At 36.3% G+C, this 119,782-nt stretch overlaps 5 protein-coding genes across 10 annotated transcripts; 3 read left to right on the top strand and 2 right to left on the bottom strand.

The window, feature by feature from the left end:
* The first annotated feature begins 4,289 nt into the window (after positions 1–4,289).
* Positions 4,290–9,911, top strand: POLR2D (RNA polymerase II subunit D). Of its 2 annotated transcripts, none has more exons than XM_070945444.1 (4): positions 4,290–4,415; positions 6,349–6,529; positions 8,650–8,767; positions 9,369–9,453. In XM_070945444.1, the coding sequence occupies exons 1-3, from the start codon at positions 4,343–4,345 to the stop codon at positions 8,747–8,749; spliced, it is 354 nt and encodes a 117-aa protein (XP_070801545.1). In that variant the 5' UTR covers positions 4,290–4,342; the 3' UTR covers positions 8,750–8,767; positions 9,369–9,453. The 2 variants fall into 2 exon arrangements, with proteins under 2 accessions (XP_070801545.1, XP_070801544.1); XM_070945443.1 differs by having other exon boundaries at positions 4,294–4,415; positions 8,650–8,745; positions 9,369–9,911.
* A 1,319-nt stretch (positions 9,912–11,230) lies between these two features.
* Positions 11,231–83,968, top strand: WDR33 (WD repeat domain 33). Of its 5 annotated transcripts, none has more exons than XM_070944947.1 (22): positions 11,231–11,313; positions 27,878–28,103; positions 28,553–28,621; positions 32,316–32,420; positions 32,722–32,817; positions 34,664–34,815; positions 36,551–36,648; positions 64,384–64,510; positions 65,423–65,577; positions 65,976–66,054; positions 66,483–66,593; positions 67,491–67,585; positions 68,115–68,201; positions 68,435–68,574; positions 69,713–69,865; positions 70,350–71,351; positions 73,582–73,684; positions 74,274–74,742; positions 79,004–79,170; positions 79,280–79,357; positions 80,831–81,016; positions 82,686–83,968. In XM_070944947.1, exons 2-22 carry the CDS (start codon positions 27,900–27,902, stop codon positions 82,907–82,909), a joined length of 3,900 nt encoding a protein of 1,299 aa, XP_070801048.1. In that variant the 5' UTR covers positions 11,231–11,313; positions 27,878–27,899; the 3' UTR covers positions 82,910–83,968. The 5 variants fall into 5 exon arrangements, with proteins under 5 accessions (XP_070801048.1, XP_070801047.1, XP_070801051.1 ...); XM_070944946.1 differs by having other exon boundaries at positions 11,237–11,342; XM_070944948.1 differs by lacking the exon at positions 11,231–11,313 and adding an exon at positions 11,399–11,586.
* A 3,652-nt stretch (positions 83,969–87,620) lies between these two features.
* SFT2D3 (SFT2 domain containing 3) lies at positions 87,621–90,011 on the bottom strand. The gene is made up of 2 exons (XM_070945325.1): positions 88,746–90,011; positions 87,621–88,081 (listed from the first exon to the last, which is right to left on the bottom strand). The coding sequence occupies exon 1, from the start codon at positions 89,648–89,650 to the stop codon at positions 89,009–89,011; it is 642 nt and encodes a 213-aa protein (XP_070801426.1). The 5' UTR covers positions 89,651–90,011; the 3' UTR covers positions 87,621–88,081; positions 88,746–89,008.
* A 2,931-nt stretch (positions 90,012–92,942) lies between these two features.
* On the top strand, positions 92,943–119,525 carry LIMS2 (LIM zinc finger domain containing 2). The gene is made up of 10 exons (XM_070944881.1): positions 92,943–93,014; positions 104,144–104,303; positions 105,348–105,414; positions 105,887–106,007; positions 112,150–112,299; positions 112,737–112,887; positions 114,356–114,448; positions 115,925–115,973; positions 116,109–116,184; positions 118,193–119,525. The coding sequence occupies exons 1-10, from the start codon at positions 93,004–93,006 to the stop codon at positions 118,338–118,340; spliced, it is 1,026 nt and encodes a 341-aa protein (XP_070800982.1). The 5' UTR covers positions 92,943–93,003; the 3' UTR covers positions 118,341–119,525.
* On the bottom strand, positions 106,596–110,728 carry GPR17 (G protein-coupled receptor 17). Its single transcript, XM_070945459.1, has 2 exons — positions 110,668–110,728; positions 106,596–109,400 (listed from the first exon to the last, which is right to left on the bottom strand). Exon 2 carries the CDS (start codon positions 109,372–109,374, stop codon positions 108,358–108,360), a length of 1,017 nt encoding a protein of 338 aa, XP_070801560.1. The 5' UTR covers positions 109,375–109,400; positions 110,668–110,728; the 3' UTR covers positions 106,596–108,357.
* Positions 119,526–119,782: the final 257 nt, after the last annotated feature.

The raw sequence follows: 119,782 nt of genomic DNA, 5'->3' as shown, positions 1-119,782 counted from the left end.
AGTGCCGTATCAATATTGCTTTTTTTTTATAAAAAAAAGAAAAAGAAAAGAAAATGTTTGCCCTGTTACATGTAATCAGCAGTGTATAGCATTAATTTGATTTTGTTTTAATGAGTGTAGGGGAGTTTAGGAGTCAGATGGGGGCCTTAATATTTTAAAAAACAGAATTTTAAGAGTGACAACTTATTTGATCTAATTTTATCATTATAATGAAATAAGTCAAAATAGTTTTGGAGTGAGAGCTGGTCCCATTCCATGCCCCCGTTTCCAACTAATCCCCTAATCCATAGTAATGGAAATGCCTCTGTTAAAGTTGGATTGTGATTTTCTTTTAGTAGGTAAAACAGCAACAGGCAATGGAGCACACAGAACAGTAAGAGAAATGATATAATTACATTGATCAAAAACAGAGTTCAGTCACAGTATGGTATGTCAATGCTACAGAATGAATTGATCATGGATCTATATATATTATATACATAGTAGTGATGTACTGTGATGAGTCCAACACAGAAAAGATATGGAAACCAACAAAAAAGCCAGAAGAGCGCTGTCTTTTCAAGAGTCCTAAATGTTGTATTTTCCATCTGATTAAAGAGTGATGTAACTCTGTACAGCGAATTTAGCAATAGTATTCTGGTATGATTGGGAAATGGCTCATCCTTAGCTACAAGCAAGTGCCTTTTGGTCTAGAAGATTTTATTTTAAGTGGTTGAGAATCTCCTTTGTTGCAGCCTAGGAACTCTTAAGGGATTTTATTTTTAGTTCCCATTCCTTCCAAGTAACAGCAGAGGATATCATTAATCATCAGAGGTTCACAGTTTTTAATATTTTTCAAGAGGTTTTCTTTTCATAATAAATAGCAATCTCAATAGAGGCATTTCAATTCAAAAGATGTTACAGTCAACATGTTACATCTACCTGTTCTGAATATTATTTTTAATTGCATATTTTAACCTTCCACATTTCAAGTTTTGCACATAACCCTTTTCCCTACTCATTTTAACATTGCAGTCTTCTCTGACTGAATGCTGTTTTGTACCTTTTCCCCAATTCTAAAATGAATAATGCTTTGGTTAATTTAAGTTGTTCCTTTTAAAGAACCTCTTTAAACCTTCAGTGAAGAGATGTCAGACCAATTCTTTGTTATTACACTTGGTTGCCTCCTAGCTATATAACTTCTGAGTGTAAATCATTGAACTTTACCCTCTAATGAAGTATTGTAGAAAATAAATTGTAGTGGATACATTTTTATCTTGTCCCTTTTTTATTGGAGTCTGTCCGTTTTGACTTTTCACACAGAAATCTAATAATTCAAATTCTCTTTCTAAAAAAAATAAATTGAACTCTAAGATGGTGGCAAAACCAGCATGAAATGGGTGGGAATCATTAACAGTACTGTGTTTTACAAGATAGTCTAAGAAAGAATGAGATTCGACATTTTGTTAAAAAAATAAAATAAAGCCTTCACGTTTGTTTGGCTGTGGTATTTTGTCTTGTGATCCATACAGAAAGGCCTTGTATGGTTTTTTCCCTTTTATAAACAAGAACTGAGATTATTATTCCAGAAATACCAGTATCAATGCAAATTATTTTTAAAATCAGTCACTTAAGGCAGTAAAGTTTGTCTTCCCCTTTTTAGTTTAGCTAATAAAGCATTTTATATCAAATTAGAACATGGAATGTTAGCAGCATCTCCCTTGGGAAAACTCAAAATTGTAAAAAGAGATGATTAGAGTGAACATAGACATCCTTGGCATCAGTGAATTACACTGGACAGGCAGTGGTCAATTTAAATCAGATGAGTTTATGGTTTATTTTTCTGGAAACAGTATCAGATGAAAAGAAGCTGCATTCTGCATAAGCAAACAAGTTACTAAATGTGTTGAAAATCACAGAACATACAGTGATTGCATAATATCTATCCAAATTCAAAGCAAGCCACTCGACATTACCATACTACAAATCTATGCTCCAACTATAGACTTAAATGTTGATAAAATCGAACTTTTTTACAGTGAGCTTCAATGTGCTCTCATGCAAATATCAGAAAAGGATATTTTGCGTATTATGGCAATTTCAATGCAAAAGTAGGCCAAGGAGAAATTGCAAGAATAGTAGGCAAGTTTGGGGTAGGTGAACTGATTGAAGCTGTCAATCGCCTAGTCCAATTTTGCCAGGAAAATCATCTCGGAGTAATGAATGTGTGGTTTATTCAGCAGAAGCGATGTTTATACACATGGACAGCACCAAATGGACAACATTGAAATCGGATAGACTTCATTTTATGCCAACGATGCTGAAAAGGTTTAATTGCATCTATTAAGATGCTTCCTGCCACTGATTGTAGCTCAGACCATCAGCTATTATTGGCTAAACTGTAGCTCAAACTATGCAAAGTGAAAAAGGTACTATCCCCATCCCCCCAGAATTCAATGTGGACAAAATGTCACCTATGTATATCACAGAATTTAAGAATAGATTTGAATCACTGAATCTAGAAGGGAAAGATCCAAATGAACAGTGGCAAGAGATCCAAAGTAGCATCATGAAAACTGCTGGAAAATGTGTCATGCCAAAAACCAAAGAGAACAACAAGATATGATATCTGATGATACTATCAAAATAGCTAATTAGTGTAGGGTGGCCAAAGCCAAAGATAATAAAGATGAGATTAAAAGGCTAAATGCAATTTTCCAAGTGAAGCCCGGAAAGACACAAACAAGCAGTGGGAGAAGCAGTGTCAACATCTGGAAGAAGAGAACAGGAAGGGGCATACTAAGGTCATATTTGCTGTAGTGAAAATGATGCGATTCAGCTTTTTAGCATGGCAAGGAATTGTTGAAGACTGCAATGGGAATGTACTAAATGACCAGCAGAAGATCAAGAACAGGTGGAAAGAATATATAGAAAAACTCTACAGCAGTTTTGACTTACCATCAAGATGACAATAATGACAGCCCAATTAATAAAGAACCAAACTTCTTGAAAGAAGTAGAATGGACTATGGAGAAATTGCTGAATTGGATAGTTCCAGGTATTGATGGAATGAATACCTGTGGAATTCATGGCCCTGTGTCAAGAAATATGGTCTACATATCAATGGCCTTACAACTAGAAAAGATCTGTTTTTATCCCATTAGTAAAGAAAGGTGGTGCCTGAGACTGCTCCAACTATTGCACAATTGCATTGATTTCTCATGTAAGCAAAATTAAATTGGTTTGGGATCAGTCAGGAAGTTAGACAGGGATTTTATCACTATTTTTTTTCAATCTGTATGCTGAAGTGATCATGCCGAAATTAGACCTGGAAGAACTTGATTTGGGCCTGAAGATTGGAGGAATAACCATAATTAATTTGAGTATGCAAATGATACAATACTATTGCCTGAAAATGATGACCTGAAAAAATGATGTGGAAAATAAGAATCACAGAATTTGAAGGGACCTTGGAAGTCTTTTAGTCCAACCCCCTACTCAGGCAGAAAACCCTATGCCTTCTACCCTCTCCTTTCAATTGGAGATTATCAGGAATTATATTGTATGAGGCTTTTGCAAAGAAAGCAAATCCTGTGCATTGAATTGAGCACTCTAGTAGATCCCAGAAAATTAAACTTGCATGCAATAAATATTATTTACAACCTGGAGTGGGGGGGGGGGGGGAGGATGCAAGAAAAGTAATTTTCCAAAACAAGTTTCAGTCACCTTAACCTACAGGAAAAGAAAAGGTATTTTGAAAGGTTTATTGTGAATAATTTTCATGGCAAACTACATAATGTTGGGGACTATCAAACCTGCAAGATACTCAGAAACATTATATCCATTCACTTCGGAATAAATCATACTGATAACAACGAGATCAATTTGAATAAACATTTACAAGGATTTGGTAATTAGGCAACGAATAACCCTAAGGTAGCCTAGTAATATTTTCTGACTTTTTTTCTTGTCATCCTCCCCATGTTTTAGACTAGTCTCCCTTTCTAATAGAATAACAAAAATAAATTAAAAAAAAAAAAGATGTAGGGCAGAGCTCACGTCTCTTATTAATTTAAAACTAAACCTCACTGAACTAAAGCTTTCAAACCCTGAATTCCCTTATGAGGAGGATGTATGGATTCTATGGAACACATCAGCTAATTTATTTCGGACAAGCGCGCGCTTTACAATACGAGCGAATTGCTCTCAGCATTACGCCCAGTTTTTCCCTCCGTCCCTCTGAGGCCAACGTCATGGAAGAAGCGGTTTGTTCCGTCTCCTCCTGGGGGCGTCGGTGCTAGTCGCCCGTGTTTTTGCTCGTTGTTCGTATTTCCGGCCTGCGTTCGGGGGGCCAGATGAAACGATGGCGGTAGGAGGTACTGACATTCGGGCCGTAGATGTGGAAGAGGATGCATCGCAGCTTGTTTTTCCCAAGGGTGAGCGGCAAAGTCTTGGGGAGACTAAAGCAGCCGGAGAAACTAAGGAAGGTTGCCTAAGGGAGATTCCCGTGTACGGAGTTAGAAGAACTAGAACGAGATTGTATTACTAGACAATCTTGAGGATCATTTAAGTGTCTTTTCCCGTCTGGCGCTCTTCAGAATTGTAAGGGTTGTGCGGCTGCGAATTTAAAAGCTGACCTGGCGGGGACGGGGGTGGGTGGCATTAGATGGGGATACCTTGCAATTTAGTGTTATCCATATCAGATGTATAAAAAGACCCTGCCGTGCCTTTCAAAGCCCGCTCTTGTTCTCATTCCATGCTAGTTATGTGGGCTAGAGCACAAGGGATAGCAAATTTAAAGCTAAGATCTCTGGCTTTTCCTGGGTGGGAGACTCCTTGAGATCCTTTTCTATATTTATCGTCATAATTCCATAGATGATTATAATCATCTATTAGTCCTACTACTACATACATGCAGAGGATAATTGACTGGCAACATTTTTTGTGAAGAACTACATAATTTATACAGGCAGTCCTTGACTATTTTTTTTTTTTATTTGATTTATATGCCGCCCTTCTCCAGAGACTCAGGGCGACTTACAATGCGTTAAGCAATAGCCTTCATGCTTTTGTATATTTATACAAAGTCAGCTTATTGCCCCCACAAACTGGGTCCTCAATTTACCTACCTTAGAAAGGATGGAAGGCTGAGTCAACCTTGAGCCTGGTGAGATTCGAACTTACAGTAATTGCAGACAGCTGGTGTTAATCACAATGCTATCAGTCTGCTGAGCCACCAGGCCCTAACTGACTTACAACAGTTCATTTAGTGACCATTCAAAGTTACTTACAACATCACTAAAAATGACTTATGACCATTTTTCACACTTACCTTTGTAGCATCTCCATTATCATATGATCAAAATTCAGATGCTTGGCAACTGGTTCATACTTATAACCGTTGCTGTTTACCAAGATCATGTGATCACCCTTTGCAACCTTTTGACAAGCAAAATCAGTGGGGAATCCAGATTCTCTTAACAACCGTGTTACCAACTTATCAGCTGCAGTGATTCACTTAACAACAGTAAATCACTGTTAACAACAAGAAAGATTGTAAAATGGGGCAAAATTCACTTAACAAATGTCTCATTTAACAACAGAAATGTTGGGCTCAGTTGTGATCGTAAGTCGAGGACTACCTATATTTTGGGAGTAATTGGAGTTTTTAATTATTTTTTGTCTGTAAAACTAAGGTATTACTCTTTTGGCAGCTATTTCACTTGTTATCAGTTCTACCAATAGTGGAGATATATGCTTATCTAATTGAATTGAAACTTGTGAATATCAAGGTAACGTTTACAAGTTCTATTGTTTAAAGTGACTGGGGATCACAAACTTTCTGAATCTGCAGTAATATAAACATTTATATGTGAATGCCATTGCTAATATAAGATGAAGCTTTGAAATTGATAGCTGGATATATGAAAGTTTTAGGGAAGATGATGTATCATAAATTTTACAGTGTGCTTTGTACATTTATATCTAGAAGATTATTGTAAGATTTATTGTAAGAAGTGATATATGCTTTGCTGCAGAATGGAGATGATAAAAGCTAACTTGCTTATCATTTCAAGAAGAAATCACATTTTCAGTTCTTTCACATATGTAAAAGTTTCTGTCAGGTGATACAAAGATGTACATGAAACAATAACTAGAATCTTTCAAACTTACATTTTCTACATACGGATTGATAGTTTGCTTTATTTCTGTTTGATGTGGAGATGCATTTAGGTAAAGTAGTTTTCACTCACAGCTTGAAACACTATCATGCTGTTGCTTTGCATACAGTCAAGAATTAATACCAATATTAATGTATCTTTCTTTCTTTTTTTAATCTATGCCCCTGGCACCTATATTACCATGCAGAATTTGAAACTGCTGAAACTCTTCTAAATTCAGAAGTGCACATGCTTCTGGAACATCGGAAACAGCAGAATGAGAGTGTAGAAGATGAGCAAGAACTTTCTGAACTGTTTATGAAAACTTTGAATTATACAGGTCGCTTCAGCCGCTTCAAAAACCGGGAGACAATTGCTAGTGTCCGCAGGTGAGTTAGGTTTTTTTTAAAAAAAAAAAATAATTAAGGTAATAAGAGAGCTAATATGGTCCTTTTAAACTGAAAAAGGATAGAATTTAGCACAAAATTATTTTTTACTATTTGATAAATAGTGCTTGCCTAATGATGGTCGCTTAGCAATTTTTTGAAATTACAATGCCTCAGAACGAGTGCTTTGTAGCCTGTAATGCACTTCCAACTGTCATACATACAATCAAGGGAAGATGATCGCAATCTGGGTGCCTGGCAACTTATGACCAGTTACCAAATGCCTTGCAGTTACATGATCACCACTTGCAGTCGTCCCTACTGATCTCAGTATCAGTGGAGGAACTGTCTTCCGTGGGACCACAATGCACAGAGCATAAAGAGCCCTCCTAGCTGGTGGCAGACTGAGGTTGTTAAAGTGAGGTAAGCCCACCAAGAGCCAGGGTGCTGGTGGCAAGAGGCAAAGATGCCCTGCACAGCATGGCCAACAGCCCCTGTGATGTGGAACTTGAGGCCATTTGGTGGAGGAGAAGGGAGGCCACAATGAAGGTCAGCTAGGGTGGCATCAACGGGTAGAGAGTGGTGGGAGAATACAGCAGCAGCAGCATACAGCAGTCTTCTTTTTCAGTGAATAAGAACTCTATTCGTAATCATCCCAAAGTTAAATAAAAAGTGATAAATGACAATCTAGATTTGGAGAGCAATATAACTTTGTCTTAGGTATTGAGGAAACAAGTTGAAGCAATGTATTTACCACCTTGAGTTGTACAAAATAAAGATGGGTTAGAAATATAATAAATACAAATAATATAAATAAAATATATAGATACTATCATAAATAGAAATGGACAGAATAATTGAACAAGTTTGGAACTTTACTGTCTTCCACTTACTTGAGGGCAATATAGTCTTCAAGTAAGTGCAAGACAGTAAAGTTCCAAACTTGTTCAATATAGTCCTCAAGTTATGGATAGTTATGGATCAGAACAGACACAAAGTAAAAAAAAATCAGTTAAAATGATGTAACTGTAATTGATGTGTTATATATCAAGCCAATGTTAATATAGAAGTGTTATTTTTTGATGCAAAGATTTTTATATAAAGTATACCCACACACATAAATATATTCTGGGTGCTTGTGGATGTGTTCTTGAATTGCACTGTAGGAGGGAACGAGTCAGCATACAGGGAAGAAGTCCAGAAAGTATCCACATGGTGTTCAAAAACAACTTATATCTAAATACTAGCAAGACAAAGGAGATGGTGCTGGATTTCCGGAAGCACAGAGAGGAACTTGCCCCACTGTATATCAAAGGGGGCCATGTGGAGAGGGTTTCCTCTTTTAAATTCTTGGGAGTGCTCATTAGTCAAGATCTCACCTGGAAAAACAACACATCCCTGGTGGTTAGTAAGGCTCAACAGAGACTTCATTTCCTTAGAGTCCTACAGAAAAATCAAGTGTTACAACGGCTGATGACTTCTTTCTATCAGTCCATGATAAAGTGTCCTCACATACTGTATAACAGTATGATACACTGGTTTAACAGTTGCGGGCAGGAAGGCACTATAGAGAGTGATCAATTCGGCACAAGAAACCATTAGTTGCTCTCTAACACCATTGGATGACATCACCAGGTCTCGCTATTTCAGCAGACTAAGGAAGATACTTAGGGATGATTCACACCCTGGCCAGTGTCTCTTTTCACTTTTACCATCGGGGAGGACATCGAAGCATAGCCAGCCAGACAAACATTTAAAAACAGCTTCTACCATGCGCTGTCAGACTCCTAAACACAATCACAATCACTCCATATACATATAGAAACGTATGGCTAGTTTTTTCCCCCAAATTACTTGTATAAGGATTATTCTCTATACTATTCATGTTGTCTTGTATTTTCTGTTATGGATTGCACCAGTAGAAGCTAAACCAATTTCGCTGTATACATGATGTACAATGACAATAAAGGCTATTCTAATTCTATTTTAGATTATATCATACTCTCACATGCATGAATGATAGTAACATTGCACTGAAAATATGAGGTACTGTAAAAAAAACTTTTTTTATCGCAGTACAAATCTACATCTTTTCAGTTTTAAATTGTTTTTTTTTCTTTCAGCTTATTGCTCCAGAAGAAACTCCATAAATTTGAACTAGCATGTTTAGCTAATCTAGGTCCTGAAACAGCTGAAGAGGCCAAAGCTTTAATTCCCAGGTGAGTTGCCCTAATTAAAAAGGTAAGCTTGTGATGATACAAGTGAATTTGAATCCTCAAACACCAGAAAAAGAGTTATAATCTCCTCATCTAGTTAAAAAACAGAATTTAGACTTAACTATCTATTCTTCAGTCAAATACTATAATATTATGAAATTAAAAATATGGATCTAATTGGAAAAATAGCCTTTAAAATTTCTAAATTGAATTTCTTAGCTATATTTATATTCTGTTTTAATTAAAATTACTTATAAGTTTGATTCTATCAAACAAAAAACAGGTAGAGGAAACCTGAATACACCCTTGTTCAAATATATTCCTTATTACTGTTTGAAGTTTTCAATTAATCTGTTTTTATAATTTTATCATATTTTAATAATTAAAATATGTGTTATAAGACAATACCAAGGTGGAGGGGAGAAATTTGATATTTTTGACTAGTGACATGTCTGGTCTAAATTGAATTAGTCTAGCTTTAAATAATATTGAGAGGAAAAAATCCTTATATTTTATTGCTAGTTTCTTTCCATTCTCGAGATTGGTGTCTTGCAGTTCTTTTTGAGAGTTGATATATCAGAACTTTTTTTATAAACAGAAATACACTGCTTATTCTTATCTTTCAGCTTAGAGGGTCGGTTTGAAGATGAAGAGTTGCAGCAAATTCTTGATGACATACAGACCAAACGAAGCTTTCAATATTAAAATGGATTGCCAGATTCTTCTGAACTGGGTGGGGTGGGGTGGGGAATTGATCTCATTCTTGTTTCTTTGTACTCTTTTTGAGGTCAACACATATTAATATAGTATTTTGTATTTTGACCAAGTTATGTTTTCCAATTTTATGAACTTTTTAAATATGAAGAATTTAAACAGTTGAGTGGCATGAATCGCAGAATTGTGGAAGGTTTTACCTGATTGGAAGTGAATATTAAACATAATTTGATTTTAGGAGTGCAAATAAGTTTTTTGATCCAGTAATACCAATTTGAATATGATGTGTGTAAAGTAGGATAAATATTACTATATTTAATTCATATTGCTGTTTGATAATTGTAGCAGTACAGTAGAATCAGGATAAACCTATGGGGTTTTATTGTGCTTGTTCCTCAGACTCAGTTTTCTCCTTCAAAAATAATTGAAAATTAAAGTAAAATATTTTTAACTAAGATCTTGTGACTGTTCTTTTTCATTTTTTTTAAAGATGGGAAGCAGAAAGGGGATTACTTATTATTAAACTACATCTAATGTTTTTGCTATTGAAATACAGGTAGTCCTCAATTCATGACCACAATTAACCCCAAAATTTATGTTGCTAAGTGAGATATTTGTTAAGTGAATTTTGCCCTACTTTAGAATGTTTCTTGCCACAGTTGTTAAGTGAATCATTGCAGTTAGTAACACGGTTGTTAAGTGAATCTGGCTTCCCCACTGACTTTGCTTCTGAGAAAGTCGCAAAAAATGATCATATGACCTGGGAACTGCAACCATCATAAATATGAACCATTGCCAAGCATCTGAATTTTGATCACATGACTATGGGGATGCCACAACTGTCGTAAGTGTTATGGTTAACAGTTATAAGTCACTTTTTTCCAGTGCCGTTGTAACTCTAAGTGTGCACTAAATGAACTGTTGTAAGTGGAGGGCTACCTGTATTATATTAAATATTTACAATATATGCATTTTGAATTCACATGCATTTGAAATAAAATGATTCTAGCTTTTTTTAAACTGAAGATTGGAAAGCAATAGTGCATATTATTAAAGGACCAAGTTTAGTGCATTATCTATTCATATTGCTTCTTAGTTCATAGAAATTACTTGCTTGAAACAGAAATGCAGTTATTATAGATGTTATCTTACACATTACCAAAAATACTACTTCCCAAGGCAGGCTATAAACGAACTGTTTCAATGACTTTCTTCAAGTGTCACAAATAACACTTAGAGTAAGAGCAGATACTATTTTAACACGCAACCTCCTTGCAGCAATGAATATAATTTTAATAATGATGTCCCTACTCAATGTTAAATAATTTTTTGTATATTTTTTAATAACATTAAACACAATGGGTGATTCTTACTTACGAGGCAGTAATATAACGTGATTAATTTTTCCGCGAATACTTTTATCCTCTTCCATGTAAGCATCTCGTTTTATGTTTGACAACTTACTACTTTTGTTTGCCAGTGATTAATTGACATTCAACCATAAGTATATTCTTATCCAGCTGAAATTGTGACTTTTTGAAACTATAAGCCTATATTGTTTCCCTTTCCGTTCTTTGGTTTACATTAACACTTCCCTTTCCGGAAAGCTAGCCGGAAGCCCCTATCGCACTACTCCATGGTAGTCGCAAAAAGATGCCGTAACGAGCTTCTATCAAAGGGCGCATGCGTATCCTGAAGTCTTACCTCTGCCCGCCTACTTTTGGTTGGTGTACCTGATGACGTTCATCATGTGCACCGTCTCCAGTCGCTGCTGGGGAAGATGGCGGATTGTGGCAGAGACGGCTCGTGAGGCGGCAGCTTCCGGGATAAGATTGTTCGGGACGTCGAGGCCCCACGGTATAAAACTCCGTGAGCGGCTGTTTTTTGTGAGTGTTTCACATCAAGAAAATTGGGGAGTAGCCTGGAAGCACCCAGTACGTCGGAAGATCCCAGCCGTTTCCGCCATTTTTAGGCCGCGAGGGCTGCTGCTGCTGCTGCTAACTGGCGGCGAAGGGGCTTGAGAGTGAAAGCCGGAATAGGCGGACGTCGTGAATGGAAGAGGAGAGGCTAGATTAAAGCTACGAAGTGTAGCGCAATAAAAGCCGCAAGGCCTTCCACTGTAAACGAGAGGTGAAATCCAGTGTCTGGAAGGAAACGGGGGGAAGCAAGCAAGTAGCCAACTTCCTGTCCTTTTCCTTAGGACGTGATTAAATAGTCACATCCTAAGTTTAAGAGGCGGAGAATACTTGTAGCGGAGGTTCTTCGGTCACGATCAGTTGCTATAAGTGTGTAATATGAGCCGAGTTTTCCTGTTCACATCTCGTCTCCATTGTGCGTTCTCTAGTCATTGTTTTAAAACGTGCAAACTTAATGTAGTTTGGGAGGCATTACACTGATAAACTTGCAGAGCTGCTACAAAGATTAGAGATTGGTAACATTGGAAGTTACTTTTAGATTTCCAAAATCCTTACACCAAGTGCAGATATATTACCATCTTCCTTTCAAAATATGATACCATGATACAAACATGTAAGTTAAGGTTAAGTAGAGAGGGCAAGAGGCTATAACTTTAAGAAAGAGTGCAGTCCTAAATTCACTTAATGCAGGGGTTCCCAACCTGGGGTGCTTGCACCCCCTGGGGGTGTGAGACAATATTCCAGGGGGTGTGAAAAATTGGGTTTAGAAGTTTGAAAATTATAGTGTATATGCATAATTATATGCATATAATTATTTATTTTTGTAAGGGATGTGAAAATATATTAGTGTTCTAGGGGTGTGGGGAATAGAAAAGGTTGGGAACCCCTGACTTAATGGATCAGAATAAGGTCCTGTTGAGCACATTGAGACTTAAATTTCTGAATAAATATGGATAGGATTTTTATTACAAATCTTAGTTTAAAAAGTGAAATGTAAGTTCATTTTGAATTTTGAATATTAGTTTAGAGTTTGTGCTAAAGGTTAATATATTCATTGTAAAATGTGTAACTTCCCAATACTCATGTTTACACATTTTTAGAAGCTAGGTGCTTATAGTTAATATAATTATAATGCCTTTTTCCAATTGTGTGATAATGTATTGAAGTTCTCAATGTATTTTTAAAAGTTATCATTTGTGCCTAGTCTAGGTAGAAAACAAATGGGGTCATTGCACTGGTTTTATGTTATTTCAAATAAAATGGTTCAAAATATTTTTTATTTGAAGAAGCAGCTTTAATTTCACATATTTGTAAATTTGGCTAATAGTCACATGTGGAAAGTAAGTTAACCAGGGAGAATTTATATGAAGTTTCCTCAGAAGAACTATTTTTCCTTTATTAAATTTGAATATCAAACTAATTTGTGTGGATTTCATAAGTAGTTCCCTGTGTGGAAATGTCTATAGAGATTTTCAGTCATCCAAGTTATGGTTGTCCCAAAGGTGTTTTTTCAAAACAACTGGATTGTCTTTGTTTTCCTTTGGAGACGTTTCACTTCTTATCCAAGATAGCTTTCTTCAGTTCTGATTGAATGGTGGAGAATGGAAGGATTTATATTTATAATGGATGAGAAGCAAAACATTTCCAAAGAAAAACAAAGTCCATTGAAAAAGTACATTTGGGACTTCCCTATGGAAATGCTATTGGGAGGAGAGGGCAATACATACAAAATCAATGGGTGTTTAGTTAAATACTGAAATAATGTCAGTTATAGTAATACTGCATCTTTTCGGCATTTAGAGAAAGTAGTAAACTAAATAGATTAGGCTCAGACTCTATTTTTCATTATAAAAGTAACTGTTCATATTAATAAAGAGCTTTGTAGGTTTTTCTGTTCATAGAAAAACAATATGAAATGCAGGGCTGTTTGTCCAGCAGGTGATCTTTATAACAGAAGGTTATTTTTGCAGTTTTCTTTTTCTTTCTGTTGAAATGCTCCATATTGTTTCTTATCTGGTTCTCATCCATCTACAGTTGATTGGAGTGGGAAAAAAAATGGCTAAAAGTATTTCTTTTTTCTGTTATGGTTAGTGGGTACATATTCATAGGCCTGTATTTTTTAAAAAAACCCATGTCTAGATAATCCCTTTATTCTACATATAATTAATTTAATAGTTGACTTTTCAGTATACCAGCTATTTAAAAGCTCGGGTTTTTTTCCTAATGTGATCCTGTAACAATACTTATAGAAACAATTAAAATATAAGTCAGAGGAAATACTGTTTGATCTAGAAATTGTCTTCTGGCATTTTAGAAATATGAACTATAAATAAAGTTGCACTCCATAAATATGTAGAATTAACTTTGTTTTTAATGGTAAATTCTCCATCACCAGGGAAACTGAAGTTTCTAAAGTTAAATTAGTTGATTAACTTTTTCTGCAGGTAATTTGGAGAGATCTGGGATTCTTAATTGCTATATTTTTGCACTAGGTCGATAGTTTAGGAAACGACATGCATATTTAAGTAAATGGAGGATTAACATACAGTAAAGTGTTTCCAAGATTTTTAACTGCAATGCTGTAAAATTTGAAAAGCACAATTGTTAAAATTGCATGTAAAACACTTCTAAATAGAAATGGCTTCATACTTTATCTGAGTGAAATTGAACCACAGTTCTTCTACCTCTGCCAGCAAAATGATAAGAGTATATGAAGAATAATTCACTGTTTTTGAACTTGAAATCTAATAGTATGATATTTATACTTGTATTTTAAGAATTGCCACAAAAAAAGTGAATAGTGTATTTTTACTGGTATTCTTTTGTACCTTGAATAATAAGGGGGGGGGGATTGGACATTTTTACGTTATAGAAAATTTGCTTTAGATAATCATACATTAGGTGATAATAAAGAAAGCAATCCACACACATTATGTGAGTGAAAAGAGCAGGGTAACTACCCTGCTTAATTATTTAAAAGGTCAATGCATTATTGAAAATTCAGGAAAATACTTTTGAATTGCATTACAAATTGGTTGAAGACTATAACCAATACTAGTACAATATACTTTCACTGAGATGTTAGTTATTGTACTAATTGCCAGTTATACTTCTCAAATAATCAGAATCTTACCCCAAAAGACTGAGCCTGAAAAAAAGGGACCACATGGCTTGATGCTAGTTCAGCAGGTCAGTGGATCAAATCTCACCGGCTCAAGGTTGACTCAGCCTTCCATCCTTCCGAGGTGGGTAAAATGAGGACCCAGATTGTTGGGGGCAATATGCTATTTAGTATACTGTCTTTGGTGTAAGCTGCCCAGAGTCCTCGGAGAGTGGGCGGCATAGAAATATGAATAATAAAATAAATTAAATAAATAAGCAATTTGTGTATACTGCTGAACTAGTTTTAGGTGAGTAATAAGTTACCATAAAAACTAAAACCCAAGCTAGATTTTATGTATTTGTAGTTTTGAAATTTCTGCATACTGCTAAGACAAAACATTTTACTCTGTTGTATTTTTCCTCAAATATATACCTTACTTTACAAAGCTATTAGTATTCAAGAATGATTTCAAAATTTAAATTAACAATTAGTCTTTGGACATACATATGTATGTAGTAGTTACATTCAGACAAACAACAAATATGCCTTCCAATTCTGGCTTTTGAGAAGAAGCCAACTTTTCCAGCTTAAACATAGCAAATCATGAAAAGATTTATTCAGGGTTTATTTAGATAGTATTGTGGCTAAGGTGCGCAAAAGGAACATTTTGGGGTATACTTATAAATTCTGCTTAAATGTAATATAAAAACAATTTCATAAGGTTAGGTGTCTGACTTAATATGCCAACTGTCATAATGTGAATAAGGCGTATTCATCAAATGTAAACTGAACTTTCAAAATTAGATAATGTTCATTTTTTAAAAAAACAAATTGCTCTATTTTGTTAAAATCCAGAAAGTGCATACCATATCATTAATTCTCCATATCACTAATTCCCAGATTAATATCTACCTTGTGGAAACATCTGACAAAAAGCCATATATCTGTGTATTAGCAATATAGTACCATTCATTCCATGTGACTAATTTCTCTGGTCCGGATGAAAATCTTTGCACAGTTCTAAGCTGTTACATTAAAGGGCCATTGAAAGGCAGGCATAGTATTGCACTATATTGACAAATATTTGAGATGGTCATTCATGCTCTAGTTACCTCACAGCTTAACTACTGCAATGTACATGTGACCACCCAAAAGCTTCAATTCATACAGAACACGGTGGCATGGTTAATGATGGGCATTGTTTGGTATGCTTATATAACACCTCTGCTTTATGAGCTACACTGGTTGCCAGTTTGCTTCCAGTTTTGATTCAAGGTGCTGCTCACTACCTATAAAGCCCTACATCTCATAGGGCATGGTTACTTCAAGAGCAACCTATCTTCCATAATATCTGCCCAGTTGATCTGGTATGGCAGGTCTGGCTGTTCTGGGTTATTTCAGTTAAAAATAATAAAAGGCGGGACCCAAATAAATAATAATGTCATCTCTCAGGTTCCCAGAAGCATACACCTACTTAGCCCCTTCCCTCTAGGATGAGTTTGACTCCACTCTGCTGGTGTTTCAAAAGGCCTCAAAAGACCTGGCTCTTCACCTAGGCCTTTGGTAAGTGTGCTTGAAGCCCCATTTGCTGCATCTGGGTTTACTATCTCTGCCATCTTTGTTCTTTTCTGTTTTGTATTATTGTTTTAATATGTTTAATAATTCGTTAACTAACCGGAGTTGCTAGGAGTTGCAATTATTTCAGTCAGATTACTCTATCAGATTGTGTATATTTCAAGTACACCTAGAAAGAGACTATTGTGGATTTAGATTTATTATTTATTTATTGTTTTTATAGAACATTTATGAGCCATCTAGGATTATCATGTATAAGATAGGTGTCCATATGTGTTTTCCAAATAAATATATTTAGATCAGGCAATGGTAGGTTGTCTAGTACAGGTAGTCCTTGACTTACAACCACAATTGAGCTCCAAATTTCTGTTGCTAAGTGAGAACAGTTAAGTGAGTTTTACCCCATTTTATGACCTTTCTTGCTACAGCTTTTAAGTTAATTACTGCAGTTGTTAGATTAGTAACATGGTTATTAAGTGACTCTGGCTTCACACTGACTTCGCTGGTCAGAAGGTTGCAAAAGGTGATCATATGACCGCCAGGACATGGCAACTGTCATAAATACAAGTCAATTGCCAAGCATCTGAATTTCAATTATGTGATCATAGGGGTGCTACAGCACTTATAAGTATGAAAAATAGTCGTAAATCACTTTTTTCAGTGCTTTTGTAACTTTGAACAATCACTAAACGAACTGTTGTAAATTGAGGATTACCTGTAGTGCACATCTTGTTTGCCTTGTTTTTGAGTTCATTCTCACAGATCAGTCAAGCTTTCAGATTCATTATAGATGAAGTAATTATATTAGAAACTAAGAATTATGTCTTTGCTTGTGGTTTTCTCCCATAGGGGAGTTATTCTGTTAGGCAGATAACATCAATTTAAACATTTATTAAAATTGATCAGCTATACCTAGATTAGGTTATAAAATAGTTTAGCCCAATTTAAATACAACAGTAATCCAAATGTTGGTGTTTAGGGTCAGATGTGTAGATTCTCCTGCTTCTTTACCTGCTCACCTACGTGGAAAAGCAAATATCAATCACTTTCCTTTCCTGAGTTTTAAGAACATGTTCTCAGCAACAACATTCCATAGATAGATTTTCTCCAGGAGGATCTGTTTCCAACCTGGTCTTTCCACCAGGTTTTCCACCAGTTCATCCATCACTGTAAATCCATCCATTTTGCTGCTGGTCATCTTTCCTTTCATCTTTCCAAGCATCATAGATGTATCCAGAGACCTGGGTCTTTGCATAATGTGTCCAAAGCAAGATATTTTGAGTCTGGTTATTTGCACCTTAAGGGGAAACCCTGTGTTGATTTGTTCAGTAGTCCATTTGTTTGTTTTCTGGCTATCCATGGTGTTTTCAGGGGTCTTCTCCAACACCCAAGCTCAAATTGTCAGTACTCTTTCTATCCTGATCTTCATTTCCAGCTTTTCCTTCCATAAGGCATTACAGGAAGAACCATTGTCTATACAATTCTGATGTCTGTAGGCTTCAGAATGCCTTTTTCTAAGGCCTTTGTTGCTTCTTTACCAAATGCTAATCTGCGTATTTCTTGGTTTCTTTATTGCTTGTAGATGAACTTTAAAGCTATCCACCATTTCAGTATCTTCACTGTCAATTCTAAGACTTGTTATCTCTGTTGTCATTAATTTGGTCTTTATATTTAAATTTATTTCTATCTTTCCCACTATGCTCCTTAACTTTCATTACCAGGCATTGCAATCATTTAGATTTTTGGCTAACAGCAGTGTCATCAGCATTGTGCAGGTTATTGATGCCTCCTCCCTTAGTTTTAAAACTATGCTCAAAAATAGCTAAAACTGTATTTCCATTCCCATTTTCCTTCATTATATGTTCAGTTCATAGGTTGAATAAATAAAAAGATAATACATAGTCTTGTCTCACTTTTTTACCATGTATAGACTGTCACTTTCTTATCTGTGTATAGACTTTGAATAAGCACATTGAGATGTTTTGAGATTCCCATTTTTCTAAGTACATGCCACAGTTTGGTATAGTTGAAACAATCAAAAGCCTTTCTGTAATCAGTGAAGCACATACTAGCTTTTTGGTATTGTTTGACTTTTCTCATGTTCTTTGGCTTTTGAAAAGCCAATTTGAACATTTGGCATCTCTTTTCTATGTAAGGTTCTATATGTGAAATTACAGATATTATTTGAGTTTCCACACTCAAAGTCTCTTGTTTAGTGTTGGTGTGTAGGCTGACTTTTTCTATTCTCTTGGCCACTGTGTCATTCTCCAGAATGGGCGGCTTAGTTTGGTTAGAACAGTTACAGATACTTACTCTATTGTTTGCCATATTTCTGTAGTTATTCCATCAATTGATACAGCCTTCTGACTTGGTAATGATTTGGCTGTTGTTCTGATTTCATCTTCTGTACTGATTCTGGAAGCAGAACTTCTAGGTTATTTTGGATGCGGACATTTCTACTTTACAGAAATAAAGTTTCTACTTTACAGTTATACTTCTATGTTTGACCTATTGGGATCAGTTACTGTCTGTCCATTGTTGTCTTTTAGCATACAAGTTCAAGATTGGGACCTCTTTCTGAGTTTAGAGATCTTTTAAAATACTTTCCTTGTCTGTTTCCATCTTCAGTGTCTTTACAGATGTTGTAATACTACTTCTTGTCACTTCTGACAGCTTTTTGAAATTTTTGAAATTGTTAGTTCCCTATCACCAAGGTTCTTGATTTCCAAAGCACACTCTGATGTTCTTGAAAATGGTGGGTACATGATCATGGAAACTGATAGGCTCTCTTTTTTAGCTTAACTTGGAACTTGCAAATAAGCAGTTTGTGATCTTTTCTAATGTCATACCCTGACCATGTATATGCTGTTATAATTATGTTTTTTCCTCTCTTTGTATCAATAATAAAGTCAGTTTTATTTCTTTGCATGCCATCTGGTGATGTCTATGCATATAGACATCATTTTGCTTGTTGAAAAACTGTGTTAGCAATGAAAAAATCATTGAATGGCCAAAATTGATAACTTGTTCTGCTTCATTTTAATTCCCGAAGCCATAAAGTCCAACTGCATTTTTCTTAGTATTTCCAACTTTGTCAGTCTACTTTCCAATCACAAGCAACATTTTTTGTTCATGTTCTATCAATTTCAAGTTGAACTTGACCATAAAACATCAACTTGTTCTCCTGCACTAATGTTGAGCATAAACACGGATAATTGTGATATCTAAAGATTTTCTGTGAAGTCTAATTAATATTCGGTCATTTCAATTTCCTGATGCCTAAGATGTCAATGTGCAATTAATTCATTTCATTTTTCACTGTGTTAAACTTACCTAAGTTCAGTTTCTTCACTAAACTTTTGTGTTCCCACTGTAATTTTGTTTACACCTTCAGATTTTCTTTTCCTGTATAGCAACATCAATAGTTAGACATTCCAAATGTTTTTAATATAGTCACATCATAAACACATTAATACAAGTTCCTCAGCTTGTTTTTAGTAATATGTTCAGTGCTACCTGACTTGATCATCTAAGACTATATTGTCAATTACTTTATATTTTTATAAAAATATAAATTTTACTAGAGTTTTAGAAATACAAAGATAAGACTAATAAAACTCAGAAAAATATAAAAAGTAAAGAAAACAAGAAGTGCAAAAAGATAGAAAATAAGAAATAAGAAAAAACATGCCTCCTCCAGAGAAACATAAACAACTTCAGTAACTTAACTTTTCTCTAACATTTTATTAAAAAAATATTTTTCTTCCCATATCTCATTCCTTCTCAATAAGCAAATTATAAAAACTCATCATTGAGTTTTTACCAGAGCTAACAGTTAAGAGCTAACAGAAATACTAACATATTTTAACCTGAATCTAATAAATCCATTTTGTATACCAATTTAACACTTTCTCCAAGAAATCTTTTGTCATTTATATACAGATCTTTAAAGGCTCATTGTTCAATCATGGTCAAAAAGAAATTCCATTAATAGCTGTTAGAAACCTGATGAAATAATCCACTTTTTATTTCTTGTCTTTATTTTATTGATCCTTAATCCCATCAAATAATGTCCCACAAGTTTTTTTCTTATTATTTTCCCTTTGTCTCCTCTTAAGAACAGCTTCATTTGTTTAACACTTCCTTTTTGCAAGTCCAAAGTAAGAGTGCTACTCAACTTGTTTCTATATTTCCTTTAATTAATAAGGCATCAGATGGTTTCATTTGTAAATTCATTATGGTATCTTTTTTCATATCACTCGTATAGTCTGGCATTTTAAATCCATTTTCAGATCCATAGCATCTTTTCCCTTATCACTTTTGTAAATCTGACATTTTTTAAAAATCGTAATTCACATTCGGATCAGCCTCAGTTTTCATTTTATCCTATAAAATCTGTTTTTCATCTGTATCCTCTGAGTATCTTAAACCTGCTTGCTTTAGTTTAGCAGCTGGAATGACCTTCACAGTTTGGATGACCCTGTTTGATTATACCTCTTAGCTTCCTGGCATTCTCCACTCATCCTTTCTAGGAATGCTTCCATCCCCTTATAATGGTAGGGGAAGGAAATGATATCCATTTTTTTTTTAAAAAAAATTGATTTATATGCCGCCCTTCTCCGGAGACTCAGGGAGGCTTACAATGCGTTAAGCAATAGCCTTCATTCTTTTGTATATTTTATACAAAGTCAGCTTATTGCCCCCACAAACTGGGTCCTTTACTTAGTCTTTTAAAAAGAGGCAATTTGGTAAAAAAAAAAAAAAAAACCCAACCTTTTATCAATGAAAGGAAATGAGGAGGGAAGATTTAGAAGTGGATATCTGATTAGAAGGTGATAAGCAACCTGGCAAACCACAACAAAATGCCTGTGGGAGGCAGTGACTAACAACACCTGTGGGAGGGGGAGGAACTTGCCACAATGCATAATAGCAATTGATGGCAGGTATTTTTTTGTAGTGAAATGGAGCCAGCAAACTCAATAACACTGTCTGAGCTACTACGTTAGAAAACACTACAGGAGTCCTTGATTGAGGATCATGAGCCATGGTGGTGCAGTGGTTAGAATGCAGTATTGCAGGCTACTTCTACTGGCTGCCTGCAGTTGGGTAGTTCAGTTCTCACCAGCTCAAGATTGCCTCAGCCTTCCATCTTTCTGAGATTGGTAAAATGAGGACCCAGATTGTTGATGGCAATATGCTGACTCTGTAAACTGCTCAGAGAGGGCTGTGAAATAGTATATAGGTCTAAGTGCTAGTGCTATCCCATAGTGGTTTAAGCATTTCATAGTCATATGATTACCATTTGCAGCCTTTCCTGCCAGCATTTCACAAGCAAAGCCAATCGGTAAGACTGCAAGTCACTACCTATAATGGAATGTGGGAATGACCTGGGAGAAACAGGGGAAGAGGTATTGCCTAAGGAAACAATAAAGCAAGAGGAGCAGGATTCCCCCATTGGTTAACAGTCAGAAAAGGAAACTTAGAAAGGACCCCGCCCTAATGGATCAAGCAGTTAAAAATAGCAGTGGGAAGTTTTGTACTTTCAGACTTGCAAGGTTCTATTAATGTAACCTTATAATAAAGTAGATATAGCTCATCTAATTGTGTTTCCTATCTGGTTTACTCTGGAGTGATGATATTCCTACCTTTTTGGCCAAGGAGCCCCACTATGGAATACGGGTTCCCGGGATCTCCTATTCCATAGGGCGCTTGTACCACAGCACCCCTTCTCCAGCCTGCACTCACTTGCATAGCGCCACAGCTCCCTCTCTCCAGGCCATGCATATTCACCGCAGTAGCCCTCCCAATCTCCCTTTATAACACCTGCTCACTGGCCAGCTTGACAGCCACCTGGGATTTGCAACTACCAGTCAACTTCCACATTCATTTTGTTTTTGGGAAGCCGGTAGAAGGTCACAATGTGGAATCACATGAAATTCTTAAATGTCCCCAAATTTTTGCTTAATGACAGAACAGGGACCGCAGGGATTGCTTTGACTAAGCAATGCACTCACGTGATGTACTTTAAGTCTGCATTACTTAATGACTGAAATATAGTTGAAATGACCATTTCATAAGCAAGAATACCTGTAGTTTTGATGCCAGCAGAATTGCTGTCCTAATGGGCTGAAAATTTATTCCTAATCTTGAAAGCCGCCTGCAACTGAAGCCACAATTGATGGTTTATACTCAAACTAGGATGGATGCTGTAGTTTAGTTTACAATAAGCTTCCAGCAAAAATAACTAAACAAATCAGGGAAATTCTGTTTGAAACAGGATCAGTGGTTCACTCTTTTAATCATAGACTTGTTTTATAATTTAGCTTCTTAGAAGACCAGGAGTCTTTAATTTATTAGGCATGCTGTTAATAAGATTGGTAAGTAGTGTTTGGGTAGCATGTAGCAGCAATCCTGATAAAATCTGGAATGTCAGATGCTATATCTAAATTGTCCCATACAGTCCTTTAAATACTGTTTGTACTATTAATATGCTTCAGCTAAATGCGTTGTGCCACTCCTCATTCAAGAGAATGAATTCAGTAAACAAACAATATGAAGTTTCTTTAGTTCCCGAGGGAAATGGGCAGTTCAAAAATGTGAAAAATAAAACAATTGAGAAAAATCAGTTTGAAATAGTACTATTTACAAAGGAATACAGGCCTATTCGGGAAAACTGTCCCGTTAATTTCAGGGTGAAATCCTACGTAACATCATTAAACAGGCAGTGAAGTTTTATTAAGAAAAGTAGCATTTTTACATCAGAAGGTTTTCTTGGGAAAGTACATCTCCACACTTTATATATTTAGTAATTCATTTTCTTCAGGCTTAAATTCAGCCTTTGTAATTTAATCTGATCAGTTTTATAACCAAAAACTCTTTTCCAGTACGAGCAAGGATCCAAAACATATTATGTAATTATATTACTTCCTCATGAAGTTTCCCCAAAGCCTTTACAACTCCTTCCCAGAGTAGTAGTCCTTATGTCTCTTCAAAAAATTTTTAGGATTAAGGCTTGCAAGAAATCCTCTCACTTCAAAGACACATTGCCTGCTAACTGCCATTCATTCTGTCCCTATATTGAGATAAGGTCTACTGCTATCTGTGGAATGGATGAGGCTGTTTTTAGACAAATGAATCTTAGTAACTTAAATGAACATATGAAGTAGAATTATAATTAATGGTTTTCAAATTAAATCAACTTGAAATAGTTGTTTCAGATGTTCAGTTTGAACATAATAGGAACTTATGATAAAGTATAGCTTTCTATTCATATCTCATTTTTGCTCATTAAAATTTATCCTACACAGACATTGCCCAAGATACCCAGAAAAATCATTCTTAATTGTTTCAGCTGCAAAATGCTCCCATAAATTCTCCCATATTTAAAGGTTAAATATGAGGATATTTTTTTGAAATTATTTTGGAACGTTCATGGATTCTGCATGTAATAAACTTAAGTGGGATAATTTATCTTGGGACCCGTCCTATTATCTCTTAGTAATTATTAGTATATCAGTAAAATTGTTTTAATTTGGTTCATTAGGATATGTCTAGTTGCAATTGGGTTCAGGTTAAGAGCTCTAACAATAATGTATAACCATGGCTTTTTACTTGTCTCAATTATAACTTCTGATCATGGTTGCTATTAATCAGGTAATAATTTGCCAAATCAAGATCAGGATACTTATACCACCATCACCCCCGCAACTTTGCTATTCTAATTTAGTTATTACTCTACCATCATCATCCATTTTACTTAAAAACAGAGGTTACTTTTTACAACAAAATAACTAGGGAGAAATTCACCTCCACTCTGCTGGATCTTATCTAGTTAGGTCTCCATAGTCTTAATTTAAAAAAAAAATGAACAAAAGGATCTGAGGGGGAATGTAATTCTCTATGGTTATGGTGCATCTAATCACAGTTGGGCCATCATGGATCTGCAAATTGTTCCTGTTGTTTTAAAGGGATGCCAGATGTGACTAATGCTTAACCAGTCTTTACAAAAGTGGATGGATATCTGTTGAGAAGAAGGTAGTGTTGCAAATGACTATAGATAGACTATAGTTTATAGATAAGGGTGGTCTGATGTCTTGAGTATGGACATGAATAATACTAACCATATAGTATTATATGCACATGCAAATAAAGGGTTTATTGAGCTAATATAAAATTGTATTATTGATTATTAAAGACATTTTTACTTATTAATTTTTGGCTTTGTTAACATTAAAAACTATATACTGGTTTTGTTTATATTAAGTCATGATATCTTTACATGAGTTTTCAAGTAAACTGCAGTTTGCTGGGTTCACAAACCAAAATCATAATTTACAAATCATAGAACCAAATTATATTTTGCTTGGCATGATACATAAACCTCATCCTGTAACTTCACTAGATGGCTTCAGGCAAATTTAGGATTTAACCCACTCTTACAGTTCTTAATAGAGAACTGAAAAAATTTGATTGATATTGTCAGGTCTAATTTTATATAAACAATGCATCAAAAACGTATTTATTTGGAAGAATACCATTGAATTCAGGAAGTTACAACTCCAAGTATTCATGCTTAGGATGTAATCCCAAGATCAGGGGTGAAATGCTCCCGGTTCAGACCGGCTTGGGCGAGTAGGTAGCAATGGTGGCGGGCAGTTCGGAGAACCGATAGCAAAAATCCCTGCGCCCCCCCCCCATGCCCAGCTGAGCCGCGCGATCATCAGAGCCTTTTTTTCTTTTAAATGGCTCTGACCAGCCAAGCTCTGACGATCCCAGCTGAGATGCTTGCTAATCAGGCAACTCAGCTTGGATCGCCAAAGCCATGTAAAATAAAAAAACTTATTTCCTTTTAAATGGCTCTGCCTGCTAATCAGTAGCAAAAATCCCTCTCCTTCCTTGCTTACTTTAGCTGCTGGTCGCAACGCCTTGCTGTAATCCCTGCAATCGATTGCATCAGCAAGCAACTGAATCTCCCTGCCTGCAATCAAGCAGGCAGGGAGTTGTGGACTTCAACTCCCAGAATTCCTCAGCCAGCAAAGCAAAGCTGGCTGAGGAATTCTGGGAGTTGAAGTTTACAAGTCTTAAAGTTGCCAAGATTGGAGACCCCTGTTCACTTGGGTAAGTTTTTTTCCCCTTTGGGAGCTTTAAAAAAATAGTTAATTGGGTTTTTTTTTAGTTGTTCTTTTTTTAGACCTAGCCATTTAAAGTTTAGGAAGTTTTAAATTTAGCTGCTTTTATATAAAAATAAAAATAAAATAAAATAATATTTGTGCAGCTTTCTGAGATTTAGTGTGTTTCTGTAGTGTTTCACTCTAACTACACAATCACACAAAATCTCACAAAGCTGTATGTGGAATTTTGTGTGTGTAAAGTGTGAAAGTTGGTCTTTTGAGCTTTTTGTGGCTGTGTGAGGTTCCTGCTTGTTGCAGGGGCCATTTTGGATCTAGCACAGCTGCTTTTACATTGTGAGTGAGCCAGTTGTGTTGTGTGTGTGTGTAAAGTGTGGAAGTTGGTTTTTTGGGCTTTTTGTGGCTGTGTGAAGTTCCTGCTTATTGCAGGGGCCATTTTGGGTCTAGCACAGCTGCTTTTACATTGTGGGTGAGCCAGTTGTGTTGTGTTGTGTTTTGTAGGTTAAAAAAGGGCAAAGAAGTGACATTGACTTGGCCACGCCCACCTGACCAACAAGCCACACCCTCCCAGTCACCTTACCTCCAAGCCCCGCCCACTAATTAAGCCACGCCCACAGAACCAGTAGCAAAAAAAATAAGATTTCACCCTTGCCCAAGATGCTTGTCACACTTTTATATTCAAAAGACGTCTCCCTCTGTTTAGCCTTTTGCTGGGCAGCCTAACCCACTCAGGATAAAAAGAGGAAGTGCAATAAAAAGACTTAAATGTTTATATATACATTAATTTGCTAGAAAATATGTCCATCAAAAATTATGATATACGTAGAAATTTAAATTTCAGTTCAATAAAAACAAAAAACCATATATATGACTTCCCTTTGGGTCACAACAAATATAAACAACTTAGTAACTTATTGTCTACTCTTAAAATATAGCAAATGAGCTCTTTTCTCATATCTAATCTTTTATCTATAAACATAACCTTAAAGCGTCCTCATTCAGTCCTTGCCAGCAAAAGTTCATTAAAATAGATCTGTTATTAGAGGCAGCAACATACCTATTTTAACAAATAAACCAACTTTATATTTCTGCCCTTACTCTTTATGTAAGGAATTTCCACTCCTTACATGCATGTGATACATTGAAAACAGGCAGACCTCAATCACTGAGCATGTTTTGTTAATATTTTGCATTTTAACAGATACCATATTTTTTGGAGTACAAGATGCTCCAGACTATAAAGACGCACCTAACTTTTGGGGAGGAAAACAAGAAAACAAAATCTGCCTCTGACTCCCAGCAGTTTGCCTCCTTGCAGCAAACAGCAAACAGCTTGGTTAGCTTCAGCACAGCCTGATTTAGCACGAGCAATTGATTGGTGGTTGGATTGGCCAGAATACTGACAATCAGTTGTTCCAGGCTGCGGGGATTGCTGCTGCCATCACCACCCATTGCCGCCTCTGCACTCCCCGTTTTCGGCTTCCCCGCATTCCATTTTTGGCCTCCGTGTGTCCCATTTTCGGCTTGTTCCAGGTGGGGGGGATTGCCGTCTATTGCTGCCGAATTGGACATACAGAAAACGGGACGTGTGGAGGCCAAAAATGGGGTGCGCAGAGGCCGAAAATGGGACGTGTGGAGGCGGCAATAGGCAGCAATCCCCGCCACTTGGAACAGCTGTCGGTATTCCGGGAGGCCAATCAGCTGCTCATGCTAAATCAGGCTGTGCTGAAGCTGACCAGGCTGTTTGCTGTTTGCTGCAAGGAGGCAAATTGTGGGAGCCAGTGGGCTTCAGTAATATTCGCTCTATAAGACGCACAGACATTTCCACCCACTTTTTGGGTGAAGGTGTGCGTCTTATATTCCAAAAAATGCAGTATATGAAAGCATAACTAAAAAAAAGAGAAATGGAAGAAGGAACAAAAAATAGTGAAGAGATTTGGAAGCTATATAAAATGGAATAAGTATTTATGAACTTCACATTAGATAAATATTTTATATAATAAAATATTTAGCACTTTGAAATTGTTATCAAAATCAAATTAATATTCAATAATTAGCAAAGGCAGCCAATAACAATTGTCAATCTGTAAACAATGGATGTTTCTAATATGAAACTCCTTATCAGATGATGCAAGCTATTATATTTTAAAGCCTTACATTAAGAGAAATCCAACTTGAGAAATGGTACAGGTCCATGTGTAAAATTAGAGGCCATAGATGAATTTCTATTTTTTTTTTAATTTTTTTTATTTTTTTGCTTTAATTTATATGCCGCCCTTCTCCGGAGACTCAGGACGGCTTACAATGCGTTAAGCAATAGCCTTCATACTTTCGTATATTTATACAAAGTCAGTTTATTGCCCCCACAATCTGGGTCCTCATTTCACCTACGTTTGAAAGGATGGAAGGCTGAGTCAACCTTGAGCCTGGTGAGATTTGAACTTGCAGTAATTGCAAGCAGCAGATGTTAATAACAGTGCTTTAGTACACTGTACTACAGGCTCTTCAGTTAAATTCAGTATGTGATTATTTCGCACACACACATGCACACACACACAGCTTAGGCTGCCATTCTTCTCAGAAATGAAATAAAGTGTTGTCTTGATTACTTAAGAAAGACTTCACTGTCTCATATTCGTTATGTTTAACTGCTTGATTTTGTTGCTTTGTTTTAATTGCTTGGTTTTGTTCTGTTTCAGATTTTTCTAAGCAAAAGTCATCATGGCCACAGAGATTGGATCCCCGCCACGGTTTTTCCATATGCCAAAGTTTCAGCACCAGGCCCCTCGGCAATTATTCTATAAGAGACCAGATTTTGCTCAGCAGCAAGCAATGCAGCAACTTACTTTTGATGGAAAGCGTATGAGAAAAGCAGTGAACCGAAAAACAATAGACTATAATCCTTCTGTTATCAAATATTTAGAGGTATGTTCAGGACTGCTTCCTCTTCATCTGAAGTTCAAATACATAGTGCTTCAAATTCAGAGTTAATGTAGAAAAGGAAAATAACTGTTACCCGATTTTAATTAATTCTTGTACGCTGTACATTAAAATGTCAAATCAAAAATGTCCTGCAAAAAAGGAAAAAAAGTATTCCCTTCATCCCTTCAAAATTAACAAGCTTCTTTGAGCTATTAGTTATCTGGCCACATTTCCTAAAGTAGCAGCAACAGCAGTGGAAGTCCTAAATCTTACAATAATTATTTAAAAGAGAGAAAAAAGAAACACCAGTGCTTCCTTTCATTTCCCCATAAAGCTGACTCTAGATGGAAGAGTATGAAGTTTTAATTCTTTTGAGAAACTTTCTGTTTCTCAATAATTCCATATTGACCAGTGCTCTGATTTAATTAAATGATGTTTCTCTTCATTTTCAGAATAGAGTATGGCAAAGAGACCAACAGGATATGCGGGCAATTCAGCCTGATGGAGGATATTATAATGATGTGAGTATATGTTTTGTATCATTTATACACTTATATGTATAAATGCAATATTGTAGGCTAATTGTGCCTACAGTCCAGAGTTTGATCTTGGCCAGCTCAAAGTGGACTCAGTCTTCCATTCTTCTGAGATTACTAAAAAGGGGACCCAGATTGTTGGGGGCAATGTGTTGACATTGTAAATTGTTCAGAGAGTGCTATAAAGCACTAATAGCCATGATGGCGAACCTATGGCACGCGCATGTGCGCTCCAGCCAGCTGATTTTTTGGGCCTTCCAGGCCCACCGGAAGTTGGGAAACAGGCAGTTTCTGGCCTCCAAGGGGTGGGGAAGGCCGAAAGCCTCTGAAGCCTCAGGAGAGCGAAAAACAGCCCTTCTGTTCCCACTGGAAGTCAGGAAACGGGCTTTTTCCGGCCACTGGAGGGCCTCCGAGGGGGGATAGGGAAGGCCATTTTCACCCTCCTAGAAAGCCTCAGGAGAGCAAAAAACGGCCCTTCCAGTCCTACCGGAAGTCAGGAAACAAGCCGTTTCTGGCCTCCAGAGGACTTCCGGGAGGTGGGGAAGGCCATTTTCGCCCTCCCCAGACTCTTAGAAAGCATCTGGAGCCTGGGGAGAGTGAAAAACGGGCCTTCTAGTCCCACCAGAAGTCGGGAAACGGGCTGTTTCCAGCCTCCGGAGGGCCTCCAGGGGCGGGGGGTAGGGAAGACCATTTTTGCCCTCCGCAGACTCCTAGAAAGCCTCTGTGCTGTTGCTATTGATATTGATTTAATGTCATCCTGAAAGACTTCCTATAATGGTGGGAGAAAGAACTAAGGATGGATATTTATGTTAAACAAACCTTATTTGAAAAACCTGTCTGAAATAAGTCCATTATGTTCAAAAAGTGCTTTGTTTGTATGTAGCCACATATTTTACTTAAAATTTTAAGTCTCTATTGAAATCTATTTTGGAGAGTTCACCATATAATTTAAGGGTAATTTTTGTGCAGAATGGGCCAACTCGCTGCTGCCACTTCACTGCAGCCAACCACCACGGCCATCTTGCTGTGGCCAACTCGCCACTGGACAACTTGCCACAGAACAATTCTATCTGGGATAACTCAATGTGATAAATGTTGTCTGCCACTTTTTCTTTAATATTATTTCCACTGACAAAAATTGAAATAATGTTGACGAAAGAGTGGAGAATAACATTTATTGCATTGAGTTATCCCATGTGGAATTGTCTTTTTCTTTCTTTTTCTTTTCTTTCTTTTTTTTTTTATTAAACAAAATTAAAACAATTTTTTTTTACAATTTTCTTCTTTACAACATTTACATATCAGCCATGTGGAATTGTCAATGATGAGTTATCCTGTGGCAAGGTGGCTGTGGCAAGGTGGCCATGGTGAGATGGCTGCAGCAAATTGGTCACAGCAAGTTGTCCTAGACTCTTTTTCTACAATAGGAAAATATAAAAATGCTCAGAAAGTGATGTAGGAATTGGCAAACACACCCGGACATCAACTAAGTAAGTTCTAGTGACTTGTGCAGCAGTTCAAACTATGTGAAAAAGGATTTTAGAATCGGTAGAATGTGTGACTGCACTCAAGATATAGTCATAAAAGTTGACCCTGCTTTGCTTCCATCAACAATATATGTTCTTTTTCAGACTGAGAGCCACATATTTATTTTTATTTTTTTATTTTACTTCAAATTTATATACCGCCCTTCTCCCTGGGGACTCAGGGTGGTGTACAGCTAGATAAAAACACATAATACAAACATTAAGAACAGATTAAAAGGAAATATCTCAATTCGGCCCAAAATTTAAAAGACATACGAATTTAAAATCATTTAAAAGGATTTGTTAGGCCAGCCCGGCTTGTTGGAAAAGGAAAGTTTTAAGGGCACGGCGGAAGGCACGGAGGTCTTGGATTCTCCTTATCTCTGGGGGCAGCTGATTCCAGAGGGTGGGTGCCCCCACAGAGAAGGCCCTCCCCCTGGGGGTCACCAGCCTGCATTGCTTGGCTGATGGCACCCCGAGGAGGCCCTCTCTGTGGGAGCGCACGGGTCGATGGGAGGTCGTCGGTGGCAGAAGGCGGTCTCGAAGATAACTAGGTCCTATGCCATGGAGCACTTTAAAGGTGGTAACCAACACCTTGAAGCGCACCTGGAAGACCACTGGGAGCCAGTGCAGCTCGTGCAGGAGCGGTGTTATGTGGGAGCGCCATGCAGCTCCCGTAATTACCCGCGCGGCTGCATTCTGGACCAGTTGGAGCCTCCGGGTGCTCCTCAAGGGGAGCCCCATGTAGAGAGCATTGCAGTAGTCCAGGCAAGAGGTGACGAGGGCATGAGTGACTGTGCACAGGGAATCCCGATCAAGAAAGGGGTGCAACTGGCGAATCAGGCGAACCTGACAAAAGGTCCCCCTGGCAACAGCCGTCAGATGTTCCTCCAAGGACAGCTGCGTATCAAGGAGGACACCCAGATTGCGCGCCCTCTCCACGGAGGCCAAAGACTCACCCCCAATAGTCAGCGATGGAGTCAGCTGACTATATCGGGATGCCGGGAACCACAGCTACTCAGTCTTGGAAGGGTTGAGCTTGAGCTTGTTCCTCCCCATCCAGATCCGTACAGCCTCCAGGCACTGGGCCATCACTTCAAGGGCATCGCCGGGGTGGCCTGGGGTGGAGATGTACAGCTGGGTGTAATCAGCGTACTGGTGGTATCTCACCCCAAAGCCATGGATGATCTCGCCCAGCGGCTTCACATAAATGTTGAACAGAAGGGGCGAGAGGACCGACCCTTGCGGCACTCCACAGATGAGAGGCCTCGAGGTCGACCTCTGCCCTGCTGTCAACACAAACTGCGACCGGTCGGAGAGAAAGGAGGAGAACCACCATAACACGATGCCACCCATCCCCAACTCTTCCAACCGGTGCAGCATGATACCATGGTCGATGGTATCAAAAGCCGCTGAGAGATCTAATAGGACCAGAACAGAGGAGCAACCCCTGTCCCGAGCCCTCCAGAGATCATCAACCAACACGACCAATGCCGTTTCTGTGCTGTGCCCAGGCCTGAAACCCGACTGGAACGGGTCTAGATAGGACGTTTCCTCCAGGAATTGTGGGAACTGTCGTGCGACCACACTCTCAATAACCTTCGCCACAAAGCAAAGGTTGGAGACAGGACGGTAGTTAGCCAATACTGCCGGATCCAGGGAGGGCTTCTTGAGGAGAGGCCTCACCACCGCCTCTTTCAAGGTAGCGGGGAAGTGACCCTCACTCAACGAAGCGTTGATAATTCCCTGGAGCCAGCCTCGTGAGACCTCCCGGGAAGCCAGTACTAACCAGGAGGGACACTATTAAGTGACAGTGCAGTCCCAAATCTCGATTGTCCAGAATAAAAACTACATTTAATTTGATCTTAAATTTAAATTAATTTAATTTTAAATTAAATTTAAATGTAAAGTAATTTAAGATTAAATTAGTGTTTTAAATTTGAGATTAAATCATTACTTACTATGTTTTTAATATATTATCCTTTCTGCCCTTTATTAATTGTAGTTTCAAAACAGCTTTTGGAAGTGCTCTGGATTTGCTCTCAGAGCTTTTGATTGGAGATGGATTTTTATATTTTTTGAGTAATAAAAGCTTATAAATATAACATTGCTATGTTGCTTTGATTAAGCTGATATAACCTTTTTTCTTCTAGCTGGTGCCCCCTATAGGAATGTTGAACAACCCTATGAATGCTGTAACAACAAAATTTGTTAGGACTTCTACCAATAAAGTAAAATGTCCAGTTTTTGTTGTTAGAGTAAGTATAATGTTAATACTATATGATATTATGTCAAATTGTTTAGTATGTCAATCACTTTTAGTCTGTTTTACATGACCCCTTGTTTTGCTGAAACTTTATTTTATTTAATTGAAGATATTGGTAATAGAGCATGGGATAAAAATAATGTTTGATTCTGTGTGTATAAATAGAAACAAAACAACATAGACAGTTCTGAAAAATATAATTTTAAATATATATTATCTACCTCACAATAAATTCTGCAGTGGTATTGCAACAATTTTGTCCTAATACACCCTTAATTCATGTTCATTATTAGTGGACACCTGAAGGAAGACGCTTGGTCACTGGGGCTTCTAGTGGAGAATTCACTTTATGGAATGGTCTTACCTTCAATTTTGAAACAATATTACAGGTAAATTAGTACATAAATTATGTGAACTGTAATCTTTCTATATTAAAATAGAAAACATTTTATGTGTATGGGGAATAGTAAGTAAGAGTGAAATATTTCAAGTTTTATATTTTTTACCATTAAATTTTTATAAGATCCCTTGATTCATGTACTGTCCTTCTAATATGAGAGACTGTTCTTTTTGTTTCAGAATAACTGACCCTATATAAATATATATCTGCACACAAAATGTTAAGTAGCATATCTTATAATGCTGTTGACCCTGTAATAATAGATTCAGTGTGAGATAACAGCTAGAGAATTAACCTAGAACTAGAGAAACCCATGCTCAAATTTTGCAGAGCTTGATGTAGGCAATCAACAAAATATTTTTTTTAAATCAACCATTGCATATATCTAAACACTCCAAAACATGCTGATGTCTTAGCCCAATGCCTCTAAGAAAATGCAGATTTTTAGTGCCTAACTGAAGGCCATTAAGGTCAGAGTTATCCAAATTTCAAGAATATGCTGTTCCATATGACAGGCACAGCAATAAACAAAGCATGCTTCCTAGGAACCATCAGATCTTTAATTAAGGGATCCAAAATATGCTGTTTCTATTGGATCTTTTGGGATGGGAGGAAATCTTCCAAGATAGGGAGTACTACAAATAACCCATTTCTGTGCCCTTAAGGGCTTTACATAATGACCTGCACCTTGAATTGCAGCCAAAAACCTACTCACAGCCAGTGCATCTTGCACAATAATTATAATTATAAAATAAAATAAATAAATAAATAAATAATTTTATTTCTATACCGCCCTTCTCCCGAAGGACTCAGGGCGGTGTACAGCCAATTTAAAAACACAACACACAACAATAATTAAAAATTAAAATAATTACATAGATTTGGCCAATTTAAAACCCCAAACATTTAAAATACCCCAATTAAAATTATTAAGTTGATAGCCCTGCCTGGCGGAATAACAGGGTCTTCAGTGCGCAACGAAACACTCGGAGGTCGGAGATCTTGCGTATTTCCGGGGGCAGTTCATTCCACAGGGCTGGGGCTCCCACAGAAAAGGCCCTCCCCCTGGGCGTCGCCAGCCGACATAACTTGGCTGATGGCACCCTGAGGAGACCCTCTCTGTGGGAGCGGACTGGTCGGTGGGAGGCTATTGGTGGCAGAAGACGGTCTCGAAGGTACCCGGGTCCTATGCCATGGAGCGCTTTAAAGGTGGTAACCAACACCTTGAATCGCACCCGGAAGACCACTGGGAGCCAGTGCAGCTCGCGCAGGAGGGGTGTCACGCGGGCACAACGGGTTGCGCCCATAACCACCCGCGCGGCCGCATTCTGGACCAGTTGGAGCCTCCGAGTGCTCTTCAAGGGGAGCCCCATGTAGAGAGCATTACAATAGTCCAGCCGGGAGGTGACAAGGGCATGAGTGACCGTGCGCAAGGCGTCCCGGTTCAGAAAGGGCCGCAACTGGCGGATCAGGCGAACCTGATAAAAGGCCCCCCTGGCCACGGCCGTCATATGCTCTTCTAAAGACAGCCGTGCATCCAGGAGGACACCCAGATTGCGAGCCCTCTCTGTGGGGGGCAAAGATTCACCCCCAATAGTCAGCGATGGCACCTGCTGACTATATCGGGACGCCGGCAGCCACAGCCACTCGGTCTTGGACGGGTATACATATATACATATGTAAAGTTTTAAATATAATAATACAATTACCATTAAAATAATGTGTGGATGTATATATGCTTTATTTTCTTTTCCAAGTGTGCTTACAATACTTGTAGTAAAAGTGTTTATGGTGTCACCAAAGTAATTGTTGAATTGTTCTTTCTGATTTCGCAGGCTCATGACAGTCCAGTAAGGGCTATGACATGGTCACACAATGATATGTGGATGTTGACAGCAGACCATGGGGGATATGTGAAGTATTGGCAGTCCAACATGAACAACGTCAAGATGTTCCAGGCACATAAGGAGGCGATTAGAGAGGCCAGGTTTATACACAATATACAATTTTCTGTAGTTACTATTTCCATGGTTAAACTGTTCTCTAAGTGTATTCTGGGTGCCAACATGCATGGGTATTGTCAGATTTTGGGAGATATCTCACACCATATGAACTTATTTTCTTTTGTTTCTATGATTTTACAGATATGCTGGTATTTCTCTGAAATAGTGTTGTCCCAGTATCTGCCTCTGCAATATGTTAGAGATGTATTTTTCTACTGCATTTTGCATTGGTATTGGTTTTATTTATATATGGTCACAATGTGTATTAGATATTCTTTTTTTATGCTATTGTGTAAGATGACTATTTCATTCCAAATAAAGAATTCAGTCTTTAAAAATATAATTGAATAAAATATAATCCAGAAATAAAAACAGCTCCATAGTTCTCACAATATTAGAAAGCAAAATAAAGTGAAGAACTGCTTGGCTTGGTGAGGCCAACATGTCCAGTAGCATGAAGGATCAACAGAGATTTCTACCTTCAGAAGTCATGTTTAATACTGAATGTGTTCTTCAAGTTTGGAATCTAAAGCTAATGAGACATCTTTAGGACATCTTCCTGGTTCAGTGTCAATACTCCGGTTGTCCAAACATATAAGTAGATGCATGTGAAGAATGTTAATATTCTAAGTGAGGAATACAGAAAAAGGATTAAAAAAATATTAAACTCTGCCTGAAGAGGAACTGGAGAAACAAATTAAACCTACAACAGTATTCCCTTGGGTTTTGGTACTGTGCTATCCATTGGAGAAGATAATTATCCCTGAAGTACTTTCCACTGAATTTGTCACTCTTTTTTTTAGATTAGAATTCTTTATTGGCCAAGTGTGATAGGACACACAAGGAATTTGTCTTTGGTGCATATGCTCTCAGTGTACATAAAAAGAAAAGATACATTCTTTCCATCTTGGTTCAATATTTTCTGGAAAAGTTTAACAAGAAGTGATTTCATTTAAGAGCAAACTAATGTAGTTACGAAATGGATTTCTTCACATACACTTAAGTTCCACATATTTCAAGGGGACCAATGTTTAGGCAATCCAAGCAGATTCTTCCCAAGTCACTAGAAAGGCAATGATACCCATCCATAATTAAAATAGCTCCATAAGCATTTGCAGATCATATTTTCATACTTATATCAAGCTTCACCATTTTTGAAGCTTCTTCCATCATGGTGATATTTCATTATAGAATTCAGTCTTATCTAAATGCCTTTTTTAAAAAAACATGTTGGTCTGACATGATTTTTAAAAAATCAAACCGTATTAGCCCTTCCATTTGTCTTATTACAGGAAACCATTGATGAAGAAGAATTATATTTATTATTAATTTTTCCAGGATTTCTTTTTATAAACTGTAGTTTTTTCAAAAGTAGAAAAATTTACTTTCATTAGTTTTGCATTTTTAAATCAATATAGCAGAAAACAATGATGCCTCGGTCAAGGGTAAACATGGCAAGGTTCTGCAGACATTATCTCCATTTAATTGGGGAACCAAATTCAGGAATAACTGCTTTGCTCCACAGATGTCTATATGGGAACTCTTTTACAAATGAACTCAATTATACCAACAGGATGACGTTTTTATTTTGCCATGCACCGTATGTTCAGATGCCTCCATCAATATATTTTTACACGTGAACTAAATTTTGCCCTAAGAAGTTTAGATGATCTGTTAAATGCTGACTTCTTTCCCCTGCTGTGTGTCTTCATGTAACAGTTTCTCACCTACGGATAATAAATTTGCTACATGCTCTGATGACGGCACTGTTAGAATCTGGGACTTTCTCCGTTGCCATGAGGAGAGAATTCTTCGAGGTATGTTTCCAAAAAGTACTGATTGGGATATTTCAGAAAGGGAAAACTCTTTAGTTGCCCAATAAGAACTGTACAAACTAATTTCCACTCCAAAGTGTGACACCATTTTCTTAATCCTTCAAAAGGTTATGTCATAAGAATTTCAAAATTCAGTACTATTTATAACCTAACTTTGTTGTCTCATTGGAGCTATTTGTATTGTGGTTATTTCTATCCCCAGCATTGTTGAAACATCTGTTTAGAAATTCAGACTGAATTATTGATCTAATGTTTCAGTATCCAGCGTTTATAAGTTATTCCAAAAGCAATCACTCAAATAGATAATTATTTGCCCCTATTTTTTCCAATTTTTATAGTTTTAATTTTAAATATGTCAGCTTTATACCACCTTTGAGAAATAGAGATTTTCAGCAAGTAAAAACCACACAAACACAGCCTATGTGGAATTCTTTGACTTTGCAACTTATGTGGTCACTACACAGTTTATGGGTATATAGTATTTTACCAGTTAATAAAAGAAAGTTAGATAATACATTTTTAAAAGAAAAAAAATGTTCAAACAATATTCCTGGAATTATTAAGGATGTGAAAGCAATTTTAAACCAAGAAAATAAAAATTTGTCATTCCACTGCTTTTATTTTCATCGTATTTGGTACATTTCGCACTGATTTCATATTACTTAGAAATAAACTTTAGATAAATTTCTAGCATAGCTTTAGACTTGGATTGGCATTGTAAGGTTAGCAGTAAATAGCAGCAACTATCCAAAGACAATTATTTTTCAGAAAATAGCACCCTTGCTTTGCATTGGGTTTGTTTTTGATATATCATCAGCAAGACAATTTGAAATCCAATCTAAGAAAGTACCTCTCTGGTGCTTTCAAAAATAAATATATAAATTTTTTTTTTGAAAAATACAAGAAATACATCTCCAGTCTTCAGGTTTCTGAATTGTAAGAACTTTATTTTTGCACATTTCAGATTCTGCTCTTGTCTTATTTCCACTTTAATAGGTTATAAATATATTACATTTATTTAGTGTCTAAAACCAAAACAAAAAGAATATTTATTGCAATTCAGTCAAACACCTCATGACTAAAAAAAAATGGGAGCATTGAAAAGCAATCCAACTTTTTGCTCACTGTAATTCATTCCTTCATCATCTCCCATAGAGCACAATGTGCTCTACATGGGGCTACCTTGAAGACCACCTGGTAACTTCGATTGGTCCAGAATGCAGCAGCATGCAGAATAATGAGCCCCCCTGTGTTTCTCCATATAAATCTTTTATGTGAGTGGCAGTGGCTTCCAGTTTGTTTCTGGGTGCATTTCAAGGTGCTGGTTATCACCTTTAAAGTCCTATATGGCACAAGCCAGGTTTTCTGCAGGATCACCTTTCCTTAAGAACATCTACTTGTCCTACCAAATCAGATAGGATGGGCACGCTCCTAGACCCTTCCCCTAAATATTGCATCTTATGGGAACTAGGAAGCATGCCTTTTCTGTGGTAGTCCCTAAATTCAGGAGGCCGCTACACTCCTAGCTTTCCATAAAGCTTTGAAGACCTGGATTTTCCGCCAAGTGCTGGGATAAGATGACGTGAATACATATCAGAAATTCCACTTGGTGCCAGTTTTATTTTTAATACGTTTAGATTTTATAATTTTAATATGGCTTGATTGGATGCTGTCCAGAAAGATTGGTTATAGGATGGGTAGCTATGTAAAGGTTTTAAATAAATAAACTTCTATTGAGGCTTTATTCATATTGTGAATTAAATAGAAGCAGTTACATTTAGCAGCCTTGCCATAGTATATTTATATGTAAGTAACTCCACTGAACGGTTGAACTTGGTTAAAATTGATAAAAACTAGATTGAAAATGTATTGGTTTGGATATTCAGTTGCTCTTATATGAAGAGGGATGGAGTGTAGTTCTAAGAGTTGCGGTGTCACAGTGGTTAGAGTGCAGTACTGCAGGCTACTTCTGCTGATCACCGGCTGCCAGTAGTTTGGCAGATAGAATCTCACCAGGCTCAAGGTTGACTCAGCCTTCCATCCTTTCGAGGTGGGTAAAATGAAGACCCAGATTATTGGGGGCTATATAATGACTCTTAGAGAGGGCTGCAAAGCACTGTGAAGCAGTATATAAGTGCTATTGCTATTGCTACATTTACAGTATTCTCTACTACATTGCACATCATTCCCAAAGAATTTCCAACTTTTCAATCAGATTGAGAGATGTGGACTAATGATGGCAGCAGAAGAAAATCATTAGCAAATGACACATAGCTTCATTTTCCTCTTATTCTTTGTCTATAAACTCTTTATAAAAAGTATGTTTGATATTGAAGAAAATAACTTGAATATATTGCAAGATATCTTCTTTGATATAAATATGTGCAGGCTTTGCAGCCTTGGACTCTTATTGTTCAGGTGCTCAGCAGTCAATTGTTGCTGATTTTGGAGAAAATAGGAAGAGGAAGGTGTGTTGGATATATTTGCATCTTGAGTTATTGGTGGGAAATAAATAAATAAAATAAAAAATTAGGGAAATATGAGTGCTTACAATAGTGCTCATTGGAAAAAGAAACATACTTTTCTCCCTGTTCTTTGCAGTAGATAGAAAATAGCTATTTTCCTTAAAATTGTAAGCGACAAAGCCTTTAATCACTTTTTCTTAAGCAACTTTTTAAAAGACTGTGTTTTCTACCATTCCAATCTGTCGTAAGATGTCATAATTCTATTCATATAATTTTGAAAATCTGTTTGCCCAACCTGAAGGGCTACTATAACTGATCTGCAAAAATCTAGTTGTCCAGTAGATGGCAGTAGAGCAATACAGAAAATGCTAAAAAAACTATTAGTGTTCCTTACAGGAAAATATAGAAGGAAATACTTGAAATCAGAAAGTCTGAAAATAATAGATCACTACTATTCATATTTTATGCTACTGGAAATGTTTCCAATAAAATCTATATTGGAGAGTGAGTAATCATAAATTATATAAGTCTATTTTCCAGTATGAAATTACATTCTTGTCCAGTATGAAATTACATTCTCTATTACTTCACTCACAATGTTTGTAAACTTGATTAAGATAAATTATGAAGCTTTCCATGTAGCTAATTCTTGGAGGGGCGTTGTTTCTGATATGTTATTTAGGTTTTTCTTATAGGAATAAACCTGTCTCATCTTGGATGTATATTATATAGAATGCACTGTTCTGTAGACAAAATTATGTGAATTTGACTTAAGTAGAGGCCACTATTTCATAAACTATTTCATAAGAGTCCCTTGGGAGTTGAGCGGCATAGAAATGCGATAAATTAAATTATATTAAATTAAATTAAACTCGGGGGAGGGGAGGGGGGAGTAAACTCAGTATTTTTCTTTATGTATTGATTAGATTAAGTGTTACCTTCCAGAGCTCTACTTCATTTGATTCAGATGTCATTCACGACATCATAAATACAATACGACTAAATGTTCTCTCACCATTTCCCTTCTTTATTTTGTCAGGTACAAATGTATAGCAATGAAGCAATGACTTCATCATTACATCTAAAACAGAGAAAACTGGCTCCATAATTAACACACTTGGAAACATAAGCATAAGCATTGAAGTCCAAAACTATCATTCAAATGAATCCAATATGTTTACTAACATAGATAATTGTTACAAGCAAGTGGGTTGTTCTTGGTTGGAAAACCTTAATAGAGATTCTAGCTTTAAACAAGCATCCATCTTTCCCTGAGTTTTTGATTGCTTCAAATTCAGTCTAACTTTCTACTACTTCCCAGTCCAACCTCCTGAAATCATGAAGTTTGCTATTTTATACTTTCACACACACACCTATAAGCTATTCTTGTATATATTTTAATTTCATTCCTAAATCAGTCATGATAAAGAGCTTGAAGCCATCAATACTCTACTGTTATGGAAGGAAAAAAATCCATAAAATATATTGCTTTCTTTTCTTTTTTCATTTTCAATACCATTAATGAAGTGCTGAAATGTTTTGGAAACTAGATATTTTAGAACATGTTAAGGATACTTTTTGTGTTCAGGGCCACCCTTTTTTCATAATCCACTTTCTGGCTCAGGGATAGAATAACATAACTGAAAGAAGCAGCATGTAATTTTCTAGGCTTTAATTTTTTCTCCGAGTTCATGGATCTTTTTAAAAAACTAATGTATTGGTTTTGTGCCTAAACACACAGGAAATCATATTTGTTACATTGTTCAAGGCTCTTCTAGCTGCTCATGACTCAAGAAACATGACCAGGATTGTCTTTTAGTCAGTACTGAATTAAGTTCTTTTAAGCTCATGTTTGAATTATCAGTGATGGTATCTAACTATCTTATCTTTTGTTGTCATTTTTGTCTTCATTTTTCCCAAATTCCAGCAGCTTTTACAATGACTGCCTTTTTTGTTATAACACTAAAATATTTTAATTTTAGTTTCATTATTTGTACTTCTGTGAGTAGCCTGCATTTACTTCCATCTATTATAAATATTGTATTATTTATCATTCTTGCAGTCCAAATATTTTTATCAATTTTCTCCTGTATCACAATTCATAGCCATCAATTTTTCTTCATTCTGCTTTTCTGATAGTCCAGCCTTGCAACTGAAAAAAAAGCTATAGAGATAGCAATACATACCTTTAATATTGTAAGCCACCTAGAATTACCCTATGGTAAAATGGGTGGCCAGTAAATTTAATACATACATACATACATACATACATACATACATACATACATACATACATGCTGTTTGTTTTGAGGTTGCAAAGGGAATGTGCAAAAAGCATACTTTGATAGCACACATGGACTATCTTCTAGAAAGATGTTTTTGAAAGAGTTCTCAAAGAACATTGCTGTTGTAGTTTCTTCAGGAATTTGTAAGGACATGTCATTCCCCTATTGTGATAATGTAGCTTTATAGTTTTGGCCCCTTCAGATAAGAATGAAGCAGCTGAAAACATAACGTAGCAATAGCTAGTAGTACTTTTGAATTAAAAAGTACAGTTCTCCAGGTTTTCCTAGTATGACCCTACAGTACATTTAGGTATTATGCACATTGAATTGTAGTTATGCAGAATTTGGTGACTTCTGATAGACAGATCTAGATTTCATCAGCACATATAAGTGAATACACTAATATCTGGGTAATTTTCTCTGAATCATCAGTTTTTATATCATAGACTTTACAGTATATATATCACATGTAATTATGGCTATGTTCACAAATCACACATAAACCCACATGCTAGTCTACACTCTGAATAACTATATACTTGGTGATCTGGTAACAGAGAATGGGGAAAAGGTGTCCTAGTCTTATGAGACATCAAACTGCTCCATTTGGGTGGGATGTATGGAATATAGTTAAAAAACCAAAATGTCCCAGCTGGATTCTGAAACACTACAAGTTAAGGTGCATAGGTCTCTGTTTACCCTTGTGCCCACAGAAATATAAAAGGGCAGAGGTTTACTTCATGGTAACTGCCTTCCAGGGGTACATAACAGAACCAAGCAAGGAGATAATTTGACTAACAGTTGCTTTGATTACTGTTTAGATTTTGGGTTTGCCCCTCTCATGCCCCAACCATGATCAGGTTAGTCGATTTATATTGCATACTTTTGACTAAAATAGCTTATACAAAGCCATTCCTATCTGTTCAGTTTGTATAGGTAATCTCTTGTTACTGTGCGCCGAGTATGATTTCATGTGTTATGGCAATAGCTAAAATTATTCAAGCGTGAGATATACATACTTCAGATTAAAATATGTTCATGTATTTTTCATCAAGAGAGAAGAAATGCTTCTCATGTGTTGCCTTGAAAACAGTAAAATCAGGTATTCAACCACTAGCAGTTAACTACAGTTTAAAAACATCCCACTTTCATGTGTTCTCCAAAAGTAGAGCCACATATATTTTTTCAGCTTTAGTTTTTCTAACATCCTGAACTATCTGATGACATTATTCTACTAACAAAATGGCATCCCTCTATGAAACATCCCCTAGGATCATGGGAGCCCTAGCAGATTGGGGATTTACTCAAGGGGTTGAACAAGTGCAGTCTTATGACACAATCTGTTCTCATAACATTATATGTAATCCAAAGAAAAAACAATTTTGTTTAAGCAAATGACAAGCATTCTGGATTAACAGAATACCATTGCCTGCTTCATCTTCTGAAACCTGACAATTTTGTTCATTATTAATTGCCTGAAATATAGGAGACAGGTTGAAACTGCAATTAAGTTGAGTTGTTACACTTCCACTGGCATAAAAGGCTGTGTCTGTATATAGTCTGATTCAGACGATTCTTAATAGTCAGGAATTGTGGCAATTGATTCCAATTTCCTCCCAGAGAATATGATCCAGAATTTTCTACAATGACCTGGAATTCTGCAACAGGGATTAAGACTTCCCCACTTTTCACTTCGCTTATGTGGAAATTATTATTATTTGGTAAGGGGAGGTTTGGAGATCACTAATACTAGATCTTTACATTAGGAATGTATGTTTGTGCAGCTCCTTTTTAAATGGATTTATTTTACTATCTGACTTAAGGACACTGAAGTTAATAGGACACATTGCCAATTATCCAATTACATAGGTTGTGCCACCACCTGTGTTATATCAAATATTTTTATGCTTCCCTTAGAAACAAACTGTGTGAGGGGTATGCTTGTAATGTTTTTTCTTCTTTTTTCAGTCAGTACTGTACTATTTCAGTTTTCCATTTTATTTCTTCCCAGAACAAAAATTGATTTTTTAATGTTTCTTAATAATCAGCTTTGCTAATTTTGTTCTGTCTCCTGAATGTGAGAAGATAATTACTTATAGCAGCAAAAGTGAAAAAAGTGAAAATTTAGTTGATCAGGGTGAGCCATTGATTGGAGGTCAATGAATTAAAACTATGGGCAAAATACAACAATGTTAGAGAGTGTCAAGGTATGGATTTGGGTGGGTTTTCCACTACTTGAAATAGATTGGCTGTTTAGGTCAGGTTCTCTTTTGATTAAGTCATTTGGCAGAGTTGATGATGTAGCAGGAAATTATTGAAGGATCACCAAAAGAAATGTTGCCAGAAAAGGGAGAAATGATGTACAGAATCAGAACAGGAAAGTTAAATGTCTGCAAATCATCCTTGTTTTTAGAACTACCCTTTAACGTTGGGAGCATTGATAGTCAGTTACTGTATTCCCCAACTTAGTGGTGGTGTTATTTATTGTCAAATTGGTCTGTAACAAAATTAAGATTTTTAATGATTTAATTTAGTGTGCATTTGGAGAACTCTGAGAGTGAGTTCAGTAAGATTCTTCCACATGCTAAAGATAAAAATTAAGCAGTTATATAGAACTGGCAGATATTATAATTTTGCTAGAGAATTCTATTATCAGTTGTCCTTGGCATTAAATTCAATATGAAGTCACTGTAAGTGAGTCAACACACCACTGTGGCTTCCGTGTGAATCATGTAGTCATTGGCCTAAACCATCGTATAGAATTTAGCCTTAATTTAGTCTTTTTTCATATCACATGACAGGTTTTACCAATCCAGTTGTCATTGTCAGGCAATTACTTGGTCGAATGTGGTTTTATATCACTTACGCTCCTGGGTAAGTGATGGACCCTACCAATACTCTGGAAACTTTTCCTTAATTAAGTATGACACTATGAAATAGCAGAATATGGAGCAAGCAACAGGCATGAATGCTACAGATTATCTCTCTGATATCATGAACCTGAGTTATCATGCTTTTCTAAATAACTTCAAACTATAAAACTAAGTTAAGATGGCATCTAACTGAAGTTGACTGAGCTATTATTATTTGTTTCGTGTTAATACAGACAAGAAAGTTTCTTTTGCTGCCTCCATTATATTTTACATTTTCAGCAGAACTTTTTCAGTCCGTATATTGCCTGGAAAATGTTACTACAGTATTTAACCCTTGAAAATGTGGGTATCTCTTAGTGACCTGCTGTAAAAATGTTTCAAAGTATTTCTAAGAATAAATTGTTTATTGCTTTCAAATGTCCAATCAGCCATTCTATTTATAAGAAACAAGATATCATTTTCAGCTTCTATAGCCTTAGGATATTAACAGTATACTTACAACTGTTTTTTTACTCTTACCTACTTTGATTGGATGTTCCAATGTTTGATTGAAACTAGGAAGTATTGATTGTACAAGTGTGTGAGGAGAATGCCCCTTTTTTCTTGAGAAGAAAAAAACGTCCTGCATCCTGAAGCTTATAAATATTATTGTCTTAAGGGTGAATGTCTTAGGGAAAAAATGGTCAAGAAAACGGTATAAATCCAGTTACAGATGTCCTAGAAAAAATACCGATTATTCAGATTTATTTTACTCTGAATTCTAATTCAGTTGGGATATGGAATTTGTTACCTTAAACAGCACTATTGGGAGAGGGAGAAATACATTGTGTCTCTTACTTGATCTTGGTATGTTACCATACTATTCTCCTGTATTGGGTCTTTGGATTGGAAGTAGAAGACATTTTTCCCACTTTAACTTAATACCCTGTCCTCCAAGAAAGAGGAAGTCACTGAGGAATTTTTTGTGACAAAAACTTTCCTTAAGGTGCTATTTGATCTCCAGTGCTATCTAATATTTATGAAAACACCGCATTCAAGGATCTGGGATACAGTATCACTAATATTCCAGTGACATCCATTTTTATTTCTTGAAATCAGAAGAGATTGCATATGATGAAACAGCTGCTTAAGCATAGCATGGTCAATGAGGCCTGTGATTGGTTCCTGCTTTCAGAAATTAGAGGAATACTATTATGGACAGACACTTATCCAGAAGGAACAGGTTTGCATTTTGTGATGCTCTTGAATCTGTTATTGCACTGAAAAGCCAGTTAATCTCTATATCTCCAAGCATTACTACTAGCTTAGTCCACACATTCCTGGGCAAAAATTGCTTGACCTCTACAAGTTATTCATTGGATGCCCCCAAACAGGATTATTTTAACTTCATTGGATTACTCTTGAGAGTGACCTGGAACCTAATTTTAAGGACAAATATAAATTAATTACTTAATTGCATTCTGATTTAGGGCTCATCCCCAAAGCACCCCCAAATTTTGAACCTGAATCATTCTAAGATTCCATTCAGCACAGTTTAAACTTCTGCCTTCTTTCTGAGCAAGAACATTTCTGGACATTCTTGGATTACATTTCAATATGGTTATCATCACCCACAGCAATATGATCAGCATAAATGTGTGTGATTCCTCAAAGTTGTCATCTGATGTGTTCATGTATTTGTCAGTTGTGGTGAATAAGATGAAGCTTTGAAGAAAACTACAGACAATAACCTGTTTTCAAAGAGTTCTCCGCTGCTTTTAAAATCATATCTGCAGGATTCATTAAAAAACAACAAATCCAAGTTATATCCTATGTAAATATTTGGAGTATACCAGATTGGTCTAAAGAAAAAAGAAAAGGAAAAAAGAAAGACTGAGAAAGAAAAAGGAAAGAAAGAGAACGGAAGAAAGAAAAAGAAAGAAAGAAAAGAAAGAAAACTCCAGCCAGCTTCCTATACCTGAAAAATGAAGTGAGATTGAAAATGGATCTAAATTATTAGCACCAAAACTCTTAAGAATTAAGATGTCATGAAATATTCCAGCACCCAGACCAGGAATGGAATGGAATATTGAAGAATGGCCGGATATTATCCAAAATGAGGGAGCTATTTTTTTTTAAAAGGTCTCACCAGAGCCTCTTTTGAGCATGAAGGCCTTACAAAAGAAATTCTTTTAGTTACTGACTCAAGTAACTGACTACTTCAGTTGCTTCTGTTAGCTAGGAAGAGCAAAACACAAGCATACACATGTAGATATCACTTCCCAAGATTTCTGTTCATATTTTAATAGTAGATATTGAAATGTTTCATTGAAAGTTATATTTATTGAACTGGCATCAATCATCGTGTCCACATTAGTAAAATATTTGACAATTTTATCTACAGACTCCTGTATAAACTGGTCTCAAAGCAATGTGAACCAGTGCTTTAGCCTCTTGATCCCTTCAGAAGACGACCTATTGGATAACTATATGCAAATGCAAGGGTGTCCCAGAAGAACAATTGCTACTATCACTACTACAGATACAGATACAGATACAGATTAAGACAGTTGGAAGGGACTTTGTAGTCATCTAGTCCAACCCCCCGCCCAAGCAGACCATACACCATTTCTGACAGATGGCAGTCCAGTCTCTTCTTGAAAGCTTCTAATAATGAAGCTCCCACAACTTCTGAAGGCAAGCTGTTCCATTGGTTGATTGCTCTCACTGTCAGAAAATTTCTCCTTATTTCCAGGTTGAATCTCTCCTTGTTCAGTTTCCATCCATTATTCCTTATCTGGCCAAATTGTTCTAGATAATGGTCAGTTAAATTATTTCTGACTTTTCTGACCCAAAAAGGACACTTAGAAACAATTATCATGCCAATGCCCCCAGGCATTCCTTATTTACAGAGAAAAAAGGCTTTAATTAAATTGCAAAGGTAGTTACAAAATAATTTGGATTTATCATCTGTTGTAGTTGCATTTTCTTATAAAGTCTCCCAGCCAATAAATTTTAACATATAGTGACTTGTAAATGCTATTAGATCTATAAGAAATTGATTTTTTTATCGTAAAAAGCATTTAAAATACAAAATCCCATTTGATGTGTTTCCTACTGAATGAATGCAACCATATGTCAGTTAGGATAGTTACATTGTACTGACAGAGTTGACTGACAATATGATCACCATATTGAGTTTTCATATTTTTATGAAAAATATTTTGATAACTATTGTAAATACTTCACTACATATGAGTTTCAGTTTGATTTTATCCCTTTATGGTTGCTCAGAAATAGAAACCTATCATTGATGTAAATGTACATACTGATTTTATCTTTATTTGGCATAATATTCTGGCCATAAATAAATGTCTTGCTTTTTTCCTTATATTATAATGTTATGGTTAATTTGTTATATCTTAACTTGGCCTATTTCTGGCTTATTTTGTATGTTGTCAGAAACCTAGCAATATGGAAGCTAAAAAATAAACTATTTTTAAAAAATTGTTGTTTCTTGCCTTTATTCAGACATAATTTTCTATATTATCTTCTTTCCCTCTTTAAATTCCTTAAATACTACATTTTACTGAATTCCACTGGTAATTTTAATATGGAACTATGTTTTATCTTTTTAATTAGTTTCTTACACATCATACCAACATTGTGCATATGTTTTATGAAACAATTGCAATTGAGGACAGGAAAAGAAGTTGTTTTAATCCTGTATTTTAGGACAAAATATATATGCACATTTCACTTTAGGAATATTTATTTTGGAAGCCCATGAAAATACAAAAGTACTGTAGGTTGACATAATTAACTACAAGGTGAGTAATTTTGCTTTTTATTTAGAAAAAGGAAGAAATAATGTCTTGATTTTAATGATTATATCTATATTTAATAAGCTAAAATAAACTAATGTTTTTGTTTGGCATGGGGTCCCATCCCTTTTTTTCATTGTAAAAATTTCAGTCAAGAATTCTTTTGTTAAGCATAGTTTATTCTTACAAGATTTTTTCCACCTTTTTTCTTTTCCTAAAAAAGAAAGTTGTCTTTTATGTATATGGCTACATAAAGATTTCTCTTCAGTCAGAGTTCATTATAAGAGTACTGATACAGCATATATAGGCTACAACTCATATGTTTTCCATCATGAGTATAAACTTCAAGACATTTATACTAATGCTATATAGAAGTATATTCTTAATGGTTTCATCAGAAAATATGTATAAATCTCTGCATTTGACACTACATGTGTTTTAATAGAAATATAATGATGCTAATTTATGGGAATAAATTTATTTCCCATAATTTATGGGAAATGATTATGTTCACCTAGTTGTCCGTAAAAAAAAAAAGTGCAATGTTACAGAACGAGAAATTATTTTCACAAAATTAAGGAAGTGGCTTGAAGGAATGGAAAAAGTGGGTTTACAAGCATTTTCCCATTTATATCAGAATATGAACTTCACCCTTTTAAAGTCCAAAATTAAGTCATATTTCACACAACAAGAACTATTTGAAAATACTTATAGTACTAGAAGAGAGACAGTTTGGTGTAGTGGTTAATGCACTAGACTAGAAACCAAGAGACCGGGAGTTTTAGTCCTGCCTTAGACACAAACTCAACCTGGGTGACCTTGAGCCAGTCACACATCCATTAGAGGAAGGAGGTAGTGGCAAACCATTTCTGAAATCTTGTCAAGAAAACTGCCGGGACTTGTCAAGGCAGTCACCAGGAGCAAACATTGACTTGAAGGTGTATACGCACATGCATGCACACACGCATACACACACACACACAGAGAGAGAGAGAGAGAGAGAGAGAGAAATATGGCCTTTCTGTCCATATTGCTTGATAATTCAAGCAATAATATAAATTAATGGACCAGTTTTATTTTTTCATTTTATTTACCTGATTTTAGACTAGTAGAGATTCATTTTTATCTGAGACATATTCTATACCATACCAGTATAAAATCCTCAAAAATAATAACAAAAAGCAGAGGGAAAATATGCATTATGAGCTGTTTTCCTTCTTGAGAAAATGTAATGCACAATGTTATACTTCTGTTGCAAATATATTACTGTCCAAGAGAAATAAAGCTACATTCAATTGGGTGTGACAACTGAGTTATAATATGCAAGCTCATAGTAATTATTATGAAATAACCTCACAAAATTCTTTGTATTTATTCATTCTCTTATGTTTCCAAAAATATCTTAGATTTAGGAAAACTGTATGGGAAGGGGGTTCTTGAATTCAAGTGCATTACAGAGAAAGCTTCACTAAATACGTTTGACTGTTTCATTGATATACAATTGGAAGACGATTGATAAATAGGTCTGAATATGATCCATTATATTCTATATTGGCCACAGTTAGAAGAATAAATTCACATATCTGCAATGAATTTGCAATTAAGACAATCTAATGAAAGTGCTTCACTATTTTTTTTGAGGGAAGTTTTTTAAAAAGATAATTGTCTTCAATTTCGTGTAGTGGTAAAGGTGCTGGACCAGTAACTGGGAGATGATGTATTCTAGTCCTTTCTGACTGAGTGACTTTGGACCATTGATTGTCACCTCACAATCAATGGTTGTGGTATTATTGGAAAAAATGGAGTTATGTATTCTGCCTTGAGTTATACAAATAAAGTGGGATGTAAACTTAATAATTTATGTGATCACGTAATTTAGTTTTGATATTCTATAGTTACATAGAGAAATAGCTGCATTAATTCTCTGTGAAATGAAGTACTGTTGTCTGCTAGCTCTCTTACTAATAAGAATTGTCAAAAATACCTGAAATTTTCTAATAGAAAGAAAAAACTTCGTTTGAAAACAAAGGCTTGAATACAAAGATCTATTTGTGTAGATGTGTGCTCAGTAGAGATCAACAATTCTGTCACTTCATCTTCAAACATTGCTACCTGTGAAAGCCAATCTAATGTATTGTCCACTTTCATAAACACATTTAAGAGCAAGTGAACAGGTTTTACGCTAGGAATAGGATAAACTATAACATGTATAAACACACATTTTTACAGGACATTGCTTTAGTTAGCAGACTAGAATCTTAAAATGCAATACCCTGTTTCCCCCAAAATAAGACATCCCCTGATAATAAGCCCAATCAGGCTTTTGAGCACATGGCAATAAGGCCAAGTGCTTATTCCAGGGTTCAAAAAAATATAAGACAGGGTCTTATTTTCGGGGAAACACGGTAACAATTGGGTTCTTCCACTTACCTTATATTTTACACATTGAAGATCTTAAAGATATATTTTCAAAAGTAGAAGTTTTTAAGTTGCTTTCACAGGAGTACCTGAGAACAAAATGTTTTACTTAATTCTATTTCAATTAACTGTGAAAAAGATTAACTGTTCTCTAAAATATGATTTAATTTAAACTATGATTTGCTAAAATCTTGTCTTAAATTGATCTGAGCTATTGAGTGATCCTTTTTCTTGTTGTAAATAGGTGACAAATTGGAAATAAATCAGCAATTGCTCTTTTTATTATAGATTCATAGATTTGTTTGTCCAATAGTTTCAATATTCATAAATTTTATCTGAATTCTTTCAACTATCTGTAGTTTTCTGCTCTTTCACCCCACTTGTCAACTTCAGTGATGCTTCCTGCTAGTTTGGAAATTCAAAGATTTTGCTTCCTATCTACACATTTCCTTTTATGTTTCCTTTCCTCGCCACTTCCTGTCTGAAGGAAGTTTTGTTAAATTTTAAAACCAGATTGGGGCAAATATTATAAATTATTTTCCAAAAATATTGTCAGGATCTATACTTTTAAAAAAAGGTTTGAATAGTATGCTACTCTTTTGGCATAAATACTTATAGACAAAACAACCTTACTGGCAATAGAAGCTTTGAAAGTGCTTCTCAGGAGTTTTTTTTATATTTTTTTTATAATTTGAGAGGAAGAATCCATGTATTATATGAATGTAATGAATGTATTATATTCTAGAATTTTTTTTTTTTTAATTTGATTTATATGCCGCCCTTCTCCGGAGACTCAGGGCGGCTTACAGTGCGTTAAGCAATAGAATGACACATAACTGTCCCAAAGGTGCTTTTTCAAAAGACAGTTGGACTTTCTTTGTTTTTTCTTGAATATGTTTTACTTCTCATCCAGGAAGCTGCTTTAGTTCTTACTGAATGGTGGACAATGGAAGGATTTATATTGTTAGCACTCTCTCTGAGAATCATTGAGGCCACTTGGAGGTTTATCTGTGCCCTCAGTGTCATCTGAATAGTGCAAATGGGTGTGGAACCTTCTTGGAACTGCCTCAAAGACTCTCAGACAACAACCAGATAAATGCAAGGAATATAAATCCTTCCATTCACCACCATTCAGAAGCATCTTGGATGAGAAGCGAAACATCTTAAAGGAAAAACAAAGTCCAGTTGCTTTTTAAAAAGCATATTTGGTACAACCATGACTTGGATGACTGAGAGTCTCCATAGACAAACACAGTTGTGTAGAATTTTCACTCTCAAACAATCATTATGATTTTTATTAAAATTTCCAAGATATAAGGATTAAAAAACAAATACTGTACAAACTAAGAAAAATATAAAAAGAAAAAATAAGTGTAAAAACAAAATGTAAAAGAAAGAGAAAATATAGTAAAGAAAGGGAAAAAGATATATTTATCTATTTTTATTTATTTTATTAAATTTCTATATCGCCCTTCTCCCGAAGGACTCAGGGCGGTGTACAGCCAGAAATAAAACCATGACAGTAGAAAAATTAAAAACAAGTTAAAACAATTAAATCAATTGGCCGAAAATTCTAATAAAACAACCCATTAAAATAGTAAAAATATTATTATTATTTAGGCCAGCCCTGCTTGTTGGAATAGTAATGTTTTTAGGGCACGGCGAAAGGTACGCAGGTCGGTAATCCTACAAATCTCTGGGGGCAGCTCATTCCAGAGGGTGGGGGCCCCCCACAGAGAATGCTCTCCCCCTGGGGGTCGTCGGCATTGTCTAGCTCAGTGGTCCCCAACCCCCGGTCCGCGGACCGGTGCCGGGCCGTGGAGTACCTGGCACCGGGCCGCGCAGCGGCCGGGGGACATGAACGCTGCAGCGCAAAGGCTCCTGGGCCGTGCGCAATGGGCCGTGCGCAAAAGCTCCTGGGCCGTGCCCCCACCCCTGCGCGCGCTCAGCGGGCCGCGGCGATAAAAAGGTTGGGGACCACTGGTCTAGCTGACGGCACCCAGAGGAGCCCCTCTCTGTGAGAGCGTACCGGTCAATGGGAGGCTATCAGTGGCAGAAGGCGGTCTCGTAGATACCCAGGGCCCATGCCATGGAAAGAAATTACTTTCCCTTTCATAGAAAATACAAATAATTCCAGTAGTTATCACTTTCTCTGAAAATATATCAAAACATTGCTTCTTCTGATATCTTTTGTTTATCATCGTTCAGTCCTGGTTAAAAACAACACTAAAGATTACCAGAAATAATAACATATATTTTAATTTTGATCAAATAAACCAAATTTATATTACTTCCAGTGGTGAAATCTTCCGCCGGTTGTCACTGGCTCACTGCCCACACATGCGCGTCGAGTGCCAGATGCGTGCCATGCGCAGTGCATGCTGGATGCATGCTGCGCATGTGCGCATATGCACAGTCCGCACCAAACGCATGCTTTTGGATTTCCTGTGGTTTTTTTTTTAAAAAAAAGTTTTTAAAACATTTTTAACTACCAGTTCCGGAGAACCGGTAGTTAAAAATGCTGTAAAAAGTAAAAAAAAAAAAAAGTTCGGAAGATCAGCTGAGCAACGCACCATCGTTGGGATTTTTTAAAAAATTTTTTACTTTTTAAGCATTTTTTTACTACCGGTTCGGGTGGCATTTCACTCCTGATTACTTCCCTTTGCTTTTAACAGTCTCTATGTTTAATTCCTTTGAATAGTGTTCCAGAATTTAATTTGTCTCTTCTCAGAAACGCCTTCAAAACTATTTAACATATCCCTGTTGTTGATCCAGAATAAGAAAATTATTCAAACATTTCTGGTTTGTTATATGTATATGCCTTTTAATTATTAAGACATCAGCTGGTTTCATTTGTTAGTCCAGTGTAACATCATTCTCTATAACATTCTTGTAAGTTGTAACTTACAATCCATATTCAAATTAGACTTAGAATCATTCTTGTTTATTACAATCTGTTTCTCTTATGTAGCCTTTTTCAAATCCATTTTCATGATAGCAGGCAATCTTAAGTATAACCTCTAAGTATATTGTCCCCAAATGTCTTTGAATTCTTAAAGAGTATTTTGCTCCATTCAGGATTGATGACTCTCTTCTCTTTTAATTATAATCTTTAATTCTTTGTGGTTCCCTTTCATATTCAACCCTCACATTCAAACATCCATTTTGCTTTATCTAAACCTTTTCCCACAGAAAGGTTTGTTATACTTAATTTCAAAAATTATCTTCTCATCACTATGGGTGGTATGTATCTTTCTTAATTCTTGGGTCCTCTATCAGAGGCCTAGGAGTTTGAGGGTTCTGTGCAGTATCTTAACTGTTCCTGATGCTGCAATCGTCCGGACAGAGAACTCTGATGCTAGGAATTGTTGCAGCCATTCTCCCAACTTAGGAAACACAGACCTGGGTGCTCCTATCACCACTGCTACCACTTTGGTTGAGGAGGTTCAACCTACGCAGAACAGTAGCAAGGACAGGGATTGCCATGAGGGCTCTGTTGGCATCTTCTAACATTTTATCTGATGATACTTCTCCACTGAGCCTTGGTAAACAGTCTCAAGACTATAGCTATGTATTTGCTATGAAAGGGAAAGTAATTTTTAAATGTATCTTTTTCCCTTTCTTTACTATCTTTTCTCTCTTTTCATTCTTCATTAATTCAATTTATATGCCATCCATCTCACTATCAAGCAACTCTTATGCCGTGCTCTGTAATAAAGCGGGGGGCAGTGACATTTCAACTTTAGGTGTTGACTGTACATCCACCAGTTCTTTCAGTTTGGCATGTCATATGTAGTTTGTTTGTCTAATGGAGTGAGAACAGCTTTATTTTCACATGTTGAAGCATTGGATAACTATCTTTTTTCTCGCATAGATGCAGATCTTCTATCCATCCATAATTCTCTCATATGTTTCATATATCCTCTCATTAGGCCTACTGTTGTAGCAATCCATCAATTCCAGGTTCTCTTGTCTCATCATTGTATGTTTTTTCCAGTAATCAACTTATTGTCAGATTGTTCTGGTCTCCCACAAATATAATGTGGATAATTATTAATCTATACAATGTCTAAGCTGACATCTCTCCTAGTTCATATCACTTTCCTAGTTCATATCTGAGATAGGCAAGTGAAGTGTTAGGAGGTCTTTGTCCAAGGACCGTTACTGGTAAGGTAGGTACCAGCTGGGATTTATTTTTATAAATAACACACACACACACACACACACACACACACACACCTCTACAGGAAGGATTCATGTAATTAATTTCAAATTTTCAAAAACTTCCTTTCTCCAAGGATTGATGGTATAATAGAACTTGCCATTCTGAAGATTCTTAATCTCCAAAAAATGTTAACAGATTTCCAAATATGATAAAGAAAGGAAGTATGCAAATCCTTTCTATAAAGTCACGAACCGCAACTTGGGCAAAAATTGCAACCCCTTGGCACCCAGAATTCTAAACCCTCTGGAAATTGTTGTGCTACAGTCTCCTCACAAGGATCTACTGTCTGAAGTGTTTGTGAGCAATCTCTTATCTGAAGAGGAATTCCAGGGAGCTGATCCATTTACCAGCTCTGTGTTACACTATAGTTGTTGACTCTATTATCAGTGGAGCTGTCTTCAGTTCAACTTCACTTCCCCAGATGTTTAGCACCAAGCAGTCATGAAAGAAAATTATACTAAAATTATTCCCAACCTCTGCCTGCTATTTTGGTCCTATTTGGGAAGAATGGCACTTATTTGTACGCCAAGGAAGGGAAAGGTTGTGGAAACTTGAGATCTGTGGTTCCTGCAATACTATGATTTATAATGTGGTCTTGATTTCATCTAACTCATGCTAGTCACCCAAATTCTGGTTAAATAAGCAGGATACTATGTTATTTTTTTTAATGTTTACTATCCTTTTTAAAAAAACTTGAATCTTTATTTTTAATAATCGTGGTACCTTTTTTAGAAGGAAGTTACCTCATCAAAACATTTTTTGTAACTCATGTTCAATCCTGCACATTGACTGGAAGGTATTTTTGGCCATTGTTCTTTACAGAAGTTCAGCTCATAACTACAGGTAGTTCTTGACTTACAACAGTTCCTTTAATGACCGTTTAAAGTTACAATGGCACTAAAAAGAGTGACATGACCATTTTTCACAGTTATGTAGCATCCCCATGATCCATATGATCAAAATTCAGATGCTTGGCAATTGGTTCATACTTATGACCATTGCTGTGTCCGAAGGTCATGTGATCACCTTTTGCAACCTTTTGACAAGCAAAGGCAATGGGCAAGCCAGATTCACTTAACAATGAAGTTACTAACTTATCAACTGCAATGATTCACTTAACTGTAGCAAGAAAGATCATAAAATGGGGCAAAATTTACTTAACAAATGTCTCACTTAACAAAAAATTTGGGCTCAGTTGTGGTCATAAGTCGAGGACTACTTGTATTTCTGCTTTGCCTTGTATGGGATAGTTCACAGTTCATGTCATGTAACAATATTTCAGTTGGATTACGGTCAGGACTTAGAATTGGCCATTCCAAAATGCAAATTTATGTCTTAAGATCATTTTAATGCTTTGTGACATATATTTCTTTAGGTTTCAGGTCATGTTTAGGTACATACTCCTATACAGTTTGCTAGTACAATCCAGTCTCCCTTGCCTCTCAATGATGGAGAGTCATCTAGGTTTTGAAGTTGCAAAATAGCTCCAAACCTTGATAATTCTACTATTTTGTTTCATGGATAGAATGAAATACTTTTGTTAGAACTTAATTTTCTGCAAAAATACAGATTCACAATTCAATTTTTATTGCTTTCAGGGACCAGCACAACAAATTCTCACTAATGCTAAAAATTTCTGTCTGCACAATATTGCTCCAATAGGCTATTGGATCATCTAGATGGTCTAGTAAACGAGACAGGAAATAACATGTTTTGTAGAAAATAAAGAATTCCTTCTTAGTTTCCTCCCTTGTATATCATGTTTGTTCAGTTTATTTATTTTTATCCTGAAAGTGTACTCAAGAACACTTGCCATTGAGTGGCCTATGGGTATTTTACCATTTCTTGTTATTCTTTGCATTCTCCCCGTGAGTTATACCATTTGCTCTCAGAGTGAATTCTGTGGGACACAAGGAAAAGCAACATTTTGCATTTTGTCCATTTAGTTATTATTTGCCTGACTGAATTGATGGAGGCAATGGTTTTGTAGTCTTTTTCAGCTTTATCATCTGCAATCTTTTTTATGAGATCTGAGAGCCATGATTCACTTCTGCACCTGTACTGTGAAAACCATTTCCAGTCTGGCAAAAACAGTTTCCAGTTTGTTTTGTACAGAAAAGCCTCTCAAAACCAAGTTTGATTATCATTTCATGGATTGGAACATCAAACTCAACTTAATGTCCTTAACAGTATTGATTGCCTGCAGGCACATTCTTGTTTCAGCAAAGACAATGAATGTTGGTTTAATGTGTTAAATAAAGCCATGACATACAATGTTTTGTGTGTTGTTTGTTTAGCCAGAATTTTTATTAATAGATTAAGATTAAGTTGATGTGATTGTAGTACTGTAGGATTTCACGTAGTTCTATGGGGTTCACAAACGTTCTCTCACCATTAAAGTATGTAACTAGCATTTTTTTAAAAAAAAATGGCCTTGCACTGATATAGATAAAATTGGTAGAGATTACCAAAATCTCTGAAATCAATGAATCTATTTAGAAATTTCAGTGGGTGAAAGTTAATTTCATTTTTTTTTTCATTTATTCATTTCACAAAATGTATTTTTGTGAATTTTTAAAGAGGGCAAACAAATCTTAATTGCTGATTCTTGAACAGAGATTTCCACAACACTAATTACCAGGTTCAATAAAACTGCTTTAAAAGCATCCACATTTTCTGTTGCTGTAACAGTCACCAGACATAAATTGCTACGAATTAACATGAGATGCAAGCATCTATTAACTACTTTGTTTTTGTGCTGAAAAGATTATTATGTGTTGCACATTGCATTACCTTAAGGAGCATGACTGCTTCCATTGTCACTTTTTAAAATTTTTGTAATATTTGGAATTCTTTTATCTGATTTCTCAAATGATCAGTATAATGACTTGGATGTTATTATATTGGCATATAGACATGTTCATGAATTAATAAGATATTGTATTTTTCTGCATTAAGGATGCATTCCTAATTAAATGTAGGATAATATGTGGACATGCATCCATGTACTTTTTTTGCCTGATTCACTATATTTTTAAAAAATAGTGCATTCTGACAGAGAATTTCTTGTTGAAAAGATAAAATAATTATATGGTCCAGATTTTAATACACTGCTACTACTGCAACTACTAATACTACCAGTTTATACATTACATTAACTTAAGCACCATGATTGCTTCTGTCGACACTTAATATGTATACCTTTTTAAAAGAATTTTTATTAAATAATTTTCAAACAATAAAAGAAGGAAAAGAAAAAAATAGAATAAGAAGTAAAGATAAAAATGTGGAAAAAACAAAAAAGAAAGAAAGAAGAAAGAATAAGAACAATGCTCAGAAAATTAAATGATTTCTAACATTCTTTGCCAGTAGAAATTAACAAACTTATTATTCAACCGCTCTCCTTAACAACAAAAATCTCTTCAGCTCCTTGTTTAGCATTTTTCTGCCATGAGATCCATAAATTATCACTTCACTTTTTTTTATTTTCAGCAAAAAATTCATAAAAGAAAAAAGTAGTTTTGTTTTATCCTTAGCAAACAGGTCAGTTTTGCCATTTCTGACAATTCTGACATCTTCACAACCCATTCCTCCATTGGGGAAATTTCAGTATTTCTCAACTGCTTTGCATATAAAAGTCTTTCTGCAGTGATCATGAATAAAATCAATCTTCCGTGAGTTCTTTTTTAGTTAGCTATCTGTAAGTTCCAATAAGAAATGTTCTGGTTTTTTCTCAATATTAATCTTTCAGACTTTTTTTGTATTGTATCTATTGTATCCAGAATTTTCTAGCTTTTTCACAAGTGCACCATGCATGGTAAAATATCCCTTTATGTTTTTCATATTTACAATACTGATTTGAGGTACCTTTAATTTGATACTTTCTCTTGGTCATATACCAATAGTACATTGTTTTATAAATATACTCTCTTAAATTATAACACAATGTGAATTTCATTCCATTTGTAGGCATCCCATTTACACATTTGGGTATTATAATTCATAGCCCATTTTATCATTACAGTCCTTAACTTGTTTTTGTCATTTTCAAATCTTAATAAAACCATATACATTTTTTCAACCATATAATCATCATTTGTACATTATTCATTTTCAAACTCTGTCTTATGTTGCTTAGTTCCAATTACATTTTTATTTATTTTAAATTTTTCTCTTAATTGTGCATGTAAAAGCCATTGGAAAGTATACCCTTCTGCAGTCAATTGTTATATTGACTTCATATACAATTTTTATTCATGTAACTAATATTGGATCCATATCTTAGATGCCGTTACCAAAAATTAAGAAGTTTGGCCTTGGCTCCTGTGCAAGATATCAGCTATATTTGCACGCTATAAAGAAAGCAACATAGAATACATTCAGGAAATTTGTATTTAGGAAACATCACTGGTCTCATCAAGCTAAATTGTGAACATTTTAACAGAATAACAGAATTGGGAGGGACCGTGAAGGTCTTCTAGTCCAATTCCCTGCTCATGCAGTAAACCTCGTATCATTCCAGTCACTTCTTAAAAGCCTCCAGTGATGGAGTACCCACAACTTCTAAAGGCAAGCCATTCTACTGGTTAATTGTCATCATTATTAGGAAATTTCTCCTTAGTTCTAGCTTGCTCCTCTCCTTGATTAGTTTGGTTCCCAATAACATACCAGGACGATATTGTTAATATTATGCAAGAATGAAAGGAAATACATTTTGATGACTGTTTTTAGAAATATATTATTTGTTACTATAAATAATTAATACATTTGGCATCTTGGAGAAATGAATCACCATTTTGTTCTAGCAGTATACCTACCAGTCAGTATATATATTTAAGAATTATATAATAATAATTATTATTTATAATTATATTTATGGTATCTGCTTCCCATCTTGTGGTTCGAGGAGACTCTGAGGGCTTATCTTGAAATCCCATTAGTTGTCACTGGTTTATAAATTTTTCTTCAATGAACTAATTAATCCTTGGTACATAGAATAAATATTGTTTGTAGATAAAGCTTGGCTTGATTTTTTTTCCTTTCCATAGCAGTTTTGTGTCAATTTTGCTTGTAATATTTTATTGTAAAAATACATTTTTTACATTATAATCAGCATAAAATCATTTCATTCATTATATAACTATAAAACTAGTTCATTTTTATATCTGTGGTAATGTCCAAATGTATGTTCTGATTTTGATTTTTTACATTTACAATAGTTATTCAGGACATTATTTGTGAAAAGTGTTAAATTCTGGGGAAAAAATTCATCTGAAATTAACTTGTCTTTGAAAACAATTAAATTTTGCTTCAGTAGAGTATATCTCTATAGGTATCATAGTGGTCACCAGTCCTGCTTCCAAAGACTGACCTAATTTTAGAACCCTGAAGCTGATGTGGACTAGGTAATAGCTAAAGAGACAGACTATTATGCATATTAGCATTCTGCTCTATATTTTTTTCACCACCTGATTGTGCCTTATTCCAGACCAGCATGGCCTCTTGCCAAAAATCACTATCTTCCCTCTGTCAGTAAGGCCTACATTCAATGAAGCCAGTTAGTGTCAGTTATGAACGTTGCTGTCAAGCCATGAGATCTGTCCTATTCATCCTCTTCCTCCCCTAGAAAAGCTTGTGCTTCTCTTGATTTCTTCAGCAAACAGATTTTTAGGATGGCACACATTTTTGGCCTTCAAATTTAACAGCTACCTCAGGTGATAGAAGACTTGGTGTATCAGTTAGTCCAAGATGGTATCACCTCTCCAGGTCTTACTTCTGATTATTCAACTTTTGCTGAAGCCATCTTCTGTGCCATTGACTTATCACTACATTTGGAATCTTTACAAAGCAAAGAGAAAGGATGCCATTTCTTATTCCAACATCTATCATCTAACTTTTATACTGTAAAGTGAAAGTAAACATCACTTTCAGCTCCATTCTGTATCCCTGGACCAAGGATGCCGAAAATTAGATATGTCGGATATAAAAAAATCTTCAAACTTTACTTCACCTATACCAGTGGTCCCCAACACCTGGGCCACAGTCCACTACCGGGCTGTGGCCTGTTCAGAACTGGGCCGCATGAGCAGCTGGCTGGCACATGCACATGTAGCTCAATTTGCATGAGCATGCATGGCTGGCATGCACGGGCACAACTCAACTTGTGTGAGTGGTGGCTGGTGTGCACATGTAGGCTGGCTCCCCTATCCCTGCACCGGGCCACCAAGCTGTAAAGGTTGGGGACTGCTGATCTGTACTGTACTATGTATAGCAAAATGGCATCATTATTTCGTAAGGGAAGTCATCCCATTCATATCTTATTTGCTAGAAGACAAGAAGATATTTCAGGTTTTTAAAATAGAAACAGCTTGCTTTGTTTGTGATTAATTGTCATTGAATTTGGCATCTTCCATTGTATTATATCACCCTGGTTCGCACCACTAATAGTGGAGTCATAAGTCTTTGATGAAGGACCTTCCCTCTTATGAGAATTAATTGTAGCAAACTTGTTTTTCAGTGAGGATAGATTATTCAATATAATAGTGATGATACCCTGGGCAAGGTTTCAAAGCTTAGTACAACAATGTACAAATGGGGACTGCAGCAAACCTGCTTCATCCCATCTTGCTACCATCTATGGTCCCACTTCCAACTCAGTTAAAAGGCCACCAGTCAAGTCAGATGGAACATTTGCTCTTGCCTCTGGTCTGAACCCAGTACAAGGTAGTCTTTGACTTACAATTTTTTGTTTCATTTGAAATTAGAATGACACTGAAAAAAGTGACTTACAACCGATCTCCACGTTTACAAGTGTTGTAGTTGATCACAGTCATGTGATAAAGGCACTTGGCAATCAGCATGTATTTACAAAGTTTGCAGTATCCAGGGGTCACATAATCGCCATTTGCAACCTTTCTAGATTAATGGGGGAACTCATATTCACTTAAAATTTGCATGATTCACTGAACGGCAGTGATTCACTTAACAACCATGGCAAAAATGGTCATAATAAGGTGCAATTTGCTTAACAATTGCCCTAGCTTAGCCACAGAAATTCTGGCCTCAATTGTAGACATAACTTGAGGACTACCTGTGCAATATTTTTAGTTAGTTAGTTGCAACCCGCGTTTATTATTTTTTAAATACATAATTCAAGACAGCAAACATACCTAATACTCCTTTCTCTTCCTATTTTCCTCAAAACCATAACCCTGTGAGGTGAGTTGGCTGACAGAAAATGACTGATCTAAAGTGGGACTAGAACTCACAATTTCCTGGTTTTAGCTTGATGCCTTGACCACTAATCAGACTGGCTCTCAACATAGGGATAGACATCAGTTCAAGGGTCTGAGCAGTATTTTGTCCTTCATGTTTCTTCATAGTACCTTTTAGGTGACCACCTCACTTAGTAACAAGAGCTCAGTAACAATGACTAAGTTTGCCTTGTTTCTAACATTCCATATACACCAATTGTATATATATTTTCGCAGCATTGACCTTTCATTTCCACTCTGGACTCAGTAACAGTTGGATGTTCTTGTCTTGCGGTGACTAATATATCATAGTCATCATCACATACATATAAATGAGTGTGTTTTGTTTTTACACAATTGTATTTTTTTGGAGAAAAAAAAATCTATGCTACAAGTTTGGTGAGCACCTCTTTATAGATAGTGTTACCACATAAAAGTTTATATTCTGCACAAAACACATACATGTGTTCCAAATGCAAACATGTTTCAGCTGATAAGTTACACTTAATTGTACTAATCTGTTTTTATATTTCACTCCTTTTTGAAATATAATGAATAAAAATTCTCAAAAGCTTAAATTACAATTCAGTACTACTTTGTTTGGGAATAATCTCTAATGGAATCAAAGGGATTCTCTTCTAAGTATCTAAAGGATCTTGACCTACTTAAATGTTTTAAAGTCTATGCTTAGTGAATGGATAGATTTGAAATAGTTATTGGAATCTGTTTAAAATAAATTATCTAAGAAAATATTATTAAAACTGACCTGTTTGACAGTTGCCTATCCTGAAAACATCATATATTTTGCTAGGCTACTGTTTTATTGCATTCAATTGCCGATATGAAGATTAACAAATTGATGAATAACATTGCTTATTTTTTGTTTTCCATATGAAAAGATTCTTAATTTAATTAGGTTTTTCACCTTCCACATAACAACTTGCAGGAGTTCTTATTTACTTATATTCCTGCAGTCACTAACATTCCCAAGGTATTTCATTCTATGCATGCCTATGCTCCCATCATTCTGTCCCCTGCAATGTCATGCAGAGCTCAGAAAGAAAGAAGGAAGGAGTAAACCACAGAAATAAGAATGTAGATCAGAATGAATGAATTCATCCCATTCACCATATCTCTTCATTATTTGTTTATTTATTTATCAAATTTAGACACTGCCCATCTCACTATTTTTTATCTATCTATCTAAAATAAAATAATAACTTTATTGTCATTGTACGTGTATACACAGTATACCCATACAACGAAATTCACTTAACACCCAAAGACCAAGACCAAGTCTATTACACTTCCACCCATCACAAATTCCCCACCCCTAAACCACCCAAACATCCACACAACAGACCAAGTAATGCTGTCCAACAGCTATCTATCTATCTATCTATCTATCTATCTATCTATCTATCTATCATCTATCTATCTAATTTATTGTCCACCCATCTCACCAGAGGTAACTATTCAAGTAATTCTGGAAGATTTATGGATACAAGTGATAAAACCATACAAATGATTAAAAACTGAAAAATTATCCTTGTCAACTGTCCTTGCTTCCACAGTACCTGAAGTACATTTTTTTTCCTTTAATCTTTTTCTCTCAGTGAAAAAATATGAAGCTGAAAAAAAAGTTGGATTTAAGCACCAACAATCCAAAACATACTTCCAAATGAATCATGAAGTACTGATAAAAAATATTAGGCTCTGTTCAGTTTTGTGTGCAACTATATGTCAATCAGAAGTAATGGGAAGCAGTTCATCAGATGTAGAGGGGTTTTATTGAGCTCTTCCAGTGATTTTGGATGTGCTTTACACTTAGGATTTTTAGTATTTAGTAGTACAGTATATAAAATAACAGCTACATTCATTTAACCCTACATTGATTGTATATTCATTAATCCCTACATTATTGGAGACCAATATAATATAAAATATTAAATACTAAAAGAAGTTTAAAAATAATTTTATAAACTCAAATCATATCATATTACATCATTTGGTTAGAATGATTAGAAAAATAATAATATGTTATAATAGTTCCCTAAATTTTTAACATATTTACATTTGCAATTACTTGTTTATTATATTTTAATAAGGACAAATTTTACTTTTTTTAAAAAAAATTGATTTATATGCCGCCCTTCTCCGGAGACTCAGGGCGGCTTACAGTGCGTTAAGCAATAACTATTTACTATTTCCCAAATACTTGGGAAATAAACAAGCTTTATGTAATTTGAAAATGTGCAAACTTATTTAAAGTTTATTAAAAGACCAGTAGAGCTTTTTCAGAGAAATTTGCTAATCCTTAATTTGGTTAGATTTTAATTACTATGGTTGCTGTGTGAAACATTTAACTAATTAATTGTTTTTGCACTGTTAAAAGGTCATGGTGCTGATGTCAAATGCGTTGACTGGCATCCAACAAAGGGGTTGGTGGTTTCTGGAAGTAAAGATAGCCAGCAGCCAATCAAATTCTGGGATCCAAAGACTGGCCAAAGTCTGGCTACACTGTAAGTGTAGTTGTTTTCTAATTATTTTTGTGCTTTTAACCATGTATACTTCTTCAAATTCTTTGGAAAAAATGTGGGAAACAATGCAATCATAAATGTTTAATGTCCCTCTTGATCGTGCCTTCAGTAAATACCTAGTCTAATATTGCTCAACCATTAATGCAGTCTTTGCCTCTTATAGCCTGGTTTTTAATGTAGAGTGACTTTATAACAGATAGTGGAAAATAAGACATTGGAAGTCTTTGATCTAATCTTCCATCTCCATAAAAGAGGAGGGGATTTCATTGGGACAAAGGTACTGCAAGGAAGTTAATCTTTTTCTCCATGCCATTTTCTCAATATTCTATTTCCCACTTACTAGCTAATATTCATGGAAAATACACTTGAAAATTTTGCTAAGGTGGGCTTGCATTGGAAAATATGAGAGCGGGATTAATCCTTATTCCCCAAGCAGTATGGTCCCAACACAATCCTGTCCCTTCCAGGCGTACTTTTGTAAAAAAAAAAAAAAAAAAAGTAGTGCAAAAGCCTCTCAGGAGCTTATTAGTACTTCTTAACCTCTGTGTTCCTTTTATGGCTATATAGAAAGAGTATGCTAAGGATGCTTGAATCAAATAATGACAGCCCTTATTTCAATAGCAATGTTTTATAAGCTTTTTCATCAGCTTATTACTTATACTTTTTAGGAATTTTATCTTGAAAAAGAAGTTAATATAGTTTCTACAGTACTCATCCCTTTTCTATTATGAGATTAGCAATTCTGACTTCTAGTAAAATAAAAACTTGAGCTATTTGAATTAAATGCTAAATTCTAAGTGAAACTGTAATTACATTTTGAGAGTCTTGTCAGTTTTGTGTAATTGTTACCATATTACAATCTGTACTGTTATTCATTAATGCCATTTCTTCCAGACACGCTCATAAAAACACTGTGATGGAGGTCAAGCTGAATCTCAATGGCAATTGGCTGCTTACAGCATCTCGTGATCATCTTTGCAAACTTTTTGATATCAGAAATCTGAAAGAAGAACTACAGGTCTTCAGAGGTCATAAAAAGGAGGCCACAGGTTAAAATTACATTTCTGTTGGTTGTTTTTGCTTAAGCCCATCCTAAATCATCAAACTGATGCAATTATAATTCTACTTTGTTTGCGTGTTTGTGCAGGTATATGTGCTATGAAATGTAATTGATGCTACAGTTTTGAATCATTTCACTTACCTCTGAGTAAAAAGGACATAGAACAGTTAAACTCCAAGGCATACTATGATAATGCTCTACACTTCCATTATGCTCATTACTAATCACTAACCTTCTCTGTCCTTCCAACATGCTGATCCCTGTTCTCCATGTTGGGCATCAAATCTCAAGACAGATTCTGTCATTTCTGATCTAGCACTGTATTAGAAAACAGAGAACAGAAAGTATATGTATTAATAATGTTTTCTTTTTTAATTGGTAATATAGCTGTGGCTTGGCATCCTGTTCATGAAGGTCTTTTTGCCAGTGGAGGATCTGATGGTTCTTTGCTGTTCTGGCATGTTGGGTGAGTATCTCATTCACATCATCAGATGTGAAATTGCAGCAGACATTCAGCATATTTTAATATAACTTTTTCAAGCTTCAAGATTTATGTTCCTAATTATTCTAAAAATCTAAGATAGCTTACTTGGTTTTTGGTATCATCAGATGTTAGATTAATTTTTCTTGTAAATATTTCTATTTAACCTTGGCACACATGGAAAGAATATCAATTATATGTAAAGGTTCTGTAAAAACTGGAAAATTAAAAAAAATCAGAACTCATAATTGAATAAACTTATTTTAAATCTGCAACAAGTATTTGTATTCAACAGAAAAAACATGCATTGACCAAGATTATCGACCTTAAGAAGTTTTATACAAGTTGGAGGCTTGTTTCAAAATGTTTAATTTATTTTTTTATTCATTTAACTACTGCTTTTTATGTTTCAGGGTTGAAAAGGAAGTGGGTGGTATGGAAATAGCCCATGAAGGAATGATTTGGAGCTTGGCTTGGCATCCTCTAGGACACATTCTGTGTTCAGGATCAAATGATCACACCAGGTATTTTGAGTGCAGTATGATGCTTGGTACTCTCCAAGAACATTTATCTCTTAATTAACAGATATCATCATCATTGTTCTCACTTCAGTAAGAGATAAAATAAGGCACATTTAATTTTATAAGGTTACTGAAAAATAAAAATGGGATTAGAAAAAAATATAATTCAGTTTGAATTATGAATTATAGAGAAAGGGTAACATACTTGCAAATATACATTTGGAACAATTATTTTTCATTAATTTTAGTAAAAATCATTTCAGTTATAAACCTACTGTAATTATCTGCAAACATCTAATTACGACAGTTTATATTTCAACTATAATTGGAAATAAATGATTTTTAGATTCATTCATTTAGATTTTTAGAAGAATATATTGTTGTCTACATTATTGCAATTTCTGGGCCTCTTCTTACTAGATTAATAAAACAAGAAAATAGCAGTTTTTCACAACACTCTCAAAAACAGTAATGCAAATCTACATTTTTAGCTTCATGTTTATTGAAGAACTTTTATTTGCTTATGTTTAAATTTAGTCAGATTACCAACATCTGTTTTTTATTTCCCTGGTATTATTCATACCTAAATATGGTATATACATACATTAATAAATGTATATTTTGATATCTAAAGAAATGCATTTTCCATCTGCTCTGTGTACAACTAACTGACAGTTCAATTCCATAAGTCATTATCGTTTGACATTGCAGAGTAAAAAAATGTAGAAACTAGTTCCATTCCCATTTGTGTGCTTCTTGTCTTGTCTGAAAGATAGCAATGACTCATCTGATGGCTAACCCTCAGTAGGAAAACACCTGACAGAGGAGGAGGAGGAGGGTAGATTTAATCCTCATAACAGACAAAAGAGAATATATTACCATGTAGTTTTATTTTGACAGCAAATTCTGGACCCGGAATCGACCTGGAGATAAAATGCGAGACCGATATAACTTGAACTTACTTCCAGGAATGTCAGAAGATGGAGTAGAATATGGTAGTTATTTTTGGTCTATACAGCATATTATAATTGTTTAAGATAGAATTTAGATTTGGATTATGAAAATTTATTCAGATCAAGTCCCTATTTGATATGGAAGAATCACTGGGTGATTTGGCACCACTTACTTTCAGTCCAGTCAACATTACTGGGTTGTTGTTGTGGAGGGAAGATGAAGAAAGACCATTGTGATACCTTGAGTTCCCAGAGAAAAGATGGCATACATGTACGACAATTCAAATTCAGAAGGGAGTATGCATGATCACAGACCCAATATTTATTCCATTCTTATTATCTTAGTACATCCAGTATAGATCTTGAGAAGGAAACGTGCATTTTCTTCAGTCTCTCTCTTTATATCTATCTATCTATCTATCTATCTATCTATCTATCTATCTATCTATCTATATCTATCTATCTATCTATCTATCTATCTCGATTGATACTAATGTTATAGAAAATAAATAATTTCAGCATGTTCCAAGGCAAACACTTCACTTGATAATTGTATTTTTTTTCTTCCTAGATGACCTAGAACCCAATAGCCTTGCAGTGATTCCAGGGATGGGAATTCCTGAACAATTGAAATTAGCCATGGAACAAGAACAGATGGGTAAGAAAGAAATTATGTGGAAATAATACATTTTTGGAAATCTATTACTTAAACACAGTGAAATATTACTGCTGAATAAACATGGATGACATTGCATTGCTACATCTGAAAATGATTTTTTTCTGAATAATAGGAACTGGGGAAATTACTTCTTTTTGTTTTGCCATCTTATTTGGGTGGAAAAATGTGAAATATAAAACTACAGAATTGATTGTTTCAACCTGTTTTTGAAGGGAAAGATGAGACAAGTGAAATTGAAATGACTATCCCAGGATTGGACTGGGGTATGGAAGAGGTAATGCAAAAGGACCAAAAGAAAGTACCACAAAAAAAAGTTCCCTATGCAAAACCAATCCCTGCCCAGTTTCAACAGGTTAGTATGCTTTAAATATTTTGATTGAAATGAGGTTACTGCTTTGACATATTGGTGTTTAATAATTATTTCACATGCCACTACCTGTTAGAATGTAAAAGACAGATGCATACTAATGAATGAACTCTTGATAATATAAAAGACACAGCTAAATTGAACATCTGTACTCAATATGCAATATTACTGATTTAGATCAATTGTCATTAGGCCTTTAGGTTCACTGTTCTTATATGGACAAAATAATGCAGTGGATTTCAATTCTGAAACTTCTTTCAACATTTTTCTGCCTACCTTGAAATTATGTATTTCAAAAAAATATTGCTTGCATTCCAAAGTCTTTTATATATAAAAGTTTTCAGAACACACAAAATATATGACATATAGATATTTGATAAATCTCAAACTATTTTTGATTAATCATTGCATTTGCATCCTGCCCTTTCTCTTGACAGATGAGACAGAACACATGGAGAGGGCTTCATTTTAATTTCACAAAGGCAGGAAACTCTCAGGGCTTGAAGCTTCCTTAAGTCTAATGCCCCATTATCTCAAGTCTTAGGGCTCTCTGTATCTTATAATTGTAATTACAAGTTTAAAAAAGATTGACCAGAGTTTAAGAGAAATGATGATTTTAAACTGTAAGAATCCACATTCTTCCTGTAACTTGGGGCTGACATAATTTGGATTTTGCCAAAGTTTTGTTCCCTCATTCATCATCATCCTTAGCATGATGCCAATTTTAGATACAATTTCTGTAGCAAGTACAGCCTTTACTGTACTAGAAAGTAAAATGGGGAAAGTATTGCAAGATAAGATTTGTAAAGATTTACTGATCTTTCTCTCTCTAACCTCTCTCTAACCCTAACCCTAACCCAGTGGTGGGATTCAGCCAGTTTGCACCACTTCAGGAGAACCAGTTGTTAACTTTCTGAGCAGTTTGGCAAACTGGTTGTTGGAAGAAATCATTATGGCAGAAAACTGGTTGTTAACCCTAACCCCAAATCACCAGAAGGCCGTAATATTTTATTGTCTTTCACTATTTTCTTCAGCATTCAGTAATACATAACTAATTTACTAATCTCAGTAGAATAAATAATATCAGTATTAGTATACCCAAAGCTTTAATTATTCTATTTAGGCTTGGATGCAGAATAAAGTTCCAATCCCTTCACCAGCTGAGCCTCTGAATGATCGAAAGGAAGATCTTAAATTAGAGGAGAAAAAGAAGACACAAGCAGAGATAGAGCAAGAAATGGCAGCACTTCAGTACACTAATCCACAGCTTCTAGAGGTATGTAAAATAAAATAAAATTAGTCATTGGCATTCTTCAAAACACCTATATCACATTAAAGAAATGGAAAACAGCAGTAAGGATGCTGCTAGGACATACTGTGTTATCTTTGGAGTTATAATACTTGTAATATTTGGGCTAAAGAAAACAATTGCTATTATTTTGAGTTGATTGGATGAGAAAGTATCCAGAAATATAGACTAAAGGCTTTGGAAGAAAAATAGAGTACTAAACCATTAATACTTAATATATGGATAGTGCTCATTTATTGTGTGTATGAGTACTGCTCCTGGCAACTCCTTTTTGTGATGCTATAACATTGTGATGTTCAGTCACATATTGCAGTCTCTTGCCAGTCAGATTTTCTTAATTTGTTCCAGTTGAACCAACAATTAAAAATAAAAACTACAAATAGAAATATTGGTTTCCATTTGTTCCTAACAATTTTAAGCATATGTGTAACTATATTGCTTTTTTCCATAGCAACTGAAGATTGAGAGACTTGCACAGAAGCAAGCAGAACAGAGTCAACAGCAACCTCCTCCGGGAGGACCTGTTCATGGACCCCAGCATTTCCCAGGACAAGGTCCAATGTCTCAGGTACCGCAAGGATTTCAGCAAGCCCATCCACCTCAGCAGATGCCAATGAATATGCCTCAGATTGGACCACCAGGGCCACAGGGACAGTTCAGGCCTCCAGGACCTCAAGGACAAATGGGACCTCAAGGTCTTTCTTTACACCAAGGAGGTGGTGGACCACAAGGGTTTGTTGGGCCTCAAGGACCACCACAAGGACTTCCAAGACCTCAAGAACTTCATGGACATCAAGGAATGCAGAGACATCCTGGTCCTCATGGGCCCATGGGCCCTCCAGGCCCACCAGGTACTACTGGACCTCAGGGTCACTTAGGCCCACAAGGACCACCTGGGCCTCAAGGTCACTTAGGTCAACAAGTTCCACCTGCACCACAAGGCCATTTAGGTCCTCAGGGGCCACCTGGTGGTCAGGGACCACCTGGCCCAAGGGGGATACAAGGGCCCCATGGAGTACAGGGAGCTCAAGGGATGCAGGGTCCTGTGTCCCAAGGACCTTTGATGGGACTTAATCCAAGAGGCATGCAAGGTCCTCCAGGACGAGAGGCCCAAGGTCCTGGTCCCCAGGGGATGATGATGGGACATCCACCACAAGAAATTAGAGGACCTCATGGTTTGTTGGGGCATGGCCCCCAGGAGCTCAGAGGTCCTCCACCTCAGGGTTCAATGATGGGACCTCCACAGGAATTGCGTGGGCCACCAGGTACACAAGGACAACAAGGACCTCCACAAGCTAATATGGTACCACCTCAAGGAAATATGCAAGGGCCACCTGGGCCTCAAGGACAACAGAATCCTTCAAGGGGGCCCCATCCTTCCCAGGGTCCTCCACCTTTCCAGCAACAGAAAACTCCTTTACTTGGTGATGGTCCTCGAGCCCCATTTGGTCAGGTATGTCTGGGAGAGGTAGTTTTTCTTGCATAATAATTTGTCAGGAAGAAAATTATATCAATTCAAAGTATATAATAAATTCATGTTATAAAGTAACAGTTATCTGAGAAAGCAATAATTGGGTCATCAGGTCCAGTTGGAAACAGTGTATTAATACTGTTGTAACTTCAGTACTAGCAAAGTTAACTGGAAATTAAGGGACACAGCTTAGGTTTCAAGTCATAAAAAGTTGATTTTATCATGGACTTGTAAAAATTCTATTCTAATCAGGGCTATGTAAAAGCACATTGCTAAGGGAACTCCAAATAATATTTTGTCTAACTGACCATGACAATACAATTTGTTGTTCTAAGCATTATGATAGTTGAACATCCAAAGGTTAGGAAAATCCAGAATTTTCTAATATTTCAGTAGTAATTGTTTAATTTATCTATGTCCAGGTGAATCATTAATACACTTTTAAATTTCTTCAATACAGGTAGTCCTCACTTAATGATGTTCATTGAGACTAGCAACTTTGTTGCTAAACGATGCGATTGTAAAGTGCAATGTCACATGATAGCAGTTGCAGCAGTTCCATTTGCCATCATTAGTTGAATCCAGCCTGGTTGCAGCACGGTCAAATGAGACATCATTTGTTACTTTCTGATGACTTCCCCTTTAACTTGGCTTATTAGAGGCTGGCAGTGAAATAAATGTCAATCAGGTGACCATGAGACGCTGCAAAAATTGTAATTGCAAACCAGTTGCCAAGTGCCCAAAGTGCAACCACAGGACACTGTGTTGGCTGCAGTTACAAGGAACAGCTGTAAGTGCCCTTGTTCAGCACTGTTGTAACTTCAGAGGGTCACTGAACAAGTGGTAGCTGAACAAGGACTACCTTATATTTGCATGTTGTTTGTAAAGCAGTACATTAAAAGCTTCTGTAGTTTGAAAATGATATAGGAGCTGGCATTTTGGTACTTTGTGTTTGTTGTATACAGTATAAAAACAAAGAAATATAGAAAACCGATGGCAGAAAAAGACCTAGTGGTCCATCGAGTCTGCCCTTTGAATTTATTTGTTTTTTGTTATTTATTGGTTGGTTGGTTGGTTGGTTGGTTGGTTGGTTGGTTGGTTGGTTGATTTTTATTGATTTTTATTTATTGATTTTTTATTATTTTATTATTTTTAATTTTTATCAAATGATGGACATTTGTTGATCCCAAGCATGTTTAGACTCAGTTATTGATGATTGATCCAGTACCTGCACTGGAAGTTGGTTCCAAGCTTTCATTATTCTTTCTGTGAAGTAAATACTTTTTAACATTACAGGTAGTCCTCAACTTACAACAGTTAATTTAGTGACTGTTCAAAGTTACAACAGCACTGAAAAAAGTGACTTGACCATTTTTTATACTTATGATCATTTAGCATCTCCATGGTCACATGATAAAAATTCAGACACTTGGCAACTGACTCATATTTATGATGGTTGCTTTGTCCCAGAGTCACATGATCACCTTTTGTGACATTCTGACGAGCAAAATCAATGGGGAAGCCAGATTCACTTAATTCAACTGTGGTGATTAACTTAACAACTGTGGCAAGAAAGATCATAATAAGGGGCAAAATTCACTCAACAACTGTCTTGCTTAGCGATAGAAATTTTGGGCTCAATTGTGGTCGTAAGTCAAGGACTACCTGTACTTTTGAACTTAAGTCATGGATGTCTCTGATATTAAATTAAATTTATTAAATAAATTTTAAGATTTGTTCATCTTATTTTTTTTCCAAGTCTCCCACTTGATTAGTAGGACAGGCCTGTACAACTTGTGGAGGGGAAAGGGACACATTGATAAATTTAAAACCATCACAGGCTGCAAAGAAATACCTAGCACACCGATCAGTGGAGCTGGCAATAACTGTGATACCTATTGGTGGTGCTTCCAGTGATCTTTGTATGTGTGTGTGTTAATTTATTGACTTTTTCAAAATGTGCTGGTGTGCTACACAGGGCTTGTTGTACAGGCCAGCTCTAAGAGGATGTACTGCTTGAGAACCATATTACCTTGTTTCATTATTCAAGAACAAGAAAAATAACTTCACTTTATTGTGACTATTTTCTGACCTTATTTACACAAACCCATAAGAGTAAGGCGGTAGTTTTTATGGTACCCATAAAGAATAGAAACTTATATATAAGTTTAATTTTTTGTTTCATTTCATCTCACTTAAATTAAACTTACAGGAAGGACAGAATCCCGGTCCTCCACCATTGATACCAGGATTGGGACAGCATGGAGGACCAGGTCGTCATGGCCCTCATAACCAAGGACCTGTTTCTAGTAAAGGTAATGAAATACATTGTTTGATCAGAATGGATGACCAAATCAATTGTGAATTGTGATTCCCTGAAGGATTGGGAGCAAATTGAGCATGGTTCTAGGTAGTGTTCACTGAGCTGCTTGCATTAGACCAGTCTAATAGGTACCTTGGATGCAGTCCAAAAACAACTGGAGCACCACTTGAACACTGTATGCATTGACAAATTCATCAGTCAATTGCTAAAGGCATCTTTATTTTTATCCTATATATATCTTCCTTATGAGAGTTTGAGGAAAAGACAGAATCATAAGTAGCTTGCTGTCAACCCTTCAAAACAGAAAACCAAAATCATGGATATTAATGTCCTGAAAACTAGGGAGAGTCAATTCTGAGATACTTTCTCAAATTACATTTCTGATGTGAACTCAGATTTTATTTATCAGACCATTGTCTAAACTGCAGCTCTTCCTCCTGTCTCAAAGTTATTCTGATAGCCTATTATACTTGCCTTTTAACAGCTGAGAGGGTTTTTTTTTTCATAAAACTGCAAAAGTACATATTTAGTGGACTAAAAAATGTTTTAAATATTTCAGTTATTTTTCATTCATTTTTAAGGTGATTCGCGTGGTCCACCAAACCATCAAGTTGGCCCACTCTCAGAAAGGAGACATGACCAGAATAGTGGTGGCCCAGATCATGGTCCTGAAAGAGGTCCCTTCCGAGGTGGTCAAGAATGGAATGATGGTAGAGACAATAGGGGTATGCAAGACAGAAGGGCACCTCATTCAGATTTCCATGATGACTTTGATCGAACAGATGAATTTCGTGAAGACTTTCATCCAGACAAGCGATTTGGGCACCGTTTACGTGAATTTGAGGGAAGAGGAGTTCCACCTCAAGAAGAGAAATGGAGAAGAAGTGGTCCAGGCCCTCCTTTCCTTCCTGATCACAGGGAATTCAATGAAGGAGATAGTAGGGGTCCAAACCGTGGACCTCCTGGGTCATGGGATGGACGGAGAACTTCAGATGAGCGATTCTCTCATGATCCAGAGGAAACACGATATCGAGGAAGAAGAGATGAAAAGTAAGAATTCTAATACTTTTATTAATTGAAAATTAAGCAAAATATTTTTTCTTGTTTCATATTTAAAGAAAAGTATTTAATTCTAATAATAAATGAGCTAGTTTAAATATTTGCACATATTAAAATTCCTATGGATGTCTCTATCAGATCAAAGTTATAAAAATGATTTTCTACAGCACTTATATCTTAGTACTTATCTCTGTAGTACCAAATAAAGGAATTGGGAAACAGATTTATTAGGAATACAGATCAGTCCCTTTGGTGAGAATGCCAACTGTTTTAACTTAAAGTTAGAGGTCTAACAATCAGACCTTTAATTATTTAATCTGTAACACTCCTCCCTTTCTCTGCTGATGAAGTTATACCAGCTGAATTTTGTAGATTTCATAGTGAAAAAAAGGTCTAGTTAAACTGGTATCAGGCTGAAGATGTTCGCCTTCAAACTACATTGTTAATGGCATATATAAATTTAAACTAAATCACTTTGAAAGAATGTTTCCCTGAAATATCTTCTTGATTTTGAGGTACAAATTTATAGATACATAAATAAAAATAATGCTATTACCAATAATTCAGCATTTTTATAAAAAATCCTATCTTCAGAATGTTGGAAAAATGAGCTCACCAACATTGAGTTAAGTATAAACTCCATTCTTGTAGCTATTGAGCTACATTTTATTAAAATCTGAATACCAAAATAGAAACATTTGTTTACAGCCTGATGATGAAAAAGATACAATGACTGAAGTTTTAAGATTTCTTTGTACTTTTTTTCCATAGTCCCTCTCTGAAACAGCTTTAATTGTTTGATATAAGAAGTGGAATACCAATTAAGTTAGATAATATTGTTAATTGAGTTAAAATAAAAAATTCTTGCATATAAAATAGCAACTTTTATACTATTGCACTGCTTCATGTTTACACTGTTGCAGAAATAATAGAATACTTTAAAAAACAGAAATAATTGGATTATCTTGTTCCCAGTTCTTATACAAGTCAAGATATTTGATGCTTTCCCCTAATTTTTTTTCTCAATATTCATTCATTTAATTTCTTTTAGGCATACAGGAACAAATTAAGGAAGGCAGATTCAGAAGCAAATAGAAACTTGTGTTTGTATTAATAGCTACTGCATAGTACTTCTTACATATTCTGTTTGATGTTGTGGCCTCCCTAAGAACTTACACAGTGTTCTGAGTAGATTTATGTTTGAACTGTAAGTTCATTTTGCCAAGCGCTTTGAAAACCACACAAATTCTTTAGTTCGCATATGTGTAGAAATCATGTTCTGACGTTCCAAGCTATGCAACAAGGAACTTGAGGCCTACAGCTACTTTTTCACTTTAGTTTTCTATTCACTCAACTCTCACCAAGCTAAGTATTCAAAAATTTACCTCTCTATACAACAATTTTAATAGACTTAGATATAACAAGATATGGTTTACATCAATGATACTTTGCTAATTTTGAATCTGGTTTGCAGTTCAGCTGCCAGTTCAGTTGCCATTATTTGTCAACAGATAACCCACTATAATTCTTATCTGTAATTTGCTTTTTTATTAACCGGTCATGATACTGAACCCTTTTTTTCCTAATAGGCAGTGTGGTACCACGGTGCCTTGCTTGTGATAATTAATATCAGAGGCTAATAAAACTGCAAATAAGACAGAGAAAAAGGGAGCATAATACAAATATGGTTTGAATGTTCACAAATTTGAACACATTTTCATTAGGTTCTTTGCTGCAAATAGAAATAAGAAAATCCCCTAATGAGATTTAAAAGAATGTTAAAGATAAGTTTGTCCCTTTCCACCATGGATAAATTAATTATTTACACTTTGTCCAGAGTTTTCAAACTCATGAGTTTCATATCACATATGAATGTTCAATTTGATTAGTTAATTAATTGGAACTCATATGATCAAACACATTTGTTGTTGCAACAACAACAAAGTTGTTAACAGAAAGTTAACAGAAAGTTCTGTTTTTTGTAAATAGTTGTTAATATCTACACAGTGCTGTGGAGTCGGAGTCGGAGTCGGAGTCGAGGAGTCGGAGTCGGAGGAAATTTTGGGTACCTGGAGTCGGAGTCGGCAAACAATGCACCGACTCCGACTCCGACTCCGGAGGCATCCTAAACAATGGCAAAAAGACTGCTAACATAAAGTTATGAAAGGACGTTTTGTCTTCCTTAAAATGGATGCATGCACACGTCACAGAGTCAATTATTTCGCTATTAATGTTAGATTTGTGGATGAAAATAACAAAACAATAACACGGACCCTCGGAGTAAAGGACACTCAGGCACATCACACCAGTGATTACCTTCAGAAGTTAGTGGAGGGTGTTCTAGAAGATTTTGAAATTAAAAAGGAACAGATTTTATGTGTTGTGACAGATAACGCTTCTAACATGTTGAGCACAATTGAGAAGATGAAGGCAGATGAAGAAGGTATCAAACAGATATTAGACTTAGAGGAAGACAGCTCTGCAAGTATTAGAGAAAGTTTAGAAACTGAAGAGAATGCTGACATTTTTTTAGACAACTTTGTTGAAGAAGCATTGAAGCTTGCTACTATTCATCATATGCGATGTGCTGTTCATACACTGCAACTTGCCATAAGAGATGGATTAAAAGATCGCCATGCAGCTACATTAATTGGCAAATTACGGCAAGTAACTGTTGCAGCCAGGGCCCCAAAAACAGATGCAATTTTGAAAAGACGTGCAGGAAAAGGAGCCATTTTGGATCAAACAACTCGCTGGGGAAGCACTTATTTAATGGTGAAGCGTTTGCTTGAACTTAAAGACTTCATAGAAGAAATGGACAATGAAAATCTTGCATTAACTGCAAGCCAGTGGACACAAACAAAAGAGCTGGAGAACCTTCTTTCTCACCCCTTCACTGTCACCAAGAGGTTGCAATGTGATGATCTAACCCCGGGTAAATTCCTCTTGGAATGGAAGAGCCTGTTATATCGCCTGAACAAAAATGGAGGGTTAATAGCTGAGGGCATTGCATCTTCAATGATGAAAAGAGAGAGTCTTTTGCTGGAAAATGAAATCTTGTTAGCGGCTATTTATGTCGACCCAATGAGCCGACTTTTATTGAACAGTAAACAGATTGCTACTGGGAAAAAGGCCCTCTATGATGTAGCAGTTCGCATGAAGGGATTATGACCTGAAATACCTCCACAGGAGGATGGAGTTCTTTTAAGCAATAGTGGTAACTCAGAATCATCTTCTTCAAACGAAGAATTAGACTTTGATTCCTTCTTAGACAAAATGGAAGTTGCTAAAGGAAAGCGACGTCGCATAAGCGTTACAGAACCAGTAAATGTCCAAATAAAAAAATTCCAACAGGAGTTTTATAAAGCACTAAAAGAAGTTGAAAAGTATGATCGCTCATCAAAACTTACTGTTGAAGAAGCCATCCTTGTTTATCCAGAGATCGTTAGTGATGTGGCCAGAATAGTTACTGCAATGCCACCCACCCAAGTCAGTGTCGAAAGATTATTTTCAGCCCTAAAAATAATAAAGTCTGACTTAAGAGCCTCTATGAAAGAGGATCTGGCAGAGGCAATTCTCTTCCTTAGAACTCTACATTGAATTGATTTGCATTTGCTAAGCCTATAACTACATTTCAAGATTAATATAAACCATTTCTAGGTTTTACAGATTTTGTTTTTGGTTCATATAGATAAGCTTTGTTTTTGTTCTAAAACAACCAAATAATGTGGTTTGTATTTTTGAACTGGTAAAGTTCCTGTTCCTGATGTTTATGCCTGCTGCTACTATCCAGCAACTTGATTAATTAAATTAATAAAAAAAAATTAATAAAACTTTGTTGTTTTCATTGTGTTTGTCTTTTGCTTAAACTGTTCAATACAGTAGACTGTTGGCTTCCCAGCCAGTAGTCCTGTGGTAATGACATGTATGTTGCCTTTCTTTCCTTCAAGGAATGTATAAAATACATTCGCATATTAATACAGAGGAGTCGGAGTCGGGGAGTCGGAGTCGGAGTCGGAGTCGGAAGTACAAAAAACTGAGGAGTCGGAGTCGGAACATTTATCTCCCGACTCCACAGCTCTGTATCTACATTTGATTTCAGCCAAAAGGCTGAAAGCCTTTCCAGTTTAATAATGTCATTCTGTGTAATAATTGCAGTGTTTCAAAGTTTTTTAAAGAAATTAAAATTTCAACATAATCTTGATACCATGGACTTCTACATAATGCAATATTCTTTCTTTGTTTGCTGAAGCTTTAGGAGAGGTACACCCTCAAGGCATGAAGGCCGAGGACCAAGAGGAAGAGATAGTTTTCCTGGACCTGATGATTTTGTGCCAGAAGAAAATTTTGATTCATCAGAAGAAAATGCAAGGGGAAGAGATCACAGCAGTCGGGGAAGGGGTCGAGGTACCCCAAGAGGTATAGTTCACATTCAATTTAAAATAACATATAATACAGTCCACATAATTCTTAAGCCTTTTTTTTGTATTTTGTAATATCCCATATCTGTTTTTTTATTTTAATATAGGAGGACGAAAAGGTCTTCTTCCCACTCCAGATGAATTTCCTCATTTTGAAGGCCGAATGGATGGAAATCGAGAACCAGGTGAAAATTTTAAATTTGTCCTAGACTTGAGCATCACAGAATACTAGTGTTCATGCTTTATTTTCTACTTGCTTGAAAGTAATGCTGCTTTCACATCACTTAAAAAGTAGCATTCTTAGAATACTTGATTTGAAAGACAAATGCTATGCTATATTTCTTTCCTCTTTTCACTTATCAGAAGCTAGGCAGACTGGTTTGATCATTCTAGAAAGCTTCTGCCTTATCCGTCACTTCAGCTTACCTTTAAAAAGTTAAATAATATATTTTACTCTATCCCTTTTGACCTCCCTGTATGTGGAATCATAAAGACAAGAAATTTAATATTTCACTTTATTGTTTCCCTTATAATTTTCAGAAAGACCAGTCACAATTATAAAAAGTATTGAGTTGCAGTAATTATAGTTAAACAAGGATCAAGCCTTGGTGCTATTGTTCACTTAGACTCCCCTTACATTTTTGAATGACCCACAGAACTTGTGATGACCTGGGGCAACTCAACGAAGGCTTAACTCCCCTTTATTGTTCCAACTTTCCCCCAAAAGTACCATAATTCCCTGCAAGTCCAGGAGCCAACCTCTAAACACTCACTTCCAATAGGTCCTTGCTATTATTAATTCAGAGGAGCAGCACAGTTCTGAGAGCAGCCATAGTTCAAGGAGTTTGGTTTCAGAGAGTCCTTGTCACAGGAAGGGTTTACTGGGACTGCACCACCACCTGGAGTATAACTGTCACTGCGACCTCACATGTAGCCAGGCCAGCATGGCAAACAAGGCAAAACACAGCAAAGTATCCAGACATCGGTAATAGCATGTGAGGCTGGAAAAAGCAATGCTTGTTCCTGACAAACGCTCTCCTAACAGTATCTCTTTAAATCGTATTCCCTGAGCCTTGTGAAGAGGGGCAGGGCGCCTTCCTACCGAGTCGTTGGGTTGCCCTGCGCTGATCCCGCCTTCTCTCCATTCTTTGTGCTCAGGGATCGGGGGGGGAGATAATTGCTCATTGCCGTAGCTCCTCTGCTCCACTGCCTGCCCTGTCCTCCCACCTTGTCTGGTCCTCCTATGCCACCTCTCCCTTGCTAGCGATCCTTCCCAGGCCCAAAGGACCGGGGACTGCATTGTCCCGATCCCCCAATTGTTCTTCCATTGGCCCTAGCTTTGTCTCATCCTCCTCAGACTCAGGCACTGACGGGGTCATGCAGAACTTGTGATGACATTGGCAGAAGTATACCAACATTCATAAAAAGTTAAAGGGAGCAAATTCTTTTTCAAGTAACTGTGTGTGCATGTGTAATTAAGAGTTGATAGTAAATGATATCTAATTGAAAGAAATTTAAGGCATCCATCTCTGTCACACTCACTGTCTGGGTTTGGTTTGGTTTGGTTTTTAACAAAACGGAGTTTACAGAAAAATTTCCACTATGAAATTATTTGCTTGGACTAAATTTCTCATCTCATTGTCTTTTGTCATGATCAGGTCCCCGCCAAGATCATCCTTCTCACGATGGACATTCTCCTGCAAATCGAGAACGTTCCTCCTCACTGCAAGGAATGGATATGGCCTCACTACCACCCCGCAAACGACCTTGGCATGATGGACCAGGAACCTCTGACCACAGAGAAATGGAAATGCAAGCTGGGCATCCAGAGGAGAGAGGAAAGGGTAAATTACAATTTTTTGAGAGATTGAGTAGTATCATATATACATATATATACTAACATACTGTATAAACCAATACACGGAAAAGCCAACCTTCAAATTCTTAACTGAAATGCCATGAAAATTCACTATCTGCAAATAAACCAATTCTCAAAATTTTCATTATATTTTCATTTTCACAATTGGCTTATGTCAGGTGATGCATTTTTCATACTATTTTGGTTAAAATTTTAGGGTTGACATCAGCAAGTGTATATGGAATATATGGGTACTTTTAAAAAGTATGGTATTATATACTCAAGGATAGGCTCATCTACATAGAAGCCCAACCAATTTTGGGGCTATATGTTGGTACCTAAAATCTCAGTTTATCCATGAGTATATATAGTAAATGACATATTGAGAAATGCTGGGAATGAGCTAGTTTGATCTAGTGATTAAGGCACCAGGCTAGAAAGCAATTTACCCATGTCCCTCTTGGCCATGAAAGCCAGCTGGGTAACCTTGGACCAGTCATGCTCCCAATCCAACCTCCTTTACAAGGTTGTTTTGTGGAAAATAGAAGGAGGAAGGTTTATTGAATATGTTCACCACTTTGAATTATAATAAAAATAATAATAAAGGGACGTAAATAAATAAAATAAAATATAAAATAAAACAATCTTAATAAAATATTTAAAAACTATTACTTATTTTATTTTTATTCTTTTTAAAAATTAAATCCATATGTAAAAGTTTGGAATGGCAAAACAATTTATTCCTACAGTTCTCCCCAATTTAAATTTATCTAAATAAATGAAAGTAAATTATATTTAATTATTTCAGAAACTAACTTTCATGGGTTCCCTAGGATTGATGCAGAGACCAAATAAAAATCTTATATGGTAGTCTACTTCTGGGTCACTTTTGGTCACTACTCCTTCATTGCTTAACCTCTGTTTTTCCCCTTAGTATAGTAAGTATTTACTTTGAGACTGAGAGCATAAGAATAAGTCATTCCCCACAAAATAATAGATTTCATACTGATCCATAATCAAGATATTAAAGCCAAAAATATTTCTATTTATCTGATACAGGTAACATTACCAGGAAAAGTTAATTAAAACTCTGAAACGACCCAGGCTAACTGCCATATATACTGTTTATTATAAAGTAAATGTAGCATTAAAATGGGGAGGGGGAATCTGCGTAGCATCACTGTTGCAGCATACTGAAGAAACAGGTATTTATAGCAGTTTCCTTGGTTCTTCATACTATGCTAGAAATAAGAATAACTGGAAAGGGTTGATGTTGAGGAACATTCAAATGAAAGGCTAAGACAGTGAGGTGATGCTACCCCACATGCTGATCATTAGTTTGAAAGATATCATTGAAGAGTGTACATCATCTTTAGTTTCCAAAGACTGTGATCTGACAAAGCATGTAGTACAGCTTTCTTCTTTAGCTATAAATTCTAAATAACTATTAGGCAGTACAGTAGCAGGACTGTATCAATAACTTTTTTAAAAAATATTTGTGGTCACCCTATCTGTTTCTCTCTCTCTCATACAAAAGCACACACAAAGATTCTGAGCTTGTAGAGTGTAAAAAATTGAGATGACATTCTTTATATTTTCCATCAGAAAGATAGCAATAACATGATCTAATTTCAATTTGCCCTTTTTTATTTTAGGACGTGTAAAATCAGGACTTTCACAGAGAATGTCGAAGTCTGGAAGATCCAGTTCTTTGGATGGAGAGCATCATGATGGATATCATAGAGAAGAATTTGGAGGTCCTCCAGGAAACAATCCTTCTAGAGGAGGAAGAAGTGGGAGTAATTGGGGAAGAGGAAGTAACATGAACTCAAGCCAGTCAAGGCGAGGAGGTTCTAGAGGTGGAGGAAGGGGTCGATAGAAGAGGTCATGACTGGGAAAAACCCAGTCTTTCCACTTGTTGCAGAATCATTGCAAAAATAATTCTGCAATCCTACAAACATGGACTCTAGATGGAGATAAGTGATTGTTCATTAGTTCCTAAGGTCTTTTCCAACATTAAATACCAGCTAATAATACCATCACAACCACCTTTGTTTCATTTCCACACCATCCCAATCCTTTGTCATACTTGTATTTCTTAAATTGATATCTGAAGATAAAGCTGGGTTTTTTGTTTTTGTTTTTCCTTTTAGTGATGTGAGATATGGAGCACATCCAGATTTCAGTTCATGTCAAGAACTTGTTTCTATATGTACAGTTGTCAGGAAAAGTTAAGTTGTTTTTGTATGAATACAGAATGCAATTTGTCCAAAAATTAACAAGAGTGTGTGATTTTTCTATACACGTTTTCACATATCATAGAGGAACCATCTCCTAAAATTTCTATGGACATTTTCTGTGTTGGATACATGCACTGCCACAGAACTAGCTATCACAGCTACTTACACAAAGTTTTAAAGCCTCACAAGTTCAGTTAGCATGTTATAAAAATATGTAAATGAAAATCACTTTTGTTGATTCCTAGAAATGTCTTTCCTTTCAGTAACCAAAATGAGCAGAAGAGTTTCATATATAGATTCCCTAAGTACTCCTTGGTCCATAGAGTGAGATATTTGTATATGGTACAGTAAGGACATATAGCTAAAACATATGAACGTTGTTCTGTGATCTGATTATTAGTGATCAATTCTGATTTATTCAGAAAAACATCCCAATATTCTGCCATCTGACTACTTTGAAATGCAATGGAATAAGAAAAGAAAACTTAGCTAACTCCTAATTGAAGTCTGAATGGGCTTCTGAATTAAAGTCTTGAATTTGTTGTTTCTGAAGCCATAATTTAACCAAACCATTTAATATTATTTTTTAAAATGTTTAGATGAACATAGCTTCAGAAATATCAAGAAAGAATACCTAACTTTAGTCTGAATATCTAGACATAACCTAAAAAACCTTTACATATTTTCCCTATTTTCTTTAAAGGTGTAAGTACAGTTTCTTTCCATTATAGTACTGTATCTGTTTTACACTTATTTTACAATAAAATGTCCTCAGTTAAGATGTTTATTATCCAGTATTCTGATTGAGACTATTGAAGTTTATTGATAAAAAGTTGGTTTTACACATCACCATATGATTTGCCTTAGAATGATGTGACAATCCATCACGATTTGGCATAAAAACAAGGCAAATCACTAACTTAATATATATGATAGGATCAGGGATGAAATCCAGCAGGTTCTGACAGGTTCTAGAGAACCGGTAGCAGAAATTTGAGCAGTTCGGAGAACTGGTAGCAGAAATTTTTAGTAGTTCGGAGAACCGGCAAATACCACTTCTGGCTGGCCCCCGAGTGGGGTGGGAATGGAGATTTTGCAATATCCTTCCCCCAGGAGTGGGGAGGGAATGGGGATTTTGCAGTATCCTCGTGGGGTGGGAATGGAGATTTTGCAGTATCCTTCCCCTGCCATACCCACCAAGCCACGCACCCAGAACCAGTAGTAAAAAAATTTGGATTTCACCACTGGATAGGACTTATTGTAAACAATTGTAGCCTAGGAATTTCTATATATCGTGTACATAGATGTTGAGCCATTAAAAGATAAATGTGATTCAGGTCAGATACTACGTTAGAAACCTAGCCTTGAAACAAATTTAAAATATTTTAGAGTCAGCTGTATAGTAAGCCAGCTAACTTATTCAAAACACAATGAATAAGGCAATCACGCTCATTAGGAGTATGCAAAACAGGCATATTTCTTCATTTTTTGGAAGTAGTAAGAGTGACAAAATCAAAACAATATTTTGTACCTACACTCCACTTATTAGTTACATAGTTGAAGAAAAGTGAATTAAGCTATCTTGTAAAGGACTCTTAAATGTTTTTCTATGAGAAAAAAATGACAAATTATACAAGTTTGTATAGAACCAGAACATAGGATTTCTCTGTTTTTGGTAGTTACTTAAATTATAAAGCCTATTCTATTTTGAATATCTTTGACTTTTCCTTACCAAGTAGAGGACATCAATTAGCTTTGGAAATACCTATTTCTGTTCAAAAGTAAATTTGTATCACCACTGTAATTACAAATAAGCAGGATAGTCTGCATTAATTGTAAACAGAGTAGTTCTGTTTAAAATTAGGATCTACATCAGTAAAATTTTCAGTTGATACTTATAGGAAAACTATAACTAGTGTTAGCCGTGTTTGATTGTGATGATGCTTCTGTTCACTTAAAGTAAGGAGAAAACAAGCAGAGTCTAATTAAAAAAGCAGGATGGTACTTTTTAAACTTATTTTCTAGTCTTCACTGTAGTTAACGAGAAGTCTAAATTCTGGAGTCTAGGGCAACTCTCTGTGGCCAAATTGCTGCTGTAAGCTCACCACCACCAACTTACTGCAGGCCAACTCCACATAGCCAACTAGTCATGGGGATGTGCCATGAGCGACTGGAGAGCACGCTGGGTGGGCAGGTGGACAGAGCATGGTGGGGTGAGTGGTGGGGAGCCGGCAGCCAGGGGATTCCTATTTTCATATGCGCTGCTGCTGCTGCTGCTGCCATGACAGTGGCTCCAACTCTGGTGTGGCAGAGGCAGCTTTGAACTCAATGCGGCGGCAGCTAAGGCTATCATGGTAGTGGATGTGTGAAAATAGGAAGGTGCCAGCCGCCACCTCCCCACTGTCTGCCCTGACAGCTCTGTGCTCTGCCCAGCTGCTCACCTGGCTCTCCCTCTGGCTGCCGGGTAGACAATTGTGATGAGTTGTCCCCACAGAGAGTTGACTGTGTGGAGTTTTCCTGTGGCAAGTTGTGTGTTGCCTTTCAGATTTATTTCATTAGTACAACGATCTCTCATTTTTCTTGCCCTAAACCAGTAGACAAAACTAATTTTCATTCTAATTAAAAAGTAAGATCAAATTTAATAAGAAAATATAGAAAATAGTAAAACATTTTAAACAAATTATTGAAAAATCCCAAGGGTTGAACATCACAGAAAAGTAGTTATCCTCATATGCACAAGAATTTAAATAGTGAATGAAAAAAATATAGCTAGTAAATTGGTACATTTGGCACAACATACTTCCATGTCCTTTGATTACTACATAAAATGTAAAAACACATCACATTACAGACATTCTGTTAAGTTTTTAAAATAACATTTTTCCCCATATGTCACATTATACCAGGGAATAGCACAGCCTTTCCGCAGAACTGTAAGGTTCCATTTGAAGTTGTAGCAGTTCTGTGAGACTATGACTGCAAAAAAAAACTTTGTATATCACACAATGCTAGCATTTTCAATAATGGGAAATTTTATATGTGTTAACTCAGCTGCTGATCTGCCAGGTTGCTCTTGTAAAGGTTTATAAAATCGGATTGTACAGATTAGAAGTGAATTGTATTATGACGGGTTTGCATTTTTATCACTTTTATGCAGGGGTTCCTTGAGACCATTTCAAGCATTCTTCTAGAATAAAAAAAATTGAGAAAAGCTGAAATAGAATAACATACTCCAAGTCTGTAGACTAAATTATATAGTAAAAATACACTTGGGTTGCAATCCTATAGCTATTTTCTTGGGTTTAAGCATCACTTAAGTTGTAAGTAGAAAGGATTGTAAAGTTTATTTTATTGTACTTCCCCAATCGAAACTTCTTCAAATAATCTTTTAAATGATTTCATGAAAATTTGTTCGAGTTAAATATTTAGCAACTTTTTGATTACATTACATGACATATGCACAGAAATCACTCAGAAATGCCAATTTAAATTAAAAATTACCATTTTATTAATTTATAACTCACTACTTGATCCCTTCTTAATGCACGAGTGTGGAAGTGCCACTAGATTCAGCAAGACTTGTTTTTGAATAAATTGTCTAGAGTAGAGCTCTGTAGATTTTCTGCACTTAAATATAAGCATTTGCTTATAAGTTGTTCCTTTCATTAATAAAACACCTATGACATAAGACCTTTCTTATTAAATAATATACATTTAGACATAGTTATTGCATGTACAGGTAATCCTCGATTTACGACCACAATTGAGCCCAAAGTGAAAAATTTGAAAAAAGTGAGTTTTGTCCCATTTTACGACCTTTCTTGCCATAGTTGTTAAGTGAATCACTGCAGTTAATAAGTTAGTAACCCGGTTGTTAAGTGAATTTGGCTTTCCCATTGACTTTGCTTACCAGGTCATAAAAGGTGAAAACATGATCTTGGGGAATAGCAACGGTCATAAATATGAACCAGCAGCCAAGCATCTGAATTTTGATAAGGTGATCATGGGGATGCTGCAAAGGTTGTAACTGTGAAAAATAGTCATACATTACATTTTTCAGTGCCGTTATAACTTTGAATGATCACTAAATGAACTGTTGTAAGTTGAGGACTACCTGTATTTAACCTATTAGAAATTATTTTCTAGAATGTGCTAGTTTATTAAGCATTTAAGTTTAAATTTTAAACATATTTCCCTAGATTTAACGCTTTTGACTTCAGAGAATACGATATGTAAGAGGTATGCTTTGCAGGCTACAATTTTAAGAGAAAATGTACATTTGCACTGCAAAATTGTGACACCAGCCCTGAATTTATGTAGTTTGTAGATGTAATAACAAGGCAAACTGGGTTGTTCTTACACTTTTAATACATGATTAAAGCAAAATAATTTATAGATTCCTCTCAGTCCATTTCTCCTACTGATTATTCACTTCCCTCAGGAAAAAACAATCACTTGCCCTAATTTGTATTTGGGGCAAATATTTCTGATAGCCAGATCCAGACCCAGTTAAAATGTAGGAGGGGACTGGTAGGAAAGCAATAGAAGGGAGTTTTGTACAGGGCAACCCTCTCCTGCTGATGTTGCGCTGGCAATAGCTGCTCAGTGGGAAAGCTCTCCTGTTTTAAATGGGCAACTCTTTCCCACCATGCAGACAAAATGGGTGCCTGGAGCAAAGGTTTGGCGTATCTTTCAAATTCCCCAAGGGATAGGTCACAGGGACCAAGATGCTTTGTATTTCTGACTAGTCCATCAACTCACCTCTGACCATCAGTCTAGCACTCTTGAAAGATGTGAAGAGGGAAGGAGAACTATGTGAGAGAAAAAAGAAACACAGCAAGGTAAAATGAGAGAGAGCAAGAGGGTTAGACAGTTGACACTAATGGGTTTCTTCTTCTTCAGGCTATTCAGAAATACATTATAGATGCAAAAGCATTGTTGGAATGCAGAAGAGGAGCACAGAGTAAAGGAGGTGGGAATGATCAACTCTTTGAGAAATGGAATTCCAGAACATGTACAGAATATATGTTCATGTGTATGGCTTTACATGCTAATTTCACCATTCAGATAATATTCTAAAGGAACACATCTCTAACAAACAATATACCTAACCTCATATAACCCAGGTCTAGTCTGCAGTCCAGGACAAAGTGGCCAATAGGGCAGTACCACTGACTGGAATGGAGAAGTTGTAGTCACAGCAGTTGAAAGGCTAATAGCAACTGGACCAATCCAATAACACCATCAATTAAATTGTTGACAAAGCATCCTAATCACACCCACCCCAAAATTGTGTCAGAAGAGGGAAAACACTTCAATAACTGGAATAGGTAAAGGATATGTTAAGCTGCCTCCTTTTTAGCCCAAGAGTGAGAGAAATCACAAGGCTGTAAATTTTAAAAATGGTTAAATGGGGTAGTTTGTGCAATGGTCAGAAGAACACACAGACTCTACAAAACCTTTGGCTCTTTCTACCTGCCAGTGTAGGTAGTTCAGTTTCAAGTCACATCTTTTGTTTTAATACTTTAATATTCTCAGCAGTCAAACAACCACAGTGAGGCAAATGAATTATCTCCCGGAATTCACAATAGTCGCAGAAAGAAACTTTCTATTCAAGGATTCCTGGAATTCAAGCTGCATATCCTGCTCTGCGCGTTGCTTTGAAAAGCGGCCCGGGGTGCCTCCTCACGGAGCAGTCTTCCCAAGCCCGGGAGTTGGACTTCCGACGACAGAGTAACTCACACTGGAAGAGCTTTAGAAACACTTCGTCGCACGAAGCTCCCCAGGAAGCTGCTGGCATAGCGCAAACCGGCAGCACCGCCAGGCAACGAGGAAAACAAGTAGGCGCCTCCGGCTCCCAGCTGGACCACAGCACCCAGCACCGTGAGCAGCGTACTTCGGAGCCCGAGAGCAGCGTACAGAGTTCCGCCCACGGAGCCCAAATACAGGATGGCCAGGCCGCGCCGGTCAGGCTCGCCCAGGATGCGACTCGGGCCCCGCAAGAAACCAGCGGCTCCCAACGCAAAGGCCGAGCCCAAGGACCAGAGCAGCGCGAACTTCCGAAGCAGCAGAAGCGAGCCATAAAGCGCGGCGAGGCCGAAACAGAGAGCAGCCAGCAGCAGACACAGGGCGCTCCCCACCAGTCTCTGCCAACGGGACACCCCTGTCGGTAGCCACGGCTCCGGCTCCGCCTCGGCCGCCCCCGACCACGTTCCTGTCGCGGGGAAAGGGTTCATGCGCCGCAGCCAGACGCCCAAGCCCGAGCCGGTTTCTTCTGCCTCATCCTGAGGAGGGGCCTGAGGAACCGACAAAACCGTCGAGCCGCCGCCGCCCTTGGACTGAGCTAAATATTCTTGCAGTTGACGGTTCAGATCTGCCATCTTGGCGAGGAATCTCTAAGGAACAGGCGGGAGGCGAAGACAATAGATGGGCAAGGAGGCTGCTCTTCGGCCCGGTGCTTCTGGAACGGTGGGACGCAGCCGCCTTAGCAAAGCGGCACTGCTAAGCAAGCAGTCGGCCGCCTTGGTTTGGTCTCTTTAAAAAAAAAAAAAAACAGGCACCAACTTCAAACACGTGATCCTCGCTCAGGCAACTGCCTGCGTGCGTGCATACAAAGGTTCAGATGGGCGGAGGAGGAGCCTGCGCAGGTAGCCCTGGCCTCGCGACTCTCCCACCTCCTCGCGGCCGCCTGAACGAGAAGAACATTTTCTGGGCGCCCTTTGGACGGGCAACTTCATCTCACTCTTTTGGCTTCAAAAGCATCAACTGCGCATTCGCAAAAGGCTGGAGAAACGGGGGCGGTACTTCCGCACTCTAGAGCCGCGGGGAAAGACGTGATTCGGCTATTGGTTGGCAATTGCTAGGGAGAGGGCAGAACTTGATAATACTCAAAGTTTGTTGTGCTCTTTGTTAAGTATGTTAGATTAACTATTACTCCATAGCGGGAACATTATGGCCCTAGAGTAGGGGCTCTTTATTTTCATTTTGATCAATACTTCATAATTTCTAAGCAAGAGGACAAAAAGACCCGAAAGTTAGGGACAAACGATCATGGGAAAAAATCTGTGTAGTCACTAGGAATTGAAAATGACGTCATATCAGTAATCAAATGGACAAAAATTGATATTTCCCATTATTAGTACATTTATGGTGAGCATATTTTCTCTGGTACATCAACATTCAAAATAAAATAAACCATTAGCAATTAAGCAGATCCTCCCCCATAACTTCAAGCATTATCCCAAAACCTTTCACCTTGTTTGCTGCTGATTGCACCTACGTTTTTGTGAAAGAAATCCAAGTGAATGCAAAAAAAACATTTTCGGTGACGTTGCACTTCATGGTCTTAAGAAGTTTATCATCCAGCTGAATCTAGTTTGGTGCTTTAATTGCCAAAAAAATTCTCAACATCCTTGAATCCTTTCCAGGTGATTTTCTCTGGCCCCACTAACAAATCTTTGAACTGCTTGTGATTGATGGCATATCTGATCTGTGGATCAATAAAAATGCCTTCCTTAATCTTGGCATCAGTTATTCTTGGAAACATCTGTCCAAAATAATGAAAACCTTTATCTTGTTCATCAGTTTCACAATTTTTTTCAGAGTTTTATGTAAGGTCACGTGAACCGAAGGCAAAAATATTTTTGGGGTCAACAAGTGGTTCATGTGCCAAATTTTTCTGTGCTGGAACCAAATTCTTTGAAAATTGTCATTTCTTTTTAATATAATGTCATTCTCTTCCATAACTGTCCCATTTATATCAGTAACTACTTGATATATCTGAGCTGCATTCCAAGCAGCAGAACCATTACTTTTGAGTTCTCCACAATATTCCAGTTGTACTTGGTGTACTGAATGTTTTTGTATGTTTTTTCATGTATGCAGCATAGCCAACAAGTACTGGAGGGTCTACATTGCCATTTTGTAAAAACAGATTTTTATAAAACAGTATGAGATAGGTTGAATTACAGGTTATTTTCATGATTCACAGCCAAAAATCTATAAGACACACCTAAAAGTGTTCAAGAAGCAAAATCCAGTAGAATAAGGTTGGGTTATTATTGCAGTTACTCTTAGATATTGTAAATGCAGTAATAAACACATCTGAACTGCGTTGATCTAACCCATGTGCATTTACAACATACTCCAGTTCCAGACATAATATATTGATTATAGATATATACCAATCCATGTACTCTTGGCAATGTACTCTTGGATCCAGGCTCTTGGCAATGTTCTACCTCATGTTTTCAAATTCCCCAAGCTCATTTCTGAAAAAGAGATCAAAATGTGTACGATCCCTCAATCCCATATGCTAGATATATTCATTACAACTTTACTGGTAATGAAAATTATTTTTGTTTAAATTTCATAATTTAATTGTATTAATACTTAATAAGTGTTGTTAACATTATTGCACTAACTTTATCTCCTTAAATTTTTGTCATATTCTGACAAAATAGAATGCATGCATAAATCATTTTCTTTGTTATGACCAAGATTGACCATTTTGGGGGAGTACCATTGAAGATAGTTGATGGACCAATAACAAATCCACCCTCCCACCCTCCCCTGTACATTCTGTGCCCTCTCCGCACCTTTTAATTGTAACCTGTATTTTTATTGGGTTTATAGATGTATATTTTATGGTTTTATTGCTTTTAATGTTGTAAGTCGCATAGAGCTGCCTCTAAGCAACATGGACTGCAAACAAATTTAATAAATTCTGTAATAGTGGTTGTTGGGACATAATGGACTAAAGTGGGAACCACTAAACTAAAAACATAATAGCTCTATTGTTGTACAGGTAGTCCTCAACTTACAACCACAATTGAGCCCAAAATTTATGTTGCCAAATGAGACATTTGTTAAGTGAGTTTTGCCCCATTTTACGACTTTTCTTGGCACAGTCATTAAGTGAATTATTGCAGTTGTTGAGTTAGTCGCATGATTGTTAAGTGAATCTGGCTTCCCCATTGACTTTGCTTGTCAAAAGGTCGCAAAAGGGGGGTCACGTGGCCCCAGGGCACCGCAACCATCATAAATATGAATTAGCTGCCAAGCATCTGAATTTTGATCATGTGACCATGGGGATGCTGCAACCATCTTGTGAAAAATGGTCATGTCATTTTTTTCAGTGCTGTTGTAACTTTGAACAGTCACTAAACAAACTTCTTGTAACTGGAGGACTAGCTGTACTTGCCCAGAGTCACATTTTGTGAGATGGGCACTTTAAAAATTTGTACTGGGATATTAAGAATACTCCTAAGAAAATAGCGACATATAATGGCCATAGGCACAGAATGAGGCCCGCACCCTGGTTTTAATAGGACCTGTTCAAAATAATGGTCGCTCTAATCCTAGAAACTATTTAGAGTATCTCCGGAGTAAGAGCAAACAAGCCATAGCCCTATAGTAGCTGCGGTTTGCTTTCCACTGCCCTGCACTATGAAGTCCCACCGCACAGGACCGCCGCCCTCGCTATTTCATTATTTATTATTTCATTCCCTTTCTAGGAAAAATATGTGCTGGGCCGAGGGGCGGGAGGAAGATCAGGCCGCCTGTCCTGACCTAGAGGGGCGGCCCGCTACGGCAGCCAGCACCGGGCGGAGGACAAGAGCAGGCGGGCTGCGGGGCTGCTGCAGTCGGGTGCTCTAGCGCGCTGCTCGTCGCTCTCCCCACGACCCCCGCACCGAAGCTCTCTGGCCAAGAGTGCTTTGGACCCACGGCCGCCATGACGGGCAGGTAAGAGGAGAAACACAGCGAGGTCCCCCGCAGTCGCCTGGAAGCTCGGTTGGGTTTCACTTGCCAGGGCGGGTGATGACAAAACGGCGAAACAGCTTCGCCTCCTTCCTCCACGGGACCACTCGCTCTCCGCGACCGCTGTCCCGAGTGGCTCAGGAACTGCCAAGACTTCCCTTTCTCGGGATTTAAAAAGGAATTGTCGGGTTTTTCAATCTTTCGGAGGAAACGGGGAGTTGTGAAACACGACTACTAGCTGGAGAAAAAGCTTCTTTGCCCGTTAACCTTTGTACTACCACATATTTACTGAGGAGATGAAGTTTCCCTCTTCTGGCTGAAACCGTTCATTTCTCTTGTATGTGATGCGATCTTTTTTGCTTTAAGAGGCATTGAAAACCAAATGCTGTTGTCAACAGCAGATGGCAGCTCCTGACTTTCGCTGATGGCAAAAAGGAAAGCGGCATCAATCCTAACATGTATTTAGATGGGAGACCATAGGGAAATCCAGTTTTTCAATCCCAGACTGGGGGGAAAAAAATGCTGAAAAAAAGGCAATATACTGCTGCTGAATTCCGTATAATTAAACAAGTGGAATGTAAAATACACTTGCTACTTGGGGCTGATTTTCTCTTAAGCAATCTTTATGCGTGTCTTATTAGCTAATAAACTATTATAGAATAGTGAGATATAGCAAACGGGCACTTTATATAGTGAAAGCTTTTATCCTGTTGTTGGACTCTTCAGAAACCTGTTTAAATCTTTATTATTTGCTTCTCTAAACCTTTAAAATTATAGATGTTTTTCACCAGATATTGAACTGATTCTATGTTATTGTAAATTTGTGCTAATTTGCTATCTATAAAATAATTTTAAACAATAAAATACAGTTGGGTAGAGTGAATACTGTGCAAATGTATGTTGGAAAGAGCAAAGCATTTAATGGTAAAACAAGTAAAACTGCAGAATTGTTCATATAGATTGTTAAAAGAATTTCTCAAGAAAAACCTGTAAACAGCATGATAAGGTTATGGGCAGATTTTGGTCTGATTTTAGTCTGCCTTTATTTGGAGCAACTCTGCTGTAAAGAGGTTCCAAGTTGCATAAAAATACACAATTGGGAGAGCAGTTACTGAGAACATAAATACAGGTTAAATAAAAATAGTTTTATGCAATATTTCTAGCTAACATTATTACTATTATTACTATTCCTTGGAATGGGTTTCTTTTGAAATCAAATTCTCTTTGTTTTATGGATTTTTTCCCAACAGTTTATAGATCATTTCTTTTTTATCAAATGGTCCGCAGCACTGTTTCTAACTCCTTCTCCAATACCTTGTTTCTCTTGCAAATGTTGAAGGCTAAAGCCTTTCACTTTTCAAGTGGGCAGCTGGGAGGATCTCTTGTACTGTGCTAAAATGAGCTTCCTTCCTTTTGTTTGAAATAAAGACATGCATCCTGAGGAAATCTGCTGTTTGTGTGACATGCCCCTGACATTTGGAGTTTTGTGAAAGCAATTATATTATATTTGTTCTTACTTATATTATTTGCTTACTATTTTGTTATTATTATTGGAAAAATAAGAATTCTACATTTTCGTCTTGTTTTGCATAAATACATCAATCCTATCAAAAAATAATGAAATAGCAATAATAAATCATGAAAGTCTGAAATGATGAGACTCTATTAACCCAATAGTGAATTCTTAACCTATTTTTTGTGTTTTGAGAGTATAAATTATAGCGTTCAGGGTTATTCAGAAAATAATGTTCTAAACCTTTCTTACATGATTAATATATATATATAGTAGAGACCAATATATAGTACAAATATTCATGAACTATTTGGTATAAAATTGAGCTAAACTCATAAATACTTACAAGAAAAAAACTAAAGATAAAGGTTTCCCCTGTCCAGTCATGTCTGACTCTAAGGAGTCATCTCTAAGTTCTAAGTTCATTTCCGCTCTTAGCTGAAGGGGCCAATACCATCGAAGATATTTTTGTAGTCATGTGACCAGCATAATTATATATTGAGGCACATGGAACACTGTTACCTTCTCATCAAAGTGGTACCTATTTATCTACTCTCATTTGCGTGCTTTCAAACTGCTAGGTGGGTAGAAACTGGGGTAAGTAATGGGAGTTCACACCCCATTGGGTCTTGAACCTGGGCTATCAGCTTTGCAGCTGACAAGTTCAGTGTCTAACTGCTGAGCCATCACGCCTCTACAATCAAATAAATAAATGCCTATTATTACAAAATTTTCATTGTTACTGATTCAGTATTTCTGCCCCTGTTCTGATATAGATTATCACATCTTTTGAAACCGTAGCTACCCAAAGAATTATGAACCCACAATTAATGGATTATGACAGTAGGACAGACTAGGAGAGGAGTAGCATAGATGAATCATTACAAATCTTACCCTATGTAATAAATATAACAGAATCCTGTAAACATATAATTGTTCTTACTTGGGGAAACTTGACATTTTCCTTACTTAGATGAATCTTGATCATTTAATAGATGACTGATGAGATTTAAGAGATGAAGACCTCCTGACGTAAGACATGTTATCATGTCTATGTATGATAACATCAAATTAGATAATGAACATTGATAGCATACCCAAGATCTTTCATTTCTAGGTCTGTGAAAACAATTAGTCCAGAAACGGGAGAATTTATAAGGTTACTCAGCTGAGCCTTTGGCAATGATTGCTTTAAAAGGTTATTAGTAATACTGCTGCCAACAATCTTAATAAAATCAATAGTTATATTTTGGGAGATTGTTAAAAATAACTTTTTGTGTGCTTGCATATTAGAGTTTGATACCTTACCTTACTCCAATTTGTTTCTGTTATAATTTTATATATATATACAGAATAAAGAATAATAAATAATTTTTAAAAATCTCATTTAAAATATGATAACAAAAGTTAACAGAACAATAGATAAAGGAGAGAAGGACAGGGAGGACTGGATTACCAAAACAATTTAAACTTCAGAGTTATGTCTCCAATTTGTGTAACATGATACTTTTTCCAAAGTGGGTGTAAAAGCAACAACATGAGTCAGTGACCTTCTGAGTCTAGAATTATGAACTGGGGGCAGGGAGGGTTTAGAAATGTAAAATATGTTTCTTTACTTCGCTTCTTGATATTTTATTGGAATGTGATTTTTGGAGTGAGTTTCAAAGCCACTCTGCTCCTTTCTAGCATTTTTTGTTCTAGTGACATAATTTTTTTTAGAGCATAACTAATGCAAAACTAGTTAAGGAGTGCTGAAATTAAAGGATATATTTTTATTATTATCATTTCTTTTTACTGATGAAATATCTACTATTAAAAATCTCATAGCTATCTTTTCTGATATGGCTACTCAATTGTATTGTTTATAATTTATTAAATTAATAATTTATTATTTATCACATTTCTGTGATTTTTGGTGAGGGAATTAAGGGGATTTTGAAATATGGTGTTTTAAATTCTCTAAACAAATATAATTCTGAATTCGTAACATTAATGGGATGGATTGAAGAGAGAAGGAAAGCAGGCAAGGAATCTGTATAGTTCTTGAGGAAAAAGTGGTGTATGAGAAGAATGGACGTCACTTCTTTTAACTAGCAAATACAAGAACACAGTTTTTCTGGAAGAAATCCATTTCCTGAACCTTGTGAGTTTCTACTTCAGAGTTGCTATTCGGTTACCTTCATGCAGTTTTCTTCCCAGCGGTAAGAACCATGGCTGGTGTGAGACTTCGGGGACTAACATCTTCCAAACTCTATCAACGCCGACAAGAGCGCCTGAGTGGCATAGTGTCACTATTGAATGATGAGAAAGAGAGGGCAACTGAGATATTGGGGTAGGTTATTTGGATACCTCCTCAGATTAACAGTTGCTGATATATTTAAAATGTTTGCTCTGACTTACTTTGAAGTGGAAAGTAAGGAAAACCAGGTTGGGATTCCTCCCTTTGCTTGAAGGAAGTGCTGCTTTGGCTCTGATAACATCAGTTCTGTATAAAAACAGGAAATCTGCTATGGAAACCTTCATCACTTGAAGTTAAAATAGGTTAGTGTAACTAGCACTGCATGAATAGACTTAAAAGATATTTCTTATTTTACTTGCCAACAAGAATCAATTTATACTTTTTTTCCACCCAAAATAAGTTTACAATATTAATGCTTTGCTTAATTTTTGTGTTCAACATGCATGATTATACTGCAAAAAAAACAGGAATTCTAATCCTTTAAACCGGGCAAATTTTCCATATTTTCTGTCTTTAAAATATATGAGAATCTCCCTTCTAAAAAATTGGTGATCTTTAGAAATAATTTAGTTTTCAAAAGATATATTCTTTATGCATAGTTCAGTCAAATATGTCTCATTTCTCCTTAACAGAGAATTTGATGCATAGTGAAGCATTTACAATGAATATTTTAATGGGTTTTTTTAACACACGTAAAACCACTAGATGAGGTCATCAGGAGTTTGGGTGTTGGTTGTTATTAAAATGCTAATGATACCTGTATCTATTCTTACATTTTTTTCCCTAAGGCAATGGGTTTGTCTTCCAGACAAAATATAGTTATCAGTTTAAAATCCAAAATACTTTAAATTTGAATTGTTTGAAACAATTCCTTTCTCTATATGATCCCCAAATTTAAGATAATCAGAGACATCTGTTTTGAGTGCCTCCAGCTTACGCAGTGATAGTTTAGGAATAAGCTTTTTCTATCATTGCTCCTGAATTATAGGTAGAAAGCAGCCCATGTAGGTATCACGAATCTATTCCCTTAAGAGGGGTTCAAGGAAGCTATAAATCCCTGCTTTCAGTCTCTTCTAATGATACTTAATAGCTTTACATTTTAATTTGACTTTTATTTTTTATTATTTTGATCTGTTTATAGTATTTTTCTTTAAATTTGGTTTGGTTTGGTTTAAATTTTGATGTAACTTTGGTCCAGAGGGATTGAATGGATTGGAACTATAGTCTAATACTTATTACACTAGAATATCCTTAAAAGGAGTTCATATAACAAAATGTTATGTAAGTATAACTTTATGGATATAAAATGTTGGCTGACTCGTCTCATTATACAAGAATGAAAAAATTATGCTTACTATGTATCTGTCTTCTATTTAAACTGTAGAGGAGCCTTCCCTATCTTGGATTCTGGTCATTGATCTCTTGGCATGCAACCCTGCCATATGTTTAAACACATAAACAAACCTACTTCCTCTCATCAAAGATCAGTTTGCAGAATTCTGAACCAATTGCAGCCTGTGAATTATCTTCAAGGCAGCCTCAAGGAAAGCGCAAGTTAAGGTGTATATGCTAAATCACTATTGTGAGATTATCTCAATTCTCAAAGGGTTGCAACTAGGTTCTCCTTACGTAGTTACATTCAGTGTAAGTTAGTGTACTTGTATATAGTGATTTTCATTCTCTCAAATATTACCCAGACTCTAGAATCATCTTTGAGATGGTCGGTGATTGTCCTTGCTACAGCTGCTGAAAATCTAAGCCAATCAGTACTTCCTCAAGCTTGAAGGATAGGGAAGAAAGCAGACTTCACTGTTGTGGGAATCTCTCTAGTACCCAATTTCTCCGACACAGTGTCTCCACGGCATCCCTCTAAACAGTTGGCAGTTGAAACAGTTGAAATTAAGGAGGTTTTTTTTATCATGTCTTCTAAAAACTACCGTAGTTTGCGGATGAGCTCTGCTAGTCTTCTTTCATGTTGTCCTTGCATTGTATGTTATAGATGACTCCTGTTTTTTGCTTCTTGGGCTACTGGGTCATTTTGGTTTGCTTAAGATATTTTGAAGGGCTTTCATTTGTATGTTACTGTGATGCCATGTGGTTGCAGTAGTCTGTTTATTGTTTGTGCGATGTTTTTGATGTATGGGAGTGCAGCGAGTTGTGTGATTTGATACTTTTTGATAAAGTTGTGTGGGTATCCATTTTGTTGGAAGATGTCTAACTCCTATCTTACGTTTCATAACTCCTAATGTAAGTTACGAAAGCTTGCTGCTGTTCTAATCAAAGACATCTTTTACTATCTGACATTTTTAGCACTTTGCAAGTAGGTGGCTATGTGGGATGGATGAGAAAATCCAGAAATGCTTGTAAAATGCTTGTAAGGTCAGAAGTAACAAAAGGCATAACCTCTGGCAAGATGCAGATTGTGGTTTTTTTTTTCTCTCATGGAAATTAAAACTTCTGTTTTTGTAATCCATTAGCATTTAGTTTTCCACGTAGTACTCATCTGGAAATGACATTTGTGTCATGACAATCTCTATCTCCCATTTTTATTTATTAACACTCTTCTGGTATTTTGGCAGTCCTTGCTTTGAACAGTTAGCATAGAAGTTGAAAGCATCAATAGAATATATCTATAATATTTCTAATACCGGTATACTATACTTTATTCTAAAGTAGGGGTGTCAAACTCAAGGCCCATGGGCCAGATCCAGCACGTGGGGTGCTTAAATCTGTCCTGTGGGGCTGGCCTGGAAATAGCAAAGGACCAGCCCACAGTGCCTCTGGCAGCCAAAAAGGAGCTTGGGGGCCCGTCCGCGGCCTCCCCACAGCCCATTTTTGGCCTGGATAGCCTCCTGCAGCACTCTGCCGACCAAAAGTGCTGCAGGAGGCTGTCCAAGCCCCATTTTGGCCACCCCACCCCACCCCATTTTGGCTGGCAAAGTGCTACAGGAAGCGTCCATCCCAACTTCCATATTCCCCCACCCCCCGGCCAGTCCGCAGAGGAGAACTACAATGCTGATCCAGCCCTCGAAGAAGTCCAGTTTGACACCCCTGTTCTAAAGGATCTCTGTCTATTATTTTTAAGCCATTAAAAATAATGGGAAATAGCTCATGAGTTCACAAGTTAATTATAAAAATTAAAAGGCAGGATACAAATAAATCAGATTCACAAATCATATAGAAAAATTAACAAGCAGTCACCTTCACAAACAATAGAAAAGCTGATATATGTATAAAATTCAAAAAATTTAAATCATTATTCTACATACATATACAAAGAAACTGCTAATGGAAGAGGTAGCTGTATTAATCTATTGGAGCAAAATTTGTTGCTTTTTACAAACAAAAGAAAAAGTAATTTTATAGAGAAAATAGCATTAGAGCTAAGTACTTAACCCAGCGGATTAGTTGTAGAAAGCCTGGTTTGTAATGTATATAAAAAATAATGGTTACACTCAGTTTTGCTAAAAATGGAGGTGTTCTAGTGATATTTATTTATTTACTTATAACCTATCTTTCACTCAGGAGCAAAAAGATGTTCCTTCCTCTTATTTAGTTCTATAATATCATTCCTCTGAGAGAATTCTAACAGAACATTAAATGTAGGATATGTTTCCTGCCAGGCATCAAAAATTTGTGAAAATGTCTTTCAGGATATAAAATATTCTACCTTTAATTATGAGGTATTAATTGTCAACAGAAAATCAGATTTCAAAAGGCAGATTCATTTGTTTTGAAAATGACTGATGTTCCCAAAAAGACCAAATCCATGTACTGAAATCATTTTTTTAGTGGACATTTTTCCTAGATGTTCAGATGGCAAAAAGTATATTGTCACAATTACATTTTGTGTACCACAATATCCTTTCTGAATCCTTTGGTCCTTCAAATGGTTATCTGTGCCTTGTGAACATCAAGATTACATAACTACACTGTGGTAGGAAAAAGAGGAGAACCATGCAGATTTTTTAAGTGAGTTTTGCCCATTTTACAACTTTTCTTACCACTGTTCTTAAGTGAATCATTGCAATTAAGTTAGTAACTCAGTTGTTAAGTGAATCACATGACCCTAGGACATCACAACCATCCTAAACCAGTTGCCAAGCATCTGAATTTTGATCACATGACCAAGGGGATGCTGCCATGGTCATAAGTGTGAAAAATAGTCATGTCATTTTTTTCAGTGCCTTTGTAACTTTGAACAGTCATTAAACGAACTATTGTAAGTCGAGGACTACTTGTATTAATACTCAGTAGTATAAAACAGGTTACAAATATATGAAAACGACACTGTAAAATTAATTGGGTATAATTAGCTGTATATTATGCATATACAGCTTCTGGGTATGGATTCTGCAACCCAACAAGACAGACACAAACTTCAGAGGATAATTAGAACTGCAGAAAAAACAATTACTACCAACCTGCCTTCATTGAGGACCTGTATACTGTACAAGTCAAACAGAGGATCCCTTGCATCCTGGACATAAATTGTTTCAACTCCTGCTCACAAAACGACGCTATAGAGCACTGTACACCAGAACAACTAGATACAAGAACAGTTTTTTCCCGGATGCCATCACCCTGCTAAACAAATAATTCCCTCAACACTGTTGAGTCTGCATTACTGTTAATCTTCTCATCGTTTCTATCACCCATCTCCTCCCACTTATGACTGTATGACTGTAACTTTGTGACTTGTATTCTTACGATTTATATTGATTGTTTCCTAGTATGATTTAATTTGATTGCTTATTTGTACCCTATGATTATGACTATCATTAAGTGTTGTACCTTATGATTCTTGATGAATCAAGAATCTTTTCTTTTTATGTACACTGAGAGCATATGCACCAAAGACAAATTCCTTGTGTGTCCAATCACACTTGGCCAATAAAGACTTTTAATAATTCTAATAATTCTAATATGACATAGCAGAATTTAGCTATATTTAGAGTAATACAGACATGAATTTCTGAAAGTAAACATAAATAAAATTGATCAGAATGAACAGGAAATTTGCTTAAATGTGGGATTATGGGGCTCCCCTTGAAGAGCATTCGGAGGCTCCAACTGGTCCAGAATGCGGTCGCGCGGGTGGTTATGGGCACAACTCGTTGCGCCCGCGTGACACCCCTCCTGCACGAGCTGCACTGGCTCCCAGTGGTCTTCCGGGTGCGATTCAAGGTGTTGGTCATCACCTTTAAAGCGCTCCATGGCACAGGACCCGGGTACCTTCGAGACCAACTTCTGCCACCAATAGCCTCCCACCGGCCAGTTCGCTCCCACAGAGACGGTCTCCTCAGGGTGCCATCAACCAAGTTATGTCGGCTGGCGACACCCAGGGGGAGGGCCTTCTCTGTGGGAGCCCCAGCCCTGTGGAATGAACTGCCCCCGGAAATACGTAAGATCTCCGACCTCTGGGTGTTTCGCTGCGCACTGAAGACCCTGTTGTTCCGCCAGGCCGGGCTATCAACATAATAATTTTAAATTGGGGTATTTTAAATTTTCGGGGTTTTAAACCGGGCCAAATCTATTTAATTATTTTAATTTTTAATCATTGTTTTGTCTTGTGTTTTTAAATTGGCTGTACACCGCCCTGAGTCCTTCGGGAGAAGGGCGATATAGAAATAATAATAAAATAATAATAATAAAATAATAATAATAATAATAATAATAATAATAATAATAATAATAATAATAAAAAATTTGCCGGACTTGAACATTTTGACGCTACAAAAAACCACCTTACTCGGAACAGCTTACATCCTGCGACGATACCTTAACAGTTCCTAGGTCCTTGGTTAGGACTCGAGCTGCTGAGCTATTAACCAGCCTCAAAGGCTGTGAATCTCACTAAAGATTAACCAATAAATAATAATAATAATAATAATAATAATTATTATTATTATTATTATTATTATTATTATTATTATTATTATTATCAACTTTGACTATATGCCAGCATAAAATGGCCAATATATAAAAAGAATTTAACAGTTTCAGTAGCCCTTTTGCTACATGGCAAAACCTCAGTCCAAAAAGGATAACTTTGTATCTCTGTTCTATGACTGCAGTAGGCATCAAATCAGGCTGAGGATAATGCCATCCTATATTTAATGATTCCAAGTAAGGTAGCAGGTCTACAAAGAGTGAATGGTTGATCAGAAGTAAACCCATGGAAAGAGATACCAGGTCTAATCGGAGATCAGTATTTTTAATCTGCTGCTTTGACATTACTATTGCATGTACCCAAATATACAGAGTTAGATCAGTGAAAATCCAAGGAACGCCAACTTTTTTTGCCTATTTGTAACCAAGGGTTGATCTCAATTTGACTGAGTTCTTCACAGTAAAGAACTGCTTTTGAGAGACAGCAGAGACTTGAAATATGTTCCTAAAAATTGATCTGAACTCTTTCTATGGTGGTCAAAGAACTGTCTGGGTCTCATTGGGCACCAAATAATAGCTGCATTCTAACTTCAGAAGACAATTGGAAGGAATACAATTGTTACTTTGATTTGTCTCAATTTTAATCAAAATGTACAGATTACTTGGGAGGTAAAAAAGAAAGGTAAAGGTGGGTGGTTTTGAATGCTTACAAAACCCCCCATTGTCTAGCTTTGAATTTAGAAATTAAAGGGTGTCTAGTTAGAAGCCACTTGTAGAACACTTTCATCCATGACCTTCTACAGATGTTTCCATGAAGTCTCCAGGAACTGAACATAGCCTGAAAAAGCTTTACCTTGACCTATGCTGCTTTTTAAAGATAGTTTAAAGGGCATCCCTAATAGCTACTACCACTTTATGTAGTTTTCTGTGACTTTTTGATAAAACACCATTTAAATCATAATATATTAATATTCTGTAGATGGCATTAAATAAGAGCCAAGCAAATAGCTCACTTTCATTTGAGAGATAGAAGACTACTTCTTTCGATATAATTAAGCTCCATTGCTTTATAGTATAAGAGTCTATGTATTTATTAAAAGTCCAATTACGAATTTAATCCCCATTAAGTATACAAAGGATTGCATCCTTAGAGTCAGATAGACTGTTAATTGAAGTATAGTCACTAGCCTAGTGTAGTTCTGCACCAGAGACACATTCCTTGTATGTCTAATCACACTTGGTCAAATAAAGCTGTTCTATTCTATTCTATTCTATTCTATTCTATTCTATTCTATTCTATTCAGGATAATTAAATATTTACCTTCTAATTATTTTTATAATTGGCATCTCTACTGTGCTTGAATCTAAATAAAGGTATAAAATGGACTTTATTTTTTATTACTGTAACTTAATTTAATGGCTACACTTTGCATTTAAAAATATTTTTCATTTTTCTCTTTTGTTTCTCAGTAATATGTCAGATGCCCTTGCAAATGCTGTATGTGAACGCTGTCGAGCCCGTTTTGATCCAACTGAACGTATTGTAAACAGCAATGGAGAACTGTATCATGAAAACTGCTTTGTCTGTGCTCAGTGCTTTCGCCAGTTTCCAGATGGCCTCTTCTATGATGTGAGATTATTATACTTTTAATAGTTGGGAAAGTTACTTAGTTTTTTTCCTTCCTTGACTGAGAAGCATAACTGAACTATTTTCTATGCAGTATACAATTGCCTCAGTTCTAATTTCAGTGTTCCATTTCTCTTTTCTCCCCTATGTAATTTTTAATATCATCCATTCAGCAGAGTCTCACTTTCTTAGACAAGTAGCTAGAAGAGTTCAGCAATCACCAGTTCAGGTACTGTGCTAACCAGATTTCTTCAGCTTAGAATCTTGGAGAAATATTGGAGTTGGAACTCAAAAAAATTCTAGCCAGCATGACTTAAGAAAGTGCTAAATTATAGTTTAGGGCTATGTGTACTAGCTTGAAACCCTGTACTCCTTTCACATCCTCTGACAAAAAGTGATATTGGAAGCTCTCATTTCTGTGAGCATTAATTGAAGATCACAAATCCAAACATTAAAAAATGAGTACTTTTTTCTGGGATGTGTTTAAACCAATGTCATAAACCAAGCATGAAACCTACATGTTTTAGTTAACCATAGTTAAGAGCAACCATAGTTTATCCAGCTTTAAACATAACATTATACTGTAGTCAGTTAACATTAGGAACCATGATAGTGAAACAGAAGGAAGGAAAAACTAATACTAAAAGAATAGGCTAAGTATGTCTCCCTTTGTTTTTGTTAATTGATTTAATTTAATAAAAATGCAAGGCTAAACCACGTCAGAAGATCATGAGCTATTATCTCTTGTGCATTAAAAGCAAATCTTTTTATAGTCAGTAAAAAAGGCATATTTAAAATCAGAGAGAATAGCTAGCAAAATGAGATGAGTGCTATTACAAAATATCTAATTAATATTACAATTATAATAACTTGTGATTTGAAGGTGGGTTAATGTTTTGGAATGAGCTTCCCAAAAGTAAGAATCAATAATGCAAGATAACCCCAGATATTGATGAGGGAATACTATTGCTTTGTATCTGCACATTCTACAGTTCTTGGTATGGTGAATGTTTTATAAAGATATGTTTTCCTGCATATCTCTTTCAGTTTGAAGGGAGAAAATATTGTGAGCATGATTTCCAGATGCTATTTGCACCATGCTGTGGGGAATGTGGTAAGGTTTCCACATAAATGATTCAAATCTAATTTTGTCTGTTTATTAACAATGTTTGTAAACTATCTGATTATGAGATCCTGGGTGTTCTATAACTAGCTTCTTAAGCAGAGGCAGTAGAGAGCAAATTAAAAAGAAAATATTATAATTTATTTATGACTCCACTGGTCATAGGTAAGAACAAAAATAATGCATGGAAAATTGTACTTTTTTAAAAAGACATTCAGAACTTTATAATGGAATCTTTGTGGTTCAGTGAAATAGATATTAGTTCTGTCTCTAACAAACCTGGATTTATCTCAGTGACCTTGAGCAAGTTAGACATACTCTTAGGTTTCTCATTACTGTAATAAAGCAGACTACAAAATGTGTTTTAAAAAATTTGCTACCCAACTACTACTATGGAATTCTAAGGACCAGGGAGTCTTCTGAAATGAATTAAGGTTATAAAGTATGGTATTTCTGTTTCAAGGTGAATTCATCATTGGCCGAGTCATCAAAGCAATGAACAATAATTGGCATCCCGAATGTTTTCGTTGTGAACTCTGTGATGTAGTTCTTGCTGATTTGGGTTTTGTGAAGAACGCTGGCAGGTAAGAATAGATAGATAGAAATATATCTGCATTTTATATGTTAAAATGTTAGCAGAGATAGGCATAGAAACTAAATGTGAAGTTGAATGCATTGTGTAAGATAGTAATAAGTTATGGAAAGGAAGATATGTCTCTAAAAAGACTGGAGATTGAATGTATTAGCAGCCATTCTCAAAATGGTAATTCTTTTAGACAAAATGCCAGGAAGTAGCTAATCGTCTTTATAAATACAGTTATATTAAGATGAATAATACTTACCAACAGTGTTGGTAGTGTTGGTGGATAGACAGAATTTTGCACCATTATAAACAAAATTGCTTTATTCTCCTTTTGAATGTATTTTCAGTTATGTAAGAAATATAAGTTTTTAAATATACATTTTAAGTACAAATGTGAATATAAAGAAAGTAAAAATAAAAGACAATAAATGCAAAAATAATTTGGGAAAAAAAAACACAAAATAGAATAGCCTCAAAATACATGCAGCAACTTTCCATTTTCTAGCCTATTCTTAGCATTTATGTTATTTTCCTTAATGAAAATAATATTGGAAATTAAACATTTTATTTATTTGTGAATTCTCTGAACCTATCTTTATGTTTTATATTTCTTCTATCATATTGGCTAATAGAGTTTAGATTACTAAAAATAATTTTTAGAAAAATTAAAGGCAGTCCTTGTGCCTTTCCTTTAGTAGATATTAGGTATTTGTGGTCACAACATACTTCAGTTTAGAAAACAGAACTCAACTGCTAAAAGGCAAATGGAAGTAATTTACACTGTTTTAGCTAAACATTTATGTGCATATGTTCTAAACATACTGGAAAACATCAAAACTTATAAAATGCACAGTATAAAGTTGACTAGGATCTGAAATGTAGCAATAGCACTTAGATTTATATACCGCTTCATAGTGCTTTACAGCCCTCTCTAAGCGGTTTACAGAGTCAGCATATTGCCTCCAACAATTTTATTTTACCCACCTCAGAGGGATGGAAGGCTGAGTCAACAGCCTGGTGAGATTTGAACTGCCAAATTGCAAGCAGCCGGCAGCCGGCAGAAGTAGCCTGCAGTACTGCACTCTAACCACTGAGCCACTGCCGCTCATGTAGAAAGATAACAAGCATGATAGTACAAACTAGTGATAAAACTGCAGCAAAGTTACATTGTCAAAGTAAAGCAGGTAGCTGTACAAGCTCAGTTGCTCCAGCTTCAGATCATCATTGTTCTAAGACAATATGGCAGACTCAGTCTACATTAAGTAGGGCTAAGTGCCCAGCTGGACTTACATCTTACATTATTAAAGTGAATTGAGTTAATGATTTGTAGCAAGCTCTCTAAGAATTCATTAACCATATTAAAAAATCTGCATATAAAATAAATTGTGGTTTGTGCATTCACTGCTATTGAAAATGGTATCTACAGCCAAAGCTGTAATTAAAAGGAACACTTCGTTGAAATGTGATGTTTGTAATTTATTCGTCTTGAGATGTAATAAAAAGCATCAGCAGCTTTTGTAATCATCTACAACTATAGTAGGAGAGTTATAAAGTTTGTTTAAAACTAAACCCCATATTCATAAACCTCTCAAAAGTTTGCACTGTAGATGTAAATGTTGAACAACTTGGGGCTGAATTCCTGCCTGCCTTGTTATATTGCAGATTGCACAAAATAGGATTTGGACAGTTCCTGGATATTACTAAAACTTCTCTATCCATTGTTTTAATATTTTAAATGGTCAATTCTTTCATTACCTATGAACATTTATTTTCTGGAGAAGTTACCAAACTTTTGTTCACTGAAATTTCAATTTATATTTTAATGGAGTTATTACTTAGTGCTATTTGCTATGCAAAAATTATCACAAGATTCATAATTTCATACAACCTGATCTAATTGTTGAAATGGTTATGATAAGGTAAAGTTGCCTCTTAATTGTCTGTAGATCAAAAGAATGCTTATGAAAAATCTTATTGGCAATATTTCCACTGATAGTAACATTCAAAAGACTATTCCAGGAAATCAAAATAATTATGTGTCCTGATAGTCTTTGTAACTATTATCTCTGTAATTCCCCTCCACTCACTCATCCCAGAAAATTAAAAATGCTAGGGAAAAGGCAAAAAAGGGAGATACTATCCATCCTGGCCAACAAGGAATAGCAGGGCTTTCGAAATGGCACCATCTACCACCTCCCTATTTCTTCCCAGTTAGGATTGTTGTATATGCTTATCCTTAACAATTAAGTATTAGATCTTGTGTTTTTGTAGAAAAGAAATTCTACTTTCTAGGAGATCAAATTGTACTGGACAATAAACTTTTGTTAAGGAAGCATTTTGTTTTCAAGTATTTACAGTTCAGATTTAGCACTTAAAGAGCTGTCGTTTGTTTTCCCATCATAACTTGAAGGTAATCTTGCAATTCTTTTGGGGCAAAACAAACCACATAAGGCCTCTTGAAACTTTTCAGCGACAAAAAAATACATGACAGGATCTAGGGCACCATTTAAACTGGTGAGGCACGAAGTAATGCGATTGCCAAGTGCCAGGATCCTCTGCATTGCACAAGAAGTCTTCACACCATCATAATTGAGGATATAAATGTAGCGGTTGACATGATAGGGCACAAAGCAGACCAAGAAGATTGTAAGAACCATGATTATCATTTTGATGGCTTTTTCCTTTAGATGATTTTCAATGCGGTGCCCCTTCTTCAGGCTTCGTATGATCAGTAAATAGCAGGTTACTGTAGTAAAAAATGGAAAAGTGAATGCGATAGCCAGGGAGACAAGAGCGTGACGTGATGCTTTCTCCCTGTAGAGTTGGAGGCAGATGGTGGTATTATTCATCTCAACTGTTTGCACACTGATCAAAAGAGGTGCCATGGCCACGGCAACTATAACCCACAGGAAGGCACAGGTCAAATGAGCATAGAGTGACCTTCGGAGTTTGAGGGACTTCACAGGATGCACGATAGCTAAGAAGCGATCTATGCTGATGCACATGAGGAAGTAGATGCTCGCATACATGTTGAGGTAGAAAAGAAACCCTGTGAGTCGGCAAGGGAGCTCTCCAAATGGCCAGTGATTGCCTGAAAAGTGGTAGACCAACCGAGTTGGTAAGATGAGCACAAAAGACAGATCGGCTACAGCAAGATGCATCAGGAAAACATTGGCAGGGGTATCTGATTTTTGGTCCCGAATGAAGAGCCAGAGTGCCAAAACATTGCCCGAAAAGGCTAGGATGAAATTGAGAAGGTAGAAAATAGCAAAAAGGATGTTTTCCATGTGACTCTCTTTGCCACATTGCTCTGAATTTGACAGGGAAATGTTGAATAACAGGCCTGAAGAGTCTGCTTGGCTGTTCATTCCTCACAACTGTCTTCAATGAGAGCCTGAAATACCAAATAAATAAACTTGGATGAAAATATTACAATATCAAGAAATCTGTATTTTATTATTTATTATATGAACTAGTAAAACTTGCTGGTTTTTTTCCTTGCTATTGGATGTTGATTAGTGTTGTCTGATAATCCCCTCCCCAGACTTTTGAAAAACCCACTTCCAGATAATCGGGAGATCCTCTAGAATTAGTTGCATAAACAAACACGTTCTATAATGGCACATGAATCCCAGCCATTCTTTTTATAAACTATGCATGAAAATTAGGTACAATTCTAGGAAAGGATGTTCTATTTTAAATTTTTTGGTTAGCCATATTTCAATTAATTGCCCTACTTGTCATAGGTACAGAAGCCTAATTATCCATATATATATAATATGCAATATTATGTTTTTATGTATGTATGTATGTATATATGTATACAAGCACCTTCACTTGAAGTTCCAAAGAAGCGGTACATACTGTGCATTGAATGTATCATTTGCTTGATTGAAAGTGCTTTGTAGACAAATCTTTGTAAATAAAAGTGATATAAATACTGGAAAAGCTTCTGTTCCTATGGTTAATTTCATTCAAGTCTTTAGACATAATGAAAAGCATAGAAATCATATAAATGAAAAACTCACCATTATTTGGATCTAACTCTAGTATTACTTGGAACTTAAAACACTTTATACTAATTGCAAGTGTTAATTTTGCAACTAGACCACAGAGTGTTCCAGATATTTCAAAAAAGATAAAATAAAGAATTTCCTCTACAGCAAAAAGGTAGGATTACTTTATGTCTTAATGAAGCTTGAACAAACATTCCCAAGTTTCCCAGCAGATTGTCTTTTGTTTGTATTCAATTCTCTAGTTTATTAAGAGGATCATAGTTAATTGTCTTAAAAATACATTAGAAATCACAGCTATTCTATTTTCTTGGAACAGCAATGCTTTTCATTCTTCATTCATCCAAAGTGAATGATACTTCATAACACTCTTATGAGTATTATGAAAATTAAAAAATCAACTTGTATCAATTTGTTGTAACTTGGTAGGTAATTCATTTATAAATGTAATATTTAGTTCGCAATCTTCTATTATGGATACATCTAGTAATATTGAGTAGAACACCCAACTGTGTTCTTATCATTATAGACAGCACCTTTTGAACAGTAATAACAGAAACTGTTTGTTTGGAAACACCAATACAAGTTAGGAGATGCTGTATTTTCTAGGCTAATAAATGTTGCCCACTCTGATACCAAAGCTCTTACCTCTTGCAGTTTGCTTGCAATCCGATCGAGTTGTGATGAAAACCTTTGAGCTCTTTATAACACCAGCAAATTTAGGAAAAAGAACACAGCTGTAAAAAGTTCCATCAGGGGTTGACTGTAGGAAGTTCAGTGAAAAGGGTGCCACACTATATAGAGTTCTGCTAGGTGTGATATTCCTTTATCATCTTGCTCACAGAAGAGGAGGGGAGATAACATGCCAGTTGTGAAAGACACTCTTAATTCCAGCTAAGCTGTTGGAGGAGGGAGTTGCTAATTGTTACTGTATTTATGAATATTCCAATGTTTTCCCTGCTCATTAAAGCCTCTCTCTTTGGATCTCTGCTTTTTACACTGTGCCTTTGGAGTCCTCTGGCTGCCTTAGAGGTCTTGGAGAGTATTGCAGAAGGGGAGGGGAAATCTAGTGCTACAGACACAACAGGACATTTCAGAAAGGGATAATTCCATAATGGTGGGAATGCGGGTGAGAAGGACGGCTACCATAGTAACGGCTTTGTGATTCTAAGACCTCCCTTTGCTTTGCACTGGACAAGGATCTATAGGATAGTAGACAGGGGCTTCCAAATGAGCTGGGCTGCTAATGGTTTATCAGTGGAAAGGGCTGAAGGCCCCTTATTCAGTAAAACGGGAGGGCATTCTTCTTAGGACACTTGCAGTAGGGTCTCTGTGTCTTGCCCTGTATAATTAGACTTCATTCCACAGAGAGGAATAAAATTGATGCCTTTATCCTGAGAGCAACACAGCTGCATACTCCCATTTATAAAGGGACGCTGTCTGCTTTCTTTCTGTGAACTGTAGCTCTTGTCTTAGTATCTTCAGCTTTGGGGAGGAAGAGCAGAGAAGACTTGTGAAGCAAGTGTGCTAATAACATTCCTTTCCACTTATGCGGACTGGGCTTTCTATTGGGGACTTGTAAGAAACACAAGATCCACAGTGGCCTCGTGGAACTGAGATTTATTATTAGCTCATTTCTATTGATAAGGACCTAGAGGCCAAGTGACCTTGCTCGGATCTTTCAGGAAGCTTGGGAGACTGTGGCATTAATTTGAGTTGCTTGGGTCTTTTCTAATTGGTATTTGCACAGTTGTATCGATCAGTAGCTTTCCATGTTATCTGTGCATTCAGTCCCATAAATGAACAAAATGGAGCATGTTCTATATAGGGAAAACTGAAAAATTAAATGTAAATGCATTTGTGTGTACTTGTATGTTTGAAATTTCGTGACTTTTTAAAAACCATAAGTAGATGCACAAAAATTCCATTTGCTGAAGAAAATAATGCTGTCATTTACCTAAATCAGTTCAGTGTTAATGTAATTCATGCAATCACAAGCTCCAAACATGGTTTGTGAATTAATATTCTCATTAAGATTCAGAAGCTCTGAAGTCTAACAAGCAATTTGTTTGTAAATTACTGTTATTTGAATGATACCTCTCAACATTTCTCTTTCCAACTGCACTTTAGACATCTCTGTCGGCCTTGCCACAATCGTGAGAAAGCCAAAGGCTTGGGCAAATATATTTGCCAGAAATGTCACTTGATAATTGATGAGCAGCCTCTTATGTTCAGGAACGACTCCTACCATCCAGATCATTTCAGCTGCACCCACTGTGGGTATGTTGACCATGTGCTAAGTAGTTATAAATCTCCTTTTAAAAGTAAATTATTGAATTGAATCTCCTCTGAACATGAATCGCCCATTAAGAAGCTAGATATAAAGTGTCCAAAGTACAAACTTAATTAGATAAACATTTACAATAGAAAACCTTTCTAAAGTTTAATGGACAATGGCTTAATATTTCTGATTTTTAAAATACAAGTCACAAACCAAAATCTACTATTAAAAGGGGTTCTTCCAAAGAATGTGTAAGAATGAATAATGAGGCAAAGGAAGTCTAAGAACTATATTTATATTTAAGAACTTTTCCTCTTTTCATGTTTGTCAAGAAGCCAGGTAAGTGCCTTTTTTTAGATTATGTAGTGACTATTACATAATTACTATCTGTGACAAATATTTGTCCCAAAGTCTTAATTACTAATGTTGTGTATAGGAAGGAATTGACCGCTGATGCCAGGGAGCTGAAAGGAGAGCTCTACTGCCTGCCGTGCCATGATAAGATGGGCATTCCAATCTGTGGGGCTTGTCGGCGGCCTATTGAGGGTCGAGTGGTCAATGCTCTAGGAAAACAATGGCATGTTGAGGTGAGAACTTCCCCATTCTGCTGCTTGCTGGAAATCAATATTGCTCTTCCCTTTTTGATACAATGTGTTTTCCTCATTTAATAAACAGATATTGCCACTGTTCTTCGTACATAATGAAATCAATCTTTATTTTGTATTTAGCTAAATTTGTAGCCTGTCTTGTCCCAAATATATAAATAATAAAAATGCATGAAACAATAATAGATGAAACTGTTTTCTGCCTTAAAATATAAATTTACTAACTAATGTATTAGGTCAGGAAAAGTGTGTCCCTCCAAGTGGTGTTGAACTACAGTTCCCAATTTCTGGAAATTGTTCCAAGCATGATCCACGATTAAGGTTAGGAGGAGGAGAAATTCAGAAACATTTGAAAGACCACAATTATTATTATTTTTTAAAATCCTCTTACTAAAATCTTATAATAAAAACTGTGAATAGTTTCCAACATTTCAAGATGGGATGGCTGTGAGTGAATCTCTCTTTGTCTTTTGAAATATAAGTACTGTACATCAAGTACAAATAAGTATAAATGTTAATCTCAATAGGACAATCAGGAAAAAAAATAACTCATCTTCATAAATTATATCAAGATATTTCATAGCTTTATAGACTATCAGAAAATGTGATTGAAAGGCAACTAGAATCCATGGAAATACTGGAACATACATACAATATGATTCAGTCATTGATACTACATTAGAAGATGTGGTTCAAGTCCGTAAATTACTGGTTGCACTGACTTTCATATACTGTTTTAAATGATATAATTCAAATTTTATGGTAAGTACATATTTGATGAATATATCCAAGTTGTTTTTTAATATTTTAAGATAATTTTATGAATATTCTGTTTTGATACCAAGGTATTTCATCTTGTGAAAATCTTTGTGAGAATCTAGTGTAGAAATATTACTAAATAAAAATAAAACAAATGTCTAAAGAAAAGACAGTATTCCCAGCTTATAACCAACAGATATTTAGCTAGGAATGCTGTGGTAACAATGACTCAAAAGGTGCAATTGTGAATATGTTTAGAAACACTAGAATTCAAGTCCTGCACAAATATGAGTGTCATTGATAATGTTTGTTTCACATGAAATTTGACATCCCACCTCTGTGAAATGAAGGTAACAGGATTCTGGAGTGAAACACAACATTATTGCAGAGTTTGATTCTGGAATATCTAATTCCCATTTCTTCTTGGCTATTTGGTATAATTTAGAAATCAGTATGCAGTAGCATAAAAATGAAATATCTTCAGACATGGTACTTTCTTAAGACCATTGTTTCTAGTTCTCCCTTGAAGGAAATGACTATGTACAAAACAATGAAATAACATGAGCTTGATATCTCTGGTTTTGCTTTTTTTCCCCATACGAAACTCCTTGGACATATCATTTGTTATGCTTGACATAACAACTCCTTTGACAAAGACCCTTTGACATAACATGTCCTTTTCACTTTATAGCACTTTGTTTGTGCCAAATGTGAGAAGCCATTCCTGGGACACCGGCATTATGAGAAAAAGGGTCTGGCTTACTGTGAGACTCATTACAATCAGGTAAAGTTTACTGTCCTTTATAAGATACTTCATTTCTCTTTCTCTTTTTTCTTTTCTTTATTTTGACAGGTTAAAGAAGGCATAACGTTTTCCTGTAAGATACAGATTTTGAACATTTAAAGATATAATAGACATACTAGTCTTAATAAGTATTTAATGTCTAGGAATATTTTGCACTTGGGACGGAAATGCAAATCAAATTGCCTCTAGGTTGGTTAACCATAAATAGCCATTCATAAGTATGGAGCAGAATGAAGGGCAAGAAAAAGAGAAGTCAGTGCCAAGAGTTTCCTAGGTGGAATTTACTGGAAGAAAACATCATGTCTTGCAGTGGGAAATAAGGCATAATTTATTGTTTGTTGCAAGCTAGACTGCTGAAAGAAATAGATTATTTTTCACTGTGCTGTGCTTACTTATAACGAAACAAAAAGGTGCTTTAAAAACAACACTGGTTTCCACAGCTTTGTCAAAGGAGACTGATCGGTAGCACTGCTCAGTTACAAGAGAATCTATAGTTTGGGGAAATTCTCTAGGAATTTCTCATTGCTCTATGGGGCATCCCTGCACTGGATCTCAAAGAGGTTTGCTGTCTTTTTTAAAAGGGCACAATGAGTTCTCTTCCCTCTCATTTCACATTATGCAAATTCTTCAGAACTGCATTTCAGATTGGAGTTGGAGTTGAGGGAAATTTTGCGTTGTTACCTCTTCATCCATTTTTCATTGCCTGGAGAATATAAGAAGCTTTTACTGCACATCAGATCTGCTGTCCTTTCTTTCCTCTGCAATTGATTTTAGTAGGGCAAATAAACATTAGAAGTATTTAGTGTTTAGGAAGGTCAACCTAAAAATATTTTAAATATTTGACTAAATTAAAAATATAGCCTGTCACACTGATGTAATATTTTCCAGTTATTATCAAGCACTTATCAGCAGTTGAAGGAGCCTTCCCATGTGGCCAAGGGGCTCCTTAACTATAGAATGTATAATTGTTTACGTTAATCTAAGGTACTCTCAAAGATCCTCTAAAAGAGATAAACCATATAACGTTAGATCTGAATTCTTCCAAAGCAACAAGTACAATACTGATTGATTTTTAGGTATAAACTGGGAAAAATAATCTGAAAGTTATAAAGGAAAACCCTTCAAGCATGTAAATAAACTCTCCTTCCTTCATCAGGTCCTCATCTTATCTGTTATGGATAGATAAAATCAGAGCAACAGCTTTCAACTTCAAAAAATACAGTTCAATAAAGCAAAGATTTTGCTCTGATTCTGTACTTTAAAACTGTGTAAAATACGTAGTTTTTAGGAATTAAAACTTGATTCTTGTCAGTTCTGAAAGAAAAGATATGAAGGGAGTGAAATTCAGAGCAATAACTGAGCACGCTTCTAGGGGCACCAATGAATAAACTGTAAGGGCTGAAACATTCCTTCCTTTCAATGAAAATTATGGCTTTTATTCTTTTTTTTATGCAGCTCTTTGGAGACGTCTGCTACAACTGCAGCCATGTGATCGAGGGGGATGGTAAGTCGGAGACTCTCAATACATCCATTGCAGTTCTGCATGAACAATTTTCAATGATTCTTTTCAAATCTGTCTACTGAATTTGGAACAATGCTACAGTATGATAACATCCTATTCTTTACTATTTCTCACTAGTGGTATCTGCTCTCAACAAAGCTTGGTGTGTAAACTGCTTCTCCTGTTCTACCTGCAACATCAAGCTCACCTTGAAGTAAGTGGCCAGCAAAGACTCTCCCATAAGGGATTTTCATAAGAAAGGAATTGAAACAAAATGTCTTTATATGTGATCCCAGCACACCTGGAATACAGTGTCAGGTGCTGGTATAATAGAACTGAGCATCTCAAATGCTTAGTGGGCTTGAATAATTTCTCTGAGTATGGGATACTTTAGCTTGGAACAGAGGCTAATAGAGTAAAGTCTATAAAGTCATTTATGCCATGAAGAAACTGAAGAAGAAGACATTTTATCACCCTCCCTTTCTCAAAACGTTAGGACCAGGGTAGTGGTGGGTTGCTACCGGTTCGCCCCGGATTAGGCAAACCGGTAGCTGTGGTGGCGGGAGGCATCCATTCGCGCACCCATGAATGAACTGGTAGCGATGGGTTTTGAAACCTGCCCCTAGACCAGGGATCACCCAGTGAAGTTGCCTGAAAGATTTAGAACAGGAAAGGAAAGCTATTCTTTCTACAACTAATCTATACAGCTAACCTGTGGAATGTATTACCTCTAGACCTGTTGATAGCTACTAACTTAAAGGACTTTAAAAAGGAATGCATAAATCCAGATAGGACCTGCCCATCAAGGGCTTTTAGTATTCAGTTGTACCTCTGATTTGAAATCAGCCTGCCTCCAAAGATTAGTTGCAGGAATAATAGCAGAAACAGGTATGTTTCCACTTCTACTTGCAGTCATCTAGAGCAGTGGTCCCCAACCTTTTTATCGCCGCGGACCAATCAGCCTTTGATAATTTTACCGTGGCCCGCTGAGCGCGCGCAGGGGTGGGGGCTTTGGGCCACACGTGCGTACCTGCGCGGGGCTCTCTTCCCTGAAGCCTTTGCGCACGGCCCAGGAGCTTTTGCGCACGGCCCAGGAGCCTTTGCGCTGCAGCGTTCATGTCCCCCGGCCGCTGCGCGGCCCGGTGCCAGGTACTCCACGGCCCGGCACCGGTCCGCGGACCGGGGGTTGGGGACCACTGATCTAGAGGATCTGGATAACCGCTGAGTAAAACCAAAACTCTGACCCAGCAAACTTATTCTTCTTGTGGGTCCAAAGGAGCAATTACAAAAATTGCCACAATAACATGACTGAAATAATTGGCTGATACCTTTGGTTATCTGTCAAGGATACATTCTAACAGCAAGGGGAAAAAACATGATTAATTAGAAAAACTCCATGTAAGGAGGCTTACCTGGATAAGGCCAAAATAGCAGTCAATGAAATTTTTCTTTTAAGTGTATAAGAATTACAGTATTAGGTTTGTCCTTCATAACGAAGGGTTCCTCTACTGCTCCTGAGAGTTTAGAATCAATGAGCCACAGGAGAAACATAAGAATTATAACAGAATAACAGAATTGGAAGGGACCTTGGAGGCCTTCTAGTCCAACCCCCTGCTCAAACAGGAAAACCCTATACCATTTCAGACAAATGGCGTCTTAAAAACTTCCAGTATTGGAGCACCACAACTTCTGGAGGCAAATCATTCCACTGATTAAATATTCTGTCAGGAAATTTCTCCTTAGTTCTAGGTTGGTTCTCTCCTTGATTAGTTTCCATCCATTGCTTCTTGTGCTAACTTCAGGTGCTGGAGAATAGGTTGACCCTCTTCTCTTTGTGGCAGCCCCTTAGATATTGAAACACCACTAGTCCTTCTTTTCATTATAATAGGCATATTCCTACAACTGTTTTTCATTTGTTCTAGCCTCCAGCCCCTAATTATTACAAAAATTATTAAGTACACAATAAAATTAAAGTATCTAACCGTATTGCAGACACCAATAGTATCTTATGCTCGGATGGACACTTAAGTATTCTATTTTAAACCATAGGTTGAATGAGGCATTTATTTGTATGTAGATTTACTACCAGGACTTTGGAGAAAGTTGCCTATTAATAGTAACAATAGGAAAAATGTATCTCACATCTTCCCTATTTACATAGTTTTCAAGCCCAACATTGCTTTTTCTGAGTAGAATTTAATGGTAATGTATTTCTTTCAAAGGAATAAGTTTGTGGAATTTGACATGAAGCCAGTGTGCAAGAAATGCTATGAGAAATTCCCTTTGGAGCTGAAGAAAAGGCTGAAGAAGTTGTCTGAGCTGACCTCCAAGAAAACACAACCCAAAGCTCTGGATCTGAATTCTGCTTAAACAGGTCTCTGCCTCCTTCACACTGCACTCTTCTTCCCGAGTGGCAATCACCCAAGAATGGTTAAAGGCCCAAGACACACAGAACCTCACCAGTTACATTTTGTAATCTGAATGTTTTCTGCTCAGGTATATTGCGCAGAGTCTGGCCTTTGGGGAAAAAGTGCTGTGGATATACATGAAGATGCACTATTTTCCTTTTGTTATAAATGTGTTTTGTGATTTTTTTCATCTTTCAGTATTAAAAGCCAGATTTATACTATATGTCACAGTATTCTATAAATTGTTAAAGTAAGGGGTAGAAGTGGGAAATAGGTTACATTCTACCCTTTGTGAACATTATCTTAAAATGGCAAGGGACTAATAATTAAGTAGTGATCTAACAATTTCAGTTAAGCTATTATGACAATATGATAAAGCTCCACTGGTTTTATTAGATGGCTGTCCATATCACTGTAATGGTGAAGCTTGATGTGTTTTCTTTAACCAACAAAACATTTCAGCTGCTGAAACAGACACTAATGCTTAAGCTAAACTTCCTACCTACTATATATTTTCTCACACTGTAAACTAGAAACAGCAGAAAATAAGACCTGAATGGACCAAAACAATTTAGCTAGAAACCTCAAAAAGCTACTTTTTGAGATATAATGTCTCAGGCAAATATAGCTAGAACAGATAATTTGGTGGGGAGAGGTGAGGGAGGAGTCAGAATTTTAAACTGTTTCTTCCTGCTTAATAATGGCATCAGTGATTATTCTGTTAGCAACAAGATTTTGTGAACATCATTTGGTGTAATCCATATGCTACACTTTACAATTTATCTTCATTTTATTATGATTCTGCTAATGCCATTCCAAATACCTATACTGTATGGTATTATAGCAATACTTTGTCCCCTAATACTTTGGGTTTTCCATTTTGAACCTAACTATTCTGTTCTTGTAACATGGTACTTGTGTTCTTGTGATCAGAACATGAAATGGAGCAGAATGATTAGTGCAGAGTAAGATGCTTATTTGACAAACATTGGTTTCTCTTCAGTAATTATAGTAAATATGTATATTATCTCCTACTTGGTTTATTATTAGCAACTGTGTTTGGCACAAAAGAGGTAATTTTTTTATCTGAAATCATACTTTTCAGTGTAAGAGAAAAGGAAAAAATGCACAAGGAATAGCATAATTTTTTATAATTAAGAGCAGAAATCATATTCTCATTGAATGAATCATCAAGACCAGGGGTGTCAACATGAAGTCCCGCAGGCCACATCTGACCCATGGGGTGCTTAAATCTGGCCTCAAAGGGTCGGCCACGGCCCATTTTCGGCCTCCATGTCCTCCAGCAGCACTCTGCTGGCCAAAAACAGGCCACACGGAACCTCCGCGCGGCCCCTTTCAGCCAGCAGAGTGTTGCAGGAGGACTGGATTGGACTGGATTACAAT

The sequence above is a fragment of the Pituophis catenifer genome, unplaced genomic scaffold, assembly GCF_029215685.1.
Source record: "Pituophis catenifer annectens isolate HBS135680 unplaced genomic scaffold, rPitCat1.0.hap2 SCAF_6, whole genome shotgun sequence".
Lineage (NCBI taxonomy): Eukaryota > Metazoa > Chordata > Lepidosauria > Squamata > Colubridae > Pituophis > Pituophis catenifer.
The sequence above is the reverse complement of the archived record's forward strand: the minus strand, read 5'-3'. Positions and strand labels throughout refer to the sequence as shown.

Excerpts from the sequence above, each read along its gene's own strand:
- GPR17 (XM_070945459.1), bottom strand. The coding sequence starts at position 109,374 with ATGAACAGCCAAGCAGACTCTTCAGGCCTGTTATTCAACATTTCCCTG.
- WDR33 (XM_070944947.1), top strand. The coding sequence starts at position 27,900 with ATGGCCACAGAGATTGGATCCCCGCCACGGTTTTTCCATATGCCAAAG. Across the intron at positions 28,104-28,552 it reads CTGTTATCAAATATTTAGAG|AATAGAGTATGGCAAAGAGA; the intron begins GTATGTTCAGGA and ends CTTCATTTTCAG. Across the intron at positions 79,358-80,830 it reads GGATGGAAATCGAGAACCAG|GTCCCCGCCAAGATCATCCT; the intron begins GTGAAAATTTTA and ends TGTCATGATCAG.
- LIMS2 (XM_070944881.1), top strand. Across the intron at positions 105,415-105,886 it reads ACCATGCTGTGGGGAATGTG|GTGAATTCATCATTGGCCGA; the intron begins GTAAGGTTTCCA and ends TTCTGTTTCAAG. Across the intron at positions 112,888-114,355 it reads GAAAACAATGGCATGTTGAG|CACTTTGTTTGTGCCAAATG; the intron begins GTGAGAACTTCC and ends TTCACTTTATAG.
- POLR2D (XM_070945443.1), top strand. The coding sequence starts at position 4,343 with ATGGCGGTAGGAGGTACTGACATTCGGGCCGTAGATGTGGAAGAGGAT. Across the intron at positions 4,416-6,348 it reads GCAGCTTGTTTTTCCCAAGG|AATTTGAAACTGCTGAAACT; the intron begins GTGAGCGGCAAA and ends ATTACCATGCAG. Across the intron at positions 6,530-8,649 it reads ACAATTGCTAGTGTCCGCAG|CTTATTGCTCCAGAAGAAAC; the intron begins GTGAGTTAGGTT and ends TTTTTCTTTCAG.
- SFT2D3 (XM_070945325.1), bottom strand. The coding sequence starts at position 89,650 with ATGGCAGATCTGAACCGTCAACTGCAAGAATATTTAGCTCAGTCCAAG.